We start from the raw sequence: 141527 nt of genomic DNA, 5'->3' as shown, positions 1-141527 counted from the left end.
CCAGAGAGAGTCAGACCCTGAGTGACTGGTGTCCAGAGAGAGTCAGACCCTGAGTGACCAGTGTCCAAAGAGAGTCAGACCCTGGGTGACCAGTGTCCAGAGAGAGTCAGACAGAGTGAAAGGTGTCCAGAGAGTCAAACACTGAGTGACCAGTGTCCAGAGAGTTTCAGACTCTGAGCGACCGATGTCCAGAGTGGGTCAGAATCTGAGTGACCAGTGTCCAGAGAGAGCCAGACCCTGAGTAACCAGTGTCCAGAGAGAGGCAAACCCTTAGTAACTGCTGTCAGTGAGAGTCAGATGCTAAGTGTCAGTGTCCAGAGATTCAGGTCCAGAATGACCAGTGTCAAGAGAGAGCCAGACCTTGACTGACTGGTGTCCAGAGAGAGTCAGACCATGCTTGACCAGTGTCCAGAGAGAATCAGATCCTGCGTGACCGGTCTTCAGAGTGAGACAGATCCTGAGATACCGGTGTCCAGTGAGAGTGACACCCTGCTTGACCGGTGTCCAGAGATTCTGACACTGAGTGATCGGGGTCCAGAATGAGTCAGACCACGAGAGAACGGTGGCCAGAGATTTGGACCCAGAGTGACCAGTGTCCAGAGAGAGAGACAAACCCTGATTGACCGGTGTGCAGAAAAAGAAAGTCCATGAGTGACCAGTGTCCAGAGAGAGTCAGACCCTGTGTGACCAGTGTCCAGAGAGAGTCAGACCCTGAGTGACAAGAGTCCAGAGAGTCAGACCCTGAGTGACCAATGTCCAGAGAGGGTCAGACCCTGAGTGACTAATATCCAGAGAGAGTCAGATTCTGACTGACCAATGTCCAGAGAGGGTCAGACCCTGAGTGACCAATGTCCAGAGAGAGACAGACTCTGAGTGACCGATGTCCAGAGAGAGTCAGACACTGACTGACCAGTGACCAGGTTGTCAGACACTGAGTGACCAGAGTCCAGAGAGAGTCAGACTCTGAGTGACCGATGTCCAGAGAGGGTCAGACTCTGAGTGACCACTGTCCAGAGAGGGTCAGAACCTGAGTAACTGTTGTCAGTGAGAGTCAGACACTGAGTGACCAGTGTCCAAATAGAGTCAGAACCTGAGTGACCAGTGTCCAGAGAGAGTCAAACCCTGAGCGAATGGTGTCCAGAGAGAGTCAGAACCTGAGTGACCAGTGTCCAGAGAGAGTCAGACTCTGACCAACCAATGTCCAGAGAGGGTCAGACTCTGAGTGACCGGTGTCCAGAGAGAGTCAGACCCTGTGACCATTGCCCAGAGAGAGTCAGACCCTGAGTGACCAGTGTCCAGAGAGTGTCAGACCCTGAGTGATCAGTGTCCAGAGATTCAGGTCCAGAGTGACCACTGTGTAGAGAGAGTCAGACCCTGCTTGAGCGGTGTCCAGAGAAAGTCAGACCCTGCTTGACCAGTTTCCAGAGAGAGTCAGATTACGAGTGACTGGTCTTCAGAGCTAGACAGACACTAAGTGACCGGTGTCCAGAGAGTGGCAGAACCTCAGTGACTGGTGTCCAGGGAGAGTCTGACCATGAGTGACCAGTGTCAAGAGAGAGTCAGACCCTGAGTGACCGGAGTCCAATGAGAGTCAGACCATGAGTGACAGGTGTCCAGAGAGTCAGAGCCTGAGGGACTGGGTCCAGAGAGAGTCAGACCCAGAGTGACAAGTGTCCAGAGTGTGCCAGACCCAGGGTGACCAGTGTCCTGAGTGTGTCAGAACCTGAGTGACAAGTGTCCAGAGAGATTCAGGCCCTGAGTGACAGGTGTCCAGAGAGAGTCAGACACTGCTTGACTGGTGTCCAGAGAGAGTCAGAGCCTGAGTGACCAGTGTCCAGAGAGAGTCAGACGCTGAGTGGCCGGAGTCCAGAGAGATTCAGAACCTGAGTGACCAGCGTCCAGAGAGAGTCAAATGCTGTTTGACCAGTGTCCAGAGAGTCAGACCCTGAGTGACTGGTGTCCAGAGAGTTAGTCCCTGAGTAACCGGTGTTCAGAGAGTTTCAGACCCAGAGTGAATAGTGTCCAGAGAGTCAGTCCCTGAGAGACCGGTGTCCAGAGAGAGTCAGACACTGCTTGACCGGTGTCCAGAGAGAGTCAGACCCTGCTTGACCAGTGTCGAGAGAGAGTCAGATCATGAGTGACCGGTCTTCAGAGCGAGACAGACACTGAATGACCAGTGTCCATACAGAGTCAGACCCTGAGTGACTGGTGAACAGAGAGATTCAGGCCCTGAGTGACCGGTGTCCAGAGAGAGTCACACCCTGAGCGAGCGGAGTCCAAAGAGAGTCAGACCCAGAGAGATCAGTGTCCAGAAAGGGTCAGACCCTGAGTGACCAATGTCCAGAGAGAGTCAGACTCTGAGTGACCGATGTCCAGAGAGAGTCAGACTCTGAGTGACCAGTGTTCAGAGAGAGTCAGACACTGAGTGACCAGTGTCCAGAAAGATTCAGACTCTGAGTGACCGATGTCCAGAGAGGGTCAGACTCTGAGTGACCACTGTCCAGAGAGGGTCAGACCCTGAGTAACTGCTGTCAGTGAGAGTCAGACACTGAATGACCAGTGTCCAGAGAGTGTCAGACCCTGAGTGACCGGATTCCAGAGAGAGTCAGACCCTGCTTGACCGGTGTCCAGATAGAGTCAGACCCTGAGTGACTGGTGACAATAAGTGGCAGACCCTGAAAGACTGGTTCCCAGAGAGAGTCTGACCCTGAGTGACCAATGTCAAGAGAGAGTCAGACCCTGAGTGACCATTGTCCAGTGAGAGTCAGACCCTGAATGACTGGTGTCCAGATCGTCAGACGCTGAGCGACCGGAGTCCAAAGAGAGTCAGACCCTGAGCGACCAGTATCCAGAGAGAGTCAGACCCTGAGTGACCAGTGTCCAGAGAGAGTCAGACCCTGAGTGACCAGTGTCCAGAGAGAGTCAGACCCAGAGTGACCAGTATCCAGAGAGAGTCAGACCCTGAGTGACCAGTGTCCAGAGAGAGTCAGACCTTGAGTGACCAGTGTCCAGATAGAGTCAGGCCCTGAGTGACCAGTGTCCAGAGTGAGTCAGACACTGAGTGACTGGTGTCCAGAGAGAGTAAGAACCTGAGTGACTTGTGTCCAAAGAGAGGCAGTCCATGAGTGACCAGTGTCCAGAGAGAGAGTCAGAACCTGAGTGGCCGGTGTCCAGATCATCAGACCCTGGGCGACCGGAGTCCAAAGAGAGTCAGACCCTGAGTGATCAGTGTCCTGAGAGTGTCAGAACCTGAGTGACCAGTGCCCAGATTGTCAGACCCTGAGCTACCGGTGTCCAGTGAGAGTCAGACCCTGAGTGTCCGGTGTCCAGATCATCAGACCCTGAGCGACCAGAGTCGAAAGAGAGTCGGACCCTGAGTGAACAGTGTCCTGAGAGTGTCAGAAGCTGAGTGACCAGTGTCCAGAGAGAATCAAACCCTGAGTGAAAAGTGTCCAGAAAAAGAAAGTCCATGAGTGACCAGTGTCCAGATAGTCAGTACCTTTGTGAACTGTGTCCGGTGTGGGTCAGAACCTGAGTAACTAGTGTCCAGAGAGCGTCAGACACTGAGTGACCAGTGTCCAGAGAGAGTCAGACCGTGAGTGGCTGGTGTCCAGAGAGAGTCAGACCCTGAGTGACCAGTGTCCAAAGAGAGTCAGACCCTGGGTGACCAGTGTCCAGAGAGAGTCAGACACTGAGTGAAAGGTGTCCAGAGAGTCAGACACTGAGTGACCAGTGTCCAGAGAGTTTCAGACTCTGAGCGACCGATGTCCAGAGTGGGTCAGAATCTGAGTGACCAGTGTCCAGAGAGAGTCAGACCCTGAGTGACCAGTGTCCAGAGAGAGGCAAACCCTCAGTAACTGCTGTCAGTGAGAGTCAGATGCTAAGTGTCAGTGTCCAGAGATTCAGGTCCAGAATGACCAGTGTCAAGAGAGAGTCAGACCTTGACTGACTGGTGTCCAGAGAGAGTCAGACCATGCTTGACCAGTGTCCAGAGAGAATCAGATCCTGCGTGGCCAGTCTTCAGAGTGAGACAGATCCTGAAATACCGGTGTCCAGTGAGAGTGACACCCTGCTTGACCAGTGTCCAGAGATTCAGACACTGAGTGACCGGGGTCCAGAAAGAGTCAGACCATGAGTGACCAGTGTCCAGAGAGAGCCAGACTCTGAGAGACTGATGTCCAGAGAGGGTCAGACTCTGAGTGAACGGTGTCCAGAGAGAGTCAAACCCTGTGACCACTGTCCAGAGAGCATCCGACCCTGAGTAACTGCTGTCAGTGAGAGTCAGACCCTGAGTGACCAGTGTCCAGAGAGAGTCAGACCGTGCTTGACCGGTGTTCGGAGAGAGTCAGATCCTGCTTGACTAGTGTCCGGAGAGAGTCAGATCCTGAGTGACCGGTCTTCAGAGCGAGACAGACCCTGAGTGACCGGTGTCCAGAGAGAGTCAGACCCTGAGTGACCGGTGTCCAAAGAGAGTCAGTCCCTGAGTGACCGGTGTCCTGAGAGAGTCAGACCCTGAGTGACTGGTGTCCAGAGAGAGTAAGACGCTTCGTGCCTGGTGTCCAGAGAGATTCAGACCCTGAGTGACCGGTGTCCAGAGAGAGTCACACCCTGAGCGAGCGGAGTCCAAAGAGAGTCAGACCCAGAGAGATCAGTGTCCAGAGAGGGTCAGACCCTGAGTGACCAACGTCCAGAGAGAGTCAGACTCTGAGTGACCGATGTCCAGGGAGAGTCAGACTCTGAGTGACCAGTGTTCAGAGAGAGTCAGACACTGAGTGACCAGTGTCCAGAGAGATTCAGACTCTGAGTGACCGATGTCCAGAGAGGGTCAGACTCTGAGTGACCACTGTCCAGAGAGGGTCAGACCCTGAGTAACTGCTGTCAGTGAGAGTCAGACACTGAATGACCAGTGTCCAGAGAGTGTCAGACCCTGAGTGACCGGATTCCAGAGAGAGTCAGACCCTGAGTGACCGTTGTCCAGTGAGAGTCAGACCCTGAATGACTGGTGTCCAAATCGTCAGACCCTGAGCGACCGGAGTCCAAAGAGAGTCAGACCCTGAGCGACCAGAATCCAGAGAGAGTCAGACCCTGAGTGACCAGTGTCCAGAGAGAGTCAGACCCTGAGTGACCAGTGTCCAGAGAGAGTCAGACCCAGAGTGACCAGTCTCCAGAGAGAGTCAGACCCTGAGTGACCAGTGTCCAGAGAGAGTCAGACCTTCAGTGACCAGTGTCCAGATAGAGTCAGGCCCTGAGTGACCAGTGTCCAGACTGAGTCAGACCCTGAGTGACTGGTGTCCAGAGAGAGTAAGAACCTGAGAGACTGGTGTCCAAAGAGAGGCAGTCCATGAGTGACCAGTGTCCAGAGAGAGAGTCAGAACCTGAGTGACCGGTGTCCAGATCATCAGACCCTGGGCGACCGGAGTCCAAAGAGAGTCAGACCCTGAGTGATCAGTGTCCTGAGAGTGTCAGAACCTGAGTGACCAGTGCCCAGAGAGAGTCAGACCCTGAGCTACCGGTGTCCAGTGAGAGTCAGACCCTGAGTGTCCGGTGTCCAGATCGTCAGACCCTGAGCGACCGGAGTCGAAAGAGAATCAGACCCTGAGTGAACAGTGTCCTGAGAGTGTCAGAAGCTGAGTGACCAGTGTCCAGAGAGAATCAAACCCTGAGTGAAAAGTGTCCAGAAAATGAAAGTCCATGAGTGACCAGTGTCCAGATAGTCAGTACCTTTGTGAACTGTGTCCGGTGTGGGTCAGAACCTGAGTAACTAGTGTCCAGAGAGCGTCAGACACTGAGTGACCAGTGTCCAGAGAGAGTCAGACCCTGAGTGACTGGTGTCCAGAGAGAGTCAGACCCTGAGTGACCAGTGTCCAAAGAGAGTCAGACCCTGAGTGACCAGTGTCCAGAGAGAGTCAGACACTGAGTGAAAGGTGTCCAGAGAGTCAGACACTGAGTGACCAGTGTCCAGAGAGTTTCAGACTCTGAGCGACCGATGTCCAGAGTGGGTCAGAATCTGAGTGACCAGTGTCCAGAGAGAGTCAGACCCTGAGTGACCAGTGTCCAGAGAGAGGCAAACCCTTAGTAACTGCTGTCAGTGAGAGTCAGATGCTAAGTGTCAGTGTCCAGAGATTCAGGTCCAGAATGACCAGTGTCAAGAGAGAGTCAGACCTTGACTGACTGGTGTCCAGAGAGAGTCAGACCATGCTTGACCAGTGTCCAGAGAGAATCAGATCCTGCGTGACTGGTCTTCAGAGTGAGACAGATCCTGAGATACCGGTGTCCAGTGAGAGTGACACCCTGCTTGACCGGTGTCCAGAGTTTCAGACACTGAGTGACCGGGGTCCAGAAAGAGTCAGACCATGAGTGACCGGTGTCCTGAGAGAGTCAGACCCTGAGTGACCAGTGTCCAGAGAGAGCCAGACACTGAGAGACTGATGTCCAGAGAGGGTCAGACTCTGAGTGAACGGTGTCCAGAGAGAGTCAAACCCTGTGACCACTGTCCAGAGAGCATCCGACCCTGAGTAACTGCTGTCAGTGAGTGTCAGACCCTGAGTGACCAGTGTCCAGAGAGAGTCAGACCCTGCTTGACCGGTGTTCGGAGAGAATCAGATGCTGCTTGACTAGTGTCCGGAGAGAGTCAGATCCTGAGTGACCGGTCTTCAGAGCGAGACAGACACTGAGTGACCGGTGTCCAGAGAGAGTCAGACCCTGAGTGACCGGTGTCCAAAGAGAGTCAGTCCCTGAGTGACCGGTGTCCTGAGAGAGTCAGTCCCTGAGTGACTGGTGTCCAGAGAGAGTAAGACGCTTCGTGCCTGGTGTCCAGAGAGATTCAGACCCTGAGTGACCGGTGTCCAGAGAGAGTCACACCCTGAGTAAGCGGAGTCCAAAGAGAGTCAGACCCAGAGAGATCAGTGTCCAGAGAGGGTCAGACCCTGAGTGACCAATGTCCAGAGAGAGTCAGACTCTGAGTGACCGATGTCCAGGGAGAGTCAGACTCTGAGTGACCAATGTCCAGAGAGAGTCAGACTCTGAGTGACCGATGTCCAGGGAGAGTCAGACCCTGATTGCCCAATGTCCAGAGAGATTCAGACTCTGAGTGACCAGTGTTCAGAGAGAGTCAGACCCTGATTGCCCAATGTCCAGAGAGATTCAGACTCTGAGTGACCGATGTCCAGAGAGGGTCAGACTCTGAGTGACCGATGTCCAGGGAGAGTCAGACTCTGAGTGACCGATGTCCAGGGAGAGTCAGACTCTGAGTGACCAATGTCCAGAGAGAGTCAGACTCTGAGTGACCGATGTCCAGGGAGAGTCAGACCCTGATTGCCCAATGTCCAGAGAGATTCAGACTCTGAGTGACCAGTGTTCAGAGAGAGTCAGACCCTGATTGCCCAATGTCCAGAGAGATTCAGACTCTGAGTGACCGATGTCCAGAGAGGGTCAGACTCTGAGTGACCACTGTCCAGAGAGGGTCAGACCCTGAGTAACTGCTGTCAGTGAGAGTCAGACACTGAATGACCAGTGTCCGGAGAGAGTCAGACCCTGAGTGACTGGTGTCCAGATCATCAGACCCTGAGCGACCGGAGTCCAAAGAGAGTCAGACCCTGAGTGACCAGTGTCAAGAGAGAGTCAGACCCTGAGTGACCATTGTCCAGTGAGAGTCAGACCCTGAGTGACTGGTGTCCAGATCATCAGACCCTGAGCGGCCGGAGTCCAAAGAGAGTCAGACCCTGAGCGACCAGAATCCAGAGAGAGGCAGACCCTGAGTGACCAGTGTCCAGAGAGAGTCAGACCCTGAGAGACTGGTTTCCAGATAGTCAGACCCTGAGCGGCCGGAGTCCAAAGAGAGTCAGACCCTGAGCGACCAGAATCCAGAGAGAGGCAGACCCTGAGTGACCAGTGTCCAGAGAGAGTCAGACCCTGAGTGACCAGTGTCCAGAGAGAGTCAGACCCAGAGTGACCAGTATCCAGAGAGAGTCAGACCCTGAGTGACCAGTGTCCAGAGAGAGTCAGACCTTGAGTGACCAGTGTCCAGATAGAGTCAGGCCCTGAGTGACCAGTGTCCAGAGTGAGTCAGACCCTGAGTGACTGGTGTCCAGAGAGAGTAAGAACCTGAGAGACTGGTGTCCAAAGAGAGGCAGTCCATGAGTGACCAGTGTCCAGAGAGAGAGTCAGAACCTGAGTGACCGGTGTCCAGATCATCAGACCCTGGGCGACCGGAGTCCAAAGAGAGTCAGACCCTGAGTGATCAGTGTCCTGAGAGTGTCAGAACCTGAGTGACCAGTGCGCAGATCGTCAGACCCTGAGCTACCGGTGTCCAGTGAGAGTCAGACCCTGAGTGTCCGGTGTCCAGATCATCAGACCCTGAGCGACCGGAGTCGAAAGAGAGTCAGACCCTGAGTGAACAGTGTCCTGAGAGTCTCAGAAGCTGAGTGACCAGTGTCCAGAGAGAATCAAACCCTGAGTGAAAAGTGTCCAGAAAAAGAAAGTCCATGAGTGACCAGTGTCCAGATAGTCAGTACCTTTGTGAACTGTGTCCGGTGTGGGTCAGAACCTGAGTAACTAGTGTCCAGAGAGCGTCAAACACTGAGTGACCAGTGTCCAGAGAGAGTCAGACCCTGAGTGACTGGTGTCCAGAGAGAGTCAGACCCTGAGTGACCAGTGTCCAAAGAGAGTCAGACCCTGGGTGACCAGTGTCCAGAGAGAGTCAGACACTGAGTGAAAGGTGTCCAGAGAGTCAGACACTGAGTGACCAGTGTCCAGAGAGTTTCAGACTCTGAGCGACCGATGTCCAGAGTGGGTCAGAATCTGAGTGACCAGTGTCCAGAGAGAGTCAGACCCTGAGTGACCAGTGTCCAGAGAGAGGCAAACCCTTAGTAACTGCTGTCAGTGAGAGTCAGATGCTAAGTGTCAGTGTCCAGAGATTCAGGTCCAGAATGACCAGTGTCAGGAGAGAGTCAGACCTTGACTGACTGGTGTCCAGAGAGAGTCAGACCATGCTTGACCAGTGTCCAGAGAGAATCAGATCCTGCGTGACCGGTCTTCAGAGTGAGACAGATCCTGAGATACCGGTGTCCAGTGAGAGTGACACCCTGCTTGACCGGTGTCCAGAGATTCAGACACTGAGTGACCGGGGTCCAGAAAGAGTCAGACCACGAGAGAACGGTGGCCAGAGATTTGGACGCAGAGTGACCAGTGTCCAGAGAGAGAGTCAAACCCTGATTGACCGGTGTGCAGAAAAAGAACCTCCATGAGTGACCAGTGTCCAGAGAGAGTCAGACCCTGAGTGACCAGTGTCCAGAGAGAGTCAGACCCTGAGTGACAAGAGTCCAGAGAGTCAGACCCTGAGTGACCAGTGTCCAGAGAGGGTCAGACCCTGATTGACTAATATCCAGAGAGAGTCAGATTCTGACTGACCAATGTCCAGAGAGGGTCAGACCCTGAGTGACCAATGTCCAGAGAGAGACAGACTCTGAGTGACCGATGTCCAGAGAGAGTCAGACACTGACTGACCAGTGACCAGGTTGTCAGACACTGAGTGAGCAGAGTCCAGAGAGAGTCAGACTCTGAGTGACCGATGTCCAGAGAGGGTCAGACTCTGAGTGACCACTGTCCAGAGAGGGTCAGACCCTGAGTAATTGCTGTCAGTGAGAGTCAGACACTGAGTGACCAGTGTCCAAAGAGAGTCAGAACCTGAGTGACCAGTGTCCAGAGAGAGTCAAAACCTGAGCGAATGGTGTCCAGAGAGAGTCAGAACCTGAGTGACCAGTGTCCAGAGAGAGTCAGACTCTGACCAACCAATATCCAGAGAGGGTCAGACTCTGAGTGACCGGTGTCCAGAGAGAGTCAGACCCTGTGACCATTGCCCAGAGAGAGTCAGACCCTGAGTAACTGCCATCAGTGAGAGTCAGATCCTGAGTGACCAATGTCCAGAGTGTCAGACCCTGAGTGATCAGTGTCCAGAGATTCAGGTCCAGAGTGACCACCGTGTAGAGAGAGTCAGACCCTGCTTGAGCGGTGTCCAGAGAAAGTCAGACCCTGCTTGACCAGTTTCCAGAGAGAGTCAGATTACGAATGACCGGTCTTCAGAGCTAGACAGACACTAAGTGACCGGTGTCCAGAGAGTGGCAGAACATCAGTGACTGGTGTCCAGAGAGAGTCTGACCATGAGTGACCAGTGTCAAGAGAGAGTCAGACCCTGAGTGACCGGAGTCCAGTGAGAGTCAGACCATGAGTGACAGGTGTCCAGAGAGTCAGAGCCTGAGGGACCGGGTCCAGAGAGAGTCAGACCCAGAGTGACAAGTGTCCAGAGTGTGCCAGACCCAGGGTGACCAGTGTCCAGAGTGTGTCAGACCCAGGGTGACCAGTGTCCTGAGTGTGTCAGAACCTGAGTGACAAGTGTCCAGAGAGATTCAGGCCCTGAGTGACAGGTGTCCAGAGAGAGTCAGACACTGCTTGACTGGTGTCCAGAGAGAGTCAGAGCCTGAGTGACCAGCGTCCAGAGAGAGTCAAATGCTGTGTGACCAGTGTCCAGAGAGTCAGACCCTGAGTGACTGGTGTCCAGAGAGTTAGTCCCTGAGTAACCGGTGTTCAGAGAGATTCAGACCCGGAGTGAATAGTGTCCAGAGAGTCAGTCCCTGAGAGACCGGTGTCCAGAGAGAGTCAGACACTGCTTGACCGGTGTCCAGAGAGAGTCAGACCCTGCTTGACCAGTGTCGAGAGAGAGTCAGATCATGAGTGACCGGTCTTCAGAGCGAGACAGACACTGAATGACCAGTGTCCATACAGAGTCAGACACTGAGTGACTGGTGAACAGAGAGATTCAGGCCCTGAGTGACCGGTGTCCAGAGAGTCAGACCCTGAGACACTGGTGACCAGAGAGTGTCAGACGCTGAGTGACTGGTGACCAGTGAGTGGCAGATCCTGAGTGACTGGTGTCCAGAGAGAGTCTGACCCTGAGTGACCAGTGTCAAGAGAGAGTCAGACCCTGAGTGACCGGTGTCCAGTGAGAGTCAGAACCTGAGTGACCGGTGTCCAGGTTGTCAGACCATGAGCGATCGGAGTCCAAACAGAGTCAGACCCTGAATGATCAGTGTCCTGATAGTGTCAGGACCTGAGTGAACAGTGTCCACAGAGAGAATAAAACCCAGATGGACCAGTGTCCAGATAAAGAAAGTCCATGAGTGACCAGTGTCCAGATAGTCAGTACCTGTGAGACCTGTGTCCGGTGGGGGTCAGAACATGAGTAACCAGTGTCCAGAGAGAGTCAGACCCTGAGTGACCAGAGTCCACAGAGTCAGATCCTGAGTGACCAGAGAGAGTCAGACTCTGAGCGACCGATGTCCAGAAAGGGTCACACTCCGAGTGACCGATGTCCAGAGAAAGTCAGACCCTGTGACCACTGTCCAGAGAGAGTCAGACCCTGAGTAACTGCTGTCAGTGAGAGTCAGACCCTGAGTGACCAGTGTCCAGAGAATGTCAGACCCTGAGTGATCAGTGTCCAGAGATTCAGGTACAGAGTGACAAGTGTCCAGAGAATCGTCAGACCCTGCTTGACCGGTGTCCAGAGAGAGTCAGACCCTGCTTGACCAGTGTCCAGAGAGAGTCAGATCCTGAGTGACCGGTGTTCAGAGTGGGACAGACCATGAGTGACCGATGTCCAGACAGAGTCAGAGCATGAGTGACCAGTGTCCAGAGAGAGTCAGACTCTGAGAGACTGATGTCCAGAGAGGGTCAGACTCTGAGTGAACGGTGTCCAGAGAGAGTCAAACCCTGTGACCACTGTCCAGAGAGCGTCCGACCCTGAGTAACTTCTGTCAGTGAGAGTCAGACCCTGAGTGACCAGTGTCCACAGAGAGTCAGACCCTGCTTGACCGGTGTTCGGAGAGAGTCAGATCCTGCTTGACTAGTGTCCGGAGAGAGTCAGATCCTGAGTGACCGGTCTTCAGAGCGAGACAGACCCTGAGTGACCGGTGTCCAGAGAGAGTCAGACCCTGAGTGACCGGAGTCCAGTGAGAGTCAGACCATGAGTGACAGGTGTCCAGAGAGTCAGAGCCTGAGGGACTGGGTCCAGAGAGAGTCAGACCCAGAGTGACAAGTGTCCAGAGTGTGCCAGACCCAGGGTGACCAGTGTCCTGAGTGTGTCAGAACCTGAGTGACAAGTGTCCAGGGAGATTCAGGCCCTGAGTGACAGGTGTCCAGGGAGAGTCAGACACTGCTTGACTGGTGTCCAGAGAGAGTCAGAGCCTGAGTGACCAGTGTCCAGAGAGAGTCAGACGCTGAGTGGCCGGAGTCCAGACAGATTCAGAACCTGATTGACCAGCGTCCAGAGAGAGTCAAATGCTGTGTGACCAGTGTCCAGAGAGTCAGACCCTGAGTGACTGGTGTCCAGAGAGTTAGTCCCTGAGTAACCGGTGTTCAGAGAGATTCAGACCCGGAGTGAATAGTGTCCAGAGAGTCAGTCCCTGAGAGACCGGTGTCCAGAGAGAGTCAGACACTGCTTGACCAGTGTCCAGAGAGATTCAGACCCTGCTTGACCAGTGTCGAGAGAGAGTCAGATCATGAGTGACCGGTCTTCAGAGCGAGACAGACACTGAATGACCAGTGTCCATACAGAGTCAGACCCTGAGTGACTGGTGAACAGAGAGATTCAGGCCCTGAGTGACCGGTGTCCAGAGAGTCAGACCCTGAGACACTGGTGACCAGAGAGTGTCAGACGCTGAGTGACTGGTGACCAGTGAGTGGCAGATCCTGAGTGACTGGTGTCCAGAGAGAGTCTGACCCTGAGTGACCAGTGTCAAGAGAGAGTCAGACCCTGAGTGACCGGTGTCCAGTGAGAGTCAGAACCTGAGTGACCGGTGTCCAGGTTGTCAGACCATGAGCGATCGGAGTCCAAACAGAGTCAGACCCTGAATGATCAGTGTCCTGATAGTGTCAGGACCTGAGTGACCAGTGTCCATAGAGAGAATAAAACCCCGATGGACCAGTGTCCAGATAAAGAAAGTCCATGAGTGACCAGTGTCCAGATAGTCAGTACCTGTGAGACCTGTGTCTGGTGGGGGTCAGAACATGAGTAACCAGTGTCCAGAGAGAGTCAGACCCTGAGTGACCAGAGTCCACAGAGTCAGATCCTGAGTGACCAGAGAGAGTCAGACTCTGAGCGACCGATGTCCAGAAAGGGTCACACTCCGAGTGACCGATGTCCAGAGAAAGTCAGACCCTGTGACCACTGTCCAGAGAGAGTCAGACCCTGAGTAACTGCTGTCAGTGAGAGTCAGACCCTGAGTGACCAGTGTCCAGAGAATGTCAGACCCTGAGTGATCAGTGTCCAGAGATTCAGGTACAGAGTGACAAGTGTCCAGAGAATCGTCAGACCCTGCTTGACCGGTGTCCAGAGAGAGTCAGACCCTGCTTGACCAGTGTCCAGAGAGAGTCAGATCCTGAGTGACCGGTGTTCAGAGTGGGACAGACCATGAGTGACCGATGTCCAGACAGAGTCAGAGCATGAGTGACCAGTGTCCAGAGAGAGTCAGACTCTGAGAGACTGATGTCCAGAGAGGGTCAGACTCTGAGTGAACGGTGTCCAGAGAGAGTCAAACCCTGTGACCACTGTCCAGAGAGCGTCCGACCCTGAGTAACTTCTGTCAGTGAGAGTCAGACCCTGAGTGACCAGTGTCCACAGAGAGTCAGACCCTGCTTGATCGGTGTTCGGAGAGAGTCAGATCCTGCTTGACTAGTGTCCGGATAGAGTCAGATCCTGAGTGACCGGTCTTCAGAGCGAGACAGACCCTGAGTGACCGGTGTCCAGAGAGAGTCAGACCCTGAGTGACCGGAGTCCAGTGAGAGTCAGACCATGAGTGACTGGTGCCCTGAGAGAGTCAGAGCCTGAGGGACTGGGTCCAGAGAGAGTCAGACCCAGAGTGACAAGTGTCCAGAGTGTGCCAGACCCAGGGTGACCAGTGTCCTGAGTGTGTCAGAACCTGAGTGACAAGTGTCCAGAGAGATTCAGGCCCTGAGTGACAGGTGTCCAGGGACAGTCAGACACTGCTTGACCGGTGTCCAGAGAGAGTCAGAGCCTGAGTGACCAGTGTCCAGAGAGAGTCAGACGCTGAGTGGCCGGAGTCCAGACAGATTCAGAACCTGATTGACCAGCGTCCAGAGAGAGTCAAATGCTGTGTGACCAGTGTCCAGAGAGTCAGACCCTGAGTGACTGGTGTCCAGAGAGTTAGTCCCTGAGTAACCGGTGTTCAGAGAGATTCAGACCCGGAGTGAATAGTGTCCAGAGAGTCAGTCTCTGAGAGACCGGTGTCCAGAGAGAGTCAGACACTGCTTGACCAGTGTCCAGAGAGATTCAGACCCTGCTTGACCAGTGTCGAGAGAGAGTCAGATCATGAGTGACCGGTCTTCAGAGCGAGACAGACACTGAATGACCAGTGTCCATACAGAGTCAGACCCTGAGTGACTGGTGAACAGAGAGATTCAGGCCCTGAGTGACCGGTGTCCAGAGAGTCAGTCCCTGAGATACTGGTGACCAGAGAGTGTCAGACGCTGAGTGACTGGTGACCAGTGAGTGGCAGATCCTGAGTGACTGGTGTCCAGAGAGAGTCTGACCCTGAGTGACCAGTGTCAAGAGAGAGTCAGACCCTGAGTGACCGGTGTCCAGTGAGAGTCAGAACCTGAGTGACCGGTGTCCAGGTTGTCAGACCATGAGCGATCGGAGTCCAAACAGAGTCAGACCCTGAATGATCAGTGTCCTGATAGTGTCAGGACCTGAGTGACCAGTGTCCATAGAGAGAATAAAACCCCGATGGACCAGTGTCCAGATAAAGAAAGTCCATGAGTGACCAGTGTCCAGATAGTCAGTACCTGTGAGACCTGTGTCTGGTGGGGGTCAGAACATGAGTAACCAGTGTCCAGAGAGAGTCAGACCCTGAGTGACCAGAGTCCACAGAGTCAGATCCTGAGTGACCAGAGAGAGTCAGACTCTGAGCGACCGATGTCCAGAAAGGGTCACACTCCGAGTGACCGATGTCCAGAGAAAGTCAGACCCTGTGACCACTGTCCAGAGAGAGTCAGACCCTGAGTAACTGCTGTCAGTGAGAGTCAGACCCTGAGTGACCAGTGTCCAGAGAATGTCAGACCCTGAGTGATCAGTGTCCAGAGATTCAGGTACAGAGTGACAAGTGTCCAGAGAATCGTCAGACCCTGCTTGACCGGTGTCCAGAGAGAGTCAGACCCTGCTTGACCAGTGTCCAGAGAGAGTCAGATCCTGAGTGACCGGTGTTCAGAGTGGGACAGACCATGAGTGACCGATGTCCAGACAGAGTCAGAGCATGAGTGACCAGTGTCCAGAGAGAGTCAGACTCTGAGAGACTGATGTCCAGAGAGGGTCAGACTCTGAGTGAACGGTGTCCAGAGAGAGTCAAACCCTGTGACCACTGTCCAGAGAGCGTCCGACCCTGAGTAACTTCTGTCAGTGAGAGTCAGACCCTGAGTGACCAGTGTCCACAGAGAGTCAGACCCTGCTTGACCGGTGTTCGGAGAGAGTCAGATCCTGCTTGACTAGTGTCCGGAGAGAGTCAGATCCTGAGTGACCGGTCTTCAGAGCGAGACAGACCCTGAGTGACCGGTGTCCAGAGAGAGTCAGACCCTGAGTGACCGGAGTCCAGTGAGAGTCAGACCATGAGTGACAGGTGTCCAGAGAGTCAGAGCCTGAGGGACTGGGTCCAGAGAGAGTCAGACCCAGAGTGACAAGTGTCCAGAGTGTGCCAGATCCAGGGTGACCAGTGTCCTGAGTGTGTCAGAACCTGAGTGACAAGTGTCCATAGAGATTCAGGCCCTGAGTGACAGGTGTCCAGGGAGAGTCAGACACTGCTTGACTGGTGTCCAGAGAGAGTCAGAGCCTGAGTGACCAGTGTCCAGAGAGAGTCAGACGCTGAGTGGCCGGAGTCCAGAGAGATTCAGAACCTGAGTGACCAGCGTCCAGAGAGAGTCAAATGCTGTGTGACCAGTGTCCAGAGAGTCAGACCCTGAGTGACTGGTATCCAGAGAGTTAGTCCCTGAGTAACCAGTGTTCAGAGAGATTCAGACCCGGAGTGAATAGTGTCCAGAGAGTCAGTCCCTGAGAGACCGGTGTCCAGAGAGAGTCAGACACTGCTTGACCGGTGTCCAGAGAGAGTCAGACCCTGCTTGACCAGTGTCGAGAGAGAGTCAGATCATGAGTGACCGGTCTTCAGAGCGAGACAGACACTGAATGACCAGTGTCCATACAGAGTCAGACCCTGAGTGACTGGTGAACAGAGAGATTCAGGCCCTGAGTGACCGGTGTCCAGAGAGTCAGACCCTGAGACACTGGTGACCAGAGAGTGTCAGACGCTGAGTGACTGGTGACCAGTGAGTGGCAGATCCTGAGTGACTTGTGTCCAGAGAGAGTCTGACCCTGAGTGACCAGTGTCAAGAGAGAGTCAGACCCTGAGTGACCGGTGTCCAGTGAGAGTCAGAACCTGAGTGACCGGTGTCCAGATTGTCAGACCATGAGCGATCGGAGTCCAAACAGAGTCAGACCCTGAATGATCAGTGTCCTGATAGTGTCAGGGCCTGAGTGACCAGTGTCCATAGAGAGAATAAAACCCCGATGGACCAGTGTCCAGATAAAGAAAGTCCATGAGTGACCAGTGTCCAGATAGTCAGTACCTGTGAGACCTGTGTCCGGTGGGGGTCAGAACATGAGTAACCAGTGTCCAGAGAGAGTCAGACCCTGAGTGACCAGTGTCCAGGGAGAGTCAGAGCCTGATTGACTGGTGTCCAGAGAGAGTCAGACCCTGAGTGACCAGTGTCCAGGGAGAGTCAGACTCTGAGTGACTGGTGTCCAGAGAGAGTCAGACCCTGAGTGACGGGTGTCCAGAGAGAGTCAGTCCCTGAGTGACCGGTGTCCAGAGAGAGTCCGTCCCTGAGTGACCGGTGTCCAGAGAGAGTCAGTCCCTGAGTGACCGGTGTCCAGAGAGAGTCCGTCGCAGAGTGCCCGGTGTTCAGAGTGGGTCAGAATCTGAGTGACCAGTGTCCAGGAAGAGACAGACCCTGAGTGACCACTGTCCAGAGAGAGGGACAGACCCTGAGTAACTGCTGTCAGTGAGAGTCAGACACTGACTGACCAGTCTCCAGAGATTCAGGTCCAGAGTGACCAGTGTCAAGAGAGAGTCAGACGCTGAGTGACCAGTGTCCAGAGAGAGTCAGACCCTGCTTGACCAGTGTCCAGAGAGAACCAGATCCAGAGTGACCGGTCATCAGAGTGAGACAGACCATGAGTGACTGGTGTCCAGTGAGAGTCACACACTGATTGACCATTGCCCAGAGATTCAGATACTGAGTGACCGAGGTCCAGACAGAGTCAAACCCTGAGTGACCGGTGTCCAGATAAATGAAGTCCATGAGTGACTAGTGACCAGATAGTCGGTACCTGTGTGACCTGTGTCCGGTGGGAGTCAGAACCTGAGTGCCCAGTGTCCAGAGAGAATCAGACCCTGAGTGAACAGCGTCCAGTGAGAGTCAGACCCTGAGTGACCAGAGTCCACAGAGTCAGATCCTGAGTGACCAGAGAGAGTCAGACTCTGAGCGACCGATGTCCAGAAAGGGTCACACTCCGAGTGACCGAAGTCCAGAGAAAGTCAAACCCTGTGACCACTGTCCAGAGAGAGTCAGACCCTGAGTAACTGCTGTCAGTGAGAGTCAGACCCTGAGTGACCAGTGTCCAGAGAATGTCAGACCCTGAGTGATCAGTGTCCAGAGATTCAGGTACAGAGTGACAAGTGTCCAGAGAATCGTCAGACCCTGCTTGACCGGTGTCCAGAGAGAGTCAGACCCTGCTTGACCAGTGTTCAGAGAGAGTCAGATCCTGAGTGACCGGTGTTCAGAGTGGGACAGACCATGAGTGACCGATGTCCAGACAGAGTCAGAGCATGAGTGACCAGTGTCCAGAGAGAGTCAGACTCTGAGAGACTGATGTCCAGAGAGGGTCAGACTCTGAGTGAACGGTGTCCAGAGAGAGTCAAACCCTGTGACCACTGTCCAGAGAGCGTCCGACCCTGAGTAACTTCTGTCAGTGAGAGTCAGACCCTGAGTGACCAGTGTCCACAGAGAGTCAGACCCTGCTTGACCGGTGTTCGGAGAGAGTCAGATCCTGCTTGACTAGTGTCCGGAGAGAGTCAGATCCTGAGTGACCGGTCTTCAGAGTGAGACAGACCCTGAGTGACAGGTGTCCAGAGAGAGTCAGACCCTGAGTGACCGGTGTCCAAAGAGAGTCAGTCCCTGAGTGACCGGTGTCCTGAGAGAGTCAGACCCTGAGTGACTGGTGCCCAGAGAGAGTCAGACGCTGCGTGCCTGGTGTCCAGAGAGATTCAGACCCTGATTGACCGGTGTCCAGAGAGAGACACACCCTGAGCGAGCGGAGTCCAAAGAGAGTCAGACCCAGAGAGATCAGTGTCCAGAGAGGGTCAGACCCTGAGTGACCAATGTCCAGAGAGAGTCAGACTCTGAGTGACCAATGTCCAGAGAGGCCCAGACCCTGAGTGAGCAATGTCCAGAGAGAGACAGACTCTGAGTGACCGATGTCCAGAGAGAGTCAGACTCTGAGTGACCAGTGTTCAGAGAGAGTCAGACACTGAGTGACCAGTGTCCAGAAAGATTCAGACTCTGAGTGACCGATGTCCAGAGAGGGTCAGACTCTGAGTGACCACTGTCCAGAGAGGGTCAGAACCTGAGTAACTGCTGTCAGTGAGAGTCAGACACTGAATGACCAGTGTTCAGAGAGAGTCAGACCCTGAGTGACCAGTGTCCAGAGAGCGTCAGACACTGAGTGACCAGTGTCCAGAGAGAGTCAGACCCTGAGTGACTGGTGTCCAGAGAGAGTCAGACCCTGAGTGACCAGTGTCCAAAGAGAGTCAGACCCTGAGTGACCAGTGTCCAGAGAGAGTCAGACACTGAGTGAAAGGTGTCCAGAGAGTCAGACACTGAGTGACCAGTGTCCAGAGAGTTTCAGACTCTGAGCGACCGATGTCCAGAGTGGGTCAGAATCTGAGTGACCAGTGTCCAGAGAGAGTCAGACCCTGAGTGACCAGTGTCCAGAGAGAGGCAAACCCTTAGTAACTGCTGTCAGTGAGAGTCAGATGCTAAGTGTCAGTGTCCAGAGATTCAGGTCCAGAATGACCAGTGTCAAGAGAGAGTCAGACCTTGACTGACTGGTGTCCAGAGAGAGTCAGACCATGCTTGACCAGTGTCCAGAGAGAATCAGATCCTGCGTGACTGGTCTTCAGAGTGAGACAGATCCTGAGATACCGGTGTCCAGTGAGAGTGACACCCTGCTTGACCGGTGTCCAGAGTTTCAGACACTGAGTGACCGGGGTCCAGAAAGAGTCAGACCATGAGTGACCGGTGTCCTGAGAGAGTCAGACCCTGAGTGACCAGTGTCCAGAGAGAGCCAGACACTGAGAGACTGATGTCCAGAGAGGGTCAGACTCTGAGTGAACGGTGTCCAGAGAGAGTCAAACCCTGTGACCACTGTCCAGAGAGCATCCGACCCTGAGTAACTGCTGTCAGTGAGTGTCAGACCCTGAGTGACCAGTGTCCAGAGAGAGTCAGACCCTGCTTGACCGGTGTTCGGAGAGAATCAGATGCTGCTTGACTAGTGTCCGGAGAGAGTCAGATCCTGAGTGACCGGTCTTCAGAGCGAGACAGACACTGAGTGACCGGTGTCCAGAGAGAGTCAGACCCTGAGTGACCGGTGTCCAAAGAGAGTCAGTCCCTGAGTGACCGGTGTCCTGAGAGAGTCAGTCCCTGAGTGACTGGTGTCCAGAGAGAGTAAGACGCTTCGTGCCTGGTGTCCAGAGAGATTCAGACCCTGAGTGACCGGTGTCCAGAGAGAGTCACACCCTGAGTAAGCGGAGTCCAAAGAGAGTCAGACCCAGAGAGATCAGTGTCCAGAGAGGGTCAGACCCTGAGTGACCAATGTCCAGAGAGAGTCAGACTCTGAGTGACCGATGTCCAGGGAGAGTCAGACTCTGAGTGACCAATGTCCAGAGAGAGTCAGACTCTGAGTGACCGATGTCCAGGGAGAGTCAGACCCTGATTGCCCAATGTCCAGAGAGATTCAGACTCTGAGTGACCAGTGTTCAGAGAGAGTCAGACCCTGATTGCCCAATGTCCAGAGAGATTCAGACTCTGAGTGACCGATGTCCAGAGAGGGTCAGACTCTGAGTGACCGATGTCCAGGGAGAGTCAGACTCTGAGTGACCGATGTCCAGGGAGAGTCAGACTCTGAGTGACCAATGTCCAGAGAGAGTCAGACTCTGAGTGACCGATGTCCAGGGAGAGTCAGACCCTGATTGCCCAATGTCCAGAGAGATTCAGACTCTGAGTGACCAGTGTTCAGAGAGAGTCAGACCCTGATTGCCCAATGTCCAGAGAGATTCAGACTCTGAGTGACCGATGTCCAGAGAGGGTCAGACTCTGAGTGACCACTGTCCAGAGAGGGTCAGACCCTGAGTAACTGCTGTCAGTGAGAGTCAGACACTGAATGACCAGTGTCCGGAGAGAGTCAGACCCTGAGTGACTGGTGTCCAGATCATCAGACCCTGAGCGACCGGAGTCCAAAGAGAGTCAGACCCTGAGTGACCAGTGTCAAGAGAGAGTCAGACCCTGAGTGACCATTGTCCAGTGAGAGTCAGACCCTGAGTGACTGGTGTCCAGATCATCAGACCCTGAGCGGCCGGAGTCCAAAGAGAGTCAGACCCTGAGCGACCAGAATCCAGAGAGAGGCAGACCCTGAGTGACCAGTGTCCAGAGAGAGTCAGACCCTGAGAGACTGGTTTCCAGATAGTCAGACCCTGAGCGGCCGGAGTCCAAAGAGAGTCAGACCCTGAGCGACCAGAATCCAGAGAGAGGCAGACCCTGAGTGACCAGTGTCCAGAGAGAGTCAGACCCTGAGTGACCAGTGTCCAGAGAGAGTCAGACCCAGAGTGACCAGTATCCAGAGAGAGTCAGACCCTGAGTGACCAGTGTCCAGAGAGAGTCAGACCTTGAGTGACCAGTGTCCAGATAGAGTCAGGCCCTGAGTGACCAGTGTCCAGAGTGAGTCAGACCCTGAGTGACTGGTGTCCAGAGAGAGTAAGAACCTGAGAGACTGGTGTCCAAAGAGAGGCAGTCCATGAGTGACCAGTGTCCAGAGAGAGAGTCAGAACCTGAGTGACCGGTGTCCAGATCATCAGACCCTGGGCGACCGGAGTCCAAAGAGAGTCAGACCCTGAGTGATCAGTGTCCTGAGAGTGTCAGAACCTGAGTGACCAGTGCGCAGATCGTCAGACCCTGAGCTACCGGTGTCCAGTGAGAGTCAGACCCTGAGTGTCCGGTGTCCAGATCATCAGACCCTGAGCGACCGGAGTCGAAAGAGAGTCAGACCCTGAGTGAACAGTGTCCTGAGAGTCTCAGAAGCTGAGTGACCAGTGTCCAGAGAGAATCAAACCCTGAGTGAAAAGTGTCCAGAAAAAGAAAGTCCATGAGTGACCAGTGTCCAGATAGTCAGTACCTTTGTGAACTGTGTCCGGTGTGGGTCAGAACCTGAGTAACTAGTGTCCAGAGAGCGTCAAACACTGAGTGACCAGTGTCCAGAGAGAGTCAGACCCTGAGTGACTGGTGTCCAGAGAGAGTCAGACCCTGAGTGACCAGTGTCCAAAGAGAGTCAGACCCTGGGTGACCAGTGTCCAGAGAGAGTCAGACACTGAGTGAAAGGTGTCCAGAGAGTCAGACACTGAGTGACCAGTGTCCAGAGAGTTTCAGACTCTGAGCGACCGATGTCCAGAGTGGGTCAGAATCTGAGTGACCAGTGTCCAGAGAGAGTCAGACCCTGAGTGACCAGTGTCCAGAGAGAGGCAAACCCTTAGTAACTGCTGTCAGTGAGAGTCAGATGCTAAGTGTCAGTGTCCAGAGATTCAGGTCCAGAATGACCAGTGTCAGGAGAGAGTCAGACCTTGACTGACTGGTGTCCAGAGAGAGTCAGACCATGCTTGACCAGTGTCCAGAGAGAATCAGATCCTGCGTGACCGGTCTTCAGAGTGAGACAGATCCTGAGATACCGGTGTCCAGTGAGAGTGACACCCTGCTTGACCGGTGTCCAGAGATTCAGACACTGAGTGACCGGGGTCCAGAAAGAGTCAGACCACGAGAGAACGGTGGCCAGAGATTTGGACGCAGAGTGACCAGTGTCCAGAGAGAGAGTCAAACCCTGATTGACCGGTGTGCAGAAAAAGAACCTCCATGAGTGACCAGTGTCCAGAGAGAGTCAGACCCTGAGTGACCAGTGTCCAGAGAGAGTCAGACCCTGAGTGACAAGAGTCCAGAGAGTCAGACCCTGAGTGACCAGTGTCCAGAGAGGGTCAGACCCTGATTGACTAATATCCAGAGAGAGTCAGATTCTGACTGACCAATGTCCAGAGAGGGTCAGACCCTGAGTGACCAATGTCCAGAGAGAGACAGACTCTGAGTGACCGATGTCCAGAGAGAGTCAGACACTGACTGACCAGTGACCAGGTTGTCAGACACTGAGTGAGCAGAGTCCAGAGAGAGTCAGACTCTGAGTGACCGATGTCCAGAGAGGGTCAGACTCTGAGTGACCACTGTCCAGAGAGGGTCAGACCCTGAGTAATTGCTGTCAGTGAGAGTCAGACACTGAGTGACCAGTGTCCAAAGAGAGTCAGAACCTGAGTGACCAGTGTCCAGAGAGAGTCAAAACCTGAGCGAATGGTGTCCAGAGAGAGTCAGAACCTGAGTGACCAGTGTCCAGAGAGAGTCAGACTCTGACCAACCAATATCCAGAGAGGGTCAGACTCTGAGTGACCGGTGTCCAGAGAGAGTCAGACCCTGTGACCATTGCCCAGAGAGAGTCAGACCCTGAGTAACTGCCATCAGTGAGAGTCAGATCCTGAGTGACCAATGTCCAGAGTGTCAGACCCTGAGTGATCAGTGTCCAGAGATTCAGGTCCAGAGTGACCACCGTGTAGAGAGAGTCAGACCCTGCTTGAGCGGTGTCCAGAGAAAGTCAGACCCTGCTTGACCAGTTTCCAGAGAGAGTCAGATTACGAATGACCGGTCTTCAGAGCTAGACAGACACTAAGTGACCGGTGTCCAGAGAGTGGCAGAACATCAGTGACTGGTGTCCAGAGAGAGTCTGACCATGAGTGACCAGTGTCAAGAGAGAGTCAGACCCTGAGTGACCGGAGTCCAGTGAGAGTCAGACCATGAGTGACAGGTGTCCAGAGAGTCAGAGCCTGAGGGACCGGGTCCAGAGAGAGTCAGACCCAGAGTGACAAGTGTCCAGAGTGTGCCAGACCCAGGGTGACCAGTGTCCAGAGTGTGTCAGACCCAGGGTGACCAGTGTCCTGAGTGTGTCAGAACCTGAGTGACAAGTGTCCAGAGAGATTCAGGCCCTGAGTGACAGGTGTCCAGAGAGAGTCAGACACTGCTTGACTGGTGTCCAGAGAGAGTCAGAGCCTGAGTGACCAGCGTCCAGAGAGAGTCAAATGCTGTGTGACCAGTGTCCAGAGAGTCAGACCCTGAGTGACTGGTGTCCAGAGAGTTAGTCCCTGAGTAACCGGTGTTCAGAGAGATTCAGACCCGGAGTGAATAGTGTCCAGAGAGTCAGTCCCTGAGAGACCGGTGTCCAGAGAGAGTCAGACACTGCTTGACCGGTGTCCAGAGAGAGTCAGACCCTGCTTGACCAGTGTCGAGAGAGAGTCAGATCATGAGTGACCGGTCTTCAGAGCGAGACAGACACTGAATGACCAGTGTCCATACAGAGTCAGACACTGAGTGACTGGTGAACAGAGAGATTCAGGCCCTGAGTGACCGGTGTCCAGAGAGTCAGACCCTGAGACACTGGTGACCAGAGAGTGTCAGACGCTGAGTGACTGGTGACCAGTGAGTGGCAGATCCTGAGTGACTGGTGTCCAGAGAGAGTCTGACCCTGAGTGACCAGTGTCAAGAGAGAGTCAGACCCTGAGTGACCGGTGTCCAGTGAGAGTCAGAACCTGAGTGACCGGTGTCCAGGTTGTCAGACCATGAGCGATCGGAGTCCAAACAGAGTCAGACCCTGAATGATCAGTGTCCTGATAGTGTCAGGACCTGAGTGAACAGTGTCCACAGAGAGAATAAAACCCAGATGGACCAGTGTCCAGATAAAGAAAGTCCATGAGTGACCAGTGTCCAGATAGTCAGTACCTGTGAGACCTGTGTCCGGTGGGGGTCAGAACATGAGTAACCAGTGTCCAGAGAGAGTCAGACCCTGAGTGACCAGAGTCCACAGAGTCAGATCCTGAGTGACCAGAGAGAGTCAGACTCTGAGCGACCGATGTCCAGAAAGGGTCACACTCCGAGTGACCGATGTCCAGAGAAAGTCAGACCCTGTGACCACTGTCCAGAGAGAGTCAGACCCTGAGTAACTGCTGTCAGTGAGAGTCAGACCCTGAGTGACCAGTGTCCAGAGAATGTCAGACCCTGAGTGATCAGTGTCCAGAGATTCAGGTACAGAGTGACAAGTGTCCAGAGAATCGTCAGACCCTGCTTGACCGGTGTCCAGAGAGAGTCAGACCCTGCTTGACCAGTGTCCAGAGAGAGTCAGATCCTGAGTGACCGGTGTTCAGAGTGGGACAGACCATGAGTGACCGATGTCCAGACAGAGTCAGAGCATGAGTGACCAGTGTCCAGAGAGAGTCAGACTCTGAGAGACTGATGTCCAGAGAGGGTCAGACTCTGAGTGAACGGTGTCCAGAGAGAGTCAAACCCTGTGACCACTGTCCAGAGAGCGTCCGACCCTGAGTAACTTCTGTCAGTGAGAGTCAGACCCTGAGTGACCAGTGTCCACAGAGAGTCAGACCCTGCTTGACCGGTGTTCGGAGAGAGTCAGATCCTGCTTGACTAGTGTCCGGAGAGAGTCAGATCCTGAGTGACCGGTCTTCAGAGCGAGACAGACCCTGAGTGACCGGTGTCCAGAGAGAGTCAGACCCTGAGTGACCGGAGTCCAGTGAGAGTCAGACCATGAGTGACAGGTGTCCAGAGAGTCAGAGCCTGAGGGACTGGGTCCAGAGAGAGTCAGACCCAGAGTGACAAGTGTCCAGAGTGTGCCAGACCCAGGGTGACCAGTGTCCTGAGTGTGTCAGAACCTGAGTGACAAGTGTCCAGGGAGATTCAGGCCCTGAGTGACAGGTGTCCAGGGAGAGTCAGACACTGCTTGACTGGTGTCCAGAGAGAGTCAGAGCCTGAGTGACCAGTGTCCAGAGAGAGTCAGACGCTGAGTGGCCGGAGTCCAGACAGATTCAGAACCTGATTGACCAGCGTCCAGAGAGAGTCAAATGCTGTGTGACCAGTGTCCAGAGAGTCAGACCCTGAGTGACTGGTGTCCAGAGAGTTAGTCCCTGAGTAACCGGTGTTCAGAGAGATTCAGACCCGGAGTGAATAGTGTCCAGAGAGTCAGTCCCTGAGAGACCGGTGTCCAGAGAGAGTCAGACACTGCTTGACCAGTGTCCAGAGAGATTCAGACCCTGCTTGACCAGTGTCGAGAGAGAGTCAGATCATGAGTGACCGGTCTTCAGAGCGAGACAGACACTGAATGACCAGTGTCCATACAGAGTCAGACCCTGAGTGACTGGTGAACAGAGAGATTCAGGCCCTGAGTGACCGGTGTCCAGAGAGTCAGACCCTGAGACACTGGTGACCAGAGAGTGTCAGACGCTGAGTGACTGGTGACCAGTGAGTGGCAGATCCTGAGTGACTGGTGTCCAGAGAGAGTCTGACCCTGAGTGACCAGTGTCAAGAGAGAGTCAGACCCTGAGTGACCGGTGTCCAGTGAGAGTCAGAACCTGAGTGACCGGTGTCCAGGTTGTCAGACCATGAGCGATCGGAGTCCAAACAGAGTCAGACCCTGAATGATCAGTGTCCTGATAGTGTCAGGACCTGAGTGACCAGTGTCCATAGAGAGAATAAAACCCCGATGGACCAGTGTCCAGATAAAGAAAGTCCATGAGTGACCAGTGTCCAGATAGTCAGTACCTGTGAGACCTGTGTCTGGTGGGGGTCAGAACATGAGTAACCAGTGTCCAGAGAGAGTCAGACCCTGAGTGACCAGAGTCCACAGAGTCAGATCCTGAGTGACCAGAGAGAGTCAGACTCTGAGCGACCGATGTCCAGAAAGGGTCACACTCCGAGTGACCGATGTCCAGAGAAAGTCAGACCCTGTGACCACTGTCCAGAGAGAGTCAGACCCTGAGTAACTGCTGTCAGTGAGAGTCAGACCCTGAGTGACCAGTGTCCAGAGAATGTCAGACCCTGAGTGATCAGTGTCCAGAGATTCAGGTACAGAGTGACAAGTGTCCAGAGAATCGTCAGACCCTGCTTGACCGGTGTCCAGAGAGAGTCAGACCCTGCTTGACCAGTGTCCAGAGAGAGTCAGATCCTGAGTGACCGGTGTTCAGAGTGGGACAGACCATGAGTGACCGATGTCCAGACAGAGTCAGAGCATGAGTGACCAGTGTCCAGAGAGAGTCAGACTCTGAGAGACTGATGTCCAGAGAGGGTCAGACTCTGAGTGAACGGTGTCCAGAGAGAGTCAAACCCTGTGACCACTGTCCAGAGAGCGTCCGACCCTGAGTAACTTCTGTCAGTGAGAGTCAGACCCTGAGTGACCAGTGTCCACAGAGAGTCAGACCCTGCTTGATCGGTGTTCGGAGAGAGTCAGATCCTGCTTGACTAGTGTCCGGATAGAGTCAGATCCTGAGTGACCGGTCTTCAGAGCGAGACAGACCCTGAGTGACCGGTGTCCAGAGAGAGTCAGACCCTGAGTGACCGGAGTCCAGTGAGAGTCAGACCATGAGTGACTGGTGCCCTGAGAGAGTCAGAGCCTGAGGGACTGGGTCCAGAGAGAGTCAGACCCAGAGTGACAAGTGTCCAGAGTGTGCCAGACCCAGGGTGACCAGTGTCCTGAGTGTGTCAGAACCTGAGTGACAAGTGTCCAGAGAGATTCAGGCCCTGAGTGACAGGTGTCCAGGGACAGTCAGACACTGCTTGACCGGTGTCCAGAGAGAGTCAGAGCCTGAGTGACCAGTGTCCAGAGAGAGTCAGACGCTGAGTGGCCGGAGTCCAGACAGATTCAGAACCTGATTGACCAGCGTCCAGAGAGAGTCAAATGCTGTGTGACCAGTGTCCAGAGAGTCAGACCCTGAGTGACTGGTGTCCAGAGAGTTAGTCCCTGAGTAACCGGTGTTCAGAGAGATTCAGACCCGGAGTGAATAGTGTCCAGAGAGTCAGTCTCTGAGAGACCGGTGTCCAGAGAGAGTCAGACACTGCTTGACCAGTGTCCAGAGAGATTCAGACCCTGCTTGACCAGTGTCGAGAGAGAGTCAGATCATGAGTGACCGGTCTTCAGAGCGAGACAGACACTGAATGACCAGTGTCCATACAGAGTCAGACCCTGAGTGACTGGTGAACAGAGAGATTCAGGCCCTGAGTGACCGGTGTCCAGAGAGTCAGTCCCTGAGATACTGGTGACCAGAGAGTGTCAGACGCTGAGTGACTGGTGACCAGTGAGTGGCAGATCCTGAGTGACTGGTGTCCAGAGAGAGTCTGACCCTGAGTGACCAGTGTCAAGAGAGAGTCAGACCCTGAGTGACCGGTGTCCAGTGAGAGTCAGAACCTGAGTGACCGGTGTCCAGGTTGTCAGACCATGAGCGATCGGAGTCCAAACAGAGTCAGACCCTGAATGATCAGTGTCCTGATAGTGTCAGGACCTGAGTGACCAGTGTCCATAGAGAGAATAAAACCCCGATGGACCAGTGTCCAGATAAAGAAAGTCCATGAGTGACCAGTGTCCAGATAGTCAGTACCTGTGAGACCTGTGTCTGGTGGGGGTCAGAACATGAGTAACCAGTGTCCAGAGAGAGTCAGACCCTGAGTGACCAGAGTCCACAGAGTCAGATCCTGAGTGACCAGAGAGAGTCAGACTCTGAGCGACCGATGTCCAGAAAGGGTCACACTCCGAGTGACCGATGTCCAGAGAAAGTCAGACCCTGTGACCACTGTCCAGAGAGAGTCAGACCCTGAGTAACTGCTGTCAGTGAGAGTCAGACCCTGAGTGACCAGTGTCCAGAGAATGTCAGACCCTGAGTGATCAGTGTCCAGAGATTCAGGTACAGAGTGACAAGTGTCCAGAGAATCGTCAGACCCTGCTTGACCGGTGTCCAGAGAGAGTCAGACCCTGCTTGACCAGTGTCCAGAGAGAGTCAGATCCTGAGTGACCGGTGTTCAGAGTGGGACAGACCATGAGTGACCGATGTCCAGACAGAGTCAGAGCATGAGTGACCAGTGTCCAGAGAGAGTCAGACTCTGAGAGACTGATGTCCAGAGAGGGTCAGACTCTGAGTGAACGGTGTCCAGAGAGAGTCAAACCCTGTGACCACTGTCCAGAGAGCGTCCGACCCTGAGTAACTTCTGTCAGTGAGAGTCAGACCCTGAGTGACCAGTGTCCACAGAGAGTCAGACCCTGCTTGACCGGTGTTCGGAGAGAGTCAGATCCTGCTTGACTAGTGTCCGGAGAGAGTCAGATCCTGAGTGACCGGTCTTCAGAGCGAGACAGACCCTGAGTGACCGGTGTCCAGAGAGAGTCAGACCCTGAGTGACCGGAGTCCAGTGAGAGTCAGACCATGAGTGACAGGTGTCCAGAGAGTCAGAGCCTGAGGGACTGGGTCCAGAGAGAGTCAGACCCAGAGTGACAAGTGTCCAGAGTGTGCCAGATCCAGGGTGACCAGTGTCCTGAGTGTGTCAGAACCTGAGTGACAAGTGTCCATAGAGATTCAGGCCCTGAGTGACAGGTGTCCAGGGAGAGTCAGACACTGCTTGACTGGTGTCCAGAGAGAGTCAGAGCCTGAGTGACCAGTGTCCAGAGAGAGTCAGACGCTGAGTGGCCGGAGTCCAGAGAGATTCAGAACCTGAGTGACCAGCGTCCAGAGAGAGTCAAATGCTGTGTGACCAGTGTCCAGAGAGTCAGACCCTGAGTGACTGGTATCCAGAGAGTTAGTCCCTGAGTAACCGGTGTTCAGAGAGATTCAGACCCGGAGTGAATAGTGTCCAGAGAGTCAGTCCCTGAGAGACCGGTGTCCAGAGAGAGTCAGACACTGCTTGACCGGTGTCCAGAGAGAGTCAGACCCTGCTTGACCAGTGTCGAGAGAGAGTCAGATCATGAGTGACCGGTCTTCAGAGCGAGACAGACACTGAATGACCAGTGTCCATACAGAGTCAGACCCTGAGTGACTGGTGAACAGAGAGATTCAGGCCCTGAGTGACCGGTGTCCAGAGAGTCAGACCCTGAGACACTGGTGACCAGAGAGTGTCAGACGCTGAGTGACTGGTGACCAGTGAGTGGCAGATCCTGAGTGACTTGTGTCCAGAGAGAGTCTGACCCTGAGTGACCAGTGTCAAGAGAGAGTCAGACCCTGAGTGACCGGTGTCCAGTGAGAGTCAGAACCTGAGTGACCGGTGTCCAGATTGTCAGACCATGAGCGATCGGAGTCCAAACAGAGTCAGACCCTGAATGATCAGTGTCCTGATAGTGTCAGGGCCTGAGTGACCAGTGTCCATAGAGAGAATAAAACCCCGATGGACCAGTGTCCAGATAAAGAAAGTCCATGAGTGACCAGTGTCCAGATAGTCAGTACCTGTGAGACCTGTGTCCGGTGGGGGTCAGAACATGAGTAACCAGTGTCCAGAGAGAGTCAGACCCTGAGTGACCAGTGTCCAGGGAGAGTCAGAGCCTGATTGACTGGTGTCCAGAGAGAGTCAGACCCTGAGTGACCAGTGTCCAGGGAGAGTCAGACTCTGAGTGACTGGTGTCCAGAGAGAGTCAGACCCTGAGTGACGGGTGTCCAGAGAGAGTCAGTCCCTGAGTGACCGGTGTCCAGAGAGAGTCCGTCCCTGAGTGACCGGTGTCCAGAGAGAGTCAGTCCCTGAGTGACCGGTGTCCAGAGAGAGTCCGTCGCAGAGTGCCCGGTGTTCAGAGTGGGTCAGAATCTGAGTGACCAGTGTCCAGGAAGAGACAGACCCTGAGTGACCACTGTCCAGAGAGAGGGACAGACCCTGAGTAACTGCTGTCAGTGAGAGTCAGACACTGACTGACCAGTCTCCAGAGATTCAGGTCCAGAGTGACCAGTGTCAAGAGAGAGTCAGACGCTGAGTGACCAGTGTCCAGAGAGAGTCAGACCCTGCTTGACCAGTGTCCAGAGAGAACCAGATCCAGAGTGACCGGTCATCAGAGTGAGACAGACCATGAGTGACTGGTGTCCAGTGAGAGTCACACACTGATTGACCATTGCCCAGAGATTCAGATACTGAGTGACCGAGGTCCAGACAGAGTCAAACCCTGAGTGACCGGTGTCCAGATAAATGAAGTCCATGAGTGACTAGTGACCAGATAGTCGGTACCTGTGTGACCTGTGTCCGGTGGGAGTCAGAACCTGAGTGCCCAGTGTCCAGAGAGAATCAGACCCTGAGTGAACAGCGTCCAGTGAGAGTCAGACCCTGAGTGACCAGAGTCCACAGAGTCAGATCCTGAGTGACCAGAGAGAGTCAGACTCTGAGCGACCGATGTCCAGAAAGGGTCACACTCCGAGTGACCGAAGTCCAGAGAAAGTCAAACCCTGTGACCACTGTCCAGAGAGAGTCAGACCCTGAGTAACTGCTGTCAGTGAGAGTCAGACCCTGAGTGACCAGTGTCCAGAGAATGTCAGACCCTGAGTGATCAGTGTCCAGAGATTCAGGTACAGAGTGACAAGTGTCCAGAGAATCGTCAGACCCTGCTTGACCGGTGTCCAGAGAGAGTCAGACCCTGCTTGACCAGTGTTCAGAGAGAGTCAGATCCTGAGTGACCGGTGTTCAGAGTGGGACAGACCATGAGTGACCGATGTCCAGACAGAGTCAGAGCATGAGTGACCAGTGTCCAGAGAGAGTCAGACTCTGAGAGACTGATGTCCAGAGAGGGTCAGACTCTGAGTGAACGGTGTCCAGAGAGAGTCAAACCCTGTGACCACTGTCCAGAGAGCGTCCGACCCTGAGTAACTTCTGTCAGTGAGAGTCAGACCCTGAGTGACCAGTGTCCACAGAGAGTCAGACCCTGCTTGACCGGTGTTCGGAGAGAGTCAGATCCTGCTTGACTAGTGTCCGGAGAGAGTCAGATCCTGAGTGACCGGTCTTCAGAGCGAGACAGACCCTGAGTGACAGGTGTCCAGAGAGAGTCAGACCCTGAGTGACCGGTGTCCAAAGAGAGTCAGTCCCTGAGTGACCGGTGTCCTGAGAGAGTCAGACCCTGAGTGACTGGTGCCCAGAGAGAGTCAGACGCTGCGTGCCTGGTGTCCAGAGAGATTCAGACCCTGATTGACCGGTGTCCAGAGAGAGACACACCCTGAGCGAGCGGAGTCCAAAGAGAGTCAGACCCAGAGAGATCAGTGTCCAGAGAGGGTCAGACCCTGAGTGACCAATGTCCAGAGAGAGTCAGACTCTGAGTGACCAATGTCCAGAGAGGCCCAGACCCTGAGTGAGCAATGTCCAGAGAGAGACAGACTCTGAGTGACCGATGTCCAGAGAGAGTCAGACTCTGAGTGACCAGTGTTCAGAGAGAGTCAGACACTGAGTGACCAGTGTCCAGAAAGATTCAGACTCTGAGTGACCGATGTCCAGAGAGGGTCAGACTCTGAGTGACCACTGTCCAGAGAGGGTCAGAACCTGAGTAACTGCTGTCAGTGAGAGTCAGACACTGAATGACCAGTGTTCAGAGAGAGTCAGACCCTGAGTGACCAGTGTCCAGAGAGAGTCAGACCCCCAGTGATTGGTGACTAGTTAGTGGCAGTCCCTGAGAGGCTGGTTTACAGAGAGAGTCTGACCCTGAGTGACCAGTGTCAAGAGAGAGTCAGACCCTGAGTGACCGTTGTCCAGTGAGAGTCAGACCCTGAGTGACTGGTGTCCAGATCATCAGACCCTGAGCGACCGGAGTCCAAAGAGAGTCAGACCCTGAGCGACCAGAATCCAGAGAGAGTCAGACCCTGAGTGACCAGTGTCCACAGAGAGTCAGACCCTGCTTGACCGGTGTTCGGAGAGAGTCAGATCCTGCTTGACTAGTGTCCGGAGAGAGTCAGATCCTGAGTGACCGGTCTTCAGAGCGAGACAGACCCTGAGTGACCGGTGTCCAGAGAGAGTCAGACCCTGAGTGACCGGAGTCCAGTGAGAGTCAGACCATGAGTGACAGGTGTCCAGAGAGTCAGAGCCTGAGGGACTGGGTCCAGAGAGAGTCAGACCCAGAGTGACAAGTGTCCAGAGTGTGCCAGACCCAGGGTGACCAGTGTCCTGAGTGTGTCAGAACCTGAGTGACAAGTGTCCATAGAGATTCAGGCCCTGAGTGACAGGTGTCCAGGGAGAGTCAGACACTGCTTGACTGGTGTCCAGAGAGAGTCAGAGCCTGAGTGACCAGTGTCCAGAGAGAGTCAGACGCTGAGTGGCCGGAGTCCAGAGAGATTCAGAACCTGAGTGACCAGCGTCCAGAGAGAGTCAAATGCTGTGTGACCAGTGTCCAGAGAGTCAGACCCTGAGTGACTGGTGTCCAGAGAGTTAGTCCCTGAGTAACCGGTGTTCAGAGAGATTCAGACCCGGAGTGAATAGTGTCCAGAGAGTCAGTCCCTGAGAGACCGGTGTCCAGAGAGAGTCAGACACTGCTTGACCGGTGTCCAGAGAGAGTCAGACCCTGCTTGACCAGTGTCGAGAGAGAGTCAGATCATGAGTGACCGGTCTTCAGAGCGAGACAGACACTGAATGACCAGTGTCCATACAGAGTCAGACCCTGAGTGACTGGTGAACAGAGAGATTCAGGCCCTGAGTGACCGGTGTCCAGAGAGTCAGACCCTGAGACACTGGTGACCAGAGAGTGTCAGACGCTGAGTGACTGGTGACCAGTGAGTGGCAGATCCTGAGTGACTTGTGTCCAGAGAGAGTCTGACCCTGAGTGACCAGTGTCAAGAGAGAGTCAGACCCTGAGTGACCGGTGTCCAGTGAGAGTCAGAACCTGAGTGACCGGTGTCCAGATTGTCAGACCATGAGCGATCGGAGTCCAAACAGAGTCAGACCCTGAATGATCAGTGTCCTGATAGTGTCAGGGCCTGAGTGACCAGTGTCCATAGAGAGAATAAAACCCCGATGGACCAGTGTCCAGATAAAGAAAGTCCATGAGTGACCAATGTCCAGATAGTCAGTACCTGTGAGACCTGTGTCCGGTGGGGGTCAGAACATGAGTAACCAGTGTCCAGAGAGAGTCAGACCCTGAGTGACCAGTGTCCAGGGAGAGTCAGAGCCTGATTGACTGGTGTCCAGAGAGAGTCAGACCCTGAGTGACCAGTGTCCAGGGAGAGTCAGACTCTGAGTGACTGGTGTCCAGAGAGAGTCAGACCCTGAGTGACGGGTGTCCAGAGAGAGTCAGTCCCTGAGTGACCGGTGTCCAGAGAGAGTCAGTCCCTGAGTGACCGGTGTCCAGAGAGAGTCCGTCGCAGAGTGCCCGGTGTTCAGAGTGGGTCAGAATCTGAGTGACCAGTGTCCAGGAAGAGACAGACCCTGAGTGACCACTGTCCAGAGAGAGGGACAGACCCTGAGTAACTGCTGTCAGTGAGAGTCAGACACTGACTGACCAGTCTCCAGAGATTCAGGTCCAGAGTGACCAGTGTCAAGAGAGAGTCAGACGCTGAGTGACCAGTGTCCAGAGAGAGTCAGACCCTGCTTGACCAGTGTCCAGAGAGAACCAGATCCAGAGTGACCGGTCATCAGAGTGAGACAGACCATGAGTGACTGGTGTCCAGTGAGAGTCACACACTGATTGACCATTGCCCAGAGATTCAGATACTGAGTGACCGAGGTCCAGACAGAGTCAAACCCTGAGTGACCGGTGTCCAGATAAATGAAGTCCATGAGTGACTAGTGACCAGATAGTCGGTACCTGTGTGACCTGTGTCCGGTGGGAGTCAGAACCTGAGTGCCCAGTGTCCAGAGAGAATCAGACCCTGAGTGAACAGCGTCCAGTGAGAGTCAGACCCTGAGTGACCAGAGTCCACAGAGTCAGATCCTGAGTGACCAGAGAGAGTCAGACTCTGAGCGACCGATGTCCAGAAAGGGTCACACTCCGAGTGACCGAAGTCCAGAGAAAGTCAAACCCTGTGACCACTGTCCAGAGAGAGTCAGACCCTGAGTAACTGCTGTCAGTGAGAGTCAGACCCTGAGTGACCAGTGTCCAGAGAATGTCAGACCCTGAGTGATCAGTGTCCAGAGATTCAGGTACAGAGTGACAAGTGTCCAGAGAATCGTCAGACCCTGCTTGACCGGTGTCCAGAGAGAGTCAGACCCTGCTTGACCAGTGTTCAGAGAGAGTCAGATCCTGAGTGACCGGTGTTCAGAGTGGGACAGACCATGAGTGACCGATGTCCAGACAGAGTCAGAGCATGAGTGACCAGTGTCCAGAGAGAGTCAGACTCTGAGAGACTGATGTCCAGAGAGGGTCAGACTCTGAGTGAACGGTGTCCAGAGAGAGTCAAACCCTGTGACCACTGTCCAGAGAGCGTCCGACCCTGAGTAACTTCTGTCAGTGAGAGTCAGACCCTGAGTGACCAGTGTCCACAGAGAGTCAGACCCTGCTTGACCGGTGTTCGGAGAGAGTCAGATCCTGCTTGACTAGTGTCCGGAGAGAGTCAGATCCTGAGTGACCGGTCTTCAGAGCGAGACAGACCCTGAGTGACAGGTGTCCAGAGAGAGTCAGACCCTGAGTGACCGGTGTCCAAAGAGAGTCAGTCCCTGAGTGACCGGTGTCCTGAGAGAGTCAGACCCTGAGTGACTGGTGCCCAGAGAGAGTCAGACGCTGCGTGCCTGGTGTCCAGAGAGATTCAGACCCTGATTGACCGGTGTCCAGAGAGAGACACACCCTGAGCGAGCGGAGTCCAAAGAGAGTCAGACCCAGAGAGATCAGTGTCCAGAGAGGGTCAGACCCTGAGTGACCAATGTCCAGAGAGAGTCAGACTCTGAGTGACCAATGTCCAGAGAGGCCCAGACCCTGAGTGAGCAATGTCCAGAGAGAGACAGACTCTGAGTGACCGATGTCCAGAGAGAGTCAGACTCTAAGTGACCAGTGTTCAGAGAGAGTCAGACACTGAGTGACCAGTGTCCAGAAAGATTCAGACTCTGAGTGACCGATGTCCAGAGAGGGTCAGACTCTGAGTGACCACTGTCCAGAGAGGGTCAGAACCTGAGTAACTGCTGTCAGTGAGAGTCAGACACTGAATGACCAGTGTTCAGAGAGAGTCAGACCCTGAGTGACCAGTGTCCAGAGAGAGTCTGACCCTGAGTGACCAGTGTCCAGAGAGAGTCAGACCCCCAGTGATTGGTGACTAGTTAGTGGCAGTCCCTGAGAGGCTGGTTTACAGAGAGAGTCTGACCCTGAGTGACCAGTGTCAAGAGAGAGTCAGACCCTGAGTGACCGTTGTCCAGTGAGAGTCAGACCCTGAGTGACTGGTGTCCAGATCATCAGACCCTGAGCGACCGGAGTCCAAAGAGAGTCAGACCCTGAGCGACCAGAATCCAGAGAGAGTCAGACCCTGAGTGACCAGTGTCCACAGAGAGTCAGACCCTGCTTGACCGGTGTTCGGAGAGAGTCAGATCCTGCTTGACTAGTGTCCGGAGAGAGTCAGATCCTGAGTGACCGGTCTTCAGAGCGAGACAGACCCTGAGTGACCGGTGTCCAGAGAGAGTCAGACCCTGAGTGACCGGAGTCCAGAGAGAGTCAGTCCCTGAGTGACCGGTGTCCAGAGAGAGTCCGTCGCAGAGTGCCCGGTGTTCAGAGTGGGTCAGAATCTGAGTGACCAGTGTCCAGGAAGAGACAGACCCTGAGTGACCACTGTCCAGAGAGAGGGACAGACCCTGAGTAACTGCTGTCAGTGAGAGTCAGACACTGACTGACCAGTCTCCAGAGAATCAGGTCCAGAGTGACCAGTGTCAAGAGAGAGTCAGACGCTGAGTGACCAGTGTCCAGAGAGAGTCAGACCCTGCTTGACCAGTGTCCAGAGAGAACCAGATCCAGAGTGACCGGTCATCAGAGTGAGACAGACCATGAGTGACTGGTGTCCAGTGAGAGTCACACACTGATTGACCATTGCCCAGAGATTCAGATACTGAGTGACCGAGGTCCAGACAGAGTCAAACCCTGAGTGACCGGTGTCCAGATAAATGAAGTCCATGAGTGACTAGTGACCAGATAGTCGGTACCTGTGTGACCTGTGTCCGGTGGGAGTCAGAACCTGAGTGCCCAGTGTCCAGAGAGAATCAGACCCTGAGTGAACAGCGTCCAGTGAGAGTCAGACCCTGAGTGACCAGAGTCCACAGAGTCAGATCCTGAGTGACCAGAGAGAGTCAGACTCTGAGCGACCGATGTCCAGAAAGGGTCACACTCCGAGTGACCGAAGTCCAGAGAAAGTCAAACCCTGTGACCACTGTCCAGAGAGAGTCAGACCCTGAGTAACTGCTGTCAGTGAGAGTCAGACCCTGAGTGACCAGTGTCCAGAGAATGTCAGACCCTGAGTGATCAGTGTCCAGAGATTCAGGTACAGAGTGACAAGTGTCCAGAGAATCGTCAGACCCTGCTTGACCGGTGTCCAGAGAGAGTCAGACCCTGCTTGACCAGTGTTCAGAGAGAGTCAGATCCTGAGTGACCGGTGTTCAGAGTGGGACAGACCATGAGTGACCGATGTCCAGACAGAGTCAGAGCATGAGTGACCAGTGTCCAGAGAGAGTCAGACTCTGAGAGACTGATGTCCAGAGAGGGTCAGACTCTGAGTGAACGGTGTCCAGAGAGAGTCAAACCCTGTGACCACTGTCCAGAGAGCGTCCGACCCTGAGTAACTTCTGTCAGTGAGAGTCAGACCCTGAGTGACCAGTGTCCACAGAGAGTCAGACCCTGCTTGACCGGTGTTCGGAGAGAGTCAGATCCTGCTTGACTAGTGTCCGGAGAGAGTCAGATCCTGAGTGACCGGTCTTCAGAGCGAGACAGACCCTGAGTGACAGGTGTCCAGAGAGAGTCAGACCCTGAGTGACCGGTGTCCAAAGAGAGTCAGTCCCTGAGTGACCGGTGTCCTGAGAGAGTCAGACCCTGAGTGACTGGTGCCCAGAGAGAGTCAGACGCTGCGTGCCTGGTGTCCAGAGAGATTCAGACCCTGATTGACCGGTGTCCAGAGAGAGACACACCCTGAGCGAGCGGAGTCCAAAGAGAGTCAGACCCAGAGAGATCAGTGTCCAGAGAGGGTCAGACCCTGAGTGACCAATGTCCAGAGAGAGTCAGACTCTGAGTGACCAATGTCCAGAGAGGCCCAGACCCTGAGTGAGCAATGTCCAGAGAGAGACAGACTCTGAGTGACCGATGTCCAGAGAGAGTCAGACTCTGAGTGACCAGTGTTCAGAGAGAGTCAGACACTGAGTGACCAGTGTCCAGAAAGATTCAGACTCTGAGTGACCGATGTCCAGAGAGGGTCAGACTCTGAGTGACCACTGTCCAGAGAGGGTCAGAACCTGAGTAACTGCTGTCAGTGAGAGTCAGACACTGAATGACCAGTGTTCAGAGAGAGTCAGACCCTGAGTGACCAGTGTCCAGAGAGAGGCAGACCCTGAGTGACCAGATTCCAGAGAGAGTCAGACCCCCAGTGATTGGTGACTAGTTAGTGGCAGTCCCTGAGAGGCTGGTTTCCAGAGAGAGTCTGACCCTGAGTGACCAGTGTCCAGTGAGAGTCAGACCCTGAGTGACTGGTGTCCAGATCATCAGACCCTGAGCGACCGGAGTCCAAAGAGAGTCAGACCCTGAGTGACCAGTGTCCACAGAGAGTCAGACCCTGCTTGACCGGTGTTCGGAGAGAGTCAGATCCTGCTTGACTAGTGTCCGGAGAGAGTCAGATCCTGAGTGACCGGTCTTCAGAGCGAGACAGACCCTGAGTGACCGGTGTCCAGAGAGAGTCAGACCCTGAGTGACCGGAGTCCAGTGAGAGTCAGACCATGAGTGACAGGTGTCCAGAGAGTCAGAGCCTGAGGGACTGGGTCCAGAGAGAGTCAGACCCAGAGTGACAAGTGTCCAGAGTGTGCCAGACCCAGGGTGACCAGTGTCCTGAGTGTGTCAGAACCTGAGTGACAAGTGTCCATAGAGATTCAGGCCCTGAGTGACAGGTGTCCAGGGAGAGTCAGACACTGCTTGACTGGTGTCCAGAGAGAGTCAGAGCCTGAGTGACCAGTGTCCAGAGAGAGTCAGACGCTGAGTGGCCGGAGTCCAGAGAGATTCAGAACCTGAGTGACCAGCGTCCAGAGAGAGTCAAATGCTGTGTGACCAGTGTCCAGAGAGTCAGACCCTGAGTGACTGGTGTCCAGAGAGTTAGTCCCTGAGTAACCGGTGTTCAGAGAGATTCAGACCCGGAGTGAATAGTGTCCAGAGAGTCAGTCCCTGAGAGACCGGTGTCCAGAGAGAGTCAGACACTGCTTGACCGGTGTCCAGAGAGAGTCAGACCCTGCTTGACCAGTGTCGAGAGAGAGTCAGATCATGAGTGACCGGTCTTCAGAGCGAGACAGACACTGAATGACCAGTGTCCATACAGAGTCAGACCCTGAGTGACTGGTGAACAGAGAGATTCAGGCCCTGAGTGACCGGTGTCCAGAGAGTCAGACCCTGAGACACTGGTGACCAGAGAGTGTCAGACGCTGAGTGACTGGTGACCAGTGAGTGGCAGATCCTGAGTGACTTGTGTCCAGAGAGAGTCTGACCCTGAGTGACCAGTGTCAAGAGAGAGTCAGACCCTGAGTGACCGGTGTCCAGTGAGAGTCAGAACCTGAGTGACCGGTGTCCAGATTGTCAGACCATGAGCGATCGGAGTCCAAACAGAGTCAGACCCTGAATGATCAGTGTCCTGATAGTGTCAGGGCCTGAGTGACCAGTGTCCATAGAGAGAATAAAACCCCGATGGACCAGTGTCCAGATAAAGAAAGTCCATGAGTGACCAATGTCCAGATAGTCAGTACCTGTGAGACCTGTGTCCGGTGGGGGTCAGAACATGAGTAACCAGTGTCCAGAGAGAGTCAGACCCTGAGTGACCAGTGTCCAGGGAGAGTCAGAGCCTGATTGACTGGTGTCCAGAGAGAGTCAGACCCTGAGTGACCAGTGTCCAGGGAGAGTCAGACTCTGAGTGACTGGTGTCCAGAGAGAGTCAGACCCTGAGTGACGGGTGTCCAGAGAGAGTCAGTCCCTGAGTGACCGGTGTCCAGAGAGAGTCCGTCCCTGAGTGACCGGTGTCCAGAGAGAGTCAGTCCCTGAGTGACCGGTGTCCAGAGAGAGTCCGTCGCAGAGTGCCCGGTGTTCAGAGTGGGTCAGAATCTGAGTGACCAGTGTCCAGGAAGAGACAGACCCTGAGTGACCACTGTCCAGAGAGAGGGACAGACCCTGAGTAACTGCTGTCAGTGAGAGTCAGACACTGACTGACCAGTCTCCAGAGATTCAGGTCCAGAGTGACCAGTGTCAAGAGAGAGTCAGACGCTGAGTGACCAGTGTCCAGAGAGAGTCAGACCCTGCTTGACCAGTGTCCAGAGAGAACCAGATCCAGAGTGACCGGTCATCAGAGTGAGACAGACCATGAGTGACTGGTGTCCAGTGAGAGTCACACACTGATTGACCATTGCCCAGAGATTCAGATACTGAGTGACCGAGGTCCAGACAGAGTCAAACCCTGAGTGACCGGTGTCCAGATAAATGAAGTCCATGAGTGACTAGTGACCAGATAGTCGGTACCTGTGTGACCTGTGTCCGGTGGGAGTCAGAACCTGAGTGCCCAGTGTCCAGAGAGAATCAGACCCTGAGTGAACAGCGTCCAGTGAGAGTCAGACCCTGAGTGACCAGAGTCCACAGAGTCAGATCCTGAGTGACCAGAGAGAGTCAGACTCTGAGCGACCGATGTCCAGAAAGGGTCACACTCCGAGTGACCGAAGTCCAGAGAAAGTCAAACCCTGTGACCACTGTCCAGAGAGAGTCAGACCCTGAGTAACTGCTGTCAGTGAGAGTCAGACCCTGAGTGACCAGTGTCCAGAGAATGTCAGACCCTGAGTGATCAGTGTCCAGAGATTCAGGTACAGAGTGACAAGTGTCCAGAGAATCGTCAGACCCTGCTTGACCGGTGTCCAGAGAGAGTCAGACCCTGCTTGACCAGTGTCCAGAGAGAGTCAGATCCTGAGTGACCGGTGTTCAGAGTGGGACAGACCATGAGTGACCGATGTCCAGACAGAGTCAGAGCATGAGTGACCAGTGTCCAGAGAGAGTCAGACTCTGAGAGACTGATGTCCAGAGAGGGTCAGACTCTGAGTGGACGGTGTCCAGAGAGAGTCAAACCCTGTGACCACTGTCCAGAGAGCGTCCGACCCTGAGTAACTTCTGTCAGTGAGAGTCAGACCCTGAGTGACCAGTGTCCACAGAGAGTCAGACCCTGCTTGACCGGTGTTCGGAGAGAGTCAGATCCTGCTTGACTAGTGTCCGGAGAGAGTCAGATCCTGAGTGACCGGTCTTCAGAGCGAGACAGACCCTGAGTGACTGGTGTCCAGAGAGGGTCAGATCCTGAGTGACCAATGTCCAGAGAGAGTCAGACTCTGAGTGACCAATGTCCAGAGAGAGACAGACTCAGAGTGACCAGTGTCCAGAAAGATTCAGACTCTGAGTGACCGATGTCCAGAGAGGGTCAGACTCTGAGTGACCACTGTCCAGAGAGGGTCAGAACCTGAGTAACTGCTGTCAGTGAGAGTCAGACACTGAATGACCAGTGTTCAGAGAGAGTCAGACCCTGAGTGACCAGTGTCCAGAGAGTGGCAGACCCTGAGTGACCAGATTCCAGAGAGAGTCAGACCCTCAGTGACTGGTGACCAGTGAGAGTCAGACCCTGAGAGACTGGTTTCCAGAGAGAGTCTGACCCTGAGTGACCAGTGTTCAGAGAGAGTCAGACCCTGAGTGACCATTGTCCAGTGAGAGTCAGACCCTGAGAGACTGGTTTCCAGAGAGTGGCAGACCCTGAGTGACCAGATTCCAGAGAGAGTCAGACCCTCAGTGACTGGTGACCAGTGAGAGTCAGACCCTGAGAGACTGGTTTCCAGAGAGTGGCAGACCCTGAGTGACCGGATTCCAGATAGAGTCAGACCCTGAGTGACTGGTGACCAGTGAGAGTCAGACCCTGAGAGACTGGTTTCCAGAGAGTGGCAGACCCTGAGTGACCGGATTCCAGATAGAGTCAGACCCTCAGTGACTGGTGACCAGTGAGTGGCAGACCCTGAGAGACTGGTTTCCAGAGAGAGTCTGACCCTGAGTGACCAGTGTCAAGAGAGAGTCAGACCCTGAGTGACCGTTGTCCAGTGAGAGTCAGACCCTGAGTGACTGGTGTCCAGATCATCAGACCCTGAGTGACCGGAGTCCAAAGAGAGTCAGACCCTGAGCGACCAGAATCCAGAGAGAGTCAGATCCTGAGTGACCAGTGTCCAGAGAGAGTCAGACCCTGAGTGACCAGTGTCCAGAGTGAGTCAGGCCCTGAGTGACTGGTGTCCAGAGAGAGTAAGAACCTGAGTGACTGGTGTCCAAAGAGAGGCAGTCCATGTGTGGCCAGTGTCCAGAGAGAGAGTCAGAACCTGAGTGACCGGTGTCCAGATCATCAGACCCTGTGCGACCGGAGTCCAAAGAGAGTCAGACCCTGAGTGAACATTGTCCTGAGAGTGTCAGAACCAGAGTGACCAGTGCCCAGATCGTCAGACCCTGAGCTACCGGTGTCCAGTGAGAGTCAGACCCTGAATGTCCGGTGTCCAGATCATCAGACCCTGAGCGACCGGAGTCCAAAGAGAGTCAGACCCCGAGTGATCAGTGTCCTGAGAGTGTCAGAAGCTGAGTGACCAGTGTCCAGAGAGTGGCAGACCCTGAGTAACCAGTGTCCAGAGAGCGTCAGACACTGAGTGAGCAGTGTCCAGAGAGAGTCAGACACTGAGTGACTGGTGTCCAGAGAGAGTCAGACCCTGAGTGACCAGTGTCCAAAGAGAGTCAGGCCCTGAGTGACCAGTGTCCAGAGAGAGTCAGACACTGAGTGACCAGTGTCCAGAAAGTTTCAGACTCTGAGCGACCGATGTCCAGAGTGGGTCAGAATCTGAGTGACCAGTGTCCAGAGAGAGTCAGACCCTGAGTGACCAGTGTCCAGAGAGAGGCAAACCCTTAGTAACTGCTGTCAGTGAGAGTCAGATGCTAAGTGTCAGTGTCCAGAGATTCAGGTCCAGAATGACCAGTGTCAAGAGAGAGTCAGACCTTGACTGACTGGTGTCCAGAGAGAGTCAGACCATGCTTGACCAGTGTCCAGAGAGAATCAGATCCTGCGTGACCGGTCTTCAGAGTGAGACAGATCCTGAGATACTGGTGTCCAGTGAGAGTCACACCCTGATTGACCGGTGTCCAGAGATTCAGACACTGAGTGACCGGGGTCCAGAAAGAGTCAGACCATGAGAGAACGGTGGCCAGAGATTTGGACGCAGAGTGACCAGTGTCCAGAGAGAGAGTCAAACCCTGATTGACCGGTGTGCAGAAAAAGAAAGTCCATGAGTGCCCAGTGTCCAGAGAGAGTCAGACCCTCAGTGACCAGTGTCCAGAGAGAGTCAGTCCCTGAGTGACCAGAATCTAGAGAGTCAGACCCTGAGTGACCAGTGTCCAGAGAGGGTCAGACCCTGAGTGACTAATATCCAGAGAGAGTCAGATTCTGACTGACCAATGTCCAGAGACCGTCAGACCCTGAGTGACCAATGTCCAGAGAGAGACAAACTCTGAGTGACCGATGTCCAGAGAGAGTCAGACACTGACTGACCAGTGACCAGATTGTCAGACCTGAGCGACCAGTGTCCAGAGAGAGTCAGACTCTGAGTGACCGATGTCCAGAGAGGGTCAGGCTCTGAGTGACCACTGTCCAGAGAGGGTCAGACCCTGAGTAACTGCTGTCAGTGAGAGTCAGACACTGAGTGACCAGTGTCCAAAGAGAGTCAGACCCTGAGTGAACAGTGTCCAGAGAGAGTCTGACCCTGAGCGACCGGTGGCCAGAGAGAGTCAGAACCTGAGTGACCAGTGTCCAGAGAGAGTCAGACTCTGACCGACCAATGTCCAGAGAGGGTCAGACTCTGAGTGACCGGTGTCCAGAGAGAGTCAGACGTTGTGATCATTGCTCAGAGAGAGTCTGACCCTGAGTAACTGCCGTCAGTGAGAGTCAGATCCTGAGTGACCAGTGTCCAGAGAGTTTCAGACCCTGAGTGATCAGTGTCCAGAGATTCAGGTCCAGAGTGACCAGTGTGCAGAGAGAGTCAGACCCTGCTTGAACGGTGTCCAGAGAAAGTCAGACCCTGCTTGACCAGTTTCCAGAGAGAGTCAGATCACAAGTGACCGGTCTTCAGAGCTCGGCAGACACTAAGTGACCGGTGTCCAGAGAGTGGCAGAACCTCAGTGACTGGTGTCCAGATAGAGTCTGACCATGAGTGACCAGTGTCAAGAGAGAGTCAGACCCTGAGTGACCGGAGTCCAGTGAGAGTCAGGCCATGAGTGACCGGTGTCCAGAGAGTCAGAGCCTGAGGGACTGGTGTGGTAAACCACTGTTATAGTTATCACTGTATATTGTTCTCACTGTTCTCACTGTCACATCACTACACGAGGTCGCCTCTTGTCGCACTGTTATACCTGGGCTGACCACCTCCGACTCCGCCCATTACCTGCCCAGGTATAAAGGTAGCTGACTGGCTAGTATTCCTCCCTGTTGGATCGGATCACCCACGAGGGTGGGCTCTGTTATTTAGCCAATAAAAACCTTCAGTTACGTTCTTAACTCGTCGCCTTTTATTGGACTAATTGATAGGCATATCAATTTTATTGGCTAAATTTTAAAGATGTCTGATAATGAACAGCAACAGCAAGGAGCTCACCCAGCAGCACAGCAACAGCAGCCTCCAGACAACGGGCCACACCAGCCGGCTTGGCTGCAAGCCTTGAAACCACCATACCTGGATCTAAACCCACAGGCACCAAACGCAGCCCTCAACTTCAAACACTGGCTGGACTGCTTCGAATCCTACCTGGAAGAATCCGGCGCCCCGCAGAGATCCAAACTAAGACTTCTGAACGCCCAAGCGAGCCCGAGAGTATACGCACTCATACAGGACACGACTACGTACGAGGCCGCTATCAACCTACTGAAACAGCAGTACCGCAGCCCGGTAAATTACATGTACACCAGGCACCTCCTAAGATCCCGCCCGCAACAGCCAGGAGAGTCTGTAGCTGAATTTTTACGGGCGCTAAGAGCACTCGGCAGGAACTGTGACTTTAAAGCGGTGACGGCTGTTGAAAATACGGAAGATAATATCCGCGATGCCTTTGTGAAAGGCCTACGGTCCGACTACTCACGGCAAAGACTGCTTGAAGCTAAAGACCTCGACCTGGACAAAGCTGAAGCCCTCGCTCTCTCCCTGGAGGTGGCCCATCAGGACCAGGAGGCGTTTTCCAGGTACTGCTCGCGACCCTGGGACTCGGGCCCGACCCCTACCGCAATACCCTTCGCAGCGCCGCCCCCGGGACCTACCTCAGCGTCGGCGTCCCGGACCCGACCGGGCCCGCCACCCCCGGTACCGGCTCCGACATCGGGCACCCGCGATCGGGCCGCCGGCTGCTTCTTTTGCGACCAGGAGAAGCACCCGAGGTCGCGCTGCCCAGCCAGGAACTCTACCTGCACAACCTGCAGGAAGAAAGGCCATTTCTCTAAGGCCTGCAGGAGCGGATCTTCAGAGGCCAGCAGTGCCTCATGCGAACTGTGGGGGCGGCCATCTTCTTTCACGGCAACTGAGGCCAGTATCCCCACACGTGAGTCATGGGGGCGGCCATCTTTGATCAAGGCAACCGACCCCAATAGTGCCTCATGTGAGTTATGGGGGCAGCCATCTTCTCCGCCATTTTGTCCTACCTCGTGGGAGACGCCATTTTACACACCACGCCCGACTGCCACCGGGCCCCCGGACCCGACGACCGCCTCGCCCGCAGACGACAACGACTCGCTTACCTACACGCTAGCCTCCGTCACTCTGGATCAAGCCCGCCCACACCACCTGTCCAAGTCGATGATGGACATCAAAGTAAACGGCCACGCCACGACCTGCCTGTTCGACAGCGGAAGCACGGAGAGCTTCATCCACCCAGACACGGTGAGCCACTACTCCCTCCCTGTCCTGCCAACGCGCAACCGAATCTCGATGGCATCGAGGTCCCACGCCACGGACATTAGCGGCTACTGTGCTGTGACCTTGTCGGTTAAGGGTACAGAGTATAAAAACTTTAAACTCCTCGTCCTCCCCCAGCTCTGCGCTGCCGTCCTACTAGGGCTGGACTTCCAATCCCACCTCCAAAGTGTAACCCTAGCATACGGTGGACCCCTCCCCCCACTCACAGTCGACAACCAGCGAAGGTTAAACCGCCCACCGCGTAACACCTGCAGCCTATCCACCCTCAAGGTGCCGCCACCTTCCCTGTTCGCTAACCTCACCCCCGACTGCAAACCCGTCGCTACCAAGAGCAGGCGGTACAGCGCTGGGGACAGAGCTTTCATTAGCTCTGAGGTGCAGCGTCTCCTGAAGGAGGGCATCATCGAGGGGAGCAACAGCCCCTGGCGTGCCCAGGTCGTGGTCGTTAAGACCGGCGATAAAAATCGCCTGGTCATCGACTACAGCCAGACCATAAACAGATACACCCAGCTGGACGCATACCCCCTTCCCCGCATATCTGACATGGTCAATCAGATTGCACAATACCGCGTATTCTCGACCATCGACCTTAAGTCGGCCTACCACCAACTCCCTATCCACCCCGAGGACCGCCAGTACACCGCCTTCGAGGCGAATGGGCGCCTATACCACTTCCTTAGGGTCCCCTTCGGTGTCACCAACGGGGTCTCGGTCTTCCAAAGGGAGATGGACCGGATGGTTGACCAGAACGGACTGCAGGCCACATTCCCCTACCTAGATAACGTCACCATCTGCGGCCGCGACCGGCAGGACCACGACGTGAATCTGGAGAAATTCCTCCGTACGGCCCAACGGCTGAACCTCACCTACAATAAGGAGAAATGCGTGTTTAACACAGCGCGCCTTGCCATCCTTGGCTGTGTAGTAGAGAACGGAGTCATCGGCCCCGACCCCGAAAGAATGCGCCCCCTCATGGAGCTACCCCTCCCCCACTGTCCAAAAGCACTTAGGAGAACCCTGGGGCTTTTCGCCTACTATGCCCAATGGGTACCCAATTATGCGGACAAAGCCAGACCCCTCCTGAAAACCACATCCTTCCCCCTCACGGAAGAGGCGTGCGCGGCCTTCTCCCTCATTAAGGGAGACATAGCCAAGGCCACAATGCACGCAGTGGATGAGTCAATCCCCTTCCAAGTGGAGAGCGATGCATCCGACTTCGCCCTAGCCGCTACCCTTAACCAGGAGGGTAGGCCGGTAGCCTTCTTCTCAAGGACCCTACAGGGCCCCGAGACCCGACACTCGTCGGTCGAGAAGGAAGCCCAGGCAATTGTGGAGGCAGTACGGCGCTGGAGGCACTACTTGGCAGGCAAACGATTTACCCTCCTCACCGACCAACGCTCGGTTGCCTTCATGTTTAATAACAAGCTGAGGGGCAAGATCAAGAACGACAAAATCTTGAGGTGGAGAATCGAGCTTTCCACCTATGATTATGAGATCTTGTACCGGCCCGGTAAACTGAACGACCCCCCTGATGCTCTTTCACGCATTACATGCGCCAGCGCGCAAAGTGATAGACTTCAGACCCTCCACAATGACCTCTGCCACCCCGGAGTCACCAGACTCTACCATTTCATTAAGGCCCGCAACCTGCCATACTCCATCGAGGAGGTCAGGACCATGACCAGGAACTGCCAGATCTGTGCTGAGTGCAAACCGCACTTCTATAAGCCGGACAGAGCAAGCCTGATCAAGGCCACCCGCCCCTTCGAGCGTCTGAGCATCGACTTCAAGGGGCCCCTACCGTCATCCGACCGTAATGTGTACTTCCTCAACATCGTTGATGAGTACTCCCGTTTCCCCTTTGCCTTCCCCTGCCCAGACATGACCAGTAACACGGTCATTAAATGCCTGAACAAACTCTTCGCCTTGTTCGGGTTCCCGAACTATATACATAGTGACCGGGGCGCCTCCTTCATGAGCGAGGAACTCCGTCAGTTCCTATTGGAGAGGGGTATTGCAGCAAGCAGGACCACCAGCTACAACCCCCGAGGGAACGGCCAGGTGGAAAGAGAGAACGCGACGGTATGGAAGGCCACCCTCTTAGCCTTAAAGTCTAAGGGCCTCCCAACCTCCCGCTGGCAAGAGGTCCTCCCGATTGCGCTGCACTCCATCCGGTCACTACTTTGCACTGCCATTAACACCACCCCCCATGCCCGAATGTTTGTCTTCCCCAGGAAGTCGACTACGGGAACCACCCTACCAACCTGGCTGACCTCTCCGGGACCCGTCTTGCTGCGAAAGCACGTGAGGGCCCATAAAACGGACCCCCTGGTCGAGAAGGTGAACCTCCTGCACGCCAACCCCCAGTACGCCTATGTGGCTTACCCAGACGGACGGGAGGACACTGTCTCCTTACGAGACCTCGCACCCTCACCCCCCCCTCCCAACCCCCCGAGTCCAACCGAGGTAGACGGCATGCCGGAACCCCACGAGCCTTTGCCGACTACGCAGACACCAGCTTTAACACCGGATAATGTAACACCGCCGCTGCGACGATCGGAGAGGCTAACGAAGCCTCCGGACAGACTGACATACCAGAGCTGGTAATACACTTCACCCCGCCGGACTCTAATCTAAACAAGGGGTGAATGTGGTAAACCACTGTTATAGTTATCACTGTATATTGTTCTCACTGTTCTCACTGTCACATCACTACACGAGGTCGCCTCTTGTCGCACTGTTATACCTGGGCTGACCACCTCCGACTCCGCCCATTACCTGCCCAGGTATAAAGGTAGCTGACTGGCTAGTATTCCTCCCTGTTGGATCGGATCACCCACGAGGGTGGGCTCTGTTATTTAGCCAATAAAAACCTTCAGTTACGTTCTTAACTCGTCGCCTTTTATTGGACTAATTGATAGGCATATCAACTGGGTCCAGAGAGAGTCAGACCCAGAGTGACAAGTGTCCAGAGTGTGTCAGACACAGGGTGACCAGTGTCCTGAGTGTGTCAGAACCTGAGTGACAAGTGTCCAGAGAGAATCACGCCCTGAGTAACAGGTGTCCAGAGAGAGTCAGACACTGCTTGACTGGTGTCCAGAGAGAGACAGAGCCTGAGTGACCTGTTTCCAGAGAGAGTCAGATGCTGAGTGACCGGTGTCCAGAGAGATTCAGAATCTGAGTAACCAGTGTCCAGAGAGAGTCAAATGCTGTGTGACCAGTGTCCAGAGAGTCAGACCCTGAGTGACTGGTGTCCAGAGAGTTAGTCCCTGAGTAACCGGTGTTCAGAGAGATTCAGACCCGGAGTGAATAGTGTCCAGAGAGTCAGTCCCTGAGAGACTGGTGTCCAGAGAGTGTCAGACCCTGATTGACCAGTGTCCAGAGAGAGTCAGACCCTGAGTGACCAGTGTCCAGAGAGAGTCAGACCCTGAGTGACCAGTGTCCAGAGAGACAGACACTGCTTGACCGGTGTCCAGAGAGAGTCAGACCCTGCTTGACCACTGTCCAGAGAGAGTCAGATCATGAGTGACCGGTCTTCAGAGCGAGACAGGCACTGAGTGACCGGTGTCCAGACAGAGTCAGACCCTGAGTGACTGGTGAACAGAGAGATTCAGGCCCTGAGTGACCGGTGTCCAGAGAGTCAGACCCTGAGACACTGGTGACCAGAGAGTGTCAGACCCTGAGTGACTGGTGTCCAGAGAGAGTCTGACCCTGAGTGACCAGTGTCAAGAGAGAGTCAGACCCTGAGTGGCCAGTGTCCAGTGAGAGTCAGGCCCAGAGTGACTGGTGTCCAGAGAGTCAGTCCCTGAGTGACTGGTGTTTAGAGAGATTCAGACCCTGAGTGACCGGTGTCCAGAGAGTCAGTCCCTGAGTGACCGGTGTCCTGAGAGAGTCAACCCTGAGTGACTAGTGTTCAGATAGAGTCTGACCATGAGTGACCAGTGTCCAGAGAGAGTCAGTCTCTGAGTGATCAGTGTCCAGAGAGGGTCAGACACTGAGTGACCAATGTCCAGAGAGAGACAGACTCTGAGTGACCAGTGTCCAGAGAAAGTCAGACCCAGATTGACCAATATCCGGAGAGAGTCAGACATTGCGTGACCGGTGTCCAGAGAGAGTCAGACCTTGAATGACCGGTGTCCAGTGAGAGTCAGACCCTGAGTGACCAGTATCCAGAGAGAGCCAGAACCTGAGTGACCGGTGTCCAGATAGCGTCAGACCCTGAGCGACAGGAGTCCAGAGACAGTCAGACCCTGAGTGACCAGTGCCCAGAGAGAGTCAGACCCTGAGTGACCAGTGTCCAGAAAGAGTCAGACCCAGAGTGAACAGTATCCAGAGAGACTCAGACCCTGAATGACCAGTGTCCAGAGAGAGTGAAACCTTGCGTGACCAGTGTCCAGAGAGAGTCAGGCCCTGCTTGACCAGTGTCCAGAGAGAATCAGATCCTGAGTGACCGGTCTTCAGAGTGTGACAGACCCTGAGCGAATGGTGTCCAGTAAGAGTCACACCCTGATTGACCGGTGTCCACAGATTCAGACACTGAGTGACCGGGGTCCAGATAGAGTAAGACCATGAGAGACCTGTGCCCAGAGATTTGGTCCCTAAGTGAACAGTGTCCAGAGAAAGAAAGTCCATGAGTGACTAGTGTCCAGATAGTCAGTACCTGTGTGACCTGTGTCCGGTGGGGGTAAGAACCTGAGTGCCCAGTGTCCAGAGAGAGTCAGACCCTGAGTGACCAGTGTCCAGTGAGAGTCAGACCCTGAGTGACGAGAGTCCAGAGAGTCAGACCCTGAGTGACCAGTGTCCAGAGAGGGTCAGACTCTGAGTGACCAATGTCCAGAGAGAGTCAGACTCTGAGTGACCAATGTCCAGAGAGGGTCAGACCCTGAGTGACCAATGTCCAGACAGAGTCAGACCCTGAGTAACTGCTGTCAGTGAGAGTCAGACACTGAGTGACCAGTGTCCAGAGAGAGTCAGACCCTGAATGACCTGTGCCCTGAGAGAGTCAAACCCTGATTGATCAGTGTCCAGGGAGTCAGATCCTGAGTATCAAGTGTCCTGAGAGTGTCAGACCCAGTGTGACTGGTGTCCAGAGAGAGTCAGTCCTGAGTGACCAGTGTCCAGAGTGAGTCAGACCCTGCTTTACCGGTGCCCAGAGAGAGTCAGACCCTGCTTGAGCAGTGTCCAGATAGAGTCAGATCCTGAGTGACCGGTCTTCAGAGCGAGACAGACCCTGAGTGAGGGGTGTCCAGAGAGAGACATGCCCTGAGTGACTGGAGTCCAGAGAGATTCTGACCCTGAGTGACCGTTGTCCAGAGAGAGTCTGACCCTGAGTGACCAGTGTCCATAGAGAGTCAGACCTTGAGTGACCGGTGTCCAGAGAGAGTCAGACCCTGAGTGACCGGGTTCCAGAGAGAGTCAGACCATGAGAGACCGGTGTCCAGAGATTTGGACCCAGAGTGACCAGTGTCCAGATATACAGGTCCAGAGTGACCAGTGTCCAGAGAGAGTCAGACCCTGCTTGACCTGTGTCCAGAGAGTATCAGACCCTGCTTGACCAGTGTCCAAAGAGAGTCAGATCATGAGTGACCGGTCTTCAGAGTGAGACAGACACTGAGTGACTGGTGTCCAGAAAGAGTCAGACCCTGAGTGACTGGTGAACAGAGAAATTCATGCCCTGAGTGACCGGTGTCCAGAGAGTCAGACCCTGAGACACTGGTGACCAGAGAGTGGCAGACCCTGAGTGACCGGTGTCCAGAGAGAGTCAGACCCTGAGTGACCGGTGTCCAAAGAGAGTCAGTCCCTGAGTGACCGGTGTCCTGAGAGAGTCAGACCCTGAGTGACTGGTGTCCAGAGAGAGTAAGACGCTTTGTGCCTGGTGTCCAGAGAGATTCAGACCCTGAGTGACCGGTGTCCAGAGAGAGTCACACCCTGAGCGAGCGGAGTCCAAAGAGAGTCAGACCCAGAGAGATCAGTGTCCAGAGAGGGTCAGACCCTGAGTGACCAATGTCCAGAGAGAGTCAGACTCTGAGTGACCGATGTCCAGAGAGAGTCAGACTCTGAGTGACCAGTGTTCAGAGAGAGTCAGACACTGAGTGACCAGTGTCCAGAGAGATTCAGACTCTGAGTGACCAATGTCCAGAGAGGGTCAGACTCTGAGTGACCACTGTCCAGAGAGGGTCAGACCCTGAGTAACTGCTGTCAGTGAGAGTCAGACACTGAATGACCAGTGTCCAGAGAGTGTCAGACCCTGAGTGACCGGATTCCAGAGAGAGTCAGACCCTGCTTGACCGGTGTCCAGATAGAGTCAGACCCTGAGTGACTGGTGACAATAAGTGGCAGACCCTGAAAGACTGGTTTCCAGAGAGAGTCTGACCCTGAGTGACCAGTGTCAAGAGAGAGTCAGACCCTGAGTGACCGTTGTCCAGTGAGAGTCAGACCCTGAGTGACTGGTTTCCAGATCGTCAGACCCTGAGTGACCGGAGTCCAAAGAGAGTCAGACCCTGAGCGACCAGAATCCAGAGAGAGTCAGACCCTGAGTGACCAGTGTCCAGAGAGAGTCAGACCCTGAGTGACCAGTGTCCAGAGAGAGTCAGACCCAGAGTGACCAGTATCCAGAGAGAGTCAGACCCTGAGTGACCAGTGTCCAGATAGAGTCAGGCCCTGAGTGACTGGTTTCCAGATCGTCAGACCCTGAGTGACCGGAGTCCAAAGAGAGTCAGACCCAGAGTGACCAGTATCCAGAGAGAGTCAGACCTTGAGTGACCAGTGTCCAGATAGAGTCAGGCCCTGAGTGACCAGTGTCCAGAGTGAGTCAGACCCTGAGTGACTGGTGTCCAGAGAGAGTAAGAACCTGAGAGACTGGTGTCCAAGGAGAGGCAGTCCATGAGTGACCAGTTTCCAGAGAGAGAGTCTGACCCTGAGTGACCAGTGTCAAGAGAGAGTCAGACCCTGAGTGACTGTTGTCCAGAGAGAGTCAGACCCTGAGCGACTGGAGTCCAAAGAGAGTCAGACACTGAGTGATCAGTGTCCAGAGAGGTTCAGACCCTGAGTGACCAATGTCCAGAGTGTGACAGACTCTGAGTGACCAGTGTCCAGAGAAAGTCAGACCCAGATTGACCAATATCCGGAGAGAGTCACACACTGATTGACCAGTGTCCAGAGAGAGTCAGACCTTGAATGACCGGTGTTCAGTGAGAGTCAGACCCTGAATGACCAGTATCCAGAGAGAGTCAGAACCTGAGTGGCCGGTGTCCAGAGAGCATCAGACCCTGAGCGACCAGAGTCCAGAGAGAGTCAACACTGAGTGACCAGTGTCCAGAGAGAGTCAGACACTGAGTGATCAGTGTCCAGAGAGAGTCAGACCCAGAGTGAACAGTATCCAGAGAGAGTCAGACCCTGAATGACCAGTGTCCAGAGAGAGTGAGACTTTGCGTGACCAGTGTCCAGAGAGAGTCAGGCCCTGCTTGACCAGTGTCCAGAGAGAATCAGATCCTGAGTGACTGGTCTTCTGAATGTGACAGACCCTGAGTGACTGGTGTCCAGAAAGAGTCACACCCTGATTGACCGGTGTCCAGAGATTCAGACACTGAGTGACCGGGATCCAGATAGAGTCAGACCATGAGAGACTGGTGCCCAGAGATTTGGTCCCTGAGTGAACAGTGTCCAGAGAAAGAAAGTCCATGAGTGACTAGTGTCCTGATAGTCAGTACCTGTGTGACCTGTGTCCGGTGGGGGTAAGAACCTGAGTGCCCAGTGTCCAGAGAGAGTCAGACCCTGAGTGACCAGTGTCCAGTGAGAGTCAGACCCTGAGTGACCAGTGCCCAGTGAGAGTCCGACCCTGAGTGATGAGAGTCAAGAGAGTCAGACCCTGAGTGACCAGTGTCCAGGGAGTGTCAGACCCTGAGTGACCAATTTCCAGAGAGAGTCAGACTCTGAGTGACCAATGTCCAGAGAGGGTCAGACCCTGAGTGACCAATGTCCAGAGAGAGTCAGACTCTGAGTGACCGATGTCCAGAGAGGGTCAGACTCCGAGTGACCGATGTCCAGAGAGGGTCAGACTCTGAGTGACCAGTGTCCAGAGGGGGTCAGACCCTGAGTAACTGCTGTCAGTGAGAGTCAGACACTGAGTGACCAGCGTCCAAAGAGAGTCAGACCCTGATTGACCAGTGTCCAGAGAGTGTCAGATCCTGAGTGACCACAGTCCAGAGAGAGTCAGACCCTGCTTGACTGGTGTCCGGAGAGAGTCAGATCCTGAGTGACTGGTCTTTAGAGCGAGACAGAACCAGATTGACCGGTGTCCAGAGAGTGACAGACCCTGAGTGACGGGTATCCTGAGAGTGTGAGACCCTGAGTGACTGCTGTCCAGAGAGAGAGAAGCCCTGAGTGACTGGTGTCCAGAGTGAGCCTGATCATGAGTGACCAGTGTCCGGAGAGAGTCAGACCATGAGTCACCGGTGTCCAGAGATTTGGACCCAGAGTGACAAGTGTCCAGAGAGAGACAGACCCTGAGTGACTGGTGTCCAGAGAGAGTCAGCCCCTGAGTGACCGGTGTACAGAAAGAGTCAGTCCTTGAGTGACCGGTGTCCAGAGAGAGTCAGACCCTGAATGACCTGTGCCCTGAGAGAGTCAAACCCTGATTGATCAGTGTCCACGCAGTCAGATCCTGAGTAACCAGTGTCCTGAGAGTGTCAGACCCAGTGTGACCGGTATCCAAAGAGAGTCAGTCCTGAGTGACCAGTGTCCAGAGTGAGTCAGACCCTGCTTGACCGGTGCCCAGAGAGAGTCAGACACTGCTTGACCAGTGTCCAGAGAGAGTCAGACACTGAGTGACCAGTGTCCAGAGAGAGTCAGACACTGAGTGATCAGTGTCCAGAGAGAGTCAGACCAAGAGTGAACCGTATCCAGAGAGAGTCAGACCCTGAGTGACCAGTGTCCAGAGAGAGGGAGACCTTGCGTGACCAGTGTCCAGAGGGAGTCAGGCCCTGCTTGACCAGTGTCCAGAGAGAATCAGATCCTGAGTGACTGGTCTTCAGAATGTGACAGACCCTGAGTGACCGGTGTCCAGTAAGAGTCACACCTTGATTGACCGGTGTCCAGAGATTCAGACACTGAGTGACAGGGGTCCAGATAGAGTAAGACCATGAGAGACCGGTGCCCAGAGATTTGGTCCCTGAGTGAACAGTGTCCAGAGAAAGAAAGTCCAAGAGTGACTAGTGTCCTGATAATCAGTACCTGTGTGACCTGTGTCCGGTGGGGGTAAGAACCTGAGTGCCCAGTGTCCAGTGAGAGTCTGACCCTGAGTGATGAGACTCCAGAGAGTCAGACCCTGAGTGACCAGTGTCCAGAGAGTGTCAGACCCTGAGTGACCAATGTCCAGAGAGTGTCAGACTCTGAGTGACCAATGTCCAGAGAAGGTCAGTCCCTGAGTGACCAATGTCCAGAGAGAGTCAGTCTCTGAGTGACCGATGTCCAGAGAGGGTCAGACCCTGAGTAACTGCTGTCAGTGTGAGTCAGACACTGAGTGACCAGTGTCCAAAGAGAGTCAGACCCTGAGTGACTAGTGTCCAGGGAGAGTCAGACCCTGCTTGACTGGTGTCCAGAGAGAATCAGACCCTGCTTGACCAGTGTCCAGAGAGAGCCAGAGCACGAGTGACCTGTTTTCAGAGTGAGACAGACACTGAGTGACTGGTGTCCAGAAGAGTCAGACCCTGAGTGACTGGTGAACAGAGAGATTCATGCCCTGAGTGACCGGTGTCCAGAGAGTCAGACCCTGAGACACTGGTGACCAGAGAGTGGCAGACCTGAGTGACTGGTGCCCAGAGAGAGTCTGACACTGAGTGACCGGTGTCCAGTGAGAGACAGACCCTGAGTGACTGGTGTCCCGAAAGTCAGTCCCTGAGTGACTGGAGTCCAAAGAGAGTCAGACCCTGAGTGATCAGTGTCCAGAGAGGGTCAGACCCCAAGTGACCAATGTCCAGAGAGAGTCAGACTCTGAGTGACTGGTGTCCAGAGAGAGTCAGACCCTGAGTGACCAATGTCCAGAGAGAGTCAGACTCTGAGTGACCGGTGCCCAGAGAGAGTCAGACCCTGCTTGACCAGTGTCCAGAGAGAGTCAGATCATGAGGGGGGGGAGTTAAAAGAAATGTTGTAGTGGTAGGGGATAGTATCAGTAGGGGGATAGATAGAGTTCTCTGCAGCCGAGAGCGAGAGTCCCGAAGGCTGTGTTGCCTGCCCGGTGCCAGGGTTAAGGACATCTCCTCTGGACTGGAGAGAAACTTGGAGTGGGAGGGGGAGGATCCAGTTGTCGTGGTCCATGTTGGTACCAAAGACATAGATAGGACAAGGAAGGAGATTCTGCTGAGGGAGTTTGAGCAGCTAGGGGCCAAATTAAAAAGCAGAACCACAAGGGCTTGATTATTACCTGAGCCACGAGCGAATTTGGCTAGGACAAATAAAATTAGAGAGTTACATGCGTGGCTCAAAGTCTGGTGTGGGAGAAATGGGTTTTTCTTCCTGGGACACTGGCAGCAGTACTGGGGCAGGAGGGAGCTGTTCCGTTGGGATGGGCTTCACTTGGCCAGTGCTGGGACTAGAGTCCTGGCGGATCATATAACTAGAGCTGTAGAGAGGGCTTTAAACTAACTAGTGGGGGGGAGGTTCCTAGAGAGCAAATAATACAAATGACAACAGAGAAGGTCATAGACTTAGGTAGCAGTGGGGAAATTAAAAACCAGAGCATGTCAGGAAGGGGCAGAAGGTATGGAGTAAAAGGTAAAGTAATAAAAAGGGCAAAAGCAGGAACTAAGTGTCACAAAACATCTTTGAAAGTTCTCTATCTGAATGCACGTAGCATTCGTAACAAAATAGATGAGTTAATGGCACAAATAACTACATATGGGTATGATCTTGTGGCCATTACAGAAACATGGCTGCAGGGTGACAATGCCTGTGAATTAAATATACCAGGTTATTTAACGATCAGGAAGGACAGGCAGGAAGGAAGGGGAGGTGGGGTGGCTATGTTAATAAAGGAAGGAATCACTGTAATACAGAGAAATGATATTGGGTCAAAAGATCAGGACAATTAAACAGTTTGGGTGGAGGTAAGGAATAATAAGGGGAAAATAACACTAGTGGGCGTAGTCTATAGGCCTCCGAACTGTGGCAACTCTGTTGGACGGAGTATCAATCAGGAAATAGTTGAGGCTTGTAATAAAGGAACATCTATAATTATGGGGGATTTTAACTATCATATTAATTGGACAAATCAAATTGGGCAGGGCTGCCTTGAGGATGAGTTCATTGAGTGTATTAGGGATGGGTTTCTTGAGCAGTATGTAACTGAACCGACCAGGGGGCAGGCAACCTTAGAACTGGTCCTGTGTAACGAGACAGGATTAATTAAAAATGTCCTAGTAAAGGATCCCCTTGGAATGAGTGACCATAACATGGTTGAATTCCATATTCAATTAGAGGGTGAGAAGGTTGGATCTCAAACAAGCGTGCTAAGCTTGAATAAAGGAGACTATGAAGGTATGAGAGCGGAATTGAGTAGAGTGGATTGGGAAAATAGATTAAAGGGTAAGACGATATATGATCAGTGGTGTACATTTAAGGAGTTATTTTACAACTTCCAAAAAATATATATTCCACTGAGAAGAAAAGGGTGTAAAAGAAAAGACAGCCATCCGTGGCTAAGTAAAGAAATTAAGGATAGTATTCGACGAAAAACAAGGGCATATAAGGTAGCCAAATCTAGTGGGAGGATAGAGGATTGGGAAAACTTTAAAAGACAGCAAAAAATAACAAAAAGATTGATTAAGAAAGGGAAGATAGTTTATGAAAGTAAATTAGCAAATAATATAAAAACTGATAGTAAGAGTTTTTATAGTTATATAAAAAGAAAAAGGGTTGCTAAAGTAAATGTTGATCCCTTAGAGGATGAGACCGGGAAATTAATGGTGGGAAATATGGAGATGGCAAATACACTGAATGAATATTTTACATCAGTCTTTACAGTAGAAGACACTAAGAATATCCCAACACTGGACAAACAGGGGGCTAAAGGGGGGGAGGAGCTAAACACGATCAAAATCACTAAGGAAGTGGTACTCGGTAAAATAATGGGACTCAAGGTGGATAAATCACCTGGACCTGATGGCTTACATCCTAGGGTCTTGAGGGAAGTGGCGGTAGGGATTGTGGATGCATTGGTAATCATTTTCCAAAACTCCCTGGACTCGGCAATGGTCCCGGCAGACTGGAAAACTGCTAATGTAACACCCTTATTTAAAAAGGGCAGTAGACAGAAGGCTGGAAACTATAGACTGGTTAGCCTAACATCTGTGGTAGGTAAAATTTTGGAGTCCATTATTAAGGAGACAGTAACAGGACATCTGGATAATCATAATTTAATAGGACAAAGTCAGCATGGTTTTATGAAGGGGAAGTCATGTTTGACAAATTTGCTGGAGTTCTTTGAGGAAGTAACATATAGGGTGGATAAAGGGGAACCAGTGAATGTAGTGTATTTAGACTTCCAAAAGGCATTTGACAAGGTGCCACACAAAAGATTATTGCTTAAGATAAAAAATCACGGGATTGGGGGTAATATTCTGGCATGGATAGAGGATTGGCTATCTAACAGAAGGCAGAGAGTTGGGATAAATGGTTCATTCTCAGACTGGCAATCAGTAACTAGTGGTGTTCCGCAGGGGTCAGTGCTGGGTCCCCAACTCTTTACAATCTATATTAACGATTTGGAGGAGGGGACCGAGTGTAACATATCAAAATTTGCAGATGATACTAAGATGGGAGGGAAAGTAGTGAGTGAGGAGGACATGAAAACCCTTCAAGGGGACATAGACATGCTAAGTAAGTGGGCAGAGATTTGGCAGATGGAATACAATACTGGAAAGTGTGAGGTTATGCACTTTGGCAGGAAAAATCGTAGAGCAAGTTATTATCTTAATGGCAAGAAACTGGAAAGTACTGAAGTACAAAGGGATCTGGGGGTCCTGGTGCACGAAACTCAAAAGGTTAGTATGCAGGTGCAGCAAGTGATTAAGAAGGCCAATGGAATGTTGGCTTTCATTGCTAGGGGGATAGAATATAAAAATAGGGAGGTATTGCTTCAGTTGTACAAGGTATTGGTGAGACCGCACCTGGAATACTGCGTACAGTTTTGGTGTCCATACTTAAGAAAGGACATACTTGCTCTCGAGTCAGTACAAAGAAGGTTCATTCGGTTAATCCCGGGGATGAGGAGATGGACATATAAGGAGAGGTTGAGTAGATTGGGACTCTACTCATTGGAGTTCAGAAGAATGAGCGGCGATCTTATTGAAACATATAAGATTGTGAAGGGGTTGGATCGGGTGGATGCAGGGAAAATGTTCCCGATGATGGGTGAAACTAGAACTAGGGGGCATAATCTTAGAATAAGGGGCTGCTCTTTCAAAACTGAGATGAGGAGGAACTACTTCACTCAGAGGGTGGTAGGTCCATGGAATATGCTACCCCAAAAAACTGCAGAAGCTACATCATTACATAAATTTAAAACAGAAATAGACAGTTTCCTAGAAGTAAAGGGAATTAAGGGTTACGGGGAGCGGGCAGGAATTTGGACATGAGTCTAGGTTCGGATCGGTCATGGCCCTGTGGGTAGCGGAGCGGGCCCAGGGGCCGTGTAGTCTGATCCTGCTTCTATTTCGTGTGTCTAATTCTGTTAGATTCAGGAGATGGTTCTGTGATAGTGGATTGGCGGTTAGGTTCAGATCAGCCATGATCTTATTGAATGGCGGAGCAGGCTCGAGGAGCCGATTGGCCTACTCCTGCTCCTATTTCTTATGCTCTTATGTTCTTATGAGTGACCGGTCTTCAGAGCTAGACAGACACTGAGTGACCGGTGTCCAGAGAGTGGCAGAACCTCAGTGACTGGTGTCCAGAGAGAGTCAGACCCTGAGTGACCAGTGTCCAGAGAGAGTCAGACCCTGAGCGACCGGTGTCCAGAGAGAGTCAGTCCCAAAGTGACCAGTGTCCAGAGAGAGTCAGACTCTGAGTGACTGATGTCCAGAGAGGGACAGACTCTGAGTGACCGGTGTCCAGAGAGAGTCAGACCCTGTGACCATTGTCCAGAGAGAGTCAGACCCTGAGTAACTGCTGTCAGTGAGAGTCAGACCCTGAGTGACCAATGTCCAGAGAGTTTCAGACCCTGAGTGATCAGTGTCCAGAGATTCAGGTCCAGAGTGACCAATGTCCAGAGAGAGTCAGACCCTGTTAACCGGTGTCCAGAGAGAGTAAGATCATGAGTGACCGGTCTTCAGAGCTAGACAGACACTGAGTGACTGGTGTCCAGAGAGAGTCAGACCCTGAGTGACCAGAGTCCAGAGAGTCAGACCCTGAGTGACCAGTGTCCAGAGAGAGTCAGACTCTGAGCGACCAATGTCCAGAGAGTGTCAGACACTGTGACCACTGTCCAGAGAGAGTCAAACCCTGATTAACTGCTGTCCAGAGGGTGGCAGACCTCAAGTGACTGGTGTCCAGAGAGAGCCTGACCCTGAGTGACCAGTGTCCAGAGAGAGTCAGACCCGGATTGACCGGTGTCCAGTGAGAGTCAGATCCTGAGTGACCGGTGTCCAGAGAATCAGAGCATGAGTGACTGCTGTCCAGAGATTTGGACCCTGAGTGACCAGTGTCCAGAGAGTCAGACACTGAGTGACCAGTGTCCAGAGAGAGTCAGACTCTGAGCGGCCAATGTCCAGAGAGAGTCAAACCCTGTGACCACTGTCCAGAGAGAGTCAGAACCTGAGTAACTGCTGTCAGTGAGAGTCAGACTCTGAGTGACCAGTGTCCAGAGAGAGTCAGACCATGAGTGACCCGTGTCCAGAGAGTCAAGTCCAGGGTGACCAGTGTCCAGAGAGAGTCAGGCCCTGCTTGACTGGTGTCCAGAGAGAGTCAGATCCTGAGTGACCGGTCCTCAGAGCGAGACAGAACCAGAGTGAGGGGTGTCAAGAGAGAGACAGGCCCTAAGTGAATGGTGTCCAATAGAGTCTGGCCATGAGTGACCAGTGTCCAGAGAGAGTCAGACCCTGAGTGCTCAGTGTCCAGAGAGGGTCAGACACTGAATGACCAATGTCCAGAGAGAGACAGACTCTGAGTGACCAGTGTCCAGAGAAAGTCAGACCCAGAGTGACCAGTATCCAGAGAGAGTCAGACACTGAGTGACCGGTGTAGAGAGAGTCAGGCCTTGAATGACCGGTGTCCAGTGAGAGTCAGACCCTGAGTGACCAGTATCCAGAGAGAGTCAGAACCTGAGTGACCGGTGTCCAGAGAGAGTCAGACCCTGAGTGACCAGAGTCCAGAGAGTGTCAGACCCTGAGTGACCAGTGTCCAGAGAGAGTCAGACCATGAGTGACCAGTGTCCAGGGAGAGTCAGACCCAGAGTGACCAGTATCCAGAGAGAGTCAGACCCTGAGTGACCGGTGTCCAGAGAGAGTCAGACCCTGCTTGACCAGTGTCCAGAGAGAATCAGATCCTGAGTGACCGGTCTTCAGAGTGAGCCAGACCCTGAGTGACCAGTGTCCAGTGGGAGTCACACCCTGATTGACCGGTGTCCAGAGATTCAGACACTGAGCGACCGGGTTCCAGATAGAGTCAGACCATGAGAGACCGGTGTCCAGAGATTTGGACCCTGAGTGAACAGTGTCCAGAGAAAGAAATTCCATGAGTGACTAGTGTCCAGATAGTCAGTACCTGTGTGACCTGTGTCCGGTTGGGGACAGAACCTGAGTGACCAGTGTCCAGAGAGAGTCAGACCATGAGTGACCAGTGTCCAGTGAGAGTCAGACCCTGAGTGACGAGAGTCCAGAGAGTCAGACTCTGAGTGACCAATGTCCAGAGAGAGACAGACCCTGAGTGACCAATATCCAGAGAGAGTCAGACACAGAGTGACCAGTGACCAGAGAGTCAGACACTGAGTGACCAGGGTCCAGAGAGAGTCAGACTCTGAGTGACCGATGTCCAGAGAGGGTCAGACTCTGAGTGACCACTGTCCAGAGAGGGTCAGTCCCTGAGTTACTGCTGTCAGTAAGTGTCAGACACTGAGTGACCAGTGTCCAAAGAGAGTCAGACCCTGAGTGACCAGTGTCCAGAGAGTGTCAGACCCTGAGTGACCGGAGTCCAGAGAGAGTCAGACCCTGAGTGACGAGAGTCCAGAGGGTCAGACCCTGAGTGACCAATGTCCAGAGAGAGACAGACCCTGAGTGACCAATATCCAGAGAGAGTCAGACACAGAGTGACCAGTGACCAGAGAGTCAGACACTGAGTGACCAGGGTCCAGAGAGAGTCAGACTCTGAGTGACCGATGTCCAGAGAGGGTCAGACTCTGAGTGACCACTGTCCAGAGAGGGTCAGTCCCTGAGTTACTGCTGTCAGTAAGTGTCAGACACTGAGTGACCAGTGTCCAAAGAGAGTCAGACCCTGAGTGACCAGTGTCCAGAGAGTGTCAGACCCTGAGTGACCGGAGTCCAGAGAGAGTCAGACCATGCTTGACCGGTGTCCGGATAGAGTCAGATCCTGAGTGACCAGTCTTTAGAGCGAGACAGACCCTGAGTGACTGCTGTCCCGAGAGAGAGAGGCACTGAGTGACTGGTGTCCAGAGGGAGCCTGACCCTGAGTGACCATTGTCCGGAGAGAGTCAGACCATGAGTGACCGGTGTCCAGAGATTGTCAGTCCTTGAGTGACCTGCGTCCAGAGAGAGTCAGACATTGAGTGACCAGTGTCCAGTGAGAGACAGGCCCTGAGTGACCAGTGTCCAGAGAGAGTCAGACCCTGAGTGATCAGTGTCCAGAGAGAGTCAGATATTGAGTGACTGGTGTCCAGAGAGAGTCAGTCCCTGAGTGACTGGTGTCCAGAGAGATTCAGTCCTTGAGTGACCAGTGTCCAGAGAGAGTCAGACATTGAGTGACCAGTGCCAGAGAGTCAGACCCTGAGTGACCAGTGTCCAGAGAGATTCAGACTCTGAGCAACCAATGTCCAGAAAGAATCAGACCCTGTGACCACTGTCCAGACAGAGTCAGAGCCTGAGTAACTGCTGCCAGTGAAAGTCAGACCCTGAGTGACCAGGGTCCAGAGAGAGTCAGACCATGAGTGACCAGTGTCCAGAGATTCAAGTCCAGAGTGACCAGTGTCCAGAGAGAGTCAGACTATGCTTGACCAGTGTCCAGAGAGAGTCAGACCCTGCTTGAATGGTGTCCAGAGAGAGTCAGGTCCTGAGTGACCAGTCTTCAGAGCGAGACAGACCCTGAGTGACCGGTGTCCAGAGAGAGTCAGACCCTGAGTGACTGGTGTCCAGAGAGAGTCAGATCCTGACTGATCAGTGTCCAGATATTCAGCACCAGAATGACCAGTGTCCAGAGGGAGTCAGACCCTGAGTGACCAGTATCCAGAGAGAGTCAGACCCTGAGTGACCGGTGTCCAGAGAGAGTCAGACCCTGCTTGACCAGTGTCCAGAGAGAATCAGATCCTGAGTGACCGGTCTTCAGAGTGAGCCAGACCCTGAGTGACCAGTGTCCAGTGGGAGTCACACCCTGATTGACCGGTGTCCAGAGATTCAGACACTGAGCGACCGGGTTCCAGATAGAGTCAGACCATGAGAGACCGGTGTCCAGAGATTTGGACCCTGAGTGAACAGTGTCCAGAGAAAGAAATTCCATGAGTGACTAGTGTCCAGATAGTCAGTACCTGTGTGACCTGTGTCCGGTTGGGGACAGAACCTGAGTGACCAGTGTCCAGAGAGAGTCAGACCATGAGTGACCAGTGTCCAGTGAGAGTCAGACCCTGAGTGACGAGAGTCCAGAGAGTCAGACTCTGAGTGACCAATGTCCAGAGAGGGTCAGACCCTGAGTGACCAATGTCCAGAGAGAGACAGACCCTGAGTGACCAATATCCAGAGAGAGTCAGACACAGAGTGACCAGTGACCAGAGAGTCAGACACTGAGTGACCAGGGTCCAGAGAGAGTCAGACTCTGAGTGACCGATGTCCAGAGAGGGTCAGACTCTGAGTGACCACTGTCCAGAGAGGGTCAGTCCCTGAGTTACTGCTGTCAGTAAGTGTCAGACACTGAGTGACCAGTGTCCAAAGAGAGTCAGACCCTGAGTGACCAGTGTCCAGAGAGTGTCAGACCCTGAGTGACCGGAGTCCAGAGAGAGTCAGACCATGCTTGACCGGTGTCCGGATAGAGTCAGATCCTGAGTGACCAGTCTTTAGAGCGAGACAGACCCTGAGTGACTGCTGTCCCGAGAGAGAGAGGCACTGAGTGACTGGTGTCCAGAGGGAGCCTGACCCTGAGTGACCATTGTCCGGAGAGAGTCAGACCATGAGTGACCGGTGTCCAGAGATTGTCAGTCCTTGAGTGACCTGCGTCCAGAGAGAGTCAGACATTGAGTGACCAGTGTCCAGTGAGAGACAGGCCCTGAGTGACCAGTGTCCAGAGAGAGTCAGACCCTGAGTGATCAGTGTCCAGAGAGAGTCAGATATTGAGTGACTGGTGTCCAGAGAGAGTCAGTCCCTGAGTGACTGGTGTCCAGAGAGATTCAGTCCTTGAGTGACCAGTGTCCAGAGAGAGTCAGACATTGAGTGACCAGTGCCAGAGAGTCAGACCCTGAGTGACCAGTGTCCAGAGAGATTCAGACTCTGAGCAACCAATGTCCAGAAAGAATCAGACCCTGTGACCACTGTCCAGACAGAGTCAGAGCCTGAGTAACTGCTGCCAGTGAAAGTCAGACCCTGAGTGACCAGGGTCCAGAGAGAGTCAGACCATGAGTGACCAGTGTCCAGAGATTCAAGTCCAGAGTGACCAGTGTCCAGAGAGAGTCAGACTATGCTTGACCAGTGTCCAGAGAGAGTCAGACCCTGCTTGAATGGTGTCCAGAGAGAGTCAGGTCCTGAGTGACCAGTCTTCAGAGCGAGACAGACCCTGAGTGACCGGTGTCCAGAGAGAGTCAGACCCTGAGTGACTGGTGTCCAGAGAGAGTCAGATCCTGACTGATCAGTGTCCAGATATTCAGCACCAGAATGACCAGTGTCCAGAGGGAGTCAGACCCTGAGTGAATGGTGTCCAGAGAGAGTCAGTCCCTTAGTGACCGGTGTCCAAAGAGAGTCATTCCTTGAGTGGCCATTTTCAAAGAGAACCAGACCCTGGATGACATGTGCTCTGAGAGAATCAGACCCAGAGTGACCGGTGTCCAGAGAGTCAGACCCTGAGTGAGCAGTGTCCAGAGAGAGTCAGACGCTGAGTGACCTGTGCCCTGAGAGAGTCAGACCCTGAGTGACCGGTGTCCAGAGAGTCAGATCCTGAGTGACCAGTGTCCTGAGAGTCAGACCCTGAGTGACCAATGTCGAGAAAGAGTCAGACACTGAGTGACCGGTGTCCAGAGAGATTCAGAACCTGTGTGCCCAGTGTCCAGAGAGTCAGACCCTGAGTGATCAATGTCCAGATAGAGTCAGACCCTGAGTGACCAGTGTCCAGTGAGAGTCAGACTCTGAGTGACCAGTGTCCAGAGAGAGTCAGACCATGAGTGACCCGTGTCCAGAGATTCAAGTCCAGGGTGACCAGTGTCCAGAGAGAGTCAGGCCCTGCTTGACTGGTGTCCAGAGAGAGTCAGATCCTGAGTGACCGGTCCTCAGAGCGAGACAGAACCAGAGTGAGGGGTGTCAAGAGAGAGACAGGCCCTAAGTGAATGGTGTCCAATAGAGTCTGGCCATGAGTGACCAGTGTCCAGAGAGAGTCAGACCCTGAGTGCTCAGTGTCCAGAGAGGGTCAGACACTGAATGACCAATGTCCAGAGAGAGACAGACTCTGAGTGACCAGTGTCCAGAGAAAGTCAGACCCAGAGTGACTGGTGTAGAGAGAATCAGGCCTTGAATGACCGGTGTCCAGTGAGAGTCCGACCCTGAGTGACCAGGATCCAGAGAGAGTCAGAACCTGAGTGACCGGTGTCCAGAGAGAGTCAGACCCTGAGTGACCAGAGTCCAGAGAGTGTCAGACCCTGAGTGAACAGTGTCCAGAGAGAGTCAGACCCTGAGTGAACAGTGTCCAGAGAGAGTCAGACCCAGATTGACCAGCATCCAGAGAGAGTCAGACCCTGAGTGACCGGTGTCCAGAGAGAGTCAGACCCTGCTTGACCAGTGTCCAGAGAGAATCAGATCCTGAGTGACCGGTCTTCAGAGTGAGCCAGACCCTGAGTGACCAGTGTCCAGTGGGAGTCACACCCTGATTGACCAGTGTCCAGAGATTCAGACACTGAGCGACCGGGTTCCAGATAGAGTCAGACCATGAGAGACCGGTGTCCAGAGATTTGGACCCTGAGTGAACAGTGTCCAGAGAAAGAAATTCCATGAGTGACTCGTGTCCAGATAGTCAGTACCTGTGTGACCTGTGTCCGGTGGGGGACAGAACCTGAGTGACCAGTGTCCAGAGAGAGTCAGACCATGAGTGACCAGTGTCCAGTGAGAGTCAGACCCTGAGTGACGAGAGTCCAGAGAGTCAGACTCTGAGTGACCAATGTCCAGAGAGGGTCAGACCCTGAGTGACCAATGTCCAGAGAGAGACAGACCCTGAGTGACCAATATCCAGAGAGAGTCAGACACAGAGTGACCAGTGACCAGAGAGTCAGACACTGAGTGACCAGGGTCCAGAGAGAGTCAGACTCTGAGTGACCGATGTCCAGAGAGGGTCAGACTCTGAGTGACCACTGTCCAGAGAGGGTCAGTCCCTGAGTTACTGCTGTCAGTAAGAGTCAGACACTGAGTGACCAGTGTCCAAAGAGAGTCAGACCCTGAGTGACCAGTGTCCAGAGAGTGTCAGACCCTGAGTGACCGGAGTCCAGAGAGAGTCAGACCATGCTTGACCGGTGTCCGGAGAGAGTCAGATCCTGAGTGACCAGTCTTTAGAGCGAGACAGACCCTGAGTGACTGCTGTCCCGAGAGAGAGAGGCACTGAGTGACTGGTGTCCAGAGGGAGCCTGACCCTGAGTGACCATTGTCCGGAGAGAGTCAGACCATGAGTGACCGGTGTCCAGAGATTGTCAGTCCTTGAGTGACCTGCGTCCAGAGAGAGTCAGACATTGAGTGACCAGTGTCCAGTGAGAGACAGGCCCTGAGTGACCAGTGTCCAGAGAGAGTCAGACCCTGAGTGATCAGTGTCCAGAGAGAGTCAGATATTGAGTGACTGGTGTCCAGAGAGAGTCAGTCCCTGAGTGACTGGTGTCCAGAGAGATTCAGTCCTTGAGTGACCAGTGTCCAGAGAGAGTCAGACATTGAGTGACCAGTGCCAGAGAGTCAGACCCTGAGTGACCAGTGTCCAGAGAGATTCAGACTCTGAGCAACCAATGTCCAGAAAGAATCAGACCCTGTGACCGCTGTCCAGACAGAGTCAGAGCCTGAGTAACTGCTGCCAGTGAAAGTCAGACCCTGAGTGACCAGGGTCCAGAGAGAGTCAGACTATGCTTGACCAGTGTCCAGAGAGAGTCAGACCCTGCTTGAATGGTGTCCAGAGAGAGTCAGGTCCTGAGTGACCAGTCTTCAGAGCGAGACAGACCCTGAGTGACCGGTGTCCAGAGAGAGTCAGACCCTGAGTGACTGGTGTCCAGAGAGAGTCAGATCCTGACTGATCAGTGTCCAGATATTCAGCACCAGAATGACCAGTGTCCAGAGGGAGTCAGACCCTGAGTGAATGGTGTCCAGAGAGAGTCAGTCCCTTAGTGACCGGTGTCCAAAGAGAGTCATTCCTTGAGTGGCCATTTTCAAAGAGAACCAGACCCTGGATGACATGTGCTCTGAGAGAATCAGACCCAGAGTGACCGGTGTCCAGAGAGTCAGACCCTGAGTGAGCAGTGTCCAGAGAGAGTCAGACGCTGAGTGACCTGTGCCCTGAGAGAGTCAGACCCTGAGTGACCGGTGTCCAGAGAGTCAGATCCTGAGTGACCAGTGTCCTGAGAGTCAGACCCTGAGTGACCAATGTCGAGAAAGAGTCAGACACTGAGTGACCGGTGTCCAGAGAGATTCAGAACCTGTGTGCCCAGTGTCCAGAGAGTCAGACCCTGAGTGACCAATGTCCAGATAGAGTCAGACCCTGAGTGACCAGTGTCCAGTGAGAGTCAGACCCTGAGTGACAAGTGTCCAGTAAGAGTCAGACCCTGAGTGACCAGTGTCCAGAGAGTCAGACCCTGAGTGACCAGTTTCCAGAGAGAGTCAGACTCTGAGCAACCAATGTGCAGAAAGATTCAGACCCTGTGACCACTATCAAGGGAGAGTCAGACCCTGAGTAACTGCTGCCAGTGAAAGTCAGACCCTGAGTGACAAGGGTCCAGAGAGAGTCAGACCATGAGTGACCAGTGTCCAGAGATTCAAGTCCAGAGTGACCAGTGTCCAGAGAGAGTCAGACCCTGCTTGACTGGTGTCCAGAGAGAGTCATATCCTGAGTGATCGGTCTTCAGAGTGAGACAGACACTGAGTGACCGGTGTCCAGACAGAGAAAGGACCTGAGTGTCGGGTATCCTGAGAGTATGATACCCTGAGTGACCGGTGTCCAGAGAGAGTCAGACTCTGAGTGACCAATGTCCAGAGAGAGTCAGACTCTGAGTGAACGGTGTCCAGAGAGAGACAGACCCTGTGAACACTGTCCAGAGAGAGTCAGACCCTGAGTAACTGCTGTCAGTGAGAGTCCGACCCTGAGAGACCAGTGTCCAGAGAGAGTCAAACACTGAGTGACCGGTTTCCAGAGTGAGTCAGATCCTGAGTGACCGGTGTCCAGTGAGAGTCAGACCCTGAGTGACCAGTGTCCAGTGAGAGTCAGACCCTGAGTAACTGCTGTCAGTGAGAGTCCGACCCTGAGAGACCAGTGTCCAGAGAGAGTCAAACTCTGAGTGACCGGTGTCCAGAGAGAGTCAGATCCTGAGTGACCGGTGTCCAGAGAGTGTCAGACTCTGAGCGACCGATGTCCAGAGTGGGTCAGAATCTGAGTGACAAGTGTCCAGAGAGAGTCAGAATCTTAGTGACCACTGTCCAGAGAGAGACAGACCCTGAGAAACTGCTGTCAGTGAGAGTCAGACGCTGAGTGACCAGTGTCCAGAGATTCAGGTCAAGAGTGACCAGTGTTAAGAGAGAGTCAGACCCTGAGTGACCAGTGTCCAGAGAGAGTCAGACCCTGCTTGACCAGTGTCCAGATAGAATCAGATCCTGAGTGACCGGTCTTCAGATTGAGCCAGACCTGAGTGACCAGTGTCCATTGGGAGTCACACCCTGATTGACCGGTGTCCAGAGATTCAGACACTGAGTGACCGGTTTCCAGATAGAGTCAGACCATGAGAGACCGGTGTCCAGAGATTTAGACCCTGAGTGAACAGTGTCCAGAGAAAGAAATTCCATGAGTGACTAGTGTCCAGATAGTCAGTACCTGTGTGACCGGTGTCCGGTGGGGGTCAGAACCTGAGTGACCAGTGTCCAGAGAGAGTCAGACCCTGAGTGACCAGTGTCCAGTGAGAGTCAGACCCTGAGTGACGAGAGTCCAGAGAGTCAGACTCTGAGTGACCAATGTCCAGAGAGGGTCAGACCCTGAGTGACCAATGTCCAGAGAGAGACAGACTCTGAGTGACCAATATCCAGAGAGAGTCAGACACTGAGTGACCAGTGACCAGAGAGTCAGACACTGAGTGACCAGGGTTCAGAGAGAGACAGACTCTGAGTGACTGATGTCCAGAGAGGGTCAGACTCTGAGTGACCACTGTCCAGAGAGGGTCAGTCCCTGAGTTACTGCTGTCAGTAAGAGTCAGACACTGAGTGACCAGTGTCCAAAGAGAGTCAGACCCTGAGTGACCAGTGCCCAGAGAGTGTCAGACCCTGAGTGACTGGAGTCCAGAGAGAGTCAGATCCTGCTTGACCGGTGTCCGGAGAGAGTCAGATCCTGAGTGACCGGTCTTTAGAGCGAGACAGACCCTGAGTGACTGGTGTCCAGAGAGAGAGAGGCCCTGAGTGACTGGTGTCCAGAGGGAGCCTGACCCTGAGTGACTATTGTCCGGAGAGAGTCAGATCATGAGTGACCGGTGTCCAGAGATTGTCAGTCCTTGAGTAACCAGTGTCCAGAGAGAGTCAGACATTGTGTGACCAGTGTCCAGAGAGTCAGACCCTGAGTGACCAGTGTCCAGAGAGAGTCAGACTCTGAGCAACCAATGTCCAGAAAGAGTCAGACCCTGTGACCCTGTCCAGAGAGAGTCAGACTCTGAGTAAGTGCTGCCAGTGAAAGTCAGACCCTGAGTGACCAGGGTCCAGAGAGAGTCAGACCATGAGTGACCAGTGTCCAGAGATTCAAGTCCAGAGTGACCAGTGTCCAGAGAGAGTTAGACTCTGCTTGACCGGTGTCCAGAGAGAGTCAGACCCTGCTTGAATGGTGTCCAGAGAGAGTCAGATCCTGCGTGATCAGTCTTCAGAGCGAGACAGACCCTGAGTGACCGGTGTCCAGAGAGAGTCAGACCCTGAGTGACCGGTGTCCAGAGAGTCAGATCCTGAGTGACCAGTGTCCTGAGAGTCAGAACCTGAGTGACCAATGTCGAGAAAGCGTCAGACACTGAGTGACCAGTGTCCAGAGAGAGTCAGACCCTGTGTGCCCAGTGTCCAGAGAGTCAGACCCTGAGTGACCAATGTCCAGATAGTGTCAGACCCTGAGTGACCAGTGTCCAGTGAGAGTCAGACCCTGAGTGACAAGTGTCCAGTAAGAGTCAGACCCTGAGTGACCAGGGTCCAGAGAGTCAGACCCTGAGTAACTGCTGCCAGTGAAAGTCAGACCCTGAGTGACCAGGGTCCAGAGAGAGTCAGTCCATGAGTGACCAGTGTCCAGAGATTCAAGTCCAGAGTGACCAGTGTCCAGAGAGAGTCAGACCCTGCTTGACTGGTGTCCAGAGAGAGTCATATCCTGAGTGACCGGTCTTCAGAGTGAGACAGACACTGAGTGACCAGTGTCCAGACAGAGAAAGGACCTGAGTGTCGGGTATCCTGAGAGTATGATACCCTGAATGACCAGTGTCCAGAGAGAGTAAGACCCTGAGTGACCAATGTCCAGAGAGAGTCAGACTCTGAGTGAACGGTGTCCAGAGAGAGGCAGACCCTGTGACCACTGTGCAGAGAGAGTCAGACCCTGAGTAACTGCTGTCAGTGAGAGTCCGACCATGAGAGACCAGTGTCCAGAGAGAGTCAAACACTGAGTGACCGGTGTCCAGAGAGAGTCAGATCCTGAGTGACCGGTGTCCAGTGAGAGTCACACCCTGAGTGAACAGTGTCCAGTGAGAGTCACACCCTGAGTGACCAGTGTCCAGAGAGTCAGTCCCTGAGTGACCGGTGTCCAGAGAGCGTCAGATTCTGAGCAACCAATGTCCAGAAAGAGTCAGACCCTGTGACCACTGTCCAGAGAGAGTCAGACTCTGAGTAACTGCTGCCAGTGAAAGTCAGACACTGAGTGACCAGGGTCCAGTGAGATTCAGACCTTGAGTGCCCAGTGTCCAGAGATTCAAGTCCAGAGTGACCAGTGTCCAGAGAGAGTCAGACTCTGCTTGACCGGTGTCCAGAGAGAGTCAGACCCTGCTTGAATGGTGTCCAGAGAGGGTCAGATCCTGAGTGACCGATCTTCAGAGAGAGTCAGACCCTGAGTGACCGGTGTCCAGAGAGAGTCAGACCCTGACTGATCAGTGTCCAGATATTCAGCACCAGAATGACCAGTGTCCAGAGGGAGTCAGACCCTGAGTGAATGGTGTCCAGAGAGACTCATTCCCTTACTGACCGGTGTCCAAAGAGAGTCATTCCTTGAGTGACCATTTTCAAAGAGAGTCAGACCCTGGATGACATGTGCTCTGAGAGAATCAGACCCAGAGTGACCGGTGTCCAGAGAGTCAGACCCTGAGTGAGCAGTGTCCAGAGAGAGTCAGACGCTGAGTGACCTGTGCCCTGAGAGAGTCACACCCTGAGTGACCGGTGTCCAGAGAGTCAGATCCTGAGTCAACAGTGTCCTGAGAGTGTCAGAACCTGAGTGATCGGTGTCCAGAGAGAGTCAGACCCTGTGCGCCCAGTGTCCAGAGAGTCAGACCCTGAGTGACCAAAGTCCAGAGAGAGTCAGACCCTGAGTGACCAGTGTCCAGTGAGAGTCAGACCCTGAGTGGCCAGTGTCCAGTTAGTGTCAGACCCTGAGTGACAAGTGTCCAGAGAGTCAGAACCTGAGTGACCAGTGTCCAGAGAGAGTCAGACTCTGAGCAACCAATGTGCAGAAAGAGTCAGACCCTGTGACCACTGTCCAGAGAGAGTCAGACCCTGAGTAACTGCTGCCAGTGAAAGTCAGACCCTGCGTGACCAGTGTCCAGAGAGAGTCAGTCCATGAGTGACCAGTGACCAGAGAATCAAGTCCAGAGTGACCAGTGTCCAGAGAGAGTCAGACCATGAGTGACCAGTGACCAGAGAATCAAGTCCAGAGTGACCAGTGTCCAGAGAGAGTCAGACCATGAGTGACCAGTGACCAGAGAATCAAGTCCAGAGTGACCAGTGTCCAGAGAGAGTCAGACCCTGCTTGACTGGTGTCCAGAGAGAGTCATATCCTGAGTGACCGGTGACCAGACAGAGAAAGGCCCTGAGTGTTGGGTATCCTGAGAGTATGATACCCTGAGTGACCGGTGTCCAGAGAGTCAGACCCTGAGTGAGCAGTGTTCAGAGAGAGTCAGACGCTGAGTCACCTGTGTCCTGAGAGATTCAGACCCTGAGTTACCGGTGTCCAGAGAGTCAGAGCCTGAGTGACCAGTGTCCTGAGAGTGTCAGAACCTGAGTGATCGGTGTCCAGAGAGAGTCAGACCCTGTGTGCCCAGTGTCCAGAGAGTCAGACCCTGAGTGACCAATGTCCAGAGAGAGTCAGAGCCTGAGTGACCGGTGTCCAGTGAGAGTCAGACCCTGAGTGACCAGTGTCCAGTAAGAGTCAGACCCTGAGTGACCAGTGTCCAGAGAGTCAGACCCTGAGTGACCAGTGTCCAGAGAGAGTCAGACTCTGAGCAACCAATGTGCAGAAAGGGTCAGACCCTGTGACCACTGTCCAGAGAGAGTCAGACCCTGAGTAACTGCTGCCAGTGAAAGTCAGACCCTGAGTGACCAGGGTCCAGAGAGAGTCAGACCATGAGTGACCAGTGACCAGAGATTCAAGTCCAGAGTGGCCAGTGTCCAGAGAGAGTCAGACCCTGCTTGACTGGTGTCCAGAGAGAGTCATATCCTGAGTGAGCGGTCTTCAGAGTGAGACAGAACCTGAGTGACCGGTGCCCAGACAGAGAAAGGCCCTGAGTGTCGGGTATCCTGAGAGTATGATACCCTGAGTGACCGGTGTCCAGAGAGAGTCAGACCCTGAGTGACCAGTGTCCAGAGAGAGTCCGACCCTGAGTGACCAATGTCCAGAGAGAGTCAGACTCTGAGTGAAAAGTGTACAGACAGAGTCAGGCACTGAGTGACCGGTGTCCAGAGAGAGTTAGACACTGAGAAACTGGTGTCCATAGAGGGTCAGAACCTGAGAGACCGGTGTCCAGAGAGAGTCAGAACCTGAGAGACCGGTGTCCAGAGAGAGTCAGACACTGAGTGACCAGTGTCCAGGGAGGGTCAGACTCTGATTGATGACTCTCCAGAGATAATCAGACCCAGAGTGACAGGTGCCAGAGAGAGTCAGACCCTGAGTGAACACTGTCCAGGGGGAGTCTGACACTGAGTGGCCAGTGTCCAGACAGAGTCAGGCCCTGTGTTACCAGTGTCCAAACAGTCAGACCCTGAGTGACTGGTCTCCAGAGAAAGACAGACACTGAGTGACCAGTGTCCTGAGAGAGGCAGACCCTGAGTGACCGGAGCCCAGAGAGAGTCAGACTCTGAGTGATCGGTGTCCAGAGAGAGACAGTCCATGAGTGACCAGTGTCCAGAGCAAAAGTCAGACCCTGAGTGACTGGTGTCCAGAGAGTCAGACACTGAGTGACTGGTTTCCAGAGCGTGTCAGACCCTGAGTGAACTGTGCCCTGAGAGTCAGAACCTGAGTGACCGGTGGGTGTCCAGAGAGTGTCAGACCCCGAGTGACTGGTGTCCAGTGAGTGTCAGACCCTGAGTGAACTGTGCCCTGAGAGTCAGAACCTGAGTGACCGGTGGGTGTCCAGAGAGTGTCATACCCTGAGTGACCGGTGTCCAGTGAGAGTCAGACCCTGAGTGACCAGTGTCCAGAGAGTCAGACCCTGAGTGACCAGTGTCCAGAGAGAGTCAGACCCTGAGTGACCAGTGTCCAGAGAGAGTCAGACCCTGAGTGACCAGTGTCCAGAGAGAGTCAGACTCTGAGCAACCAATGTGCAGAAAGAGTCAGACCCTGTGACCACTGTCCAGAGAGAGTCAGACCCTGAGTAACTGCTGCCAGTGAAAGTCAGACCCTGAGTGACCAAGGTCCAGAGAGAGTCAGACCATGAGTGACCAGTGTCCAGAGATTCAAGTCCAGAGTGGCCAGTGTCCAGAGAGAGTCAGACCCTGCTTGACTGGTGTCCAGAGAGAGTCATATCCTGAGTGAGCGGTCTTCAGAGTGAGACAGAACCTGAGTGACCGGTGCCCAGACAGAGAAAGGCCCTGAGTGTCGGGTATCCTGAGAGTATGATACCCTGAGTGACCGGTGTCCAGAGAGAGTCAGACCCTGAGTGACCAGTGTCCAGAGAGAGTCAGACCCTGAGTGACCAGTGTCCAGAGAGAGTCAGACCCTGAGTGACCAGTGTCCAGAGAGAGTCAGACTCTGATTGACGACAGTCCAGAGATAATCCGACCCTGAGTGACAAGTGCCCAGTGAGAATCAGACCCTGAGTGACCGGTGTCCAGAGAGTGTCAAACACTGAGTGATCAGTGTCCAGAGAGTGTCAGACCCTGAGTGAACAGTGTCCAGAGAGAGTCAGACCCTGAGTGACCAGTGTCCAGAGAGAGTCAGACCCTGAGTAACTGGTGTCCATAGAGGGTCAGACCCTGAGTGACCGGTGCCCAGAGACAGTCGGACACTGAGTAACAGGTGTCCAGAGAGTCAGACCCTGAGTGAACAGTGTCCAGAGAGAGTCAGACCCTGAGTGACTGGTGTCCAGAGAGAGTCAGACCCTGAGTGACCGGTGCCCAGAGACAGTCGGACACTGAGTAACAGGTGTCCAGAGAGTCAGACCCTGAGTGAACAGTGTCCAGAGAGAGTCAGACCCTGAGTAACTGGTGTCCATAGAGGGTCAGACCCTGAGTGACCGGTGCCCAGAGACAGTCGGACACTGAGTAACAGGTGTCCAGAGAGTCAGACCCTGAGTGAGAAGTGTCCAGAGAGCGTCAGACCCTGAGTAACTGGTGTCCAGAGAGAGTCAGACCCTGAGTGACTGGTGTCCAGAGAGCATCAGACCCTGAGTAACTGGTGTCCAGAGAGAGTCAGACCCTGAGTGACCAGTGTCCAGAGCGTGTCAGACCCTGAGTAACTGGTGTCCAGAGAGTGTCAGGCACTGAGTGACTGGTGTCCAGAGAGAGTCAGACCCTGAGTCACCAGTCTCCAAAGAGAGACAGACCCTGAGTGACCGGTGTCCAGAGAGTGTCAGACAATGAGTGACCAGTGTCCAGAGAGAATCAGACCATGAGTGACAGGTGCCCAGTGAGAGTCAGACCCTGAGTGACCAGTGTCCCTAGATTGTCAGACACTGAGTGGCCAGTGTCCAGAGGGAGTCAGACACTGAGTGAACACTGTCCAGAGTGTCAGACCCAGGATGACCAGTCTCCAGAGAGAGTCAGAAGCTGAGTGAACAGTGTCCAGAGAGAGTCAGACACTGAGTAACTGGTGTCCATAGAGGGTCAGACACTGAGAGACCGGTGTCCAGAGAGTGTCAGACACTGAGTAACTGGCATCCAGAGAGAATCAGACACTGAGTGAACAGTGTCCAGAGACAGTCAGACCCTGGGTGACCAGTGTCCAGAAAGAGTCAGACCCTGAGTGACAAGTGTCCAGAGAGAGTCAGACACTGAGTGACCAGTGTCCAGCGTTGGTCAGACTCTGATTGACGACTGTCCAGAGATAATCAGACCCAGAATGACACGTGCCCAGAGAGAGTCAGTCCCTGAGTGACTGGTGTCCAGAGAGTGTCAGACACTGAGTGACCAGTGTCCAGAAAGTGTCAGACCCTGAGTGAACTGCGTCCGGAGTGTCAGAACCTGAGTGACCGGTGTCCAGAGAGAATCAGACCCTGAGAGACCAGTGTCCAGAGAGAGTCAGACCCTGAGTAACTGGTGTCCATAGAGGGTCAGACCCTGAGTGACCAGTGTCCAGAGAGAGTCAGACACTGAGCAACTAGTGTCCAGTGAGTCAGACCCTGAGTGACCAGTGTCCATGGAGAGTCTGACACTGAGTGACCAGTGTCCAGAGAGAGTCAGGCCCTGTGTGACCAGTGTCCAAACAGTCAGACCCTGAGTGACTGGTGTCCAGAGAGAGACAGAGGCTGAGTGACCAGTGTCCTGAGAGAGTCAGACCCTGAGTGACCGGAGTCCAGAGAGAATCAGACCCTGAGTGATCGGTGTCCAGAGAGTCGGACACTGAGTGACTGGTTTCCAGAGTGTGTCAGACCCTGAGTGAACTGTGTCCTGAGAGTCAGAACCTGAGTGACCGGTGGGTGTCCAGAGAGTGTAAGACCCTGAGTGACTGGTGTCCAGAGAGTCACACCCTGATTGACCAGTCTCCAGAGAGAGTCAGACCCTGAGTAACTGGTGTCCAGAGAGAGTCAGACCCTGAGTAACTGGTGTCCAGAGAGTGTAAGACCCTGAGTGACCGGTGGGTGTCCAGTGAGTGTCAGACCCTGAGTAACAGGTGTCCAGAGAGTCACACCCTGATTGACCAGTCTCCAGAGAGAGTCAGACCCTGAGTAACTGGTGTCCAGAGAGAGTCAGACCCTGAGTGACCAGTGTCCAGAGCGTGTCAGACCCTGAGTAACTGGTGTCCAGAGAGTGTCAGGCACCGAGTGACTGGTGTCCAGAGAGAGTCAGACCCTGAGTAAATGGTGTCCAGAGAGAGTCAGACCCTGAAATACAAGTCTCCAAAGAGAGTCAGACCCTGAGTGACCAGTGACCAGAGAGTGTCAGAAACTGAGTGACCAGTGTCCAGAGGGAGTCAGAACCTGAGTGACCAGTGTCCAGAGAGAGTCAGACACTGAGTAACTGGTGTCCATAGAGGGTCAGACCCTGAGAGACCGGTGTCCAGAGAGAGTCAAACACTGAGTAACTGGCATCCAGAGAGAGTCAGACACTGAGTGAACAGTGTCCAGAGACAGTCAGACCCTGAGTGACCAGTGTCGAGAGAGAGTCAGACCCTGAGTGACCAGTGTCCAGAGAGAGTCAGAATCTGAGTGACCGGTGTGCAGGGAGGGTCAGACTCTGATCGACGTCTGTCCAGAGATAATCAACCCAGCGTGACAGGTGCCCAGAGAGAGTCAGACCCTGAGTGACTGGTGTCCAGAGAGAGTCAGACACTGAGTGACCAGTGTCCAGAAAGTGTCAGACCCTGAGTGAACTGCATCCGGAGAGTCAGAACCTGAGTGACCGGTGTCCAGAGAGAGTCAGACCCTGAGTGACCAGTGTCCAGAGAGAGTCAGACCCTGAGTGACCAGTGTCCAGAGAGAGTCAGACTCTGAGCAACCAATGTGCAGAAAGAGTCAGACCCTGTGACCACTGTCCAGAGAGAGTCAGACCCTGAGTAACTGCTGCCAGTGAAAGTCAGACCCTGAGTGACCAAGGTCCAGAGAGAGTCAGACCATGAGTGACCAGTGTCCAGAGATTCAAGTCCAGAGTGGCCAGTGTCCAGAGAGAGTCAGACCCTGCTTGACTGGTGTCCAGAGAGAGTCATATCCTGAGTGAGCGGTCTTCAGAGTGAGACAGAACCTGAGTGACCGGTGCCCAGACAGAGAAAGGCCCTGAGTGTCGGGTATCCTGAGAGTATGATACCCTGAGTGACCGGTGTCCAGAGAGAGTCAGACCCTGAGTGACCAGTGTCCAGAGAGAGTCAGACCCTGAGTGACCAGTGTCCAGAGAGAGTCAGACCCTGAGTGACCAGTGTCCAGAGAGAGTCAGACCCTGAGTGACCAGTGTCCAGAGAGAGTCAGACCCTGAGTGACCAGTGTCCAGAGAGAGTCAGACACTGAGTGACCGGTTTCCAGGGAGGGTCAGACTCTGATTGACGACAGTCCAGAGATAATCCGACCCTGAGTGACAAGTGCCCAGTGAGAATCAGACCCTGAGTGACCGGTGTCCAGAGAGTGTCAAACACTGAGTGATCAGTGTCCAGAGAGTGTCAGACCCTGAGTGAACAGTGTCCAGAGAGAGTCAGACCCTGAGTGACCAGTGTCCAGAGAGAGTCAGACCCTGAGTAACTGGTGTCCATAGAGGGTCAGACCCTGAGTGACCGGTGCCCAGAGACAGTCGGACACTGAGTAACAGGTGTCCAGAGAGTCAGACCCTGAGTGAACAGTGTCCAGAGAGAGTCAGACCCTGAGTGACTGGTGTCCAGAGAGAGTCAGACCCTGAGTGACCGGTGCCCAGAGACAGTCGGACACTGAGTAACAGGTGTCCAGAGAGTCAGACCCTGAGTGAACAGTGTCCAGAGAGAGTCAGACCCTGAGTAACTGGTGTCCATAGAGGGTCAGACCCTGAGTGACCGGTGCCCAGAGACAGTCGGACACTGAGTAACAGGTGTCCAGAGAGTCAGACCCTGAGTGAGAAGTGTCCAGAGAGCGTCAGACCCTGAGTAACTGGTGTCCAGAGAGAGTCAGACCCTGAGTGACTGGTGTCCAGAGAGCATCAGACCCTGAGTAACTGGTGTCCAGAGAGAGTCAGACCCTGAGTGACCAGTGTCCAGAGCGTGTCAGACCCTGAGTAACTGGCGTCCAGAGAGTGTCAGGCACTGAGTGACTGGTGTCCAGAGAGAGTCAGACCCTGAGTCACCAGTCTCCAAAGAGAGACAGACCCTGAGTGACCGGTGTCCAGAGAGTGTCAGACAATGAGTGACCAGTGTCCAGAGAGAATCAGACCATGAGTGACAGGTGCCCAGTGAGAGTCAGACCCTGAGTGACCAGTGTCCCTAGATTGTCAGACACTGAGTGGCCAGTGTCCAGAGGGAGTCAGACACTGAGTGAACACTGTCCAGAGTGTCAGACCCAGGATGACCAGTCTCCAGAGAGAGTCAGAAGCTGAGTGAACAGTGTCCAGAGAGAGTCAGACACTGAGTAACTGGTGTCCATAGAGGGTCAGACCCTGAGAGACCGGTGTCCAGAGAGTGTCAGACACTGAGTAACTGGCATCCAGAGAGAATCAGACACTGAGTGAACAGTGTCCACACACAGTCTGACCCTGGGTGACCAGTGTCCAGAAAGAGTCAGACCCTGAGTGACAAGTGTCCAGAGAGAGTCAGACACTGAGTGACCAGTGTCCAGCGTTGGTCAGACTCTGATTGACGACTGTCCAGAGATAATCAGACCCAGAATGACACGTGCCCAGAGAGAGTCAGTCCCTGAGTGACTGGTGTCCAGAGAGTGCCAGACACTGAGTGACCAGTGTCCAGAAAGTGTCAGACCCTGAGTGAACTGCGTCCGGAGTGTCAGAACCTGAGTGACCGGTGGGTGTCCAGAGAGTGTAAGACCCTGAGTGACTGGTGTCCAGTGAGTGTCAGACCCTGAGTAACAGGTGTCCAGAGAGTCACACCCTGATTGACCAGTCTCCAGAGAGAGTCAGACCCTGAGTAACTGGTGTCCAGAGAGAGTCAGACCCTGAGTGACCAGTGTCCAGAGCGTGTCAGACCCTGAGTAACTGGTGTCCAGAGAGTGTCAGGCACCGAGTGACTGGTGTCCAGAGAGAGTCAGACCCTGAGTAAATGGTGTCCAGAGAGAGTCAGACCCTGAATGACCAGTCTCCAAAGAGAGTCAGACCCTGAGTGACCAGTGACCAGAGAGTGTCAGAAACTGAGTGACCAGTGTCCAGAGGGAGTCAGACCCTGAGTGAACACTGTCCAGAGTGTCAGACCCAGGTTGACCAGTCTCCAGAGAGAGTCAGAACCTGAGTGACCGATGTCCTGAGAGAGTTAGACACTGAGAGACCAGTGTCCAGAGAGGGTCAGAACCTGAGTGAACAGTGTCCAGAGAGAGTCAGACACTGAGTAACTGGTGTCCATAGAGGGTCAGACCCTGAGAGACCGGTGTCCAGAGAGAGTCAGACACTGAGTAACTGGCATCCAGAGAGAGTCAGACACTGAGTGAACAGTGTCCAGAGACAGTCAGACCCTGAGTGACCAGTGTCGAGAGAGAGTCAGACCCTGAGTGACCAGTGTCCAGAGAGAGTCAGACACTGAGTGACCGGTGTCCAGGGAGGGTCAGACTCTGATTGACATCTGTCCAGAGATAATCAGACCCAGCGTGACAGGTGCCCAGAGTGAGTCAGACCCTGAGTGACTGGTGTCCAGAGAGAGTCAGACACTGAGTGACCAGTGTCCAGAGAGTGTCAGACCCTGAGTGAACTGCATCCGGAGAGTCAGAACCTGAGTGACCGGTGTCCAGAGAGAGTCAGACACTGAGAGACCAGTGTCCAGAGAGAGTCAGATACTGAGTGAACAGTGTCCAGAGAGAGTCAGACACTGAGTAACTGGTATCCATAGAGGGTCAGCCCTAGAGTGACCGGTGTCCAGAGAGAGTCAGACACTGAGTAACTGGCATCCAGAGAGAGTCAGACACTGAGCGAACAGTGTCCAGAGAGAGTCAGACCCTGAGTGACCAGTGTCCACAGAGAGTCTGACACTGATCAACTGGTGTTCAGAGAGTCAGACCCTGAGTGACCAGTGTCCAGGGAGAGTCAGACCCTGAGTGACCAGTGTCCAGAGAGAGTCAGGCCGTGTGTGAGCAGTGTCCAAACAGTCGGACCCTGAGTGACTGGTGTCCAGAGAGAGACAGACACTGAGTGACTGGTGTCCTAAGAGAGACGGACCCTGAGTGACCGGAGTCCAGAGAGAGTCAGACCCTGAGTGACTGGTGTCCAGAGAGAGACAGACACTGAGTGACTGGTGTCCTGAGAGAGTCAAACCCTGAGTGACCGGAGTCCAGAGAGAGTCAGACACTGAGTAACAGCTGTCTAAAGAGTCAGACCCTGAGTGACCAGTGCCCAGAGAGCGTCAGACCCTGAGTAACTGGTGTCCAGAGAGAGTCAGACCCTGAGTAACAGGGGTCCAAAGAGTCAGACCCTGAGTGACCAGTGTCCAGAGCTAGTCGGACCCTGAGGAACTGGTGTCCTGAGAGAGTCAGACCCTGAGTGACCGGTGTCCAGAGAGTGTCAGACCCTGAGTGACCAGTGTCCCTAGAATGTCAGACACTGAGTGGCCAGTGTCCAGAGAGAGTCAGACCCTGAATAACTGGTGTCCAGAGAGAGTCAGACCCTGAGTGGCCAGTGTCCAGAGAGTGTCAGACCCTGAGTAACTGGTGTCCAGAGAGTGTCAGGCACTGAGCGACTGGTGTCCAGAGAGAGTCAGACCCTGAGTAACTGGTGTCCAGAGAGAGTCAGATCCAGAGTGACCAGTCTCCAAAGAGAGTCGCACCCTGAGTGACCGGTGTCCAGAGAGTGTCAGACACTGAGTGACCAGTGTCCAGAGAGAATTACACCCTGAGTGACAGGTGCCCAGTGAGAGTCAGACCCTGAGTGAACAGTGTCCCTAGAGTGTCAGACACTGAGTGTCCAGTGTCCAGAGGGAGTCAGACCCTGAGTGAACACTGTCCAGAGTGTCAGACCCAGGGTGATTAGTCACCAGAGAGAGTCAGACCCTGAGTGACCGATGTCCAGAGAGAGTTACACACTGAGAGACCAGTGTCCAGAAAGAGTCAGAACCTGAGTGAACAGTGTCCAGAGAGAGTCAGACACTGAGTAACTGGTGTGCATAGAGGATCAGACCCTGAGAGACCGGTGTCCAGAGAGAGTCAGACACTGAGTGACCAGTGTCCAGAGAGAGTCAGACACTGAATGACCAGTGTCCAGAGAGAGTCAGACACTGAGTGACCAGTGTCCAGAGAGAGTCAGACACTGAGTGACCGGTGTCCAGAGAGAGTCAGACTCTGAGTGATCGGTGTCCAGAGAGAGACAGTCCATGAGTGACCAGTGTCCAGAGCAAAAGTCAGACCCTGAGTGACCGGTGCCCAGAGAGTCAGACACTGAGTGACTGGTTTCCAGAGTGTGTCAGACCCTGAGTGAACTGTGTCCTGAGAGTCAGAACCTGAGTGACCGGTGGGTGTCCAGAGAGTGTCAGACCCCAAGTGACTGGTGTCCAGTGAGTGTCAGACCCTGAGCAACAGGTGTCCAGAGAGTCAGACCCCGAGTGACCAGTGTCCAGTGAGTGTCAGACCCTGAGCAACAGGTGTCCAGAGAGTCAGACCCTGAGTGACCAGTGTCCAGAGAGAGTCATACCCTTAGTAACTGGTGTCCAGAGAGAGTCAGACCCTGAGTAAATGGTGTCCAGAGAGGGTCAGGCACTGAGTGACTGGTGTCCACAGAGAGTCAGACCCTGAGTTACCAGTCTCCAAAGAGAGTCAGACCCTGAGTGACCGGTGTCCAGAAAGTGTCAGGCACTGAGTGACCAGTGTCCAGAGGGAGTCAGGCCCTGAGTGAACACTGTCCAGAGTGTCAGACCCAGGGTGACTGGTCTCCAGAGAGAGTCAGACACTGAGTGAACAGTGTCCAGAGAGAGTCAGACCCTGAGTAACTGTTGTCCATAGAGGGTCAGACCCTGAGTGACCGGTGTCCAGAGTGAGTCAGACACTGAGTGACCAGTGTCCAGACAGAGTCAGACCCTGAATGACCGGTGCCCAGAGTGAGTCAGACACTGAGTGACCAGTGTCCAGAGAGAGTCAGACACTGATTGACCAGTGTCCAGAAAGTCAGACCCTGAGTGACCGGCGTCCAGTGAGTGTCAGGCACTGAGTATCTGGTGCCCAGAGAGAGTCAGACACTGAGTGACCGGTGTCCAGAGAAAGTCAGACATTGAATGACCAGTGTCCAGAGAGTGTCAGACCATGAATGACCAGTGTCCAGACAGAGTGAGACCCTGAGTAGCTGCTGTCCAGAGAGAGTCAGACACTGATTGACCGGTGTCCAGAGAGTCAGACCCTGGATGACCAGTGTCCAGAGAGAGTCAGACCCTGAGTGACCAGTGTCCAGAATGTGTCAGACACTGAGTGACCGGTGTCCAGAGAGAGTCAGACCCTGTGTGACCAGTGTCCAGTGAGAGTCAAACTCTAATTGAAAAGAGTCCAGAGGGATTCAAACCATGAGTAACTGATGTCCAGAGAGACAGAGCCTGAGTGACCAGTGTCCAGAGAGAGTCAAACACTGAGTAACTTGTGTCCAGAGAGACTCAGACCCTGATTGACCAGTGTCCAGAGAGAGTCAGATCCTGAGTGACCAGTGTCCAGAGAGAGTCAGACACTGAGTGACCGGTTTCCAGGGAGGGTCAGACTCTGATTGACGACAGTCCAGAGATAATTCGACCCTGAGTGACAAGTGCCCAGTGAGAATCAGACCCTGAGTGACCGGTGTCCAGAGAATGTCAAACACTGAGTGATCAGTGTCCAGAGAGTGTCAGACCCTGAGTGAACTGTGTCTGGAGAGTCAGAACCTGAGTGACCGGTGTCCAGAGAGAGTCAGACACTGAGAGACCAGTGTCCAGAGAGAGTCAGACCCTGAGTGAACAGTGTCCAGAGAGAGGCAGACCCTGAGTAACTGGTGTGCATAAAGGATCAGACCCTGAGAGACCGGTGTCCAGAGAGAGTCAGACACTGAGTGACCAGCGTCCAGAGAGAGTCGGACACTGAGCAACTGGTGTCCAGAGAGTCAGACCCTGAGTGAACAGAGTCCACGGAGAGTCTGACCCTGAGTGATCGGTGTCCAGAGAGAGACATTCCATGAGTGACCAGTGTCCAGAGCAAAAGTCAGACCCTGAGTGACCGGTGTCCAGAGAGAGCCAGACTCTGAGTGATCGGTGTCCAGAGAGAGACAGTCCATGAGTGACCAGTGTCCAGAGCAAAAGTCAGACCCTGAGTGACCGATGCCCAGAGAGTCAGACACTGAGTGACTGGTTTCCAGAGTGTGTCAGACCCTGAGTGAACTGTGTCCTGAGAGTCAGAACCTGAGTGACCGGTGGGTGTCCAGAGAGTGTCAGACCCCGAGTGACTGGTGTCCAGTGAGTGTCAGACCCTGAGCAACAGGTGTCCAGAGAGTCAGAACCTGAGTGACCAGTGTCCAGAGAGAGTCATACCCTTAGTAACTGGTGTCCAGAGAGAGTCAGACCCTGAGTAAATGGTGTCCAGAGAGAGTCAGGCACTGAGTGACTGGTGTCCACAGAGAGTCAGACCCTGAGTTACCAGTCTCCAAAGAGAGTCAGACCCTGAGTGACCGGTGTCCAGAAAGTGTCAGACACTGAGTGACCAGTGTCCAGAGGGAGTCAGGCCCTGAGTGAACACTGTCCAGAGTGTCAGACCCAGGGTGACTGGTCTCCAGAGAGAGTCAGACACTGAGTGAACAGTGTCCAGACAGAGTCAGAGCCTGAGTAACTGTTGTCCATAGAGGGTCAGACCCTGAGTGACCGGTGTCCAGAGTGAGTCAGACACTGAGTGACCAGTGTCCAGACAGAGTCAGACCCTGAATGACCGGTGCCCAGAGTGAGTCAGACACTGAGTGACCACTGTCCAGAGAGAGTCAGACACTGATTGACCAGTGTCCAGAAAATCAGACCCTGAGTGACCGGCGTCCAGTGAGTGTCAGGCACTGAGTAACTGGTGCCCAGAGAGAGTCAGACACTGAGTGACCGGTGTCCAGAGAGAGTCAGACATTGAATGACCAGTGTCCAGAGATTGTCAGACCATGAATGACCAGTGTCCAGACAGAGTGAGACCCTGAGTAGCTGCTGTCCAGAGAGAGTCAGACACTGATTGACCGGTGTCCAGAGAGTCAGACCCTGAATGACCAGTGTCCAGAGAGTGTCAGACCCTGAGTGACCAGTGTCCAGAATGTGTCAGACACTGAGTGACCGGTGTCCAGAGAGAGTCAGACCCTGTGTGACCAGTCTCCAGTGAGAGTCAAACTCAAATTGAAAAGAGTCCAGAGGGATTCAGACCATGAGTAACTGATGTCCAGAGAGACAGACCCTGAGCGACCAGTGTCCAGAGAGAGTCAAACACTGAGTAACTTGTGTCCAGAGAGACTCAGATCCCGATTGACCAGTGTCCAGAGAGAGTCAGATCCTGAGTGACCAGTGTCCAGAGAGAGTCAGACACTGAGTGACCGGTTTCCAGGGAGGGTCAGACTCTGATTGACAACAGTCCAGAGATAATCCGACCCTGAGTGACAAGTGCCCAGTGAGAATCAGACCCTGAGTGACCGGTGTCCAGAGAATGTCAAACACTGAGTGATCAGTGTCCAGAGAGTGTCAGACCCTGAGTGAACTGTGTCTGGAGAGTCAGAACATGAGTCCGGTGTCCAGAGAGAGTCAGACACTGAGAGACCAGTGTCCAGAGAGAGTCAGACCCTGAGTGAACTGTGTCTGGAGAGTCAGAACCTGAGTCCGGTGTCCAGAGAGAGTCAGACCCTGAGTGACCAGTGTCCAGAGAGTGTCAGACCCTGAGTGATCAGTGTCCAGAGAGTGTCAGACACTGAGTGACCAGTGTCCAGAGAGAATGACACCCTGAGTGACAGGTGCCCAGTGAGAGTCAGACCCTGAGTGAACAGTGTCCCGAGAGTGTCAGACACTGAGTGGCCAGTGTCCAGAGGGAGTCAGACCCTGAGTGAACACTGTCCAGAGTGTCAGACCCAGGGTGATCAGTCACCAGAGAGAGTCAGACCCTGAGTGACCGATGTCCAGAGAGAGTTACACACTGAGAGACCAGTGTCCAGAAAGAGTCAGAACCTGAGTGAACAGTGTCCAGAGAGAGTCAGACACTGAGCAACTGGTGTCCAGAGAGTCAGACACTGAGTGACCAGCGTCCAGAGAGAGTCGGACACTGAGCAGCTCGTGTCCAGAGAGTCAGATCCTGAGTGAACAGAGTCCACGGAGAGTCTGACCCTGAGTGATCGGTGTCCAGAGAGAGACAGTCCATGAGTGACCAGTGTCCAGAGCAAAAGTCAGACCCTGAGTGACCGGTACCCAGAGAGAGCCAGACTCTGAGTGATCGGTGTCCAGAGAGAGACAGTCCATGAGTGACCAGTGTCCAGAGCAAAAGTCAGACCCTGAGTGACCGGTACCCAGAGAGAGCCAGACTCTGAGTGATCGGTGTCCAGAGAGAGACAGTCCATGAGTGACCAGTGTCCAGAGCAAAAGTCAGACCCTGAGTGACCGGTGTCCAGAGAGAGCCAGACTCTGAGTGATCGGTGTCCACAGAGAGACAGTCCATGAGTGACCAGTGTCCAGAGCAAAAGTCAGACCCTGAGTGACCGGTGCCCAGAGAGTCAGACACTGAGTGACTGGTTTCCAGAGTGTGTCAGACCCTGAGTGAACTGTGTCCTGAGAGTCAGAACCTGAGTGACCGGTGGGTGTCCAGAGAGTGTCAGACCCCGAGTGACTGGTGTCCAGTGAGTGTCAGACCATGAGCAACAGGTGTCCAGAGAGTCAGAACCTGAGTGACCAGTGTCCAGAGAGAGTCATACCCTTAGTAACTGGTGTCCAGAGAGAGTCAGACCCTGAGTAAATGGTGTCCAGAGAGGGTCAGGCACTGAGTGACTGGTGTCCACAGAGAGTCAGACCCTGAGTTACCAGTCTCCAAAGAGAGTCAGACCCTGAGTGACCGGTGTCCAGAAAGTGTCAGATACTGAGTGACCAGTGTCCAGAGGGAGTCAGGCCCTGAGTGAACACTGTCCAGAGTGTCAGACCCAGGGTGACTGGTCTCCAGAGAGAGTCAGACACTGAGTGAACAGTGTCCAGACAGAGTCAGAACCTGAGTAACTGTTGTCCATAGAGAGTCAGACCCTGAGTGACCGGTGTCCAGAGAGAGTCAGAACCTGAGTGATGGGTGTCCAGAGAGAGACAGTCCATGAATGACCAGTGTCCAGAGCAAAAGTCAGACCCTGAGTGACCGGTGTCCAGAGAGTCAGACACTGAATGACTGGTTTCCAGAGTGTGTCAGACCCTGAGTGAACTGTGTCCTGAGAGTCAGAACCTGAGTGACCGGTGGGTGTCCAGAGACTGTCAGACCCGAGTGACTGGTGTCAAGAGAGTGTCAGACCCTGAGTAACCAGTGTCCAGAATGTGTCAGACACTGAGTGACCGGTGTCCAGAGAGAGTCAGACCCTGTGTGACCAGTCTCCAGTGAGAGTCAAACTCAAATTGAAAAGAGTCCAGAGGGATTCAGACCATGAGTAACTGATGTCCAGAGAGACAGACCCTGAGCGACCAGTGTCCAGAGAGAGTCAAACACTGAGTAACTTGTGTCCAGAGAGACTCAGATCCCGATTGACCAGTGTCCAGAGAGAGTCAGATCCTGAGTGACCAGTGTCCAGAGAGAGTCAGACACTGAGTGATCGGTTTCCAGGGAGGGTCAGACTCTGATTGACAACAGTCCAGAGATAATCCGACCCTGAGTGACAAGTGCCCAGTGAGAATCAGACCCTGAGTGACCGGTGTCCAGAGAATGTCAAACACTGAGTGATCAGTGTCCAGAGAGTGTCAGACCCTGAGTGAACTGTGTCTGGAGAGTCAGAACCTGAGTGACCGGTGTCCAGAGAGAGTCAGACACTGAGAGACCAGTGTCCAGAGAGAGTCAGACCCTGAGTGAACAGTGTCCAGAGAGAGGCAGACCCTGAGTAACTGGTGTGCATAGAGGATCAGACCCTGAGAGACCGGTGTCCAGAGAGAGTCAGACACTGAGTGACCAGCGTCCAGAGAGAGTCGGACACTGAGCAACTGGTGTCCAGAGAGTCAGACCCTGAGTGAACAGAGTCCACGGAGAGTCTGACCCTGAGTGATCGGTGTCCAGAGAGAGACATTCCATGAGTGACCAGTGTCCAGAGCAAAAGTCAGACCCTGAGTGACCGGTGTCCAGAGAGAGCCAGACTCTGAGTGATCGGTGTCCAGAGAGAGACAGTCCATGAGTGACCAGTGTCCAGAGCAAAAGTCAGACCCTGAGTGACCGGAGCCCAGAGAGTCAGACACTGAGTGACTGGTTTCCAGAGTGTGTCAGACCCTGAGTGAACTGTGTCCTGAGAGTCAGAACCTGAGTGACTGGTGGGTGTCCAGAGAGTGTCAGACCCCGAGTGACTGGTGTCCAGTGAGTGTCAGACCCTGAGCAACAGGTGTCCAGAGAGTCAGAACCTGAGTGACCAGTGTCCAGAGAGAGTCATACCCTTAGTAACTGGTGTCCAGAGAGAGTCAGACCCTGAGTAAATGGTGTCCAGAGAGAGTCAGGCACTGAGTGACTGGTGTCCACAGAGAGTCAGACCCTGAGTTACCAGTCTCCAAAGAGAGTCAGACCCTGAGTGACCGGTGTCCAGAAAGTGTCAGACACTGAGTGACCAGTGTCCAGAGGGAGTCAGGCCCTGAGTGAACACTGTCCAGAGTGTCAGACCCAGGGTGACTGGTCTCCAGAGAGAGTCAGACACTGAGTGAACAGTGTCCAGACAGAGTCAGAGCCTGAGTAACTGTTGTCCATAGAGGGTCAGACCCTGAGTGACCGGTGTCCAGAGTGAGTCAGACACTGAGTGACCAGTGTCCAGACAGAGTCAGACCCTGAATGACCGGTGCCCAGAGTGAGTCAGACACTGAGTGACCACTGTCCAGAGAGAGTCAGACACTGATTGACCAGTGTCCAGAAAATCAGACCCTGAGTGACCGGCGTCCAGTGAGTGTCAGGCACTGAGTAACTGGTGCCCAGAGAGAGTCAGACACTGAGTGACCGGTGTCCAGAGAGAGTCAGACATTGAATGACCAGTGTCCAGAGATTGTCAGACCATGAATGACCAGTGTCCAGACAGAGTGAGACCCTGAGTAGCTGCTGTCCAGAGAGAGTCAGACACTGATTGACCGGTGTCCAGAGAGTCAGACCCTGAATGACCAGTGTCCAGAGAGTGTCAGACCCTGAGTGACCAGTGTCCAGAATGTGTCAGACACTGAGTGACCGGTGTCCAGAGAGAGTCAGACCCTGTGTGACCAGTCTCCAGTGAGAGTCAAACTCAAATTGAAAAGAGTCCAGAGGGATTCAGACCATGAGTAACTGATGTCCAGAGAGACAGACCCTGAGCGACCAGTGTCCAGAGAGAGTCAAACACTGAGTAACTTGTGTCCAGAGAGACTCAGATCCCGATTGACCAGTGTCCAGAGAGAGTCAGATCCTGAGTGACCAGTGTCCAGAGAGAGTCAGACACTGAGTGATCGGTTTCCAGGGAGGGTCAGACTCTGATTGACAACAGTCCAGAGATAATCCGACCCTGAGTGACAAGTGCCCAGTGAGAATCAGACCCTGAGTGACCGGTGTCCAGAGAATGTCAAACACTGAGTGATCAGTGTCCAGAGAGTGTCAGACCCTGAGTGAACTGTGTCTGGAGAGTCAGAACATGAGTCCGGTGTCCAGAGAGAGTCAGACACTGAGAGACCAGTGTCCAGAGAGAGTCAGACCCTGAGTGAACAGTGTCCAGAGAGAGTCAGACCCTGAGTGAACTGTGTCTGGAGAGTCAGAACCTGAGTCCGGTGTCCAGAGAGAGTCAGACCCTGAGTGACCAGTGTCCAGAGAGTGTCAGACCCTGAGTGATCAGTGTCCAGAGAGTGTCAGACACTGAGTGACCAGTGTCCAGAGAGAATGACACCCTGAGTGACAGGTGCCCAGTGAGAGTCAGACCCTGAGTGAACCGTGTCCCGAGAGTGTCAGACACTGAGTGGCCAGTGTCCAGAGGGAGTCAGACCCTGAGTGAACACTGTCCAGAGTGTCAGACCCAGGGTGATCAGTCACCAGAGAGAGTCAGACCCTGAGTGACCGATGTCCAGAGAGAGTTACACACTGAGAGACCAGTGTCCAGAAAGAGTCAGAACCTGAGTGAACAGTGTCCAGAGAGAGTCAGACACTGAGCAACTGGTGTCCAGAGAGTCAGACACTGAGTGACCAGCGTCCAGAGAGAGTCGGACACTGAGCAGCTCGTGTCCAGAGAGTCAGATCCTGAGTGAACAGAGTCCACGGAGAGTCTGACCCTGAGTGATCGGTGTCCAGAGAGAGACAGTCCATGAGTGACCAGTGTCCAGAGCAAAAGTCAGACCCTGAGTGACCGGTACCCAGAGAGAGCCAGACTCTGAGTGATCGGTGTCCAGAGAGAGACAGTCCATGAGTGACCAGTGTCCAGAGCAAAAGTCAGACCCTGAGTGACCGGTACCCAGAGAGAGCCAGACTCTGAGTGATCGGTGTCCAGAGAGAGACAGTCCATGAGTGACCAGTGTCCAGAGCAAAAGTCAGACCCTGAGTGACCGGTGTCCAGAGAGAGCCAGACTCTGAGTGATCGGTGTCCACAGAGAGACAGTCCATGAGTGACCAGTGTCCAGAGCAAAAGTCAGACCCTGAGTGACCGGTGCCCAGAGAGTCAGACACTGAGTGACTGGTTTCCAGAGTGTGTCAGACCCTGAGTGAACTGTGTCCTGAGAGTCAGAACCTGAGTGACCGGTGGGTGTCCAGAGAGTGTCAGACCCCGAGTGACTGGTGTCCAGTGAGTGTCAGACCATGAGCAACAGGTGTCCAGAGAGTCAGAACCTGAGTGACCAGTGTCCAGAGAGAGTCATACCCTTAGTAACTGGTGTCCAGAGAGAGTCAGACCCTGAGTAAATGGTGTCCAGAGAGGGTCAGGCACTGAGTGACTGGTGTCCACAGAGAGTCAGACCCTGAGTTACCAGTCTCCAAAGAGAGTCAGACCCTGAGTGACCGGTGTCCAGAAAGTGTCAGATACTGAGTGACCAGTGTCCAGAGGGAGTCAGGCCCTGAGTGAACACTGTCCAGAGTGTCAGACCCAGGGTGACTGGTCTCCAGAGAGAGTCAGACACTGAGTGAACAGTGTCCAGACAGAGTCAGAACCTGAGTAACTGTTGTCCATAGAGAGTCAGACCCTGAGTGACCGGTGTCCAGAGAGAGTCAGAACCTGAGTGATGGGTGTCCAGAGAGAGACAGTCCATGAATGACCAGTGTCCAGAGCAAAAGTCAGACCCTGAGTGACCGGTGTCCAGAGAGTCAGACACTGAATGACTGGTTTCCAGAGTGTGTCAGACCCTGAGTGAACTGTGTCCTGAGAGTCAGAACCTGAGTGACCGGTGGGTGTCCAGAGAGTGTCAGACCCGAGTGACTGGTGTCAAGAGAGTGTCAGACCCTGAGTAACAGGTGTCCAGAGAGTCAGACCCTGAGTGATCAGTGTGCAGAGAGAGTCAGGCCCTGAGTGACCAGTGTCCAGAGAGTATCAGAACCTGAGTAACTGGTGTCCAGAGAGTGTCAGGCACTGAGTGACTGGTGTCCAGAGAGAGTCAGACCCTGAGTGAACTGTGTCCTGAGAGTCAGAACCTGAGTGACCGGTGGGTGTCCAGAGAGTGTCAGACACTGAGTGACCAGTGTCCAGAGGGAGTCAGGCCCTGAGTGAACACTGTCCAGAGTGTCAGACCCAGGGTGACTGGTCTCCAGAGAGAGTCAGACACTGACTCAATAACTCAAAAGACTGAGATTAAGCGAGTAACTAACAGGCTTTTAGTAACAAGAGAATGAAGGTGTGCCTCGAGTGGTCGACCGGTCCAGAATACAGAGGGACTGTGGAGCAGTAACCTTTAAACCTGGACTCGTGGGAGGAGTCAGCCGAGACATGTACAGGCATGTACACAGTGGAATACAAACAGTGGTTTACCACATTCACCCCTTGTTTAAAATTGAGTCCGGCGGGGTGAAGTGTATTAAAAGTTAGTGTATTGGAGTCTCTCCGGAGGTCTTGTCTGCCGCTGTGATCGATGTGGCGACGGCAGGGGTAGTGAAGCTTCCGACCTCGAGTCCCGCGTAGGCTGGGGCACTGGTGTGTAGTCCTCGTAGGTGTCGAGCGGGTCGCGGGGCCCAGGCCTGCCGTCTGCTGGGGCTGGATATCGGATCGTGGGGGGAGGTGGTAGTGGGTAGTGGGTTACTGCGACCCCCGAGGGTGCGAGGTCTCGTATGGAGACTGTGTCCTCCCGCCCATCCAGGTACGCAATGTAAGCATACTGGGGGTTGGCATGGAGGAGGTCGACCCTCTCGACCAGGGGGTCCATTTTATGAGTCCTCACGTGTCTTCTCAGTAGGACCGGCCCTGGGGACGTCAGCCATGGCGGTAGCGATGTCCCCGATGTGGACTTCCTTGGGAAGACAAACATTTTCTCATGAGGGGTGGCGTTAGTGGCAGTGCAGAGCAGTGACCGAATAGAGTGGAGCGCATCAGGGAGCACATCCTGCCAGCGGGAGGTTGGAAGGCCCCTAGACTTTAAGGCTAGCAGGGTGGCCTTCCAAACTGTCGCATTCTCTCTTTCCACCTGTCCGTTCCCCCGGGGGTTGTAACTGGTGGTCCTGCTTGTGGCAATACCCCTAGCGAGCAGGTACTGACGGAGTTCGTCGCTCATAAACGATGAGCCCCGGTCGCTATGGATATAGCTGGGGAAACCGAACAGGGTGAAGAGGTCGTTCAGACATTTAATGACCGTGGCACTGGTCATGTCCGGGCAGGGGATGGCGAACGGGAAACAGGAGTACTCATCAATAATGTTGAGGAAGTACACATTGCGGTCGGAGGAGGGGAGAGGCCCTTTAAAATCAACGCTCAGGTGCTCGAAGGGGCGAGTGGCTTTTATCAGGTGAGCCCTGTCTGGTCTATAAAAGTGCGGTTTGCACTCAACGCAAACTTGGCAGTTCCTGGTCATGGTCCTGACCTCCTCAATGGAGTAAGGCAGGTTGCGGGCCTTGATGAAGTGAAAGAACCTGGTGACCCCCGGGTGGCAGAGGTCATTGTGGAGGGCTCGCAGTCTATCGATCTGCGCGCTGGCGCAGGTGCCACGCGATAGAGCATCCGGGGGTTCATTGAGCTTCCCAGGCCGGTACAAGATCTCGTAATTGTAGGTGGAAAGTTCGATTCACCACCTCAAGATCTTGTCGTTTTTGATTTTGCCCCTCTGCTTGTTGTTAAACATAAAAACAACTGAACGCTGGTCAGTGAGCAGGGTAAATCGTTTTCCGGCCAGGTAGTGCCTCCAATGACGCACAGCCTCCACAATAGCCTGGGCCTCCTTCTCAACAGCAGAGTGCCTGGTCTCCGGGCCCTGGAGGGTTCGTGAAAAGAAGGCCACAGGTCTCCCCGCCTGATTGAGGGTAGCGGCCAGGGCAAAGTCGGACGCGTCGCTTTCCACCTGGAATGGGATGGATTCGTCCACTGCATGCTTGGTGGCTTTGGCAATGTCTTCCTTGATACGGTGGAAGGCTAAGCGGGCCTCTGCCGTCACGGGAAAAGAGGTGGACTTGATCAGCGGATGGGCCTCGTCCTCATAGTAGGGGACCCACTGGGCGTAATAAGAGAAAAACCCTAGGCACCTCTTCAGGACCTTGAGGCAGTGGGGCAGTGGGAGTTCCATAAGGGGACGCATTCGGTCGGGGTCGGGACCGATGACTCCGTGTTCCACAACACAGCCAAGGATGGCGAGGCGGGTTGTGCGGAATATGCACTTCTCCTTGTTATACGTCAGGTTGAGGACTTTGGCGGTGCAGAGGAATTTTTCGAGGTTTGCGTCACGGTCCTGCAAGTCATGGCCGCAGATGGTCACATTGTCCGGATATGGGAAAGTGGCCTGCAACGCATTTTGATCGACCATCCGGTCCATCTCCCTTTGGAAGACGGAGACCCCGTTGGTGACGCCAAAGGGAACCCTAAGGATGTGATAGAGGCGGCCGTTTGCCTCAAAGGCAGTATACTGGCGGTCCTCAGGGCAGATAGGGAGCTGGTGGTACGCTGATTTCAGGTCAATGGTCGAGAAGACGCGGTACTGCGCGATCTGGTTGACCATATCAGCTATGCGGGGGAGTGGGTAAGCATCCAGCAGGGTGTAGCGATTTATTGTCTGGCTGTAGTCGATGACCAGGCGTTGCTTCTCGCCGGTCTTAACGACCACAACCTGGGCTCGCAAGGGGCTGGTGCTGTCCTCAATAATCCCTTCCTTCAGGAGCCGCTCCACTTCGGTTTTAATGAAAACCCTGTCCCCGGCACTGTATCGCCTGCTCTTTGTGGCGATGGGCTTACAGTCGGGGGTGAGGTTAGCAAACAGTGGGGGGGGGTGACTCTGAGTGTGGAGAGGTTGCACCTGGTGCGCGGCGGCCAATTTGGAAGCTGCTGGCTGCGGACTGTGAGTGGGGGGAGGGGTCCACCGTACGCCATCGTAACACTTTTAAGGTGGCACTGAATATCTAACCCCAGTAGAATGGCAGCGCAGAGGTGGGGCAGGACCAGAAGTTTAAAATTATCATACACAGTCCCGTCTACTACTAGTGTCACCACGCAGTAGCCGCTAATGTCCGCCGACTGGGACTCGGAGGCCATAGAAATCCGCTGGTGCGCAGGCAGTACTGGGAGAGAGCAACGCCGCACCGTGTCGGGGTGGATGAAGCTCTCCGTGCTCCCAGAGTAACTGGCATCTGAGACACTGAGTAACTGGCATCCAGAGAGAGTCAGACACTGAGTGAACAGTGTCCAGAGAGAGTCAGACCCTGAGTGACCAGTGTTCAGAGAGAGTCAGACACTGAGCAACTGGTGTCCAGAGAGTCAGACCCTGAGTGACCAGTGTCCAGGGAGAGTCAGGCCCTGTGTGATCAGTGTCCAAACAGTCAGACCCTGAGTGACTGGTGTCCAGAGAGAGACAGACACTGAGTGACCAGTGTCCTGAGAGAGTCAGACCCTGAGTGACCGGAGTCCAGAGAGAGTCAGACCCTGAGTGACCGGAGTCCAGAGAGAGTCAGACACTGAGTGATCGGTGTCCAGAGAGAGACTGTCCATGAGTGACCAGTGTCCAGACCAAAAGTCAGACCCTGAGTGACCGGTGCCCAGAGAGTCAGACACTGAGTGACTGGTTTCCAGAGTGTGTCCGACCCTGAGTGAACTGTGTTCTGAGAGTCAGAACCTGAGTGACCGGTGGGTGTCCAGAGAGTGTCAGACCCCGAGTGACTGGTGTCCAGTGAGTGTCAGACCCTGAGTAACAGGTGCCCAGAGTGTCAGACCCTGAGTGACGAGTGTCCAGAGAGAGTCAGACCCTGAATAACTGGTGTCCAGAGAGAGTCAGACCCTGAGTGACCAGTGTCCAGAGAGTGTCAGACCCTGAGTAACTGGTGTCCAGAGAGTGTCAGGCACTGAGCGACTGGTGTCCAGAGAGAGTCAGATCCTGAATGACCAGTCTCCAAAGAGAGTCAGACCCTGAGTGACCGGTGTCCAGAGAGTGTCAGACACTGAGTGACCAGTGTCCAGAGACAATTAAACCCTGAGTGACAGGTGCCCAGTGAGAGTCAGACCCTGAGTGAACAGTGTCCCTAGAGTGTCAGACACTGAGTGGCCAGTGTCCAGAGTGAGTCAGACCCTGAGTGAACACTGTCCAGAGTGTCAGACCTGTTGTGTATGTAATATGTGTGCTACTTTGAACCTATGGACAGGACTGCACTACTTGTTGGGCGTAGTGATACGCAGTACCACTCCTGGCCATAGGGGTATAAATAGTACTGTGGGTACTGATCTCCCCTCAGTTCCCGCCTGTGGGCATGAAGTAAAGACCTATGTATAGTCCCTACCTCCAACCAGTAAAGACCTGTTTGAGTTATACGTTTAAGTCTTTGTGTTAATTGTTCAATACAATACACATACTTAACACTGGTGACGAGTCAGGTTCTTACCCTGCGGCAGTTGAAGAGAAGTTTCAAACATCACCACCCCACTAGAAGCGACAGGCTTTAGGACTCTGAAGCCTCCATCAGCGACTGAGCACTGGAATGCAGCAGCCATCCTGACAGCTTCCAGCGACTGACAGAAGTCTTTCTGCAGTTTCCTTGTTCAACCTAGGTGGTGGGGTAAGCCGTGCAGCGTCGGCTGCAAAGACAGGGCTGGGGAAGTTGGAGAAGATAAGGGCGATCGCAATCCCTGATAAGAGCCGCGGTGAAACGCGCGAGCGGGTAAGCCAGAGCCCGGGAGGGAGCGAGCAAGAGCCGCTTCGGTCGGGAGCCACTTCGCTATCCAGCGATCGCATCCGCTGATAAGGGCCGCACTCGGGCGATCGCGGCGAAGATAAGGGCCGCACTCGGGGGCTGAAGGGAGACGGCGTCGGGGGACGGGTGAAGACCGCCAAGCGCGGGAAAACCGCCATTTTGTGGGCGGAGGACGACGGCAAGAGCGGGAAGCCGCCATCTTTGATAACAAGTAAACAAAATAAAATCTGAGAAATTGCAAATCTACAATGCCTAAACACGGGAATATTAGTACCTTTGATAGTGACCTCGAAGATTGGGCCATATATGTTGAAAGAGTAAAAAATTATTGTAAGGCCAATAAAATTCATGACCAAGATAAAGCTCTAACATTATTAAATTTAATGGGTGCGAAGACATACGGGCAATTGAAACACCTGTTATCACCAGATGAACCGGCGGATAAGACATTCGATGAGATTGTTACTGTCCTGAAAGATCATCTAAACCCCACGCCGCTGATGCTAGCGGAACGATTTAAATTTTACGACAGAAGGCAGCTACAGCATGAAAGCAATGCTGATTATTTGCTGGAATTGCGTAAATTAGCGAAATATTGCCAGTTTGGAACGGGACTGACAGAGGCACTTCGAGACAAATTTGTGTGTGGTTTATTTAAACAGAATACACAAAAGCGACTGCTAGAGGAGAATGAGCTGACGCTTGAGAAGGCGGTCACTATGGCAGCAGCACATGAAGCCGCAGCGAGAGGCACGGCAGTAATGCAGCTACGGTCACCGGAGCTCAGTGCACACAAATTGGGTGTGAGTTCTGGCAAATGTTATCGTTGTGGAAAGACAACGCATGATCAGAGCCAGTGTTGGTTTAAAAACCAAGAATGTAGAACTTGTGGTAGGCTTGGACATATAGCTAGAGTATGCAGGTCAGGGAAGAAGACCAGCAACAAGAAGTCACCGCAAGGAAAATACGCAAAGGTACACAAGGTGACCGAACAGGAGTCCGATTCAGACGCTAGCAGTAATGAACTGGCTAGCTTAAGCTGTAATGAACTGGCTAGCTTAAGAGTACTCAACGCTGGTAAGGGTGCAGACCTCCAGACAATTTGGGTCACTCTTCAGATAGAAGGAGTCCAAGTAAAACTGGAATTGGACACTGGATCGGCATTGACGGTCATAAATAAGAAAGATTACGGAAAGTTATTCCAACATATTCCCCTACAGGATACGGGGATTATATTGAAAACATACACGGGGCAAAGAGTGTACCCCATCGGGAAAATAGAGGTTGCAGTGGTCCACAAGGGCGAAGACAGTCAAATAATGGACTTATATGTGATATCTGAAGGAGGTTCTCCACTACTAGGACGGGAGTGGATTAGGAAAATGAATATGGACTGGCATTTCCTACAAACAATAACGAGTGAGAACTCGGTGAAGATAGTCGGCCCAGACTCTGGAACGGATGATGGTAAGCCCAACTCAGGTGCAAAAGACAAAGTTTCAGCACAGAATTCCACTGAGCAACAACAACATAGTTTAACTGTGGATTCTGAGTCTGGCAAGTCTACTGATGTGCCCATTTCTGAGGGACACCGGGCTCGAACTCAACTCCATTTCAAACTACAACAGCAATTAGAACAAATGCTTCGCCGTTGTGAGCAAGAGTTGAATGCAACGAAAGAGTTCTTTGATATAGAGTTGGAGAATCTGGAAAGACAACAGAAGCAGCTGATGGAGAAAATGGAGCAGGAGCACACAAAACGTCTGATGTCAGAGGAGTTAACGGTCAGCCAACTCCTGCATATGCTGAAGGACAGGACTCTGAAATGGGAAAAACTTGAACACGAACTTCAATATTCAAACGAAAGGGGTTTGGAGCTCTCAAAGGTTATTGGAAGAGCTGAGGTGGCAACACAGACTGAGATGACTGCAACAGAGCAGCCCTTGGATGCCAAAAGTACGCTGACTCACGTCAACGTAGAACAACAGACCGCTGAAACAGCTGCTCCGGTAGAGGGATTGAATAGTCCGATCAATCAATCTCCAAAAGAAGTTGAAGTAGTAAAATCTCAAATGAGGTCATTAGTAAACGACTTGCTGAAAGCCCAGAAAAAGCTGGATGAAGAGGTACGCATGAAGAAGTCTCTTCAGGAAAGATGTCTGGACTTGGAACAAAAGCTGGCTAACGCCCAGCTGGGTATGGAGGAAATAGAAGACCCTCTCGCTGGCCTAGCTCAGGACGACACCGAATATTACTATGTCCTGTCCTGCCCAACTTGTAACTTCGACTCCCACCATACAGAAATCATGGAGGAGCACCGAAAGTCTACGGAACATCGGGAGAAGGTGGCTCTACTACGGAAAAAGGAGGGAGAGAAGGAGGAACTGCGCATGCAGCTGGCAGCTGACAGTGGAGCCCAGAGAGTCTCCAAGAAGCAGAAAAGGAAAAGTCGAAACAGAAGATGACCCATCTGAACCATTATTACCTCTACCAGATCACACACGTGGTCCCTCCGAACGGAGCCAATTCAGTTCGGAAGTTCAAACTGTTAAATCCATGGAAGGACTATTGAATGAGTCACTCCAGCAACGTGAACCGACTCCACCACAGAGATTGAATCTGTGAACTGTTTTCCGCAGAGACTGAATCTGTGATCTGTTTTGACATGAAGTTATCTATGTATCTATGTTATTCTGTTATGTAAACCTGAAGTTATATATGTATATATGTTATTACGTTATGTTAAATGGGGAGATGACTGTAAAGCTAGGAAGGGAGGAATGTTGTGTATGTAATATGTGTGCTACTTTGAACCTATGGACAGGACTGCACTACTTGTTGGGCGTAGTGATACGCAGTACCACTCCTGGCCATAGGGGTATAAATAGTACTGTGGGTACTGATCTCCCCTCAGTTCCCGCCTGTGGGCATGAAGTAAAGACCTATGTATAGTCCCTACCTCCAACCAGTAAAGACCTGTTTGAGTTATACGTTTAAGCCTTTGTGTTAATTGTTCAATACAATACACATACTTAACAAGACCCAGGGTGATCAGTCACCAGAGAGAGTCAGACCCTGAGTGACCGATGTCCAGAGAGAGTTATACACCGAGAGACCAGTGTCCAGAGAGAGTCAGAACCTGAGTGAACAGTGTCCAGAGAGAGTCAGACACTGAGTGACTGGTGTCCAAAGAGGATCAGACCCTGAGAGACCGGTGTCCAGAGAGAGTCAGACACTGAGTGACCAGTGTCCAGAGAGAGTCAGACACTGAGCAACTGGTGTCCAGAGAGTCAGACCCTGAGTGAACAGAGTCCACGGAGAGTATGACCCTGAGTGGCCAGTGTCCAGAGAGAGTCAGACCCTGAGTGACCAGTGTCCAGAGAGTGTCAGACCCTGAGTAACTGGTGTCCAGAGAGTGTCAGGCACTGAGCGACTGGTGTCCAGAGAGAGTCAGACCCTGAGTAACTGGTGTCCAGAGAGAGTCAGATCCTGAGTGACCAGTCTCCAAAGAGAGTCAGACCCTGAGTGACCGGTGTCCAGAGAGTGTCAGACACTGAGTGACCAGTGTCCAGAGAGAATTAAACCCTGATTGACAGGTGCCCAGTGAGAGCCAGACGCTGAGTGAACAGTGTCCCTAGAGTGTCAGACACTGAGTGTCCAGTGTCCAGAGGGAGTCAGACCCTGAGTGAACACTGTCCAGAGTTTCAGACCCAGGGTGATCAGTCACCAGAGAGAGTCAGACCCTGAGTGACCGATGTCCAGAGAGAGTTAGACACTGAGAGACCAGTGTCCAGAGAGAGTCAGAAACTCAGTGAACAGTGTCCAGAGAGAGTCAGACACTGAGTAACTGGTGTCCATAGAGGATCAGACCCTGAGCGACCGGTGTCCAGAGAGAGTCAGACACTGAGTGACCAGTGTCCAAAGAGAGTCAGACACTGAGCAACTGGTGTCCAGAGAGTCAGACTCTGAGTGAACAGAGTCCACGGAGAGTCTGACCCTGAGTGGCCAGTGTCCAGAGAGAGACAGTCCATGAGTGACCAGTGTCCAGAGAGAGTCAGGCCCTGTGTGACCAGTGTCCAAACAGTCAGACCCTGAGTGACTGGTGTCCAGAGAGAGACAGACACTGAGTGACCAGTGTCCTGAGAGACTCAGACCTGAGTGACCAGAGTCCAGAGGGAGTCAGACCCTGAGTGATCGGTGTCCAGAGAGAGACAGTCCATGAGTGACCAGTGTCCAGAGCAAAAGTCAGACCCTGAGTGACCGGTGCCCAGAGAGTCAGACACTGAGTGACTGGTTTCCAGAGCGTGTCAGGCCCTGAGTGAACTGTGTCCTGAGAGTCAGAACCTGAGTGACCGGTGGGTGTCCAGAGAGTGTCAGACCCCGAGTGACTGGTGTCCAGTGAGTGTCAGACCCTGAGCAACAGGTGTTCAGAGACTCAGACCCTGAGTGACCACTGTCCAGAGAGAGTCATACCCTTAGTAACTGGTGTCCAGAGAGAGTCAGACCCTGAGTAACTGGTGTCCAGAGAGGGTCAGGCACTGAGTGACTGGTGTCCAAAGAGAGTCAGACCCTGAGTGACCGGTGTCCAGTGAGTTTCAGACCCTGAGTAACAGGTGCCCAGAGTGTCAGACCCTGAGTGACCAGTGTCCAGAGAGAGTCAGACCCTGAATAACTGGTGTCCAGAAAGAGTCAGACCCTGAGTGACCAGTGTCCAGAGAGAGTCTGACCCTGAGTGGCCAGTGTCCTGAGAGAGTCAGACCCTGAGTGACCGGAGTCCAGAGGGAGTCAGACCCTGAGTGTTCGGTGTCCAGACAGAGACAGTCCATGAGTGACCAGTGTCCAGAGCAAAAGTCAGACCCTGAGTGACCGGTACCCAGAGAGTCAAACACTGAGTGACTGGTTTCCAGAGTGTGTCAGGCCCTGAGTGAACTGTGTCCTGAGAGTCAGAACCTGAGTGACCGGTGGGTGTCCAGAGAGTGTCAGACCCCGAGTGACTAGTGTCCAGTGAGTGTCAGACCCTGAGCAACAGGTGTTCAGAGAGTCAGACCCTGAGTGACCAGTGTCCAGAGAGAGTCATACCCTGAGTAACTGGTGTCCAGAGAGAGTCAGACCCTGAGTGACCAGTGTCCAGAGAGAGTCAGACCCTTAGTAACTGGTGTCCAGAGAGAGTCAGACCCTGAGTAACTGGTGTCCAGAGAGGGTCAGGCACTGAGTGACTGGCGTCCAGAGAGAGTCAGACCCTGAGTTACCAATCTCCAAAGAGAGTCAGGCCCTGAGTGACCGGTGTCCAGAAAGTGTCAGACACTGAGTGACCAGTGTCCAGAGGGAGTCAGACCCTTAGTGAACACTGTCCAGAGTGTCAGACCCAGGGTGACCAGTCTCCAGAGAGAGTCATACACTGAGTGAACAGTGTCCAGGCAGAGTCAGACCCTGAGTAACTGTTGTCCATAGAGGGACAGACCCTTAGTGACCGGTGTCCAGAGTGAGTCAGACACTGAGTGACCAGTGTCCAGACAGAGTCAGACCCTGAATGACCGGTGCCCAGAGTGAGTCAGACACCGAGTGACCAGTGTCCAGAGAGAGTCAGACACTGATTGACCAGTGTCCAGAAAGTCAGACCCTGAGTGACCAGCGTCCAGTGAGTGTCAGGCACTGAGTAACTGGTGCCCAGAGAGAGTCAGACACTGAGTGACCGGTGTCCAGAGAGAGTCAGACATTGAATGGCCAGTGTCCAGAGAGTGTCAGACCATGAATGGCCAGTGTCCAGACAGAGTGAGACCCTGAGTAGCTGCTGTCCAGAGAGAGTCAGACACTGATTGACCGGTGTCCAGAGAGTCAGACCCTGAATGACCAGTGTCCAGAGAGAGTCAGACCCTGAGTGACGAGTGTCCAGAATGTGTCAGACACTCAGTGACCGGTGTCCAGAGAGAGTCACACCATGAGTGACCAGTGTCCAGTGAGAGTCAAACTCTGATTGAAAAGAGTCCAGAGGGATTCAGACCTTGAGTAACTGATGTCCAGAGAGACAGACCCTGAGTGACCGGTGTCCAGAGAGAGTCAAACACTGAGTAACTTGTGTCCAGAGAGACTCAGACCCTGATTGACCAGTGTCCAGAGAGAGTCAGATCCTGAGTAACCAATGTCCAGAGAGAGTCAGACACTGAGGGACCGGTTTCCACGGAGGTTCAGACTCTGATTGACGACAGTCCAGAAATAATCCGACCCTGAGTGACAAGTGCCCAGTGAGAATCAGACCCTGAGTGACCGGTGTCCAGAGAACATCAAACACTGAGTGATCAGTGTCCAGAGAGAGCCAGACCCTGAGTGACCGGTGTCCAGAGAGTGTCAGACAATGAGTGACCAGTGTCCAGAGAGAATCAGACCCTGAGTGACAGGTGCCCAGTGAGAGTCAGACCATGAGTGACCAGTTTCCCTAGATTGTCAGACACTGAGTGGCCAGTGTCCAGAGGGAGTCAGACACTGAGTGAACACTGCCCAGAGTGTCAGACCCAGGATGACCAGTCTCCAGAGAGATTCAGAACCTGAGTGACCGATGTCCAGAGAGAGTTAGACACTGAGAGACCAGTGTCCAGAGAGAGTCAGAACCTGAGTGAACAGTGTCCAGAGAGAGTCAGACGCTGAGTAACTGGTGTCCATAGAGGGTCAGACCCTGAGAGACCGGTGTCCAGAGAGAGTCAGACACTGAGTAACTGGCATCCAGAGAGAGTCAGACACTGAGTGAACAGTGTCCAGAGACAGTCAGACCCTGGGTGACCAGTGTCCAGAGAGAGTCACACCCTGAGTGACCAGTGTCCAGTGAGAGTCAAACTCTGATTGAAAAGAGTCCAGAGGGATTCAGACCTTGAGTAACTGATGTCCAGAGAGACAGACCCTGAGTGACCGGTGTCCAGAGAGAGTCAAACACTGAGTAACTTGTGTCCAGAGAGACTCAGACCCTGATTGACCAGTGTCCAGAGAGAGTCAGATCCTGAGTGACCAATGTCCAGAGAGAGTCAGACACTGAGTGACCGGTTTCCAGGGAGGTTCAGACTCTGATTGACGACAGTCCAGAGATAATCCGACCCTGAGTGACAAGTGCCCAGTGAGAGTCAGACCCTGAGTGACCGGTGTCCAGAGAACGTCAAACACTGAGTGATCAGTGTCCAGTGAGTGTCAGACCCTGAGTGAACTGTGTCTGGAGAGTCAGAACCTGAGGGTCCGGCGTCCAGAGAGAGTCAGACACTGAGAGACCAGTGTCCAGAGAGAGTCAGACCCTGAGTAACTGGTGTCCATAGAGGGTCAGACCCTGAGTGACCAGTGCCCAGAGACAGTCAGACACTGAGTAACAGGTGTCCAGAGAGTCAGACCCTGAGCGAGAAGTGTCCAGAGAGCATCAGACCCTGAGTAACTGGTGTCCAGAGAGAGCCAGACCCTGAGTGACCAGTGTCCAGAGCGTGTCAGACCCTGAGTAACTGGTGTCCAGAGAGTGTCAGGCACTGAGTAACTGGTGTCCAGAGAGAGTCAGACCCTGAGTGACCAGTCTCCAAAGAGAGACAGACCCTGAGTGACCGGTGTCCAGAGAGTGTCAGACAATGAGTGACCAGTGTCCAGAGAGAATCAGACCATGAGTGACAGGTGCCCAGTGAGAGTCAGACCATGAGTGACCAGTTTCCCTAGATTGTCAGACACTGAGTGGCCAGTGTCCAGAGACAGTCAGACACTGAGTGAACACTGCCCAGAGTGTCAGACCCAGGATGACCAGTCTCCAGAGAGAGTCAGAACCTGAGTGACCGATGTCCAGAGAGAGTTAGACACTGAGAGACCAGTGTCCAGAGACAGTCAGACCCTGGGTGACCAGTGTCCAGAGAGAGTCAGACCCTGAGTGACCAGTGTCCAGAGAGAGTCAGACACTGAGTGACGAGTGTCCAGGGTGGGTCAGACTCTGATTGACGACTGTCCAGAGATAATCAGACCCAGAATGACAGGTGCCCAGAGAGATTCAGTCCCTGAGTGACTGGTGTCCAGAGAGTGTCAGACAGTGAGTGACCAGTGTCCAGAAAGTGTCAGACCCTGAGTGAACTGCGTCCGGAGAGTCAGAACCTGAGTGACCGGTGTCCAGAGAGAGTCAGACCCTGAGAGACCAGTGTCCAGGGAGAGTCAGACCCTGAGTAACTGGTGTCCATAGAGGGTCAGACCCTGAGTGACCAGTGTCCAGAGAGAGTCAGACACTGAATAACTGGCATCCAGAGAGAGTCAGACACTGAGTGTACAGTGTCCAGAGAGAGTCAGACCCTGAGTGACCAGTGTCCAGAGAGAGTCAGACACTGAGCAACTGGTGTCCAGTGAGTCAGACCCTGAGTGACCAGTGTCCAGGGAGAGTCAGACCCTGAGTGACCAGTGTCCAGAGAGAGTCAGGCCCTGTGTGACCAGTGTCCAAACAGTCAGACCCTGAGTGACTGGTGTCCAGAGAGAGACAGAGACTGAGTGACCAGTGTCCTGAGAGAGTCAGACCCTGAGTGACCAGAGTCCAGAGAGAGTCAGACCCTGAGTGATCGGTGTCCAGAGAGAGACAGTCCATGAATGACCAGTGTCCAGAGCAAAAGTCAGACCCTGAGTGACCGGTGTCCAGAGAGTCGGACACTGAGTGACTGGTTTCCAGAGTGTGTCAGACCCTGAGTGAACTGTGTCCTGAGAGTCAGAACCTGAGTGACCGGTGGGTGTCCGGAGAGTGTCAGACCCGAGTGACTGGTGTGCAGAGAGTGTCAGACCCTGAGTAACAGGTGTCCAGGGAGTCAGACCCTGAGTGACCAGTGTCCAGAGAGAGTCAGACCCTGAGTGACCAGTGTCCAGAGAGTGTCAGACCCTGAGTGACCAGTGTCCAGAGAGTGTCAGACCCTGAGTAACTGGTGTCCAGAGAGTGTCAGACCCTGAGTGACCAGTGCCCAGGGACAGTCAGACACTGAGTAACAGGTGTCCAGAGAGTCAGACCCTGAGCGAGAAGTGTCCAGAGAGCATCAGACCCTGAGTAACTGGTGTCCAGAGAGAGCCAGACCCTGAGTGACCGGTGTCCAGAGAGTGTCAGACAATGAGTGACCAGTGTCCAGAGAGAATCAGACCCTGAGTGACAGGTGCCCAGTGAGAGTCAGACCATGAGTGACCAGTTTCCCTAGATTGTCAGACACTGAGTGGCCAGTGTCCAGAGGGAGTCAGACACTGAGTGAACACTGCCCAGAGTGTCAGACCCAGGATGACCAGTCTCCAGAGAGATTCAGAACCTGAGTGACCGATGTCCAGAGAGAGTTAGACACTGAGAGACCAGTGTCCAGAGAGAGTCAGAACCTGAGTGAACAGTGTCCAGAGAGAGTCAGACGCTGAGTAACTGGTGTCCATAGAGGGTCAGACCCTGAGAGACCGGTGTCCAGAGAGAGTCAGACACTGAGTAACTTGCATCCAGAGAGAGTCAGACACTGAGTGAACAGTGTCCAGAGACAGTCAGACCCTGGGTGACCAGTGTCCAGAGAGAGTCACACCCTGAGTGACCAGTGTCCAGTGAGAGTCAAACTCTGATTGAAAAGAGTCCAGAGGGATTCAGACCTTGAGTAACTGATGTCCAGAGAGACAGACCCTGAGTGACCGGTGTCCAGAGAGAGTCAAACACTGAGTAACTTGTGTCCAGAGAGACTCAGACCCTGATTGACCAGTGTCCAGAGAGAGTCAGATCCTGAGTGACCAATGTCCAGAGAGAGTCAGACACTGAGGGACCGGTTTCCAGGGAGGTTCAGACTCTGATTGACGACAGTCCAGAAATAATCCGACCCTGAGTGACAAGTGCCCAGTGAGAATCAGACCCTGAGTGACCGGTGTCCAGAGAACATCAAACACTGAGTGATCAGTGTCCAGTGAGTGTCAGACCCTGAGTGAACTGTGTCTGGAGAGTCAGAACCTGAGTGTCCGGCATCCAGAGAGAGTCAGACACTGAGAGGCCAGTGTCCAGAGAGAGTCAGACCCTGAGTGAACAGTGTCCAGAGAGAGTCAGACCCTGAGTAACTGGTGTCCATAGAGGGTCAGACCCTGAGTGACCAGTGCCCAGAGACAGTCAGACACTGAGTAACAGGTGTCCAGAGAGTCAGACCCTGAGCGAGAAGTGTACAGAGAGCATCAGACCCTGAGTAACTGGTGTCCAGAGAGAGCCAGACCCTGAGTGACCGGTGTCCAGAGAGTGTCAGACAATGAGTGACCAGTGTCCAGAGAGAATCAGACCCTGAGTGACAGGTGCCCAGTGAGAGTCAGACCATGAGTGACCAGTTTCCCTAGATTGTCAGACACTGAGTGGCCAGTGTCCAGAGGGAGTCAGACACTGAGTGAACACTGCCCAGAGTGTCAGACCCAGGATGACCAGTCTCCAGAGAGATTCAGAACCTGAGTGACCGATGTCCAGAGAGAGTTAGACACTGAGAGACCAGTGTCCAGAGAGAGTCAGAACCTGAGTGAACAGTGTCCAGAGAGAGTCAGACGCTGAGTAACTGGTGTCCATAGAGGGTCAGACCCTGAGAGACCGGTGTCCAGAGAGAGTCAGACACTGAGTAACTGGCATCCAGAGAGAGTCAGACACTGAGTGAACAGTGTCCAGAGACAGTCAGACCCTGGGTGACCAGTGTCCAGAGAGAGTCACACCCTGAGTGACCAGTGTCCAGTGAGAGTCAAACTCTGATTGAAAAGAGTCCAGAGGGATTCAGACCTTGAGTAACTGATGTCCAGAGAGACAGACCCTGAGTGACCGGTGTCCAGAGAGAGTCAAACACTGAGTAACTGGCATCCAGAGAGAGTCAGACACTGAGTGAACAGTGTCCAGAGACAGTCAGACCCTGGGTGACCAGTGTCCAGAGAGAGTCACACCCTGAGTGAACAGTGTCCAGAGAGAGTCAAACACTGAGTAACTTGTGTCCAGAGAGACTCAGACCCTGATTGACCAGTGTCCAGAGAGAGTCAGATCCTGAGTGACCAATGTCCAGAGAGAGTCAGACACTGAGTGACCGGTTTCCAGGGAGGTTCAGACTCTGATTGACGACAGTCCAGAGATAATCCGACCCTGAGTGACAAGTGCCCAGTGAGAGTCAGACCCTGAGTGACCGGTGTCCAGAGAACGTCAAACACTGAGTGATCAGTGTCCAGTGAGTGTCAGACCCTGAGTGAACTGTGTCTGGAGAGTCAGAACCTGAGGGTCCGGCGTCCAGAGAGAGTCAGACACTGAGAGACCAGTGTCCAGAGAGAGTCAGACCCTGAGTAACTGGTGTCCATAGAGGGTCAGACCCTGAGTGACCAGTGCCCAGAGACAGTCAGACACTGAGTAACAGGTGTCCAGAGAGTCAGACCCTGAGCGAGAAGTGTCCAGAGAGCATCAGACCCTGAGTAACTGGTGTCCAGAGAGAGCCAGACCCTGAGTGACCAGTGTCCAGAGCGTGTCAGACCCTGAGTAACTGGTGTCCAGAGAGTGTCAGGCACTGAGTAACTGGTGTCCAGAGAGAGTCAGACCCTGAGTGACCAGTCTCCAAAGAGAGACAGACCCTGAGTGACCGGTGTCCAGAGAGTGTCAGACAATGAGTGACCAGTGTCCAGAGAGAATCAGACCCTGAGTGACAGGTGACCAGTGAGAGTCAGACCATGAGTGACCAGTTTCCCTAGATTGTCAGACACTGAGTGGCCAGTGTCCAGAGACAGTCAGACACTGAGTGAACACTGCCCAGAGTGTCAGACCCAGGATGACCAGTCTCCAGAGAGAGTCAGAACCTGAGTGACCGATGTCCAGAGAGAGTTAGACACTGAGAGACCAGTGTCCAGAGACAGTCAGACCCTGGGTGACCAGTGTCCAGAGAGAGTCAGACCCTGAGTGACCAGTGTCCAGAGAGAGTCAGACACTGAGTGACGAGTGTCCAGGGTGGGTCAGACTCTGATTGACGACTGTCCAGAGATAATCAGACCCAGAATGACAGGTGCCCAGAGAGATTCAGTCCCTGAGTGACTGGTGTCCAGAGAGTGTCAGACAGTGAGTGACCAGTGTCCAGAAAGTGTCAGACCCTGAGTGAACTGCGTCCGGAGAGTCAGAACCTGAGTGACCGGTGTCCAGAGAGAGTCAGACCCTGAGAGACCAGTGTCCAGGGAGAGTCAGACCCTGAGTAACTGGTGTCCATAGAGGGTCAGACCCTGAGTGACCAGTGTCCAGAGAGAGTCAGACACTGAATAACTGGCATCCAGAGAGAGTCAGACACTGAGTGTACAGTGTCCAGAGAGAGTCAGACCCTGAGTGACCAGTGTCCAGAGAGAGTCAGACACTGAGCAACTGGTGTCCAGTGAGTCAGACCCTGAGTGACCAGTGTCCAGGGAGAGTCTGACCCTGAGTGACCAGTGTCCAGAGAGAGTCAGGCCCTGTGTGACCAGTGTCCAAACAGTCAGACCCTGAGTGACTGGTGTCCAGAGAGAGACAGAGACTGAGTGACCAGTGTCCTGAGAGAGTCAGACCCTGAGTGACCAGAGTCCAGAGAGAGTCAGACCCTGAGTGATCGGTGTCCAGAGAGAGACAGTCCATGAATGACCAGTGTCCAGAGCAAAAGTCAGACCCTGAGTGACCGGTGTCCAGAGAGTCGGACACTGAGTGACTGGTTTCCAGAGTGTGTCAGACCCTGAGTGAACTGTGTCCTGAGAGTCAGAACCTGAGTGACCGGTGGGTGTCCGGAGAGTGTCAGACCCGAGTGACTGGTGTGCAGAGAGTGTCAGACCCTGAGTAACAGGTGTCCAGGGAGTCAGACCCTGAGTGACCAGTGTCCAGAGAGAGTCAGACCCTGAGTGACCAGTGTCCAGAGAGTGTCAGACCCTGAGTGACCAGTGTCCAGAGAGTGTCAGACCCTGAGTAACTGGTGTCCAGAGAGTGTCAGGCACTGAGTGACTGGTGTCCAGAGAGAGTCATTGATGCGCTATCAATAACTCAAAAGACTGAGATTAAGCGAGTAACTAATAGGCTTTTAGTCACAAGAGAATGAAGGTGTGCTTCGAGTGGTCGACCGGTCCAGAATACAGAGGGACTGTGGAGCAGTCACCTTTATACCTGGACTCGTGGGAGGAGTCAGCCGAGACATGTACAGGCATGTACACAGTGGAATACAAACAGTGGTTTACCACATTCACCCCTTGTTTAAAATTGAGTCCGCCGGGGTGAAGTGTATTAAAAGTTAGTGCATTGGAGTCTCTCCGGAGGTCTTGTCTGCCGCTGTGATTGACATGGCGACGGCAGGGGTAGTGAAGCTTCCGGCGTCGAGTCCCGCGTAGGCTTGGGCACTGGTGTGTAGTCCTCGTAGGTGTCGAGCGGGTCGCGGGGCCCAGGCCTGCCGTCTGCTGGGGCTGGATATCGGATCGTGGGGGGAGGTGGTAGTGGGTAGTGGGTTACTGCGGCCCCCGAGGGTGCGAGGTCTCGTATGGAGACTGTGTCCTCCCGCCCGTCCGGGTACGCAATGTAAGCATACTGGGGGTTGGCGTGGAGGAGGTCGACCCTCTCGACCAGGGGGTCCATTTTATGAGTCCTCACGTGTCTTCTCAGATGGACCGGCCCTGGGGACATCAGCCATGGTGGTAGCGATGTCCCCGATGTGGACTTCCTTGGGAAGACAAACATTTTCTCATGAGGGGTGGCATTAGTGGCAGTGCAGAGCAGTGACCGAATAGAGTGGAGCGCATCGGGGAGCACATCCTGCCAGCGGGAGGTTGGAAGGCCCCTAGACTTTAAGGCTAGCAGGGCGGCCTTCCAAACTGTCGCATTCTCTCTTTCCACCTGTCCGTTCCCCCGGGGGTTGTAACTGGTGGTCCTGCTTGTGGCAATACCCCTAGCGAGCAGGTACTGACGGAGTTCGTCGCCCATAAATGATGAGCCCCAGTCGCTATGGATATAGCTGGGGAAACCGAACAGGGTGAAGAGGTCGTTCAGACATTTAATGACCGTGGCACTGGTCATGTCCGGGCAGGGGATGGCGAACGGGAAACGGGAGTACTCATCAATAATGTTGAGGAAGTACACATTGCGGTCGGAGGAGGGGAGAGGCACTTTAAAATCAACGCTCAGGCGCTCGAAGGGCGAGTGGCTTTTATCAGGTGAGCCCTGTCTGGTCTATAAAAGTGCGGTTTGCACTCAACGCAAACTTGGCAGTTCCTGGTCATGGTCCTGACCTCCTCAATGGAGAAAGGCAGGTTGCGGGCCTTGATGAAGTGGAAGAACCTGGTGACCCCTGAGTGGCAGAGGTCATTGTGGAGGGCCCGCAGTCTATCGATCTGCGCGCTGGCGCAGGTGCCACGCGATAGAGCATCCGGGGGTTCATTGAGCTTCCCAGGCCAGTACAAGGTCTCGTAATTGTAGGTGGAAAGTTCGATTCTCCACCTCAAGATCTTGTCGTTTTTGATTTTGCCCCTCTGCTTGTTGTTGAACATAAAAGCAACTGAACGCCGCTCAGTGAGCAGGGTAAATCGTTTTCCGGCCAGGTAGTGCCTCCAATGACGCACAGCCTCCACAATAGCCTGGGCCTCCTTCTCGACCGCGGAGTGTCTGGTCTCCGGGCCCTGGAGGGTTCGTGAGAAGAATGCCACAGGTCTCCCCGCCTGATGAAGGGTGGCGGCCAGAGCGAAGTCGGACGCATCGCTTTCCACCTGGAAGGGGATGGATTCGTCCACTGCGTGCATGGTGGCTTTGGCAATGTCCTCCTTGATACGGTGGAAGGCCGAGCGGGCCTCTGCCATCAGGGGAAAAGAGGTGGATTTGATCAGCGGACGGGCTTTGTCTGCATAGTAGGGGACCCACTGGGCGTAGTAGGAAAAAAACCCTAGGCACCTCTTCAGAGCTTTTAGGCAGTGGGGCAGTGGGAGTTCCATAAGGGGACGCATTCGGTCGGGGTCGGGACCGATGACTCCGTGTTCCACAACACAGCCAAGGATGGCGAGGCGGGTTGTGCGGAATATGCACTTCTCCTTGTTATACGTCAGGTTGAGGAGTTTGGCGGTGCAGAGGAATTTTTCGAGGTTTGCGTCATGGTCCTGCAAGTCATGGCCGCAGATGGTCACATTGTCCAGATATGGGAAAGTGGCCTGCAATGCATTTTGATCGACCATCCGGTCCATCTCCCTTTGGAAGACGGAGACCCCGTTGGTGACGCCAAAGGGAACCCTAAGGAAGTGATAGAGGCGGCCGTTTGCCTCAAAGGCAGTATACTGGCGGTCTTCAGGGCAGATAGGGAGCTGGTGGTACGCTGATTTCAGGTCAATGGTCGAGAAGACGCGGTACTGCGCGATCTGGTTGACCATATCAGCTATGCGGGGGAGTGGGTAAGCGTCCAGCAGGGTGTAGCGATTTATTGTCTGGCTGTAGTCGATGACCAGGCGTTGCTTCTCGCCGGTCTTAACGACCACAACCTGGGCTCGCGAGGGGCTGGTGCTGTCCTCAATAATCCCTTCCTTCAGGAGCCGCTCCACTTCGGTTTTAATGAAAACCCTGTCCCCAGCACTGTATCACCTGCCCTTTGTGGCGATGGGCTTACAGTCGGGGGTGAGGTTAGCAAACAGTGGGGGGGGGTGACTCTGAGTGTGGAGAGGTTGCACCTGGTGCGCGGCGGCCAATTTGGAAGCTGCTGGCTGCGGACTGTGAGTGGGGGGAGGGGTCCACCGTACGCCATCGTAACACTTTTAAGGTGGCACTGAATATCTAACCCCAGTAGAATGGCAGCGCAGAGGTGGGGCAGGACCAGAAGTTTAAAATTATCATACACAGTCCCGTCTACTACGAGTGTCACCACGCAGTAGCCGCCAATGTCCGCCGACTGGGACTCGGTGGCCATAGAAATCCGCTGGTGCGCAGGCAGGACTGGGAGAGAGCAACGCCGCACCGTGTCTGGGTGGATGAAGCTCTCCGTGCTCCCAGAGTAACTGGCATCTGAGACACTGAGTAACTGGCATCCAGAGAGAGTCAGACACTGAGTGAACAGTGTCCAGAGAGAGTCAGACCCTGAGTGACCAGTGTTCAGAGAGAGTCAGACACTGAGTGACCAGTGTTCAGAGAGAGTCAGACACTGAGCAACTGGTGTCCAGAGAGTCAGACCCTGAGTGACCAGTGTCCAGGGAGAGTCAGGCCCTGTGTGATCAGTGTCCAAACAGTCAGACCCTGAGTGACTGGTGTCCAGAGAGAGACAGACACTGAGTGACCAGTGTCCTGAGAGAGTCAGACCCTGAGTGACCGGAGTCCAGAGAGAGTCAGACCCTGAGTGACCGGAGTCCAGAGAGAGTCAGACACTGAGTGATCGGTGTCCAGAGAGAGACTGTCCATGAGTGACCAGTGTCCAGACCAAAAGTCAGACCCTGAGTGACCGGTGTCTAGAGAGTCAGACACTGAGTGACTGGTTTCCAGAGTGTGTCCGACCCTGAGTGAACTGTGTTCTGAGAGTCAGAACCTGAGTGACCGGTGGGTGTCCAGAGAGTGTCAGACCCCGAGTGACTGGTGTCCAGTGAGTGTCAGACCCTGAGTAACAGGTGCCCAGAGTGTCAGACCCTGAGTGACGAGTGTCCAGAGAGAGTCAGACCCTGAATAACTGGTGTCCAGAGAGAGTCAGACCCTGAGTGACCAGTGTCCAGAGAGTGTCAGACCCTGAGTAACTGGTGTCCAGAGAGTGTCAGGCACTGAGCGACTGGTGTCCAGAGAGAGTCAGACCCTGAGTAACTGGTGTCCAGAGAGAGTCAGATCCTGAGTGACCAGTCTCCAAAGAGAGTCAGACCCTGAGTGACCGGTGTCCAGAGAGTGTCAGACACTGAGTGACCAGTGTCCAGAGAGAATTAAACCCTGATTGACAGGTGCCCAGTGAGAGCCAGACGCTGAGTGAACAGTGTCCCTAGAGTGTCAGACACTGAGTGGCCAGTGTCCTGAGGGAGTCAGACCCTGAGTGAACACTGTCCAGAGTGTCAGACCCAGGGTGATCAGTCACCAGAGAGAGTCAGACCCTGAGTGACCGATGTCCAGAGAGAGTTAGACACTGAGAGACCAGTGTCCAGAGAGAGTCAGAAACTCAGTGAACAGTGTCCAGAGAGAGTCAGACACTGAGTGACTAGTGTCCAAATAGAGTCAGACCCTGAGCGACCGGTGTCCAGAGAGAGTCAGACACTGAGTGACCAGTGTCCAAAGAGAGTCAGACACTGAGCAACTGGTGTCCAGAGAGTCAGACTCTGAGTGAACAGAGTCCACGGAGAGTCTAACCCTGAGTGGCCAGTGTCCAGAGAGAGTCAGGCCCTGTGTGACCAGTGTCCAAACAGTCAGACCCTGAGTGACTGGTGTCCAGAGAGAGACAGACACTGAGTGGCCAGTCTCCAGAGAGAGTCAGGCCCTGTGTGACCAGTGTCCAAACAGTCAGACCCTGAGTGACTGGTGTCCAGAGAGAGACAGACACTGAGTGAACAGTGTCCTGAGAGAGTCAGACCTGAGTGACCAGAGTCCAGAGGGAGACAGACCCTGAGTGATCGGTGTCCAGAGAGAGACAGTCCATGAGTGACCAGAGTCCAGAGCAAAAGTCAGACCCTGAGTGACCGGTGCCCAGAGAGTCAGACACTGAGTGACTGGTTTCCAGAGCGTGTCAGGCCCTGAGTGAACTGTGTCCTGAGAGTCAGAACCTGAGTGAGCGGTGGGTGTCCAGAGAGTGTCAGACCCCGAGTGACTGGTGTCCAGTGAGTGTCAGACCCTGAGCAACAGGTGTTCAGAGACTCAGACCCTGAGTGACCAGTGTCCAGAGAGAGTCATACCCTGAGTAACTGGTGGCCAGAGAGAGTCAGACCCTGAGTAACTGGTGTCCAGAGAGGGACAGGCACTGAGTGACTGGTGTCCAGAGAGAGTCAGACCCTTAGTAACTGGTGTCCAGAGAGAGTCAGACCCTGAGTAAAGGGTGTCCAGAGAGGGTCAGGCACTGAGTGACCAGTGTCCAGAGAGAGTCAGACCCTTAGTAACTGGTGTCCAGAGAGAGTCAGACCCTGAGTGACCAGTGTCCAGAGAGAGTCAGACCCTGAGTAACTGGTGTCCAGAGAGGGTCAGACCCTGAGTGACCAGTGTCCAGAGAGAGTCAGACCCTTAGTAACTGGTGTCCAGAGAGAGTCAGACCCTGAGTAACTGGTGTCCAGAGAGGGTCAGGCACTGAGTGACTGGTGTCCAGAGAGAGTCAGACCCTGAGTTACCAGTCTCCAAAGAGAGTCAGGCCCTGAGTGACCGGTGTCCAGTGAGTTTCAGACCCTGAGTAACAGGTGCCCAGAGTGTCAGACCCTGAGTGACCAGTGTCCAGAGAGAGTCAGACCCTGAATAACTGGTGTCCAGAGAGAGTCAGACCCTGAGTGACCAGTGTCCAGAGAGTGTCAGACTCTGAGTAACTGGTGTCCAGAGGGTGTCAGGCACTGAGCGACTGGTGTCCAGAGAGAGTCAGACCCTGAGTGACCAGTCTTCAAAGAGAGTCAGACCCTGAGTGATCGGTGTCCAGAGAGAGTCAGACCCTGAGTTGACAGTGTCCAGAGAGAGTCAGACCCTGAGTAACTGGTGTCCAGAGAGAGTCAGATCCTGAGTGACCAGTCTCCAAAGAGAGTCAGACTCTGAGTGACCGGTGTCCAGAGAGTGTCAGACACTGAGTGACCAGTGTCCAGAGACAATTAAACCCTGAGTGACAGGTGCCCAGTGAGAGACAGACCCTGAGTGAACAGTGTCCCTAGAGTGTCAGACACTGAGTGACCAGTGTCCAGAGGGAGTCAGACCCTGAGTGAACACTGTCCAGAGTGTCAGACCCAGGGTGATCAGTCACCAGAGAGAGTCAGACCCTGAGTGACCGATGTCCAGAGAGAGTTACACACCGAGAGACCAGTGTCCAGAGAGAGTCAGAACCTGAGTGAACAGTGTCCAGAGAGAGTCAGACACTGAGTGACCAGTGTCCAGAGAGGATCAGACCCTGAGAGACCGGTGTCCAGAGAGAGTCAGACACTGAGTGACCAGTGTCCAGAGAGAGTCAGACACTGAGCAACTGGTGTCCAGAGAGTCAGACCCTGAGTGAACAGAGTCCACGGAGAGTCAGACCCTGAGTGACCAGAGTCCAGAGGGAGTCAGACCCTGAGTGATCGGTGTCCAGAGAGAGACAGTCCATGAGTGACCAGTGTCCAGAGCAAAAGTCAGACCCTGAGTGACCGGTGCCCAGAGAGTCAGACACTGAGTGACTGGTTTCCAGAGCGTGTCAGGCCCTGAGTGAACTGTGTCCTGAGAGTCAGAACCTGAGTGACCGGTGGGTGTCCAGAGAGTGTCAGACCGCGAGTGACTGGTGTCCAGTGAGTGTCAGACCCTGAGCAACAGGTGATCAGAGAGTCAGACCCTGAGTGACCAGTGTCCAGAGAGAGTCATACCCTGAGTAACTGGTGTCCAGAGAGAGTCAGACCCTGAGTGACCAGTGTCCAGAGAGAGTCAGACCCTCAGTAACTGGTGTCCAGAGAGAGTCAGACCCTGAGTAACTGGTGTCCAGAGAGGGTCAGGCACTGAGTGACTGGTGTCCAGAGAGAGTCAGACCCTGAGTTACCAATCTCCAAAGAGAGTCAGACCCTGAGTGACCGGTGTCCAGAAAGTGTCAGACACTGAGTGACCAGTGTCCAGAGGGAGTCAGAACCTTAGTGAACACTGTCCAGAGTGTCAGACCCAGGGTGACCAGTCTCCAGAGAGAGTCATACACTGAGTGAACAGTGTCCAGACAGAGTCAGACCCTGAGTAACTGTTGTCCAGAGAGGGACAGACCCTTAGTGACCGGTGTCCAGAGTGAGTCAGACACTGAGTGACCAGTGTCCAGACAGAGTCAGACCCTGAATGACCGGTGCCCAGAGTGAGTCAGACACCGAGTGACCAGTGTCCAGAGAGAGTCAGACACTGATTGACCAGTGTCCAGAAAGTCAGACCCTGAGTGACCGGCGTCCAGTGAGTGTCAGGCACTGAGTAACTGGTGCCCAGAGAGAGTCAGACACTGAGTGACCGGTGTCCAGAGAGAGTCAGACATTGAATGGTCAGTGTCCAGAGAGTGTCAGACCATGAATGGCCAGTGTCCAGACAGAGTGAGACCCTGAGTAGCTGCTGTCCAGAGAGAGTCAGACACTGATTGCCCGGTGTCCAGAGAGTCAGACCCTGAATGACCAGTGTCCAGAGAGAGTCAGACCCTGAGTGACGAGTGTCCAGAATGTGTCAGACACTCAGTGACCGGTGTCCAGAGAGAGTCACACCCTGAGTGACCAGTGTCCAGTGAGAGTCAAACTCTGATTGAAAAGAGTCCAGAGGGATTCAGACCTTGAGTAACTGATGTCCAGAGAGGGTCAGGCACTGAGTGACTGGTGTCCAGAGAGAGTCAGACCCTGAGTTACCAGTCTCCAAAGAGAGTCAGGCCCTGAGTGACCGGTGTCCAGTGAGTTTCAGACCCTGAATAACAGGTGCCCAGAGTGTCAGACCCTGAGTGACCAGTGTCCAGAGAGAGTCAGACCCTGAATAACTGGTGTCCAGAGAGAGTCAGACCCTGAGTGACCAGTGTCCAGAGAGTGTCAGACTCTGAGTAACTGGTGTCCAGAGGGTGTCAGGCACTGAGCGACTGGTGTCCAGAGAGAGTCAGACCCTGAGTGACCAGTCTTCAAAGAGAGTCAGACCCTGAGTGATCGGTGTCCAGAGAGAGTCAGACCCTGAGTGACCAGTGTCCAGAGAGAGTCAGACCCTGAGTGAACAGTGTCCAGAGAGAGTCAGACAGTGAGTGACCAGTGTCCAGAGAGGATCAGACCCTGAGAGACCGGTGTCCAGAGAGAGTCAGACACTGAGTGACCAGTGTCCAGAGAGAGTCAGACACTGAGCAACTGGTGTCCAGAGAGTCAGACCCTGAGTGAACAGAGTCCACGGAGAGTCAGACCCTGAGTGACCAGAGTCCAGAGGGAGTCAGACCCTGAGTGATCGGTGTCCAGAGAGAGACAGTCCATGAGTGACCAGTGTCCAGAGCAAAAGTCAGACCCTGAGTGCCCGGTGCCCAGAGAGTCAGACACTGAGTGACTGGTTTCCAGAGCGTGTCAGGCCCTGAGTGAACTGTGTCCTGAGAGTCAGAACCTGAGTGACCGGTGGGTGTCCAGAGAGTGTCAGACCCCGAGTGACTAGTGTCCAGTGAGTGTCAGACCCTGAGCACCAGGTAATCAGAGAGTCAGACCCTGAGTGACCAGTGTCCAGAGAGAGTCATACCCTGAGTAACTGGTGTCCAGAGAGAGTCAGACCCTGAGTGGCCAGTGTCCAGAGAGAGTCAGACCCTCAGTAACTGGTGTCCAGAGAGAGTCAGACCCTGAGTAACTGGTGTCCAGAGAGGGTCAGGCACTGAGTGACTGGTGTCCAGAGAGAGTCAGACCCTGAGTTACCAATCTCCAAAGAGAGTCAGACCCTGAGTGACCGGTGTCCAGAAAGTGTCAGACACTGAGTGACCAGTGTCCAGAGGGAGTCAGAACCTTCGTGAACACTGTCCAGAGTGTCAGACCCAGGGTGACCAGTCTCCAGAGAGAGTCATACACTGAGTGAACAGTGTCCAGACAGAGTCAGACCTTGAGTAACTGTTGTCCAGAGAGGGACAGACCCTTAGTGACCGGTGTCCAGAGTGAGTCAGACACTGAGTGACCAGTGTCCAGACAGAGTCAGACCCTGAATGACCGGTGCCCAGAGTGAGTCAGACACCGAGTGACCAGTGTCCAGAGAGAGTCAGACACTGATTGACCAGTGTCCAGAAAGTCAGACCCTGAGTGACCGGCGTCCAGTGAGTGTCAGGCACTGAGTAACTGGTACCCAGAGAGAGTCAGACACTGAGTGACCGGTGTCCAGAGAGAGTCAGACATTGAATGGCCAGTGTCCAGAGAGTGTCAGACCATGAATGGCCAGTGTCCAGACAGAGTGAGACCCTGAGTAGCTGCTGTCCAGAGAGAGTCAGACACTGATTGCCCGGTGTCCAGAGAGTCAGACCCTGAATGACCAGTGTCCAGAGAGAGTCAGACCCTGAGTGACGAGTGTCCAGAATGTGTCAGACACTGAGTGACCGGTGTCCAGAGAGAGTCACACCCTGAGTGACCAGTGTCCAGTGAGAGTCAAACTCTGATTGAAAAGAGTTCAGAGGGATTCAGACCTTGAGTAACTGATGTCCAGAGAGACAGACCCTGAGTGACCGGTGTCCAGAGAGAGTCAAACACTGAGTAACTTGTGTCCAGAGAGACTCAGACCCTGATTGACCAGTGTCCAGAGAGAGTCAGATCCTGAGTGACCAATGTCCAGAGAGAGTCAGACACTGAGTGACCGGTTTCCAGGGAGGGTCAGACTCTGATTGACGACAGTCCAGAGATAATCCGACCCTGAGTGACAAGTGCCCAGTGAGAATCAGACCCTGAGTGACCGGTGTCCAGAGAACGTCAAACACTGAGTGATCAGTGTCCAGTGAGTGTCAGACCCTGAGTGAACTGTGTCTGGAGAGTCAGAACCTGAGTGTCCGGCGTCCAGAGAGAGTCAGACACTGAGAGACCAGTGTCCAGAGAGAGTCAGACCCTGAGTGAACAGTGTCCAGAGAGAGTCAGACCCTGAGTAACTGGTGTCCATAGAGGGTCAGACCCTGAGTGACCAGTGCCCAGAGACAGTCAGACACTGAGTAACAGGTGTCCAGAGAGTCAGACCCTGAGCGAGAAGTGTCCAGAGAGCATCAGACCCTGAGTAACTGGTGTCCAGAGAGAGCCAGACCCTGAGTGACCAGTGTCCAGAGCGTGTCAGACCCTGAGTAACTGGTGTCCAGAGAGTGTCAGGCACTGAGTGACTGGTGTCCAGAGAGAGTCAGACCCTGAGTAACTGGTGTCCAGAGAGAGTCAGACCCTGAGTGACCAGTCTCCAAAGAGAGACAGACCCTGAGTGACCGGTGTCCAGAGAGTGTCAGACAATGAGTGACCAGTGTCCAGAGAGAATCAGACCCTGAGTGACAGGTGCCCAGTGAGAGTCAGACCATGAGTGACCAGTTTCCCTAGATTGTCAGACACTGAGTGGCCAGTGTCCAGAGGGAGTCAGACACTGAGTGAACACTGCCCAGAGTGTCAGACCCAGGATGACCAGTCTCCAGAGAGAGTCAGAACCTGAGTGACCGATGTCCAGAGAGAGTTAGACACTGAGAGACCAGTGTCCAGAGAGAGTCAGAACCTGAGTGAACAGTGTCCAGAGAGAGTCAGACGCTGAGTAACTGGTGTCCATAGAGGGTCAGACCCTGAGAGACCGGTGTCCAGAGAGAGTCAGACACTGAGTAACTGGCATCCAGAGAGAGTCAGACACTGAGTGAACAGTGTCCAGAGACAGTCAGACCCTGGGTGACCAGTGTCCAGAGAGAGTCAGACCCTGAGTGACCAGTGTCCAGAGAGAGTCAGACACTGAGTGACGAGTGTCCAGGGTGGGTCAGACTCTGATTGACGACTGTCCAGAGATAATCAGACCCAGAATGACAGGTGCCCAGAGAGATTCAGTCCCTGAGTCACTGGTGTCCAGAGAGTGTCAGACAGTGAGTGACCAGTGTCCAGAAAGTTTCAGACCCTGAGTGAACTGCGTCCGGAGAGTCAGAACCTGAGTGACCGGTGTCCAGAGAGAGTCAGACCCTGAGAGACCAGTGTCCAGAGAGAGTGAGACCCTGAGTAACTGGTGTCCATAGAGGGTCAGACCCTGAGTGACCAGTGTCCAGAGAGAGTCAGACACTGAATAACTGGCATCCAGAGAGAGTCAGACACTGAGTGTACAGTGTCCAGAGAGAGTCAGACCCTGAGTGACCAGTGTCCAGAGAGAGTCAGACACTGAGCAACTGGTGTCCAGTGAGTCAGACCCTGAGTGACCAGTGTCCAGGGAGAGTCTGACCCTGAGTGACCAGTGTCCAGAGAGAGTCAGGCCCTGTGTGACCAGTGTCCAAACAGTCAGACCCTGAGTGACTGGTGTCCAGAGAGAGACAGAGACTGAGTGACCAGTGTCCTGAGAGAGTCAGACCCTGAGTGACCGGAGTCCAGAGAGAGTCAGACCCTGAGTGATCGGTGTCCAGAGAGAGACAGTCCATGAATGACCAGTGTCCAGAGCAAAAGTCAGACCCTGAGTGACCGGTGTCCAGAGAGTCGGACACTGAGTGACTGGTTTCCAGAGTGTGTCAGACCCTGAGTGAACTGTGTCCTGAGAGTCAGAACCTGAGTGACCGGTGGGTGTCCGGAGAGTGTCAGACCCGAGTGACTGGTGTCCAGAGAGTGTCAGACCCTGAGTAACAGGTGTCCAGGGAGTCAGACCCTGAGTGACCAGTGTCCAGAGAGAGTCAGACCCTGAGTGACCAGTGTCCAGAGAGTGTCAGACCCTGAGTGACCAGTGTCCAGAGAGTGTCAGACCCTGAGTAACTGGTGTCCAGAGAGTGTCAGGCACTGAGTGACTGGTGTCCAGAGAGAGTCATTGATGCGCTATCAATAACTCAAAAGACTGAGATTAAGCGAGTAACTAACAGGCTTTTAGTAACAAGAGAATGAAGGTGTGCCTCGAGTGGTCGACCGGTCCAGAATACAGAGGGACTGTGGAGCAGTCACCTTTATACCTGGACTCGTGGGAGGAGTCAGCCGAGACATGTACAGGCATGTACACAGTGGAATACAAACAGTGGTTTACCACATTCACCCCTTGTTTAAAATTGAGTCCGCCGGGGTGAAGTGTATTAAAAGTTAGTGCATTGGAGTCTCTCCGGAGGTCTTGTCTGCCGCTGTGATTGACGTGGCGACGGCAGGGGTAGTGAAGCTTCCGGCGTCGAGTCCCGCGTAGGCTGGGGCACTGGTGTGTAGTCCTCGTAGGTGTCGAGCGGGTCGCGGGGCCCAGGCCTGCCGTCTGCTGGGGCTGGATATCGGATCGTGGGGGGAGGTGGTAGTGGGTAGTGGGTTACTGCGGCCCCCGAGGGTGCGAGGTCTCGTATGGAGACTGTGTCCTCCCGCCCGTCCGGGTACGCAATGTAAGCATACTGGGGGTTGGCGTGGAGGAGGTCGACCCTCTCGACCAGGGGGTCCATTTTATGAGTCCTCACGTGTCTTCTCAGTAGGACCGGCCCTGGGGACATCAGCCATGGTGGTAGCGATGTCCCCGATGTGGACTTCCTTGGGAAGACAAACATTTTCTCATGAGGGGTGGCATTAGTGGCAGTGCAGAGCAGTGACCGAATAGAGTGGAGCGCGTCGGGGAGCACATCCTGCCAGCGGGAGGTTGGAAGGCCCCTAGACTTTAAGGCTAGCAGGGCGGCCTTCCAAACTGTCGCATTCTCTCTTTCCACCTGTCCGTTCCCCCGGGGGTTGTAACTGGTGGTCCTGCTTGTGGCAATACCCCTAGCGAGCAGGTACTGACGGAGTTCGTCGCTCATAAACGATGAGCCCCGGTCGCTATGGATATAGCTGGGGAAACTGAACAGGGTGAAGAGGTCGTTCAGACATTTAATGACCGTGGCACTGGTCATGTCCGGGCAGGGGATGGCGATCGGGAAACGGGAGTACTCATCAATAATGTTGAGGAAGTACACATTGCGGTCGGAGGAGGGGAGAGGCACTTTAAAATCAACGCTCAGGCGCTCGAAGGGCGAGTGGCTTTTATCAGGTGAGCCCTGTCTGGTCTATAAAAGTGCGGTTTGCACTCAACGCAAACTTGGCAGTTCCTGGTCATGGTCCTGACCTCCTCAATGGAGAAAGGCAGGTTGCGGGCCTTGATGAAGTGGAAGAACCTGGTGACCCCTGGGTGGCAGAGGTCATTGTGGAGGGCCCGCAGTCTATCGATCTGCGCGCTGGCGCAGGTGCCACGCGATAGAGCATCCGGGGGTTCATTGAGCTTCCCAGGCCAGTACAAGATCTCGTAATTGTAGGTGGAAAGTTCGATTCTCCACCTCAAGATCTTGTCGTTTTTGATTTTGCCCCTCTGCTTGTTGTTGAACATAAAAGCAACTGAACGCCGCTCAGTGAGCAGGGTAAATCGTTTTCCGGCCAGGTAGTGCCTCCAATGACGCACAGCCTCCACAATAGCCTGGGCCTCCTTCTCGACCGCGGAGTGTCTGGTCTCCGGGCCCTGGAGGGTTCGTGAGAAGAATGCCACAGGTCTCCCCGCCTGATGAAGGGTGGCGGCCAGAGCGAAGTCGGACGCATCGCTTTCCACCTGGAAGGGGATGGATTCGTCCACTGCGTGCATGGTGGCTTTGGCAATGTCCTCCTTGATACGGTGGAAGGCCGAGCGGGCCTCTGCCATCAGGGGAAAAGAGGTGGATTTGATCAGCGGACGGGCTTTGTCTGCATAGTAGGGGACCCACTGGGCGTAGTAGGAAAAAAACCCTAGGCACCTCTTCAGAGCTTTTAGGCAGTGGGGCAGTGGGAGTTCCATAAGGGGACGCATTCGGTCGGGGTCGGGACCGATGACTCCGTGTTCCACAACACAGCCAAGGATGGCGAGGCGGGTTGTGCGGAATATGCACTTCTCCTTGTTATACGTCAGGTTGAGGAGTTTGGCGGTGCAGAGGAATTTTTCGAGGTTTGCGTCATGGTCCTGCAAGTCATGGCCGCAGATGGTCACATTGTCCAGATATGGGAAAGTGGCCTGCAGCGCATTTTGATCGACCATCCGGTCCATCTCCCTTTGGAAGACGGAGACCCCATTGGTGACGCCAAAGGGAACCCTAAGGAAGTGATAGAGGCGGCCGTTTGCCTCAAAGGCAGTATACTGGCGGTCTTCAGGGCAGATAGGGAGCTGGTGGTACGCTGATTTCAGGTCAATGGTCGAGAAGACGCGGTACTGCGCGATCTGGTTGACCATATCAGCTATGCGGGGGAGTGGGTAAGCGTCCAGCAGGGTGTAGCGATTTATTGTCTGGCTGTAGTCGATGACCAGGCGTTGCTTCTCGCCGGTCTTAACGACCACAACCTGGGCTCGCGAGGGGCTGGATCTGGCCTCAATAATCCCCTCCTTCAGGAGGCGCTCCACTTCGGTTTTGATGAAAACCCTGTCCCCGGCACTGTATCGCCTGCTCTTTGTGGCGATGGGCTTACAGTCGGGGGTGAGGTTAGCAAACAGTGGGGGGGGGTGACTCTGAGTGTGGAGAGGTTGCACCTGGTGCGCGGCGGCCAATTTGGGAGCTGCTGGCTGCGGACTGTGAGTGGGGGGAGGGGTCCACCGTACGCCATCGTAACACTTTTAAGGTGGCACTGAATATCTAACCCCAGTAGAATGGCAGCGCAGAGGTGGGGCAGGACCAGAAGTTTAAAATTATCGTACACAGTCCCGTCTACTACGAGTGTCACCACGCAGTAGCTGCCAATGTCCGCCGACTGGGACTCGGAGGCCATAGAAATCCGCTGGTGCGCAGGCAGGACTGGGAGAGAGCAACGCCGCACCGTGTCGGGGTGGATGAAGCTCTCTGTGCTCCCAGAGTAACTGGCATCTGAGACACTGAGTAACTGGCATCGAGAGAGAGTCAGACACTGAGTGAACAGTGTCCAGAGAGAGTCAGACCCTGAGTGACCAGTGTTCAGAGAGAGTCAGACACTGAGCAACTGGTGTCCAGAGAGTCAGACCCTGAGTGACCAGTGTCCAGGGAGAGTCAGGCCCTGTGTGATCAGTGTCCAAACAGTCAGACCCTGAGTGACTGGTGTCCAGAGAGAGACAGACACTGAGTGACCAGTGTCCTGAGAGAGTCAGACCCTGAGCGACTGGTGTCCAGAGAGAATCAGACCCTGAGTGACCAGTCTCCAAAGAGAGTCAGGCACTGAGTGATCGGTGTCCAGAGAGAGTCAGACCCTGAGTGACCAGTGTCCAGAGAGAGTCAGACCCTGAGTAACTGGTGTCCAGAGAGAGTCAGATCCTGAATGACCAGTCTCCAAAGAGAGTCAGACCCTGAGTGACCGGTGTCCAGAGAGTGTCAGACACTGAGTGACCAGTGTCCAGAGACAATTAAACCCTGAGTGACAGGTGCCCAGTGAGAGTCAGACCCTGAGTGAACAGTGTCCCGAGAGTGTCAGACACTGAGTGGCCAGTGTCCAGAGGGAGTCAGACCCTGAGTGAACACTGTCCAGAGTGTCAGACCCAGGGTGATCAGTCACCAGAGAGAGTCAGACCCTGAGTGACCGATGTCCAGAGAGAGTTATACACCGAGAGACCAGTGTCCAGAGAGAGTCAGAACCTGAGTGAACAGTGTCCAGAGAGAGTCAGACACTGAGTGACTGGTGTCCATAGAGGATCAGACCCTGAGAGACCGGTGTCCAGAGAGAGTCAGACACTGAGTGACCAGTGTCCAGAGAGAGTCAGACACTGAGCAACTGGTGTCCAGAGAGAGTCAGACATTGAATGGCCAGTGTCCAGAGAGTGTCAGACCATGAATGGCCAGTGTCCAGACAGAGTGAGACCCTGGGTAGCTGCTGTCCAGAGAGAGTCAGACACTGATTGACCGGTGACCAGAGAGTCAGACCCTGAATGACCAGTGTCCAGAGAGAGTCAGACCCTGAGTGACGAGTGTCCAGAATGTGTCAGACACTGAGTGACCGGTGTCCAGAGAGAGTCACACCCTGAGTGACCAGTGTCCAGTGAGAGTCAAACTCTGATTGAAAAGAGTCCAGAGGGATTCAGACCTTGAGTAACTGATGTCCAGAGAGACAGACCCTGAGTGACCGGTGTCCAGAGAGAGTCAAACACTGAGTAACTTGTGTCCAGAGAGACTCAGACCCTGATTGACCAGTGTCCAGAGAGAGTCAGATCCTGAGTGACCAATGTCCAGAGAGAGTCAGACACTGAGTGACCGGTTTCCAGGGAGGGTCAGACTCTGATTGACGACAGTCCAGAGATAATTCGACCCTGAGTGACAAGTGCCCAGTGAGAATCAGACCCTGAGTGACCGGTGTCCAGATAACATCAAACACTGAGTGATCAGTGTCCAGTGAGTGTCAGACCCTGAGTGAACTGTGTCTGGAGAGTCAGAACCTGATTGTCCGGCGTCCAGAGAGAGTCAGACACTGAGAGACCAGTGTCCAGAGAGAGTCAGACCCTGAGAGACCAGTGTCCAGAGAGAGTCAGACACTGAGAGACCAGTGTCCAGAGAGAGTCAGACCCTGAGTGAACAGTGTCCAGAGAGAGTCAGACCCTGAGTAACTGGTGTCCATAGAGGGTCAGACCCTGAGTGACCAGTGCCCAGAGACAGTCAGACACTGAGTAACAGGTGTCCAGAGAGTCAGACCCTGAGCGAGAAGTGTCCAGAGAGCATCAGACCCTGAGTAACTGGTGTCCAGAGAGAGCCAGACCCTGAGTGACCAGTGTCCAGAGCATGTCAGACCCTGAGTAACTGGTGTCCAGAGAGTGTCAGGCACTGAGTGACTGGTGTCCAGAGAGAGTCAGACCCTGAGTAACTGGCGTCCAGAGAGATTCAGACCCTGCATGACCAGTGTCCAGACAGAGCCAGGCCCTGAATGACCAGTGCCCAGAGTGAGTCAGACACTGAGTGACCAGTGTCCAGTGAGAGTCAGACACTGATTGAACAGTGTCCAGAGAGAGTCAGACCCTGAGTGACCAGTGTCAAGTGAGTGTCAGTCACTGAGTAAATGGTGCCCAGAGAGAGTCAGACACTGAGCGACCGGTGTCCAGAGAGACTCAGACATTGAGTGAACAGTGTCCAGAGTGAGTCAGACCCTGAATGACTTGTGCCAAAGAGAGTCAGACCCTGAGTAGCTGGTGTCCAGAGGGAGTCAGACCCTGAGTGACCAGTGTGCAGCAGAGTCAGTCCCTGAGTAACTGGTGTCCAGAGAGTCAGGCCCTGAGTGACCAGTTTCCAGAGAGATACAGACCCTGAGTGACCAGTGTCCAGAGAGAGTCAGACACTGAGTGATCCGTGTCCAGGGAGGATCAGACTCTGAGCGACCAGTGTCCAGAGAGAGTCAGACACTTGAGTGACCAGTGTCCAGAGAGTGTCAGACCCTGAGTGAACTGTGTCCTGAGAGTCAGAACCTGAGTGACCGGTGTCCAGAGAGAGTCAGACACTGAGTAACTGGCATCCAGAGAGAGTCAGACACTGATTGCCTGGTGTCCAGAGAGATTCAGACCCTGAGTGACCATGTCCAGAAAGAGTCAGACCCTGAGTGACCAGTGTCCAGAGGGAGTCAGACACTGAGTGAACACTGTCCAGAGTGTCAGACCCAGGGTGACCAGTGTCCAGAGAAGGTCAGGCCCTGAGTGACTAGTGTTCAGAGAGAGTGAGACACTGAGTGACCAGTGTCCTGAGAAAGTCAGACCCTGAGTGACCAGTGTCCTGAGAGAGTCAGACCCTGTGTGACAGGTGTCCAGAGAATCAGACCATGAGTGACCAGTGTCCAGAGATTTGGATCCAAAGTGACCAGTGTCCAGAGAGAGTCAGCCCCTGAGTAACCAATGTCCAGAGAGAGTCAGTCCTTGAGTGGCAGGTGTCCAGAGAGAGTCAGACCCTGAGTGACCGATGTCCAGAGAGAGTCAGTCCCTGAGTGACCAGTGTCCAGAGCGAGTCAGACCCTGAGTGACTGGTGTCCAGGGAGAGTCAGAATCTGAGTGACCAGTGTCCAGAGAGAGACAGTCCATGAGTGAACAGTTCCCAGGTAAAGAGTCAGACCCTGAGTGACCAGTGTCCAGAGAGTCAGACCCTGAGTGACCGGGTTCCAGAGAGAGTCAGACCATGAGCTACCAGTGTCCACTGATTTGGATGCAGAATGACCAGTGTCCAGAGAGAGTCAGACACTGATTGACCGGTGTCCAGAGAGTCAGACCTTGAGTGACCAGTGTCCAGAGAGAGTCAGACCCTGAGTGACAAGTGTCCAGAGAGTGTCAGACACTGAGTGACCAGTGTCCAGAGAGAGTCAGACCCTGAGTGACCAGTGTCCAGTGAGAGCCAAACTCTGAGTGACCGGTGTCCAGAGAGTCAGACCCTGAGTGACCGGGGTCCAGAGAGAGTCAGACCATGAGTTACCAGTGTCCACTGATTTGGATGCAGAGTGACCAGTGTCCAGAGAGAGTCAGACACTGATTGACCGGTGTCCAGAGAGTCAGACCTTGAGTGACCAGTGTCCAGAGAGAGTCAGACACTGAGTGACCAGTGTCCAGAGAGAGTCAGACCCTGAATGACCAGTGTCCAGTGAGAGCCAAACTCTGAGTGAAAAGAGTCCAGAGAGAGTCAGACCCTGAGTAACTGGTGTCCAGGGATTCAGACCCTGAGTGACCGGTGTCCAGAGAGAGTCAAACACTGAGTAACTTGTGTCCAGAGAGACTCAGGCTCTGATTGACCAGTGCCCAGAGAGAGTCTGACCCTGAGTGACCAGTGTCCAGAGAGAGAAAGACACTGAGTGATCGGTGTCCAGGGAGGGTCAGAACTTGAGTGAACGGTGGGTGTCCAGAGAGAGTCAGGCCCTGAGTAACTGGTGTCCAGAGAGAGTCAGACCCTGAGTGACCAGTGTCCAGAGCGTTTCAGACCCTGAGTAACTGGTGTCCAGAGTGAGTCATACACTGAGTGACCAGTCTCCAGAGAGAGACAGACCCTGAATGACCAGTGTCCAGAGAGTGTCAGGCACTGTGTGACTGATGTCCAGAGAGAGACAGACCCTGAGTAACTGGTGTCCAGAGAGAGTCAGACCCTGAGTGACCAGTCTCCAGAGAGAGACAGACCCTGAATGACCGGTGTTCAGAGAGTGTCAGACATTTGAGTGACCAGTGTCCAGAGAGAATCAGACCCTGAGTGACAGGTGCCCAGTGAGAGTCAGACCCTGAGTGAACAGTGTCCATAGAGTGTCAGACACTGAGTGACCAGAGTCCAGAGAGAGTCTGACCCTGAGTGACCGGTGTCCAGAGGGTCAGACCCTGAGTGACCGGTGTCCAGATAGTGTCAGACCATGAGTGAACGGTGTCCAGAGATTTGGACGCAGAGTGACCAGTGTCCAGAGAGAGTCAGACGCTGAATGACTGGTGTCCAGTGAGAGTCAGACACTGAGTGACCAGTGTCCAGAGAGAGTCAGACACTGAGTGACCAGTGTCCAGAGGGAGTCAGACCCTGAGTAACTGGTGTCCATAGAGGGTCAGACACTGAGTGAACAGTGTCCAGAGAGAGTCAGACGATGACTGACCAGTGTCCAGAGAGAGTCAGACACTGAGCAACTGGTGTCCAGAGAGTCAGACCCTGAGTGACCAGTGTCCAGAGAGAGTCTGACCCTGAGTGACCAGTGTCCAGAGAGAGTCAGGCCCTGCGTGACCAGTGTCCAAACAGTCAGACCCTGAGTGAATGGTGTCCAGAGTGAGATAGACACTGATTGACCCGTGCCCTGAGAGAGTCAGTCCCTGAGTGACTGGTGTCCAGTGAGAGTCAGACCCTGAGTGACCGGTGTCCAGAGAGTCAGACCCTGAGTGACCAGTGTCCAGATAGTGTCAGACCATGAGTGAACAGTGTCCAGAGATTTGGACGCAGAGTGACCAGTGTCCAGAGAGTGTCAGACACTGAGTGACCAATGTCGAGAGAGTGTCAGACACTGAGTGACCAATGTCGAGAGAGAGTCACTCCCTGAGTGACCAGTGTCCAGAGCGAGTCAGACCCTGAGTGACTGGTGTCCAGAGAGAGTCAGAACCTGATTGACCAGTGTCCAGAGAGAGTCAGACCCTGAGTGACTGGTGTCCAGTGAGAGTCAGACCCTGAGTGACCGGTGTCCAGAGAGTCAGACCCTGAGTGACCAGTGTCCAGATAGTGTCAGACCATGAGTGAACAGTGTCCAGAGATTTGGACGCAGAGTGACCAGTGTCCAGAGAGAGTCAGACCCTGAATGACTGGTGTCCAGTGAGAGTCAGACACTGAGTGACCAGTGTCCAGAGAGAGTCAGGCACTGAGTGACCAGTGTCCAGAGAGTGTCAGACCCTAAGTAATAGGTGTCCAGAGTGTCAGACCCTGAATCACAAGTGTCCAGAGAGAGTCAGACACTGTGTGACCAGTGTCCAGAGAGAGTCAGACCCTGAATGACTGGTGTCCAGTGAGAGTCAGACACTGAGTGACCAGTGTCCAGAGAGAGTCAGACACTGAGTGACCAGTGTCCAGAGAGTGTCAGACCCTAAGTAATAGGTGTCCAGAGTGTCAGACCCTGAATCACAAGTGTCCAGAGAGTCAGACACTGAGTGACCACTGTCCAGAGAGTGTCAGACCCTAAGTAATAGGTGTCCAGAGTGTCAGACCCTGAATCACAAGTGTCCAGAGAGAGTCAGACACTGAGTGTCCAGAGAGAGACAGAGCCTGAGTGACCAGTGTCCAAAAAGAGTCAGACACTTGGAGACTGGTGTCAAGAGAGAGTCAGTAACTGACTGACCAGTGCCCAGAGAGAGTCAGACCCTGAGTGACATGGGCCAGAGAGATTCAGACCCTGAGTGACCAGTGTCCAGAGAGAGTCAGACCCTGAATGACTGGTGCCCAGAGTGAGTCAGACACTGAGTGACCAGTGTCCAGAGAGAGTCAGACCCTGAATGACTGGTGCCCAGAGTGTGTCAGATACTGAGTGACCAGTGTCCAGAGAGAGTCAAACACTGATTGACCAGTGTCCGGAGAGTCAGACCCTGAGTGACCGGTGTCCAGAGAGTGTCAGGCACTGAGTAACGGGTGCCCAGAGAGAGTCAGTCACTGAGTGACCGGTGTCCAGAGAGAGACAGATATTGAATGACCAGTGTCCAGAGAGAGTCAGACGCTGAATGACCAGTGTCCAGACAGAGTGAGACCCTGAGTAGCTGGTGTCCAGAGAGAATCAGACACTGATTGACCGGTGTCCAGAGAGTCAGACGCTGAGTGACCAGTGTCCAGAGAGAGTCAGACCCTGAGTGACCATTGTCCAGAGAGTGTCAGACACTGACTGACCGGTGTCCAGAGAGAGTCAGACACTGAGTGAACGGTGTCCAGAGAGAGTCAAACACTGAGTTACTTGTGGCCGGAGAGAGTCAGACCCTGAGTGACCAGTCTCCAGAGAGAGTCTGACCCTGAGTGACCGGTGTCCAGAGTGTGTCAGACCCTGAGTGAAATGTGTCCTGAGAGTCAGAACCTGAGTGGCCGGTGGGTGCCCAGAGAGTGTCAGACCCTGAGTGACTGGTGTCCAGTGTGTTTCAGACCCTGAGTAACAGGTGTCCAGAGAGTCAGACTCTGAGTGACCAGTATCCAGAGAGAGTCAGACCCTGAGTAACTGGTGGCCAGAGAGAGTCAGACCCTGAGTGACCAGTGTCCAGAGACTGTCAGACCCTGAGTAACTGGTGTCCAGAGAGTGTCAGGCACTGAGTGACTGGTGTCCAGAGAGATTCAGACCCTGAGTAACTGGTGTCCAGAGAATCAGACTCTGAGTGACCAGTCTCCAAAGAGAGTCAGACCCTGAGTGACCGGTGTCCAGAAAGTGTCAGACACTGAGTGACCAGTGTCCAGGGAGAATCAGACCCTGAGTGACAGGTGTCCAGTGTGAGTCAGACCCTGAGTGACCATTGTACCTAGAGTGTCAGACACTGAGTGGCCAGTGTCCTGAGGGAGTCAGACCCTGAGTGAACACTGTCCAGATTGTCAGACCCAGGGTGGCCAGTCTCCAGAGAGAGTCAGACCCTGAGAGACTGATGTCCAGAGAGAGTTAGACATTGAGAGACCAGTGTCCAGAGAGAGACAGACCCTGAGTAACTGGTGTCTAGAGAGAGTCAGACCCTGCATGACCAGTGTCCAGAGAGAGTCAGACCCTGAATGACCAGTGCCCAGAGTGAGTCAGACACTGAGTGACCAGTGTCCAGTGAGAGTCAGACACGGATTGAACAGTGTCCAGAGAGAGTCAGAACCTGAGTGACCGGTGTCCAGTGAGTGTCAGTCAATGAGTAAATGGTGCCCAGAGAGAGTCAGACACTGAGCGACCGGTGTCCAGAGAGAGTCAGACATTGAGTGAACAGTGTCCAGAGTGAGTCAGACCCTGAATGACTTGTGCCAAAGAGAGTCAGACCCTGAGTAGCTGGTGTCCAGAGGGAGTCAGACCCTGAGTGACGAGTGTCCAGCAGAGTCAGTCCCTGAGTAACTGGTGTCCAGAGAGTCAGACCCTGAGTGACCAGTTTCCAGAGAGATTCAGACCCTGAGTGGCCAGTGTCCAGAGAGAGTCAGACACTGAGTGACTTGTGTCCAGAGAGAGTCAGACCCTTAGTGATCAGTGCCCAAGGAGAGACGGACCCTGAGTGACCAGTGTCCAGAGAGTGTCAGACCCTGAGTGAACTGTATCCTGAGAGTCAGAACCTGAGTGACCGGTGTCCAGAAAGAGTCAGACACTGAGTAACTGGCATCCAGAGAGAGTCAGACACAGATTGCCTGGTGTCCAGAGAGAGTCAGACCCTGAGTGACCATGTCCAGAAAGAGTCAGACCCTGAGTGACCAGTGTCCAGAGGGAGTCAGACCCTGAGTGAACACTGTCCAGAGTGTCAGACACAGGTTGACCAGTGTCCAGAGAGAGTCAGACCCTGAATGACCAGTGCCCAGAGTGAGTCAGACACTGAGTGACCAGTGTCCAGAGAGAGTCATACACTGATTGACCAGTGTCAAGAGAGAGTCAGACACTGAGTGACCAGTGTCCAGAGAGAGACAGACCCTGAGTGACCAGTGTCCAGTGAGAGTCAAACTCTGAGTGAAAAGAGTCCAGAGTCAGACCCTGAGTAAATGGTGTCCAGGGAATCAGACCCTGAGTGACCGGTGTCCAGAGAGAGTCAAACACTGAGTAACTTGTGTCCAGAGAGACTCAGACTCTGATTGACCAGGTCCAGAGAGAGTCTTACCCTGAGTGAACAGTGTCCAGAGAGAGTCAGACGATTACTGACCAGTGTCCAGAGAGAGTCAGACACTGAGCAACTGGTGTCCAGAGAGTCAGACCCTGAGTGTCCAGTATCCAGAGAGAGTCTGACCTTGAGTGACCAGTGTCCAGAGAGAGTCAGGCCCTGCGTGACCAGTGTCCAAACAGTCAGACCCTGAGTGAATGGTGTCCAGAGTGAGACAGACACTGATTGACCCGTGTCCTGAGAGAGTCAGTCCTTGAGTGGCCGGTGTCCAGAGAGTGTCAGACCCTGAGTGATCAATGTCGAGAGAGAGTCAGTCCCTGAGTGACCAGTGTCCAGAGCGAGTCAGACCCTGAGTGACTGGTGTCCAGAGAGAGTCAGAACCTGATTGACCAGTGTCCAGAGAGAGTCAGACCCTGAGTGACTGGTGTCCAGTGAGAGTCAGACCCTGAGTGACCAGTGTCCAGAGAGTCAGACCCTGAGTGACTGGTGTCCAGATAGTGTCAGACCATGAGTGAACGGTGTCCAGAGATTTGGACGCAGAGTGACCAGTGTCCAGGGAGAGTCAGATCCTGAATGACTGGTGTCCAGTGAGTGTCAGACACTGAGTGATCAGTGTCCAGAGAGAGTCAGACCCTGAGTGACCAGTGTCCAGAGAGTGTCAGACCCTGAGTAATGGGTGTCCAGAGAGAGTCAGACCCTGAATGACCAGTGCCCAGTGTGAGTCAGACACTGAGTGGCCAGTGTCCAGAGAGAGCGAGACCCTGAATGACCAGTGTCCAGAGTGAGTCAGACACTGAGTGACCAGTGTCCAGAGAGAGTCAGACACTGATTGACCAGTGTCAAGAGAGAGTCAGACCCTGAGTGACCAGCGTCCAGAGAGAGTCAGACCCTGAGGGACTGGTGTCCACAGAGTGTCAGACATTGAGTGACCAGTGTCCAGAGAGAAACTGACCCTGAGTGACAGGTGCCCAGTGAGAGTCAGACCCTGAGTGACCAGTGTCCATAGAGTGTCAGGCACTGAGTGACTGGTGTCCAGAGAGAGTCAAACCCTGAGTAACTGGTGTCCAGAGAGAGTCAGACCCTGAGTGAACAGTCTCCAGAGAGAGTCAGACCCTGAGTGACTGGTGTCCACAGAGTGTCAGACATTGAGTGACCAGTGTCCAGAGAGAAACTGACCCTGAGTGAATGGTGTCCAGTGAGAGTCAGACCCTGAGTGACCAGTGTCCAGAGAGTCAGACCCTGAGTGACCGGTGTCCAGACAGTGTCAGACCATGAGTGAACGGTGTCCAGAGATTTGGACGCAGAGTGACCAGTGTCCAGGGAGAGTCAGACCCTGAATGACTGGTGTCCAGTGAGAGTCAGACACTGAGTGATCAGTGTCCAGAGAGAGTCAGACACTGAGTGACCAGTGCCCAGAGAGTGTCAGACGCTAAGTAATAGGTGTCCAGAGTGTCAGACCCTGAATCACAAGTGTCCAGAGAGAGTCAGACACTGTGTGACCAGTGTCCAGGGAGAGTCAGACACTGAGTGTCCAGAGAGAGACAGAGCCTGAGTGACCAGTGTCCAAAAAGAGTCAGACACTTGGAGACTGGTGTCAAGAGAGAGTCAGTAACTGACTGACCAGTGCCCAGAGAGAGTCAGACCCTGAGTGACATGGGCCAGAGAGATTCAGACCCTGAGTGACCAGTGTCCAGAGAGAGTCAGACCCTGAATGACTGGTGCCCAGAGTGAGTCAGACACTGAGTGACCAGTGTCCAGAGAGAGTCAGACCCTGAATGACTGGTGCCCAGAGTGTGTCAGATATTGAGTGACCAGTGTCCAGAGAGAGTCAGACACTGATTGACCAGTGTCCGGAGAGTCAGACCCTGAGTGACCGGTGTCCAGAGAGTGTCAGGCACTGAGTAACTGGTGCCCAGAGAGAGTCAGACACTGAGTGACCTGTGTCCAGAGAGAGTCAGACATTGAATGACCAGTGTCCAGAGAGAGTCAGACGCTGAAAGACCAGTGTCCAGACAGAGTGAGACCCTGAGTAGCTGCTGTCCAGAAAGAATCAGACACTGATTAACCGGTGTCCACAGAGTCAGACGCTGAGTGACCAGTGTCCAGAGAGAGTCAGACCCTGAGTGACCATTGTCCAGAGAGTGTCAGACACTGAGTGACCGGTGTCCAGAGAGAGTCAGACACTGAGTGACAGGTGTCCAGAGAGAGTCAAACACTGAGTAACTTGTGTCCAGAGAGACTCAGACCCTGAGTGACCAGTGTCCAGAGAGAGGTTCAGACCCTGAGTGACCAGTGTCCAGAGAGAGTCAGACACTGAGTGACTGGTATCCAGGGAGGGTCAGACTCTGATTGATGATGGTCCAGAGATAATCAGACCGAGTGACAAGTGCCCCGAGAGAGTCAGACCCTGAGTGACTGGTGTCCAGGGAGTGTCAGACACTGAGTGACCAGTGTCCAGAGAGCGTCAGACCCTGAGTGAACTGTGTTGTGAGAGTCAGAACCTGAGTGACCGGTGGGTGTCCAGAAAGAGTCAGACACTGAGTAACTGGTGTCCAGAGAGAGTCAGACCCTGAGTGACCAGTGTCCAGAGAGTGTCAGACCCTGAGTAATGGGTGTCCAGAGAGAGTCAGACCCTGAATGACCAGTGCCCAGTGTGAGTCAGACACTGAGTGGCCAGTGTCCAGAGAGAGCGAGACCCTGAATGACCAGTGTCCAGAGTGAGTCAGACACTGAGTGACCAGTGTCCAGAGAGAGTCATACACTGATTGACCAGTGTCAAGAGAGAGTCAGACCCTGAGTGACCAGCGTCCAGAGAGAGTCAGACCCTGAGGGACTGGTGTCCACAGAGTGTCAGACATTGAGTGACCAGTGTCCAGAGAGAAACTGACCCTGAGTGACAGGTGCCCAGTGAGAGTCAGACCCTGAGTGACCAGTGTCCATAGAGTGTCAGGCACTGAGTGACTGGTGTCCAGAGAGAGTCAAACCCTGAGTAACTGGTGTCCAGAGAGAGTCAGACCCTGAGTGACCAGTCTCCAGAGAGAGTCAGACCCTGAGTGACTGGTGTCCACAGAGTGTCAGACATTGAGTGACCAGTGTCCAGAGAGAAAATGACCCTGAGTGACAGGTGCCCAGTGAGAGTCAGACGCTGAGTGACTAGTGTCCATAGAGTGTCAGACACTGAGTGACCAGTGTCCAGAGGGAGTCAGACCCTGAGTGAACACAGTCCATAGTGTCAGACCCAGGGTGACCAGTCTCCAGATAGAGTCAGACCCTGGGTGACCAGTGTCCAGAGAGAGTGAGACACTGAGCCAGAATTGTCCAGAGAGAGACATACCTTGAGTGACCAGTGTCCTGACAGTTTGAGACCCTGAGTGACAGCTGTCCAGATAGAGTCAGACCCTGTGTGACTGGTGTCCAGGGAGAGTCAGAGCCTGAATGACCAGCGTCCAGAGTGAGTCAGACCCTGAGTGACCAGTGTCCAGAGAGAGTCAGACCCTGAGTGAACTGTGTTGTGAGAGTCAGAACCTGAGTGACCGGTGGGTGTCCAGAAAGAGTCAGACACTGAGTAACTGGTGTCCAGAGAGAGTCAGACCCTGAGTGACCAGTGTCCAGAGAGTGTCAGACCCTGAGTAATGGGTGTCCAGAGAGAGTCAGACCCTGAATGACCAGTGCCCAGTGTGAGTCAGACACTGAGTGGCCAGTGGCCAGAGAGAGCGAGACCCTGAATGGCCAGTGTCCAGAGTGAGTCAGACACTGAGTGACCAGTGTCCAGAGAGAGTCATACACTGATTGACCAGTGTCAAGAGAGAGTCAGACCCTGAGTGACCAGCGTCCAGAGAGAGTCAGACCCTGAGGGACTGGTGTCCACAGAGTGTCAGACATTGAGTGACCAGTGTCCAGAGAGAAACTGACCCTGAGTGACAGTTGCCCAGTGAGAGTCAGACCCTGAGTGACCAGTGTCCATAGAGTGTCAGGCACTGAGTGACTGGTGTCCAGAGAGAGTCAAACCCTGAGTAACTGGTGTCCAGAGAGAGTCAGACCCTGAGTGACCAGTCTCCAGAGAGAGTCAGACCCTGAGTGACTGGTGTCCACAGAGTGTCAGACATTGAGTGACCAGTGTCCAGAGAGAAAATGACCCTGAGTGACAGGTGCCCAGTGAGAGTCAGACGCTGAGTGACTAGTGTCCACAGAGTGTCAGACACTGAGTGACCAGTGTCCAGAGGGAGTCAGACCCTGAGTGAACACAGTCCATAGTGTCAGACCCAGGTTGACCAGTCTCCAGATAGAGTCAGGCCCTGGGTGACCAGTGTCCAGAGAGAGTGAGACACTGAGCCAGAATTGTCCAGAGAGAGACACACCTTGAGTGACCAGTGTCCTGACAGTTTGAGACCCTGAGTGACAGCTGTCCAGATAGAGTCAGACCCTGCGTGACTGGTGTCCAGGGAGAGTCAGAGCCTGAATGACCAGCGTCCAGAGTGAGTCAGACCCTGAGTGACCAGTGTCCAGAGAGAGTCAGGCCCTGCGTGACCAGTGTCCAGAGAGAGTCAGACCCTGAGGGACCGTTCTCCAGAGAGTCAGACCCTGAGTGACTGGTGTCCAGACAGAGTCAGACCCTGAGTAACAGGTGTACAGAGAGAGTCAAACACTGAGTGACCAGTGTCCAGAGAGAGTCAGACCCTGAGGGACCGGTGTCCAGAGAGTCAGAACCTGAGTGACCGGTGTCCAGAGAGAGACAGCCCATGAGCGACCAGTGTCCAGACAAAAGTCACACCCTGAGTGAACGGTGTCCTGAGAGTCAGACCCTGAGGGACCAGTGTCCAGAAAGTCAGATCCTGAATGACATTTGTCCAGAGAGAGTCAGACCCTGAATGACCAGTGTCCAGAGAGATTCAGACCCTGATTGACCAGTGTCCAGAGAGAGTAAGACACTGACTGATCGGTGTCCAGAGAGAGTCAGACACTGAGTAACTCGTGTCCAGAGAGTCAGGCCCTGAGTGACCAGTGTCCAGAGAGAATCTGACCCTGAGTGACCAGTGTCCAGAGAGAGTCAGACACTGAGTGACCAGTGTTCAGAAAGGGTCAGACTCTGATTGACGATTGCCCAGAGAGAGTCAGACACCGAATGAACACTGTCCAAAAACAGTCAGACACTTGGTAACTGGTGTCCAAAGAGAGTCAGACCCTGAGTGATAGGTGCCCAGAGAGAGTCAGTCCCTGAGTGAACAGTGTCCCTTGGTAACTGGTGTCCAGAGAGAGTCAGACCCTGAGTGACCAGTGTCCAAAAACAGTCAGACACTTGGTAACTGGTGTCCAGAGAGAGTCAGACCCTGAGTGATAGGTGCCCAGAGAGAGTCAGACCCTGAGTGACTGGTGTCCACAGAGTGTCAGACATTGAGTGACCAGTGTCCAGAGAGAAAATGACCCTGAGTGACAGGTGCCCAGTGAGAGTCAGACGCTGAGTGACTAGTGTCCATAGAGTGTCAGACACTGAGTGACCAGTGTCCAGAGGGAGTCAGACCCTGAGTGAACACAGTCCATAGTGTCAGACCCAGGTTGACCAGTCTCCAGATAGAGTCAGACCCTGGGTGACCAGTGTCCAGAGAGAGTGAGACACTGAGCCAGAATTGTCCAGAGAGAGACACACCTTGAGTGACCAGTGTCCTGACAGTTTGAGACCCTGAGTGACAGCTGTCCAGATAGAGTCAGACGCTGCGTGACTGGTGTCCAGGGAGAGTCAGAGCCTGAATGACCAGCGTCCAGAGTGAGTCAGACCCTGAGTGACCAGTGTCCAGAGAGAGTCAGGCCCTGCGTGACCAGTGTCCAGAGAGTCAGACCCTGAGTGACTGGTGTCCAGACAGAGTCAGACCCTGAGTAACAGGTGTACAGAGAGAGTCAAACACCGAGTGACCAGTGTCCAGAGAGAGTCAAACCCTGAGGGACCGTTCTCCAGAGAGTCAGACCCTGAGTGACTGGTGTCCAGACAGAGTCAGACCCTGAGTAACAGGTGTACAGAGAGAGTCAAACACTGAGTGACCAGTGTCCAGAGAGAGTCAGACCCTGAGGGACTGGTGTCCAGAGAGTCAGAACCTGAGTGACCGGTGTCCAGAGAGAGACAGTCCATGAGTGACCAGTGTCCAGACAAAAGTCACACCCTGAGTGAACGGTGTCCTGAGAGTCAGACCCTGAGGGACCAGTGTCCAGAAAGTCAGATCCTGAGTGACCGGTGTCCAGAGAGAGTCAGACCCTGAATGACCAGTGTCCAGAGAGATTCAGACCCTGATTGACCAGTGTCCAGAGAGAGTAAGACACTGACTGATCGGTGTCCAGAGAGAGTCAGACACTGAGTAACTGGTGTCCAGAGAGTCAGGCCCTGAGTGACCGGTGTCCAGAGAGAATCTGACCCTGAGTGACCAGTGTCCAGAGAGAGTCAGACACTGAGTGACCAGTGTTCAGAGAGGGTCAGACTCTGATTGACGATTGTCCAGAGAGAGTCAGACCCTGAGTGACCAGTGTCCAAAAACAGTCAGACACTTGGTAACTGGTGTCCAGAGACAGTCAGACCCTGAGTGATAGGTGCCCAGAGAGAGTCAGTCCCTGAGTGAACAGTGTCCCATGAGAGGCAGACTCTGAGTGAACAGTGCCCAGATAGAGTCAGACCCTGAGTGACCAATGTCCAGAGAGAGACAGATGCTGAGTGACCAGTGTCCAGAGAGAGTCAGACCCTGAGTGACCGGTGTCCAGAGGGTGTCAGGCCTTGAGTGACCAGTGTCCAGAGTGTGTCAGACCCTGAGTGACTGGTGTCCAGAGAGAGTCAGACATTGAGTGACCAGTGTCCAGAGAGAGTCAGTCCCTGAGTGACCAGTGTCCAAAAAGACTCAGACGCTTGGTGACTGGTGTCCAGAGAGTGTCAGACCCTGAGTAACTGGTGTCCAGCAATACTCAGACCCTGAGCAACACGTGTCCAGAGAGAGTCTGACCCTGAGTGATAGGTGCCCAGAGATACTCAGACCCTGAGTGACCAGTGTCCCATGAGAGGCAGAATCTGAGAGAACAGTGTCCAGACAGAGACAGACCCTGAGTGGCCAGTGTCCAGTGAGAGTCAGACTCTGAGTGACCAGTGTCCAGAGAGAGCCAGATCTTGAGTGACCAGTGTCCAGAGAGTGTCAGACACTGAGTGACCAGTGTCCAGAGATGGTCAGGCTCTGAGCGACGATTGTCCAGAGAGAGTCAGACACCATGTGACCACTGTCCAGAAAGAGTCAGACCCTGAGTTACTGGTGTGCAGAGAAAGTCAGACTCTGAGAGAACAGTGTCCAGACAGAGTCAGACACCGAGTGACCAGTGCCCAGGTAGAGTCAGACACTGAGTGACCAGTGTCCAGAGAGTGTCAGATGCTGAGTGACCAGTGTCAAGAGAGAGTCAGACCCTGAGTGACCAGTGTCCAGAGGGGGTCAGACCTTGAGTGACCAGTGTCCAGAGTGTGTCAGACACTGAGTCACTGGTGTCCAGAGAGAGTCAGGCACTGAGTGACCGGTGTCCAGAGAGAGTCAGACACTGAGTGACCAGTACCCAGAGAGAATCAGCACCAGATTGAGCGGTATCCAGTGAGAGTCAGACTCTGAGTGACTGGAGTCCAGTGATAGTCAGACACTGAGTGACCAGTGTCCAGAGAGAAACAGACCCTGAGTGCGCAGTTTCAGAGAGTGTCAGACTCTGAGTAAATGGTGTCCAGAGAGAGTCAGACCTTGATTGACCAGTGTTCAGACAGAGTCAGACCCTGAATGACTGGTGCCCAGAGTGAGTCCAACACAGATTGACCGGTGTCCAGAGAGTCAGATCCTGAGTGACCAGTGTCCAGGTAGAGTCAGACCCTGATTAACTGGTGTCCAGTGAGAGTCAGACTCTGATTGACCAGTCTCCAGAAAGTGTCAGACACTGAGTGACCAGTGTCCAGAGAGAGTCAGACCTTGAGTGACCAGTGTCCAGAGAGAGTCAGACACTGAGTGACCAGTGTCCAGAGAGGGTCAGGCTCTGATTGACGATTGTCCAGAGAGAGTCAGACACCGAGTGACCACTGTCCAGAGAGAGTTAGACCCTGAGTAACTGGTGTGTAGAGAAAGTCAGAGCCTGAGTGACCAGTGTCCAGAGAGAGTCAGACCCTGAGTGACCAGTGTCCCCTGAGAGTCAGACTCTGAGAGAACAGTGTCCAGAAAGAGTCAGACCCTGAGGGACCAGTGCCCAGAGAGAGTCATACCCTGAGTGACAATTGTCCAGAGAGTGTCAGATGCTGAGTGATCAGTGTCCAGAGAGAGTCAGATCCTGAGTGACCGGTCTCCAGCGGGTGCCAGACACTGACTGACCAGTGTCCAGACTGTGTCAGACCCTGAGTGACTGGTGTCCAGAGAGAGTCAGACACTGATTGACCAGTGTCCAGAGAGAGTCAGACACTGAGTGACCAGTGTCCAGAGATAGTCAGAGCCTGAGTGACCAGTGTCCAAAAAGAGTCAGACACTTGGTGACTGGTGTCCAAAGAGAGTCAGTAACTGAGTGACCAGTGCCCAGAGAGAGTCAGACCCTTAGTGACCTGGGCCAGAGAGAGACAGACCCTGAGTGACCAGTTTCAGTGAGTGTCAGACCCTGAATAAATGGTGTCCAGAGAGAGTCAGACCTTGAGTGACCAGTGTCCAGAGTGTGTCAGACCCAGAGTGACTGGTGTCCAGAGAGAGTCAGACACTGAGTGACCAGTGTCCAGAGAGAGTCAGTCCCTGAGTGACCAGTGTCCAAAAAGAGTCAGACACTTGCTGACTGGTGTCCAGAGAGAGTCAGACCCTGAGTAACTGGTGCCCAGCAAGACTCAGACCCTGAGCAACTGGTGTCCCGAGAGAGTCAGACCCAGAGTGATAGGTGCCAAGAGAGAGTCAGACCCTGAGTGACCAGTGTCCTATAAGAGGCAGACTCTGAGAGAACAGTGTCCAGACAGAGTCAGACCCTGAGTGGCCAGTGTCCAATGAGAGTCAGACTCTAAGTGACCAGTGTCCACAGAGAGCCAGATCTTGAGTGACCAGTGTCCAGGAGTGTCAGAACTGAGTGACCAGTGTCCAGAGATGGTCAGACTCTGAGCGACGATTGTCCAGAGAGAGACAGACACCGAGTGACCACTGTCCAGAGAGAGACAGACCCTGAGTTACTGGTGTGCAGTGAAAGTCAGACTCTGAGAGAACAGTGTCCAGACAGAGTCAGACCCTGAGTGCCCAGTGCCCAGAGAGTGTCAGATGCTGAGTGACCAATGTCAAGAGAGAGTCAGACCCTGAGTGACCGGTGTCCAGAGGGGGTCAGACCTTGAGTGACCAGTGTCCAGAGTGTGTCAGACCCTGAGTCACTGGTGTCCAGAGAGAGTCAGACACTGAGTGACCGGTGTCCAGAGAGAGTCAGACACTGAGTGACCAGTACCCAGAGAGAGTCAGACCCAAATTGAGTGGTATCCAGTGAGAGTCAGACTCTGAGTGACTGGAGTCCAGTGAGAGTCAGACACTGAGTGACCAGTGTCCAGAGAAAGTCAGACACTGCGTGACCAGTGTCCAGAGAGAAACAGACCATGAGTGACCAGTTTCAGAGAGTGTCAGACTCTGAGTAAATGGTGTCCAGAGAGGGTCAGACCTTGATTGACCAGTGTTCAGAGAGAGTCAGGCCCTGAATGATTGGTGCCCAGAGTGAGTCCAACACTGATTGACCAGTGTCCAGAGAGTCAGACCCTGAGTGACCAGTGTCCAGGTAGAGTCAGACACTGATTAACTGGTGTCCAGAGAGAATCAGACCCTGAGTGGCCAGTGTCCAGTGAGAGCCAGACTCTGATTGACCAGTCTCCAGAAAGTGTCAGACACTGAGTGACCAGTGTCCAGAGAGAGTCAGACCTTGAGTGACCAGTGTCCAGAGAGAATCAGACAC

The sequence above is a fragment of the Somniosus microcephalus genome, chromosome 12 (genome assembly GCF_052327205.1).
Source record: "Somniosus microcephalus isolate GS21.2 chromosome 12, FLI_Smic_1.0, whole genome shotgun sequence".
Taxonomy (NCBI): Eukaryota; Metazoa; Chordata; class Chondrichthyes; order Squaliformes; family Somniosidae; genus Somniosus; species Somniosus microcephalus.
Note: the sequence above shows the minus strand (reverse complement) of the source record.